We start from the raw sequence: 105296 nt of genomic DNA on the forward strand, positions 1-105296 counted from the left end.
AAACAGCGTTGGTTGTACCACAGAAGGCAGTATATCAAACGCATGACTCAACGTTCAATATTCCCATCCACACCAACTGCTTAGCTCTACAATCATTTCCTCCTAGATGTCTACCTTAGTACAAGTGGCTGTAAGCAAGTTGAAAATAACTTAGAGGGGACTGCCACTTGTGTGACTGGTCTCTTGGCAGACTTAGCAGGGTGGTTTCTCCAAATATCTTTAGCCTCCAGCTAAGGCTGGGTACTCTTTACCAACCAAAAGTGAACAGATGGCCGAGGTGGCCAGAGGCTGGTTACTTGACAGAAATCCCAGGGTATGTGCACAGCAGGCAAGCGAACTGACTGCACCAGGAGGCCTCCATTAAAAAAAAATAAAAATAAAATTTCCATAAAATAAAGGATTTTAACAAATTAAGCAGCATAATGCTGCAATGAGCATCCTGGCTACAGCTACTATCCATATACAGCAGTTCTGGATCCCAAAGACAGTTGAACTGGACAGAGGAATCCCATGCTGTCTGACCCACTGTATTCAAGATGGTGGAAAGGAAGTCCTGATACTAGAGGCAGGTCAATAAAACTGCAGTCACAGAGCAAAAAAAATAAAAGCCAAAAGCCACAAATTGATTTTGCACCTCTTTTATTGAGATCCCGTAATTTTTAAAATTAAAGAAATTTCACCATTCAAGGCAAATTATTTTTCCCTGCTCAAAATAAAAAGCAGAAGCCTGTTTCAATCTTCCTTCATGGAAGCAGAGCTAAGCAGCAAAAGGTTATTTTTATATCGCTTGTGCACTCAGCATCCTGGATGCAAGCATTGGTGTGTGTGTGCCCTCTGTAAGTTCAAGGTTAGAAACAGTGTCACACAGATCATGGAGCTCGGGTTATTCATTTCACTTGAACATGCAGTTGAAGTGCCTAGCAGGAAGCTACACCTCAAAGCAAGCATGCAGTAAAACACTTCAAGAGGAAAATTGCCTCCTTTGTATTTCAAGATTGGAGTGAGCAACACAAGACATTTTAAATGCACCGCATTTCTGTATGTTAGTTAAAGCTATGGCCTGTTTAACTGTTCAGGAAAGCAAATGAGGGCTGAAGATTCTATCCCAACAATTCCCAACTAGGATCCCTTTCCCACAAGCCCCCTTAATCCTCCATCCCCTGACCTACACAGATACTACTACATCCTTAACCCACCTAGAGTCATGGCTTCTGAATTCCATTTAGGCCCAAACTATCATTAAAGTTCTCTTCACTATATTGTATTCCTAAAATCAGATATGTTTATACAGACAACAACCCCAGACTTCAGCATGTGCGTTCTCAGCTCAGAGGTCCCTGCTTCCACTTCAAATGAAGCCTGGCATCTCTTTTTTTTCTATTTTGGTACCCGTATTTTAATTCAGACTGAGTAACAGCTGCATCGTTGTCTTCCCCTGCAGAAGCATCATGAATACAGTACAGTGTAGCAGCTGAAACCAATCCACTCTGTTACGAATTCTGTATACCTCCATCAAAAATGATGAAAAATGTAAATAGGGTTAAAGGTTCCTCGGCCTTGACCAGTGTTTCGACAATCTTGTCTCATTCTGTTTTACACAGCATGGCTGTATTGGACCTCTGTTGGAAGTACACTTCTCAGACTGCAGGTGGTGAGTTGAGTGACCCCCAACAAGCTGAAGAGGAGATGAAATTTAAGCAGAACTGGAGAGGCAGCCTGGTAATCATGGTCTCCAGCACTGTCTCAGCATCTACGCTCTTTAGAATGGCTGCTTCTTCAGGAAACGGGTGAACATGGTCAAGGCAGCTCTGGGATTATCAGTTGGTACCATGTGACCAGCTCCCTGTGAAAGGAGAGTTAGTTTAGTTTAATAAAAACTTGGTATCACCACTCTTCAAACAAAAATCAGAACAATGTACAATAAACCAATAAGAACTACAAAATAAATATTTGTTAAAGAAGGTTAAAAACAAAAGGGTTATTATACAGACATGCTTTGCTGTTGGCTGGGCTACAGTCATTTAGGAATTTCACATGCTGTACTGAATTGCTTCAAATTTTTTTTCAGATCCTTCTTTTCATATACATTTGGATCACACTCATCTTCAAAGAGATCTGATGTGTGGAGTAGCGCAAGGTAGGGGGGGGGGGGGGCTTGGCAGTTATATTTCAATCAAAAGGTAAAAAAAAAAACCCGAACATGCCCTTTTTTAAGCATACACAGAAATATTAGTTGTTAGGGTTAATGGGTCACGATTTTTTTTTTTATGTGGCTTTATTGTCCCCCAGTTTTGGGGTTTGCTACCTTGTGAACGCTTAGAGCATCAAGGGTATTTTTTTGATCCAGTCTCCTTGCATGTTTTACTGCGTTCATTTGTACTATCTAGATTGGACTAGGATTGCCTCAATATTTGTTAAAGCAATTGAGGACACTGCAAAACTGTGCTATAAGATTGTTAAGGGGTGGGGGTGGGGGGTTTACAGAACATGCGACTCCATTATATAAACAATTCCATTGGGAGGTCACGTGGTGCCATGCAGGAGAGGCTAGGATGTGGAGCTCCTGCACTTCCCCCTTATCTTGCTAATTTATCAGGCTGAATATTAGATTTATAAACCTCAAAGTGTCAGAGGAATATACTTTAGAGGCTGGAAGTTGTGTGATCTCCGCTAGCGATTCGGCAAGAGAGGGATGGCGGCAAAATCGCTGCAGAAGGAAAAAGACAAAAGTAAGCCCGCCGAATCCAAAATGGCTGCCGCACAGCTCTAATCGAGCACTAGTGTGTGTTCAGCGTGGACAGCAGAGATTACCGCGGAAGTCATTGCGGCAGTGGAGGCAGCCTTAGATAAGAAGTTGCAGGCTCTCTATGATCGGGCAGAGGCAGCACACGAGCGGCTGGATGGGTTCCACTTAGACCTTGAGCACATGCAGCAACGGATCAGCGATCTGGAGGATCAAGTGGTGGAGACGGTGGTACCGACGGGGGCCTTAAAGAAACAGCTGGCGGAGTTGGAGTCGAAATTGGATGACTTAGAAAATCGTTCCCGTTGCAACAACTTGCGTTTAATTGGCTTATCGGAGCAGATAAAGGAGGCGGAGTTGGGGAGCTTTTTGGAAAGCTGGTTTCCACGGGAGCTGAACTTAAATAATCTGCTTGGCCCGTTAAGGGTAGAGAGAGCTCATAGACTGGGCCCGAGATGACAGGGAACTGCTAAACCTCGTGCAATGATCCTAAAAATCTTGCACTATGGACACAAGCAGGCCATCGTGCAGACTCTGAGATCGGGTGGAGTGCTTAGCTATGAAGGACAGAGAGTCCTCTGCTTTCAGGACTACTCTGTGCGAGTGGCAGCAGCGAGGAAGGAATTTGCACCGGTTTGTGCGGCTCTGTATGGCCGGAAAATCAGAATTGCATTGATTTACCCGGCAAAATGGAGAGTGACCTATGAGGGGTCTGACAAAACCTTTGTATAATTATGGTACAGCCAGAGACCCCCCCACTGGAATGGTGGCGGGCCCAGTCATAGAGCTCAGGCCATTACAGACCTTGGCTGAGTCAGAAATCTGATGGCTGACATAACTAGGAGCTTACTGGAAAAGTATGGCCTAGTTTGTAGCCCGGATTGAGGCCTAAATAAGCTAAATTAGGAAAAGTTAGGTCAATAGATATGGAAACAAAATGGAGGATTTCAGCACAAAATGGAAGCCGTATCTGTTACAAAGTGGAATTTTCTCTAATGTAAGTTAGAAAAACAAGTTGAGAAATGAGTGAGTCATGCCAGGTGCAAAGAAAATAGGGAACTAGCTGTCCAAGAGGGGAGGGAGACTTTCCTGTGAGCAGGATTGTGGTCAGCCATGGTGTGAGAAAGGAAAGGTGTAGCTGGATGCATGGTCTTGCTTAAGATTTGTGGTCAAGCGAGCTAGAGACAAAACCATGTTAGCAAGATAAAATCTACTCATTAGCATGAGCCAATCAGTGGTAACCATGACATTAGCATAGATCCAATCAGGTATATCTATTGTCATATTATCCATATCCTGAGGGCACCTATAAAAATCAGGGTATTTCCTGGTTTAAGTTAGAGAGAAGGGTTGGCACTCTCTCTCTTCAAGGGAAACCAATGTGTCCAGCAGAATTGACAAATTACCTAATTGCTTTCCCTTGTAAAACCTCTAATTGGTAAAAGAAATTATAAAAGATTAGGAACTAATTAACACCTGTTTGCAGCTGGATTATTATATTCCTATAACTAATTGATTGTACGTGCCTGTTGTCAATCACTGATTTGACTTGTACCTTGGCAAATAAGCTCCTCATTCCAAATGATGATCTCTGGGCTTCACTTAATGATGAAAGGCTGTAAGTATAAATGCTTTTGCTGTATCAGGCTATCTTTCGCTGCATTGTATAACTTGTAATCAAGATAGACGCAGTGCCCCAGAGGTGCACGGAGCCGTAGCTAACATGGCGCCGTGCACCGAGGGGCATGCGCGTTCATGCCAGCGGGGTGCCAGGAAGCGGAGTGGGCGCGTTCCCGCCGCAAATGGAGGCACCCCGCTGGCATGGGAGGAGAGAGAGCGGGGGTTTTAAAAACCCCGAGTTGGAGCTCGGACGGCCTCTTTTTGCTTCCGGGCTCCAGGTGCACTTTTGCTCCAGGTGCGGTGCAGGGGCACCTTCAACAGCGGCGGCGGCGTTAGCGGCGGCGGCGTTTAACTGATTGAGCCTGCCTACCTCGGCGCAATTTGGTCGCGTGGCTTCTCTTCCAGGATCGGCATTTTTGTCCCCAGGCAGCTCGCCCCAAGAAGACGCGAAGACGAGTATAACTTGTAATCTAAATCCAGTTTGTCATAAGGCTGGTATCTTTTCCTTAGACCTATAAGTACATAAGTAATGCCATACTGGGAAAAGACCAAGGGTCCATCGAGCCCAGCATCCTGTCCACGACAGCGGCCAATCCAGGCCAAGGGCACCTGGCAAGCTTCCCAAACGTACAAACATTCTATACCAGGGGCGTATCTGCGTGGGGCCACAGGGGCCTGGGCCCCCGCAGATTTCGCCCTGGCCCCCCTCCCCGCCGTCAACCCTCCCCCGCTGCTTACTTTTGCTGGCGGGGTCCGACCCGCAATCTCCATATTTCGGCTTCCTCCGTGGCCATGTGCTTCCAGGAAGTAACGCTGCAGTGCTGATTCGTTGAATCCAGTTCGGCGTCTGACGTCCCAGCACGTCAGACGCCGAACTAGATTCAACGAATCAGCGCTGCAGCGTTACTTCCTGGAAGCACATGGCCACGGAGGAAGCCGAAATATGGAGATTGCGGGTCGGACCCCGCCAGCAAAAGTAAGCAGCGGGGGAGGGTTGACGGCGGGGAGGGGGTGGAGAGAGGCGGGGGGGGGGGGGAGGCAAAAATGTGCCCCCCCTCTCTGGCTCTGGCCCCCCCTACCGCCGGATTCCAGATACGCCCCTGTTCTATACATGTTATTCCTGGAATTTTGGAGTTTTCCAAGTCCGTTGAGTAGCGGTTTATGGACTTGTCCTTTAGGAAACCGTCCAACCCCTTTTTAAAACTCTGCTAAGCTAACTGCCTTCACCACTTTCTCCGGCAACGAATTCCAGAGTTTAATTACACGTTGGGTGAAGAAAAAGTTTCTCCGATTTGTTTTAAATTTACTACACTGTAGTTTCATCGCATGCCCCCTAGTCCTAGTATTTTTGGAAAGCGTGAACAGACGCTTCACATCCACCTGTTCCACTCCACTCATTATTTTATATACCTCTATCATGTCTCCCCTCAGCCGTCTCTTCTCCAAGCTGTATAGCCCTAGCCTCCTTAGTCTTTCTTCATAGGGAAGTCGTCCCATCCCCGCTATCATTTTAGTCGCCCTTCGCTGCACCTTTTCCAATTCTACTATATCTTTCTTGAGATGCAGGCGACCAGAATTGAACACAATACTCAAGGTGCGGTCGCACCATGGAGCGATACAACGGCATTATAACATCCTCACACCTGTTTTCCATACCTTTCCTGATAATACCCAACATTCTATTCGCTTTCTTAGCCGCAGCAGCACACTGAGCAGAAGGTTTCAGTGTGTTATCGACGACGACACCCAGATCCCTTTCTTGGTCCGTAACTCCTAACGTGGAACCTTGCATGACGTAGCTATAATTCGGGTTCTTTTTTCCCACATGCATCACCTTGCACTTGCTCACATTAAACATCATCTGCCATTTAGCCGCCCAGTCTCCCAGTCTCGTAAGGTCCTCTTGTAATTTTTCACAATCCTGTCGCGATTTAACGACTTTGAATAACTTTGTGTCATCAGCAAATTTAATTACCTCGCTAGTTACTAACGTCTCTCTTAGTGGCAATTCCTTTTAGAACTTCACAACTCCTTGATTACCCCAGTATTAGTGCTATTTAGAGATGGAGTCAGATTTAGGGTCACTCCAGCCTTCTTGGGGGTCTCTGAACCCTAAATTTAAAACACCTTTGATAGTGTGGCAGCAGCACAAGCATTTATCAAGACTCTGTCCCCAGAGGAGGCAGACTGACTATACCAACTCTGTAGGAGTGGTACTTCTATAGAATTTACCCTCTTTGGAGGAATTGATTGCTGAAAAGTGGTGGGTCATTATTGCAGAATCATTGGTAAAAGAGGGATGGGGAAGTTCCTGGAAAGCATGGGGGTTTGCTGAGTGGAAGAGCCTGTTGGTTGGGGGAAGGGGGGTGAATGTTGTGGGTTGTGCTGAATTGCAGTAATATAATGTTTGAGGGATGTTTGAGTTTCTCTACTAGTTGTTATGATTTATTGGGTCAGTTGATAAAGGGGATGTGGGGTGCCTATACGTGATGAGTTCTATCTTGAAACTCGTTGGTGGGGGGAGGGAGGGTTCTGCTCCAAGTGGTTGAAAGAAGAGAAAGGGAGAAGGATAAGGCCTTCTGTTCTGAGAAAGCAAGGGGGGGGGGGCGTAAGCTGGGGCGCTCTTTCCTCACTAAAACAGGCTAATCTGCTGTTGGAGTTTCAGCAGTTAAAGGGGGACACCTAAGAGGTAGTATGGTTAAATTAAGGTCTTGGGGGGGGGGGGGATTTCATCTCCAATCAAGCGTAGTAAAATTTTGCAGGTCCTGAATAGAACACAGGCTCACATAGTAATGCTTCAGGAGACTCACCTATCAGAATTAGAGCATTAAAAACTATGTAGATGGTGGGTGGGTGATTATGTAGAGAGCCCAGCAAATAACAGGAAAGCGGGAGTAATCTTATTATTTCGTAAAGGGCTTCAAGTGGAAAAAAAATGAGTGATAGTGGATCCCATGGAACGATATGTCATAGTAGAGTTACTTCTGAGCAATAAGCCTCTTTTGTTAGTCAATATTTATGCGCCTAACCAGTACGATAGGAAATTTTATCAAACTATAGTGAAACATGTACATTCTTTTGAACAGATTCCAATAATGATGGGTGGGGATTTAAATTTTGTATATGATCCTTTGTTGGACAGCACGGGTTCGTCGAGGGTAGGGCCAGTGGACTTCTCTAGGGGAGTTCCTCAGATGTGCTCTTTGTTGGATTTGGTGGACTCCTGGCGCTTGTTCCATCCAGGGGTGAAGGATTATACTCATTTGTCACGAGCACATGGCACCTTATCACGTATAGATTATATTTTACTCTCGACGAATTGCGTATCATCTTTGTTTCAGGCCAACATTGGGCCCACTCAGGTGTCGGATCATGCTTTGATATGGGTTTCCTTTTCCTGGGGGGCTGACAATAGACCTAGGTCTCGTTGGTGCTTTCTGAGAGAGTTGTATTATGACGGTCGATTCGGCCCTTATATACAGTCTCAATGGCGAGAATACGCAGAGTTTAATAAGGAGACTTACCAAACTGACCCAGTTTTATTTTGGGAAGCAGTGAAGGCGGTGTTATGTGGCTCAATTATATCATACTCGGTGCATAAGAAGCGGGCGAGAGATGCAGAATTGCTTAGGGTGGAACACCAGGTGTGGAGAGCTAGACAGACTGTTTGGATCCTTCCCAACTGCGCATCATAAACGAAACTTGATGGAAGTACAGGCTACCTTGAATCAATTAATACAAGAAAACGCACAAAAGTCGTACAATTATTATCGTTTTCAGTTATATAAATATGCTAATAAACGGTAAATTGTTGGCATGGTTGGATAAACGGGTAGGGGGCTCACGGTTTGTTCCTCAGCTTAGGGACACCCAGGGTAGATACCATCGTACAGCGGCAGGTATCAATGAGGTTTTTCGACAATTCTATGAATCCCTATACTCTCCTCCAGTGGATCAGGGGTTAGATGCGGCTATGTATCTATCGGAGTTAAAACTCCCTAAGATAACAGGTAAACAGCGGAAGAGGCTTAATGCAGACATCACCGAAGATGAAATGAGTTGGGGTATAAGTGACAGTCTGTTATATAAGACACCAGGGGTGGATGGTCTTCCCTCTGAATTTTATAAGGTCCTGGTTTCAGAAATAGTAGCATGTTTGACAACGGTGTTTAACCGTTTTGTTTAAATGGGTAAGTTACCGGAGACTTTGCGGAAGGCGCAAATTGTAGTTTTGTTAAAACCGGGTAGGGATCCTCATCAGGCGGGTTCATACCGGCATATCTCTTTGCTACCTTTTGAAACAAAATTGTTTGCCAAAGTCCTGGCTAATAGACTGGCTTGAGTGTTACCAGATTTGGTAGCTGAACCTCAGGTGGGGTTTGTGAGGAAAAGGTCAGTGGCCCGTAATATGCGAAAAATCCTAGTAGCTTTGGAGAGCTTGCATCATCACTCCACACCAGCCTTACTTATTAGTTTCGACGTGGAAAAGGAGTGTGACAATGTAAACTGGGATTTTTTGTTTGCCAGTTTGGAAGCATATGGTTTTGAGGGTTTCTTTCAGAAAGCCATAAAAACGCTTTATCATGGGCCGAGTGCAGAAATATGGGTTAATGGGATGTCATCTGAACCATTTAGGATAGCTAGAGGCACTAGATAGGGGTGTCCCCTTTCCCCGCTTCTTTTTGTATTGGTGATAGAACCTTTAATCAGGGACATTATGGGGTCAGAGGCGGTGCAGGTGGGCACTGAGCAATTTAAGATATCTACTTTTGCAGATGACTTATTGGTTCTTTTGAAAGAGCCCTCATCCTTGCCTTCTTTGTTGGAGATTTTCAAAGAGTTTGGTGACTATTCTGGATTTCGTTTAAATTTAGACAAATCAGAGGTCTTAACTATTCAGATGAAAGAGATGCAGTGGGAAAGAATGGGTTGTTCGCTTAAATGAGCGTGATTCTCCTTTACTTATCTGGGTATACAGCTTACTAGCAATCCTAATCGACTCTATGAAGTTAATATAGCGTCCTTGTTAACAAATAATAGGGAGATTTTAGGGAGATGGGATGGTTTGCCGATTACATTGATGGGACGTATTTCTCTGTTTACTATGATCATATTCCCAAAATGGCTATATTTTATGCAAACTACACTAATGTATCTTGGGAACCGGGATAGACGGGCCCTACAGAGCATGCTCTTGCGCTTTTTTGGGGCAAAAAAGAGATCTCAGATAAAATATACTAATTTAATGGGTAACTGGAATAGAGGAGGTTTGGGAGTTCCTGACATTAAACTTTATAATCAGGCCTGTTTGCTGAGGCATTTGGGAGATTCGTTTAATCAGACAGAATACTATACTCCGGTGCAGATGCAAATAGAGTTTTGTAAACCTCTGCATCTACATTGTGTGTTACATGCAGCATTAAAGGATTTGCCGATAATTCTTAGATCCAGTGTTTTGGTGAGGTCTATGAAGAAGCTGTGGAAGGATTTGGCAAAGTTTTGGGCTTTTGATTATGGTTGTACTAGATTGTTGCCCATCAGGGGGAATGATGCATTTCCTTCAGGTGTCTTTTTCGTGTATGATGTACAGCGCTGCGTATGCCTTGTAGCGCTATAGAAGTGATTAGTAGTAGTAGTAGGTATGGATAATCCATGTTCGGTGTCTTGGGTGGAAGGGGGTTTTCGACTTTTACATCATTTTTTAGAGCCTGGAGGAAGTATTAAGGCGCTTAACAGAGTTGCAGTTGGAATCTGCTGGCTGGGGGGCGAATTTTGCCTATGCACAAGTTCAACACTATATTAATACGCTGCCTCGGGCCTCTCTTGGTGTTGATCTGACCACCAGGTTGGAGGAATTCTTTGATACAGTTAACGGGGGATCCTATTTCGATGTCCCAGTTGCATAAGAGAATGTTACTGCTGCGTCCTCAGAAGGACCTAGGGTCAACTTGCCGCTCGGTGGTCAGCGGATGTGCAGAGGTTGATAACTCCGTCTGATCTGTTGAGGGGATTGCGGTGGGTTCCGAGATGGGCACAAGGAGCGATACTGCGGGAATGTCAGGTTCGGGTGATATATCGGGCGTACACATCTCAGTCGCGATTGTGTAGTATGGGGGCCATTGGATCTTCTCAATGTGGTTGCTGTCACGCAGCTCAAAATAATTACCATCATGCTTTTTGGGCAGGTCCGGCTATTGCGGCTTTTTGGCTTAGAGTGCTCCGGTTCTTGGAAAGTTTATTGTGTCAAAGGTTACAGATGGTTCCGGAGTATGTGTTGTTGGGTGCCTGGAATCCGTTGGAAATTGGCACGGTTCATCAGAATATCATGGTTCAAAAGGCGTTTCTTATAGATAAGAAATGTATATTAGGAAATTGGACTAATTTGGAGTCCCCTTCGTACTGGCAGTGGCGCAATAGATTTAATGCCTTGCTCAGGTTCCAACTTCAGGATTCAATGGTCAATTTTATGTTTCAACAATTTTTATTGATGAGTTCACATGGTATACAAGTCCGTATCAGTCAATATAAATCTTATAACAAATAATTCTATCGCATGTTAATGAACCTGAAACTTCTATCATCAATGCTTTCCAAGCTTTTCTCCCCTATCCCTTCCCTCTTGTCTTCTTATATATTTATAATGTGTACATGTATAATTACAATACAGTGGCATAACTATTAACATTAAACTTTTATATGAAACTCCAATAATTATAACTCGTGCTTTACTCTGTGTATTATTCCAACAGTATTTGCTGGCGGGTCCTCTTAATGTGCTCTTTCAAAGGATTGCTCTCCTATCTAATAATACCCATGTCCCTCCAATATGCATTGAATATTACCCTTCCCGCTTTTATGCCCCCTCCCCCTCTACTCTTATGGAATTTTCTCTTCACTTCATGGTTTAGCTACCTCTACCTCTCTGCGTGCTATAACTACCAGAGTGTGGGTTATTGTTCTTGCTTCATTTGGCTCTTTACACCTCTTATAGTATGGGCAGGTTATTGAGCACTACGCTTCTCGCTTTATGGGAAATACTTTGCAAATATCTGTTCCAAATTGAAATAAATGCTTTTCGTTTCTTTGGGGTGCCTAGTGCTGCTCTAGCCTCCCATAACATCAACTCATGAAATTTATTCCTCCAAAACCAGATGGTGGGTGGTTCCTCTTGCATCCAATGCCTCAGTATACATTTTTTTCCCCCACTGCATATGCCTTACCCAGTAATAGATCCATGTTCTCATTGGAGCCGACTCTGTGGGTGCTGTGGGTGCTTGAGCACCCCCAATATTGAGAAAATTCCTTGTATGTGTCCAGGGAGGGTTTATTTTCATTGGGCGTAGCACCCCCAATAATTTTAAAAAGCTGGCTCCTATGCATGTTCTTATCTGATATCTCATAGGCCCCCCCTTTTGTTTAATAACACCCCTCTCCACAAGGGAATTAGTCTGTGGCCTATGAGAGTCTCAAGGTAATTATGGATCCTTTTCCAGAATATTTTCACTTTGATACAACTCCAAAACGCATGCAAAAATGTATTTCTCCCTCGCCTACACTTTACACACTGAGCATCCGGTGCCCAGCCAGCTCTTGCTGCTTGTGTTTGTGCCATGTATCCCCTATGTAATATCCTATACTGGCTCTCCTGTAGCTCTGCCCCGCCTACTTGCCTGGGGATATCTTTTATCAATTTTGCAAAGTTTACTCCCTTCAATTCATATCCCAGGTCTTTGCTCCAAGCCTCTATGAGTGCTCCATAGTTTCGGGGCGGACAGAGCAACAGCAGAGCCCGGTGCAAACTAGATATGGAAACCTGACCGTGTGCATCCCCTTTTAGGAATTCTCAGAGTTTTTGTCCCAATTTTGTGCCCAATGCCTCTTAGTCTAAGCTGTACCAGTAGTGATGTAATTGTCTGTATGTATAGTGATCTTTGTTGGTTAGAGAAAGCCTCTGCCGCAGGTCTTGAAAAGTGTCCAAACCTGCCTCCTCATTTACTATGTGTTCCATTAGGGTGATTCCCATGTCTGACCAAGCTCTTGATTAACCTAGCCTCTAGTCCACGTGGAAAGTCTCCATTCCCCCTGAGTGGAAGCTGATCGCTAATATTTGGGTTTTGATTCCAAGCTGTCATAAGAAAGCGCCAGACCTGTCTTAAGGGTTGTAATAAAATACTTTTCTTACATGTTGGCGGTAAACTGTTTGGTTGGACCTGTAATAGAAAGTTTACATGCCAAGGTTTATATAGTGCCTGTTCCCAACTGACCGGAGTAAATCAATGGTCAATTTTAAAACTCAGCGTAGATTTTATCTTATATTATTATGATTAGCAGCAGCATTTGTATAGCGCTACCAGATGCACGCAGCGCTGAACACCTGACACAGAGAGACCGTCGTCCCTGCTAAGAGCCAAAAGCATTGGTGAAAAGGTGGGTTTTCAGCATAGATTTGAAAACAGATAGAGATGGAGCTAGACATATAGGTCCAGGAAGACGATTCCAGGCATAAGGTGCTAAGGTGCCGTGAGAGAAAAGGAACGAAGCCTGGAGTTAGCAGTGGAGGAGAAGGGGGACGACAAGAGCGATTTGTCCAGTGAGCGGAGTTCACGGGGAGGAATGTAGGGAGAGATGACAGTGGAGAGGTAATGGGGGGCTGCAGAATGGATGCATTTAAAGGTCAGTACGAGAAGTTTGAACTGTATGCGGAAGCGGACAGGGAGCCAGTGAAGTGACTTGAGGAGTGGGCTAGTGTGGGTATAACAATTTTGGCGGAAAATAAGTCGTGCTGCAGAATTTTGGACAGCCTGGAGAGGAGAGAGATGGCTGAGTGGAAGACCAGTGAGAAGCAAATTGCAATAATCCAAGCGAGAGGTGACAAGGGTTTGGATAAGGGTTCTGGTAGCGTATTCAGAAAGGAAGGGGCCAATTTTGCTAATATTGTAGATAAAGAAACGACAGGTTTTGGCGATCTGTTGAATATGCGCAGAGAAGAAGAGACAGGGAGGATGTGAGAGCCATTAACAGAGATAGAGAATGGGGGAAGAGGGGAGGTGGATTTAGGGGGAAAAATGAGAAGTTCAGTTTTAGTCATGTTTAGTTTCAGATGGCGTTAGACATCCAAGCAGCAATGTCAGACAAGCAGGATGAAATTTTGACCTGGATTACGGTTGAGATTTCAGGGGTGGAGATGTAGATCTGAGAGTCATCTGCATAAAGATGGTAATGAAAGCCATGGGATGAAATTAGGGTACCAAGAGAAGAGGTATAGATAGAGAAAAGGAGGGGTCCAAGGACAGAACCCTGGGGGACACCAACTGAAAGCGGGATGGAAGTTGAAGAAGAACCGCCAGAGTGAACACTGAAAGTGCGAAGTGAGAGGTAGGAGGAGAACCAGGAAAAAACAGGGCCCTGGAATCCAATTGAGGATAGCGTATCTAGGAGTATGGTGTGGTCAACAGTGTCAAAAGCAGCAGATAGGCATATCAATAAATTGGCCCACCGAGCCCGTAGCAGTATTCTTAATAAATTAGGTGCCTTATCGGGGGCTTTACAATAATTTGAGGTCTCAATGGATGGGTCTCAGTCACTCTTCACTAATCAGAGGGTATAGGATGGGATTTGGGGGAGTAGAGGGGAGGAGTAAGGAGGGGTGGGTTTTGGGAGGGAGGGAAGGGGGTTTTTTTTTTGTGGAAGATAGAGTTGGGGGTGTCGGGAACATAGTTGGTAATTACCTGTCAATAGTAATCTTATTGGTCTAAAAAAGGGGCCGGAGTGACTAGAGGAGGTAAAGAGCCTGGAGCCTCCTCGTGGTTTCAATGCCCTTAAGAAGGAATGGTAGGGGTGGTGAGGGAGGGTCTTCAGAGTTTCGGCTCTCCTCTATCTTTGAAGTAATAATGGAATGTAATTTATTTCTTCTTGGTTATCTCAATGTTACATTTCAATTTGTTGAGGTAGGGGAGGGATTTATAAAGGGGGGATAGTGTTTAGTACTCTTTATAAAAGATATAGTTTTTTGAGGGGTGAATGTTATGTTGTTTGCAGAATATTAAAGTGTCCTTGACAGATAAGGGTGGGGGTTGGGACAAAAATGTTAAAATGTGTTGATTGAATGTATCTTTTGCATGTGGGAAAAAAGAATCCGAATTATAGCTACGTCATGCAAGGTTCCACGTTAGGAGTTACGGACCAAGAAAGGAATCTGGGTGTCGTCGTCGATAACACACTGAAACCTTCGGCTCAGTGTGCTGCTGCGGCTAAGAAAGCGAATAGAATGTTGGGTATTATTAGGAAAGGTATGGAAAACAGGTGTGAGGATGTTATAATGCCGTTGTATCGCTCCATGGTGCGACCGCACCTTGAGTATTGTGTTCAATTCTGGTCGCCGCATCTCAAGAAAGATATAGTAGAATTGGAAAAGGTGCAGCGAAGGGCGACTAAAATGATAGCGGGGATGGGACAACTTCCCTATGAAGAAAGACTAAGGAGGCTAGGGCTATACAGCTTGGAGAAGAGACGGCTGAGGGGAGACATGATAGAGGTATATAAAATAATGAGTGGAGTGGAACAGGTGGATGTGAAGCTTCTGTTCACGCTTTCCAAAAATACTAGGACTAGGGGGCATGCGATGAAACTACAGTGTAGTAAATTTAAAACAAATCGGAGAAAATTTTTCTTCACCCAACGTGTAATTAAACTCTGGAATTCGTTGCCGGAGAAAGTGGTGAAGGCGGTTAGCTTAGCAGAGTTTAAAAAGGGGTTGGACGGTTTCCTAAAGGACAAGTCCATAAACCGCTACTAAACGGACTTGGAAAACTCCAAAATTCCAGGAATAACATGTATAGAATGTTTGTACGTTTGGGAAGCTTGCCAGGTGCCCTTGGCCTGGATTGGCCGCTGTCGTGGACAGGATGCTGGGCTCGATGGACCCTTGGTCTTTTCCCAGTATGGCATTACTTATGTACTTATGTACTTATGTACTTTTGGACTGCACTGAGCTTGAAGATACAGTTGTCTTTTTGGATTTGTATATGATATTGGCACTATTTTTCTATTATCTTTAATAAAAACTGTTGAAACAAACAGTTCCATTGGTTGCCAGTTGAATATGGGGCAACTTATACGATTTTAACATTTGTGCATCAGGTCTTATACGAGGGGATTTCCCCCCTTCTTGAAGTCATTGTTACAGTTGGGTGTTGAGGTCGGGGGTGGCTAATCAGCTCACAATTCTAAATAACGTATGTGCACGCCAGACGGTTACTAGGAGTAGGGCTTTTTTTGGCAGATGCCTGTTCAATGGAATCTTTTGCCTGAAGAATTGCGTTTAGAGACTTCTTTGAAAGGATTCAAGGGGAAATTGAAAAATTTTTTCAGAAAGCTTTTATGAGGACTTGGACTGGTTTAAGGGAAAGAATGCAATATGGGCATTACCGATAGACTTCTGTCTTTTCCAAGAGGCTGATTGTTTGGTCTAGTAGCGGATGCTCTATCATTTTATGGCACTTTTTCTCTATTCTTTTAAATTTTATTGTAAACCACTTTGATTTTGTGAGAAAGTTGGTGGTAGGATCAAATCTTATAAACTATTAAACTTTATGCATAGAGAACAGGCCTAGGGTATCTGTATTTAAAATATTGTTTATTAACACTAACCAGCAATAGATCAAACATGGCTTCCCTGTAGCGTATGAAGCCAGAAAACAGGAAGAGAACCTGCACATTTCTTAACGGCAATGCGATGACATCACCGGGGGGGGGGGGGGGGGGGGTCTGTCAGATATGCAAGATGGTTGAATTAGCGAAGGTCAGATAGTCGAGACTGGTATCTTCTCAAAAAAGATGTTAGAGGAGAGTAGTTTAGTTTGTAGAAGGAATCGCTCCAGACCACACTGACAAAAAAAAAAAAAAAGCATATAAACACTTACCCTGACGGTCAGGAAAGCAATATTGGAGAATTCCTTCACAAACCCTCCAATCTGTTCACTGTTCCCATCATTGTAGAGCCAAGCTCTGCGATTCACCTGCAGCTGGATCAGAAGACAACACAGAAGCCTTGATTTAAAAAGGGCCGTCTGAAAAGGTTCAACCTTCTTACCCTCCATGCTCTTCCCATCCTCTCCTTAATCGCTCCGCCGCCTTACCTATCCCTATCCTTTCTCTCATATCTCTTCTATCCCATTTACTGCTTGTTCATTTGTCCTATCACATACCCCTTTGTTGATTCTGTTACTATTGATTGTATTCTCTTGTTACTATGTAAGCCGCATTGAGCCTGCGATGAGTGGGAAAGCGCGGGGTACAAATGTAATAAATAAATAAATAAATTAGCCACTTTAATAGGTCATAAAGGTATTGTTTGTGAGGCCCTAGCCAGTACCCTTGAGGAATTATTCACTCCTACCCTAGCTGAGTCTATTTGCGTACCGTTGACTTGCACACAAAAACTCTCCTCTTTAAAATTAGTCCTATTTATCTTTTAACTCGTTACGCTTATCTGTCTAGGTCAGTAGTTCTCAACCTTTCTTCTGATGTGACACACCTGACAGACAACACTCCTGCATGTGACACACCGAACACTAAAATTCACAGCTGAACAAAGCAAGTCTAAATATTTAAATTTTTCAATTGTAAGTTTAGTATGAATTTACCTATCCCATATCAAAAAGTTGTATGCAACACATCAGTCCCAGGTATCTCACTTGCCAAACAAAACAAATATATATTCAAATTCTAGTGTCACCTCAGCAACACAAAATCCCTCCACTGCCAGACACTGTAGCTGATTTGCAGGTTTTTGTGTTGCTTCACTCTGCAATCTATGGACAGCGGACCTGCAACATTTTCAGTTGGGGCTGGAGGCAGCAGTTATTATTGGGGGTAGTGGGGAAGCAGAAATAGGAACCAGTTACAGAGATTTCAAGAACCTGAGTCATTGTACAGGGATTTTTCCTCACTTAGGTTCAAAATGGTGGAATTCCATGCCAAATGAGATAAAGGTGCTTTACCAATTACTTAACATTTTGAAAATTTCTAAAGGGCTTCCTTTTTCAAAAATTCTTGCACTAATTGTACAACTCACTGAATAGAAAGATATTATGATCTACTTTTTTTTTTTGTTACATTTGTATCCCGCGCTTTCCCACTCATGGCAGGCTCAATGCGGCTTACATAGGGCAATGGAGGGTTAAGTGACTTGCCCAGAGTCACAAGGAGCTGCCTGTGCCTGAAGTGGGAATTGAACTCAGTTCCTCAGGACCAAAGTCCACCACCCTAACCACTAGGCCACTCCTCCACTGTTGCTACTATTTGAGATTCTACATGGAATGTTGCTATTCCACTAGCAACATTCCATGTAGAAGTTGGCCCTTACAGATCACCAATGTGGCCGCGCAGGCTTCTGCTTCTGTGAGTCTGACGTCCTGCACGTATGTGCAGGACGTCAGACTCACAGAAACAGAAGCCTGCGCAGCCTTCTACATGGAATGTTGCTAGTGGAATAGCAACATTCCATGTAGAATCTCCGATAGTAGCAACATTCCATGTAGAATCTCCAATAGTATCTATTTTATTTTTGTTACATTTGTACCCCGCGCTTTCCGACTCATGGCAGGCTCAATGCGGCTTACATGGGGCAATGGAGGGTTAAGTGACTTGCCCAGAGTCACAAGGAGCTGCCTGTGCCTGAAGTGGGAATCAAACTCAGTTCCTCAGTTCCCCAGGACCAAAGTCCACCACCCTAACCACTAGGCCACTCCTCCACACTTAAACTCATTAATCTGTAAAGTTCCTATATTGATACTGTTCTTCATTTTGCTGGAAATAATATATTGTATGATATTATTATCTTGTTATCGTAAGCCATATAGAACTGAATAACTGGAATTTGGATTATGTGGGATATAAGTATCAATCAATAAAGGTGCCCTACTGGAGGTACAACCAGGTAAAGGTGTGACATGAACTGGCTGTGGGACTGTGTTATTGGATGGTTGTTCTTTGAAGGCATTTCCTTATACCTGTTTATTATATGAAAACAAGTAAAAAAAAAGAACACACCCCACAGTTCCTGCGATTCATTTAAAACCCCAAATAACTGGACAGATCAAAAAACAGCACATTTCAAAGTCTGCCTGTCCAATACAGCCTGTACCTCAGCACCTCCCCCCCCCCCCCCATCGCATGCTGAATCCTTCTTACCTTCTGCTGTAATGCATCTACAAACCACTGATTTCCAAGGAAGTTACAGGCCATGTCCACATCTCCATTATATACCAAGATTCGGTATGTCTGAGGAGAAAGACAACCCCCCCCCCCCCAAGGGGCAGATTGTTTAACATCTCATTTATTTATTCAGGATTTGCTACGCCACCTGACATGTAGGACCAAGCGGTTTACAGACTAATATGGCAAGGAAAGGAACTATAATACTATGATAGGGAAGAAAATTCACTCATACATACAAGAGCACAGTAAAAACACCCGATTACCTGAATGCCGATCATCCAGATCAGAATCACCCACCAGTCTCCATTTCCCACAGATAGTTGAAAAATTGCTCACCAGAAGGATGCAGAACCGTCTGGAGGTGGATAGAAAGAAGCCCACGTGAAGCTCCACTGCCTGCTTGCCATGTGTGGCATCAATAAGAGGATCGAGCTGCTCAGTGGAGCTTCGCCGGGCCGTCTTTCTATCCAGCTCCAGACAGTGCCATATCCTTCTGGTGAGCTACTTTAATATTCCAAAGTTTTTTCCAACGATCCGGATTTATGATTATCCAGACCACCCCCTGCAGAGGGTAGTCCGGATAATTGGCGTTGTACTGTATTTAATACAGGATGCCATCCCACCCGACCCAAAACAAGTCCCAGAAGCCTGCTGAAAAAGCCCCCCCCCCAAAAAAAAAAAAAAACCAAGAGAAATTACTTGGTGTGATTAATAAACTGAAATAGTGTAGTAGCCATTCTGATATTATGAATACTGAACACCACAGACCAAAAACAAAACCTCACCACTTATTCAAGCCTACAACTCAAGAAATACTTTGAGTGACCAAGAGGTACTACTACTACTACTACTTAACATTTCTAAAGCGCTACTAGGGTTACGCAGCGCTGTACAATTACCCAAGGCCTTAAGCAGCTCTCCATTTTTCCAGCCCAGGACTGTCTTATGCTCTCTTTACATTTACCTTCCTGGTCACTTAATCTAGTGACGACTGATTGAAGTCATACTACGGTGTCCTCTACTGCTCCTTATTCCCTCCAATCTCATTTTATGCAAGGGCGAGATTGGGACTAAACAGGTAGCTTAGTCTATTTCTACAGGTCAGAGCATTAAGCACAGCAGGCTCAGTGCAGACTTCAGATAAATCTACCTGAACAAACCCCATTGCTGTTGCAGACAAAAAAGATGGCCTGCTCTTGTCAATCAGTTAATTCAGCTCCTATTCAAATTAAGGGCTGGATTTGTTAAGAGTATACTACCATACACACTGTGAGGTGTATTTTCAAAGTACTCACTCTGCTGCTCCCCAGTATCTCTCCACACTCGTCCTTCCCTACACCCCTTCCCGTGCACTCCGCTCCATGGATAAATCCTTCTTATCTGTTCCCTTCTCCACTACTGCCAACTCCAGACTTCGCGCCTTCTGTCTCGCTGCACCCTACGCCTGGAATAAACTTCCTGAGCCCCTACGTCTTGCCCCATCCTTGGCCACCTTTAAATCTAGACTGAAAGCCCACCTCTTTAACATTGCTTTTGACTCGTAACCACTCACCTCCACCTACCCTCCTCTCTTCCTTCCCGTCCACATTAATTGATTTGATTTGCTTACTTTATTTATTTTTTGTCTATTAGATTGTAAGCTCTTTGAGCAGGGACTGTCTTTCTTCTATGTTTGTGCAGCGCTGCGTATGCCTTGTAGCGCTATAGAAATGCTAAATAGTAGTAGTAGTAGTAGTAGTACTTAGATTTACAAAGTACTTTGAAAATGAGCCCCACAGAAACCTATGGAACTTTATAAGCCTAAGTGCTTTGAAAATGAGCCCATATGTATGTTATATTGACAGCTTTATGATCTGAACCATTTCAAAATTAGACAGTTTAGCTCACAGATCACATTCATTTTTCTCTAATTGAAATACCATGATTTTGCACGTGTTGTCATGCAAAATGTTTTATCCTTTGTTACAGAGAAACCACAAAAGAGGAAAGAACAACGAAGTCCCACGTGATAATCACAACCAGACAAGTGGGAACTGAATCAGGCTGTTCAAAACAGACCAAGAACTCACAATAAGCAGCTGAAACTTTTATTTGAAGGTGACTCGACACGGTACTATGTTTCGGCACATGCCTGCCTGTCTCAGAAGTCTTTGTTAAAATATTCATCGTATGCAAATGTTTTCAATAATTTGTCTTTAAAATAGGAGCATAGAAAGTCTTGATAAAAAATATTCAATAGACAAGTATTTTCAATGGTGTGTCTTTAAAACAGGAGCTTTGCTGGTCTTGATAAAAGATCGTTGATGGATAAAAAGAATTGTGTCGCTTATGGACGCCACTAAGATCTGAGAAAAAGTTTGTGTACGACAAATATTTTAACAAACACTCCCATGCCAAAACATGGTACCGTGTCAAGTCACCGTCAAATAAAAAAAAGTTTTAACCACATATTGAGAGTCCTTGGTCTGTTTTGAACAGCCTAATTTAAGGGGTCTTTTACTTGGGTATGCTGGCATTTTTAGCGTGCGTTAAAAATAGGCACGCTCTAAATGCTAAAGATGCCCGTAGGAATGCATTGGCGTCTTTAGTGTTTGCCTATTTTTAACACGCGCTAAAAACACCCCCCTCAGTTCCCACTTCTCATCTGGTTATCCTTTGTTCTCACAGGTCCCATTTTCTACAAGGGATCCTCTTTAATGGGATGTGTTAATAGCATTAGCACACTTAACCTAGCCCCAAGTCTCCACCAGTAAACAGAAGCTGACAGTTTCCCAATGACCTGCACATGTCAGTGTAAGCCAGGTTTGCTTGTCCCAATTTAAACTGCTGTTCTTGCTGTAACTCAGTGGATGGAGTTAGTGTACCTGAATGTAAATCACCTTGAGCTACTACTGAAAAAGGTGTGAGCAAAATCCAAACAAACGAGAGATTTGTCAGCAGGAAAATAAAATGTTGATCACTCTTCTCCCAAAGATGGTTAGTACATTCAAAGTTTCTGGCTCCAGAGAATAAAAAAGTGACAACATATCTAAACAGATCTAGTAATGGAAGATAATCTGGAGCTTCAGAAGTGTGAAATGTTTAGAGGAAACACAGCACGTTTGTGTGTGTGTGTGTGTGTGTATACACACATACATGTTTCCTCTAATATATATATATACTAGCTGTTAAGCCTGTAAAAACGGGAGAGATTTCCAGCTACCCTCCTCGCCGCCGCTCTCTCCCCCCTCCGTGCCGGGCCCCCTGCACTGACCTGACAGCGCCTCTCACCTCCGTGTGAAAGCGCTGCAGGCAGCAGCAGATCGCTCTGCTGCTGCCTGCAGCACTTCCACACGGAGGTGAGAGGCGCTGCCAGGTCAGTGCAGGGGGCCCGATACGGAGGGGGGCGGTAGAGGCGGCGGGGATGGGGAGGGAGGGAGGGTGGAGGTTGGTGCGCGCGATGTTCGCAGGCTCCAGTGGCAGCATCTGTCAGTCCGACTCTGTTTCCCTCTACTACTTAATATTTCTAGAGCGCTACTAGGGTTACGCAGCGCTGTACAGATTAACAAAAAGGACAGTCCTTGCTCTAAGGAGCTTACAATCTAATGGGCGAAATGTCAAGTTGAGGCAGTCTAGATTTCCTGAATAAAGGTATGGTGGTTAGGTGTCGAAGGCGACACTGAAAAGGTGGGCTTTGAGCAAGGATTTGAAGATGGGCAGGGAGGGGGCCTGGCGGATGGGCTCAGGGACTGCATTCCAGGTATGGGGTGAGGCGAGGCAGAAAGGGCGGAGCCTGGAGTTGGCGGTGGTGGAGAAAGGTACTGAGAGGAGGGATTTGTCTTGAGAGCGGAGGTTACGGGTAGGAACGTAAGGGGAGATGAGAGGTAAGGAGGGGCTGCAGATCGAGTGCATTTGTAGGTGAAGAGGAGAAGCTTGAACTGTATGCGGTACCTGATTGGAAGCCAGTGAAGTGACTTAAGGAGGGGGGGTGGTGGTAATATGAGTGTATTGGTCGAGGCAGAAGATAAGATGTGCAGCAGAGTTCTGAACGGACTGAAGGGGGGATAGATGGCAAAGTGGGAGACCAGTGAGAAGTAGGTTGCAGTAGTCAAGGTGAGAGGTAATGAGGGAGTGGATGAGAGTTCGGGTGGTGTGCTCGGAGAGGAAAGGGCGAATTTTGCTAATGTTATAGAGGAAGGAGTGACAGGTCTTGGCTATCTGCTGGATATGCGCAGAGAAGGAGAGGGAGAAGTCGAAGATGACTCCGAGGTTGCGGGCAGATGAGACGGGGACGATGAGGGTGTTATCAACTGTGATAGAGAGTTGACGCGAGGGCAGGACAGAAAGGGAAGTCTCTACTGCGCATTTGCAGGTGAGTCGATCACTTGCCATTTATATGTTTGATATCCTATATAATAATTCTCACCTCCAACGTTCTGACTTGCCTGGGACCGTGGCTCATTCCGAGTTGGTCTGCTAGGCTCAAAAGATCAGGCTGACATCACCATAGCCATTGTGATGTCAACTTCAGAACACGGGGAGGAAAAAAAAACATGCCTCACAGCTGATCCATGTCCAGAGGAGGGTCGCTGGACATGGGTGGCTGGAGGGGGGGCAGGGGAGAGACGAGGTTCGCTGGACATGGGTGGCTGCAGTGGGCGCAGGGGGAGAGGAGAGTCGCTGGACATGGGTGGCTGCAGGGGAGCTGAGGAAAACCTTGCTAGCGCCCGTTTCATTTGTGTCAGAAACAGGCCTTTTTTTTTTTTTTTACTAGTGTGTGTGTATATATATATATATATATATATATATATATATATATATACAGTGGTGGAAATAAGTATTTGATCCCTTGCTGATTTTGTAAGTTTGCCCACTGACAAAGACATGAGCAGCCCATAATTGAAGGGTAGGTTATTGGTAACAGTGAGAGATAGCACATCACAAATTAAATCCGGAAAATCACATTGTGGAAAGTATATGAATTTATTTGCATTCTGCAGAGGGAAATAAGTATTTAATCCCTCTGGCAAACAAGACCTAATACTTGGTGGCAAAACCCTTGTTGGCAAGCACAGCGGTCAGACGTCTTCTGTAGTTGATGATGAGGTTTGCACACATGTCAGGAGGAATTTTGGTCCACTCCTCTTTGCAGATCATCTCTAAATCATTAAGAGTTCTGGGCTGTCGCTTGGCAACTCGCAGCTTCAGCTCCCTCCATAAGTTTTCAATGGGATTAAGGTCTGGTGACTGGCTAGGCCACTCCATGACCCTAATGTGCTTCTTCCTGAGCCACTCCTTTGTTGCCTTGGCTGTATGTTTTGGGTCATTGTCGTGCTGGAAGACCCAGCCACGACCCATTTTTAAGGCCCTGGCGGAGGGAAGGAGGTTGTCACTCAGAATTGTACGGTACATGGCCCCATCCATTCTCCCATTGATGCGGTGAAGTAGTCCTGTGCCCTTAGCAGAGAAACACCCCCAAAACATAACATTTCCACCTCCATGCTTGACAGTGGGGACGGTGTTCTTTGGGTCATAGGCAGCATTTCTCTTCCTCCAAACACGGCGAGTTGAGTTCATGCCAAAGAGCTCAATTTTTGTCTCATCTGACCACAGCACCTTCTCCCAATCACTCTCGGCATCATCCAGGTGTTCACTGGCAAACTTCAGACGGGCCGTCACATGTGCCTTCCGGAGCAGGGGGACCTTGCGGGCACTACAGGATTGCAATCCGTTATGTCGTAATGTGTTACCAATGGTTTTCGTGGTGACAGTGGTCCCAGCTGCCTTGAGATCATTGACAAGTTCCCCCCTTGTAGTTGTAGGCTGATTTCTAACCTTCCTCATGATCAAGGATACCCCACGAGGTGAGATTTTGCGTGGAGCCCCAGATCTTTGTCGATTGACAGTCATTTTGTACTTCTTCCATTTTCTTACTATGGCACCAACAGTTGTCTCCTTCTCGCCCAGCGTCTTACTGATGGTTTTGTAGCCCATTCCAGCCTTGTGCAGGTGTATGATCTTGTCCCTGACATCCTTAGACAGCTCCTTGCTCTTGGCCATTTTGTAGAGGTTAGAGTCTGACTGATTCACTGAGTCTGTGGACAGGTGTCTTTCATACAGGTGACCATTGCCGACAGCTGTCTGTCATGCAGGTAACGAGTTGATTTGGAGCATCTACCTGGTCTGTAGGGGCCAGATCTCTTACTGGTTGGTGGGGGATCAAATACTTATTTCCCTCTGCAGAATGCAAATAAATTCATATACTTTCCACAATGTGATTTTCCGGATTTAATTTGTGATGTGCTATCTCTCACTGTTACCAATAACCTACCCTTCAATTATGGGCTGCTCATGTCTTTGTCAGTGGGCAAACTTACAAAATCAGCAAGGGATCAAATACTTATTTCCACCACTGTATATATATATATATATATATATACATATACATACATACATACATACATATACATATATATATACACATACACTCACACACATGATGGGAGGCTGTGTTTCCTCTAAAGATTTCACACTTCTGAAGCTCCAGATTATCTTCCATTACTAGATCTGTTTAGATATCTCATCACTTTTTTAGTCTCTAAAACCCCTCAACCAGTTATAATCCTACTGGGAACTCACCAAGGCGCTCAGCAGCTTCAGATACTGTTTGGTCATGTCTGTCACTATACGTCCGTAATGTTCGAACACTTCAGAACTGTGAAAAACGTTTTATATCTAGTTTTATAGGATGGCATGCGAATGTGACTGTTGGACAGACCATGCAGGTCTTTACCTGCCGTCATTTACTGTGTCAGCAGGCCCCACTGGAGATCTACACTCAATAGGTTTCTGTTCCAAAATGAAGAACTGCCTTACCTAGCCCCTAAAAGACATAGGGGCTCATTTTCAAAATACTTAGACTTACAAAGTTCCTTAGGTTACTATGGAACTTTGTAAGTCTAAGTGCTTTGAAAATACACCTCATAGTGACATAGTAGATGATGGCTTATAAAGACATGTACGGTCCATCCAGTCTGCCTAACAAGATAATACACATGGTAAGTGATAACTTTATATGTATACTTGACCTTGATTTGTCCTTGCCATTTTCAGGGCACAGACCATAGAAGTCTGCCCAGCATTGGCTTTGCTTCCCAATTACTGGTGTTGCCACCCAATCTCCGCTAAGTATAAATACACAGAGTAGGGATGGACAACATACTGCTTCCTTACATTTGCAACCTCAACACACAGACAAGGAACCATCTGAAAGACCAAGTTTATATTTTAAAAATCTCATCCATCGGAGGAAGTGACGTCACGGAGCTGAATGGCCGCTTAAGTCTCTTAGCTCCCGAGCTTCCCTACCTTTTTACAGCTACAAGCGTTATATTATCCTTTGAAATCAACTCTAAACGACGCCCAGAGATCCACCCACGGACCAGGGTGCAAAATGAGTAGAAAATCTGTGCGGGGCTCGTCGCGCCATGCATCCCCCGGGGCGCGGGAATCTTCGGGGTCTGACTCTGGCTCGTGTGGAACGAGGCGATCGTGCGGCTAATCCCAAGAGCCCCACAGGACTTGACAAAGTTTAGAGGCAATACGGGCAGAAATCCGTGCTTCCAAAAATGAGATTCTGGAGCACGTGGATGCCCTCAGCGTGGACATGCAGGAACTTGGAGGTAGAGCGGAAGCGCTAGAAGAAGGGGTGGATGAGCAGGCGGACAAGTACGAGGCTATAGAATTGAGCATGGCTAAGCTAGGTGCACAAGCCGAAGATCTGCAATATAAACTGGATGATATTGAGAACCACGGATGTCGGCAGAACCTTCGATTTCGGGGCGTACCTGAAAATGGCGACAAGGAGAATGTTCCAGCAGTAGTGCGTGCCCTGTGTGTGCAACTCATGGGTGAGACTTTTGACGCTGAAACGCTGGGAATAGAGCGAGCCCATAGAGCTTTGGGTAAACCCAAAGATAATAAGCCGAGAGACATTGTTGTGCGCTTTTCCACCTACGCGTGCAAAGATCAGCTTTGGCAGAAGGCTCGTCAGAATCCTGTGTTAAAGTACAATGATGCCCGCGTCTACATATTTCAAGATCTTTCTTTGTTTACCTTAAACCAGAGGCGGGCCATGAAGCCAATTCTTGAGATTTTGTTAAAAGAAAAAATAGAATACCGCTGGGCTTTCCCTTTTGCGATATGTTTCGAACTCAAGGGGGATTAGCACCGTTGTCGATCGGTAGGAGCTGTGTGGAAAAATCTACACGAGGCTGGATTGGCCCCCAAGGAGTTTGTACCAGTGGGGCTGGCTTCCTCTACCAAGGAACGGCTTCAAAAGTGGCAGAGAGTGGAAAAGGCAACAAAACGCCATGGTACTCAAACTTAAGACTGGTAGTCTGAACTGGTTTGACAAGCGTTAGGCTGCTGTTATTATGCAAAGGGTGCTTGTATATGAAACTTTGCATTTTTTCTTGAGTAGATTTGGCTGCTTATACTGCACGAGAAAGGAGAAGGATAATATAAATGTGAAAAATAAAGGTGGGGGGGGGGTGGGGGGATTGAGGGGTATGAATTTGGCTCCTGGGTCATTGTTCCTCTGTTGTCCCATTCAGTGGCTTAGTGCGCTGTTTGGTGGGGGGTTGAGAGGGGGGAGGGGAGGATTGAGAGGGCGGGTTCGGGGAAGAAGCCGGGGGATAGCTGGGTGGGTTTTGGGGGGAGTTAAGGGGAGCAAGGGGGGAGGTAGGAAGCGACTCTTTCATCCAGCAAGTGTTCTATATATAGTGAGGTAGATGGTTGATTTTAAAGTTCTCACATATAATATAAAAGGTTTAAATACTCCATTTAAAAGGCATTCATTACTTAGGGAACTACAGCTGATGCGCCCCCCCAAGTGGTATTCCTGCAAGAAACTCATTTCCACAAAAAACATGAGGGCCTGTTGACCTCTCTGCAATACCCAAAAATCTTTTATGCTTGGAAAAGGTACAGCGAAGGGCGACGAAAATGATAGTGGGGATGGGACGACTTTCCTATGAAGAGAGGCTGAGAAGGCTAGGGCTTTTCAGCTTGGAGAAGAGACGGCTGAGGGGAGATATGATAGAAGTGTATAAAATAATGAGTGGAATGGATCGGGTGGATGTGAAGCGACTGTTCACGCTATCCAAAAATACTAGGACTAGAGGGCATGAGTTGAAGCTACAGTGTGGTAAATTTAAAACGAATCGGAGAAAATTTTTCTTCACCCAACGTGTAATTAGACTCTGGAATTCGTTGCCGGAGAACGTGGTACGGGCGGTTAGCTTGACGGAGTTTAAAAAGGGGTTAGATAGATTCCTAAAGGACAAGTCCATAGACCGCTATTAAATGGACTTGGAAAAATTCCGCATTTTTAGGTATAACTTGTCTGGAATGTTTTTACGTTTGGGGAGCGTGCCAGGTGCCCTTGACCTGGATTGGCCACTGTCGGTGACAGGATGCTGGGCTAGATGGACCTTTGGTCTTTCCCAGTATGGCACTACTTATGTACTTATGTACTTCTGATGTTAAAAGTGTCAAGAAAAGGGGAGTGGCTATTATGTTCCATAAGAATGTCCAGATGCAACATCTGCACTCCAAGAGGGACTCTGAGGGTCGTTTTCTCTTCCTACATGTTATGTTGGAAAGGGAGGAGTATACATTGGCAAGCGTTTACGCCCCTAATGAGAGGCAGGAGTTGCAGAACTTTGCCCGAGGTAAGGTGATAGTGGCGGGAGATTTTAACGCCACTATGCAACCTAGGTTGGATAGGACTGCTGTTCCCTCCTCCAATGATTATAGAATTTCTAAAGCTTTGGGGAATTTTGTAGAGGCTTTGGTACTCTATGATGTATGGAGATTAGGACACTCGGGGAGAAGGGACTATACATTTCATTTACAAGTACACTTCTCCCACTCCCGACTGGATTATGTTTTTTTGGACAAGGGCTTGTCAGATTGGGGGGGGGGGGGGGGGGGGGGGGGGTGATTCATTTATTGGGCATACTACAATTTCAGATCATGCACCAGTCTGGGCAGTAATTCCTTCCTTGAAGGAAGAGATGCGAGACCATAGGTGGACTTTTAACAATTGATTATTACAGGACCCAGAGGTTGTAGCTAACTTTCGCTCTGTACTGAAGGAGTACTTTGACCTTAACATGGAATCTGGACCAGACTTAGGTACAGTATGGGATGCATTTAAAGCAGTGTCTAGAGGCTACTTTATTAAATGTGCTAGTCAGTGCTCTAGAACTCACAAAGTGAGACTGGCCCAATGTATGGAGCGGTTGGGTGCTCTGGAGGACAGGTATAGGGCCTTTGGCTCTGTATCTGATTTCCGGAAACTACAGACAGTACGACTGGAGCTGGCAGCTTTGCATGATGAGAACTTGCAATTTGTTAATGCACGCCTGCGACAAGTCCACTATGAATTTACAAACAAACCGGGCAGGTTGCTGGCCACTAAGTTAAGAAAGATGAGGGCAGACAGGCACATTTTGAGAGTAAAGGATGATAGGGGTACTATGTTATACACCTCAGATAAGATTAGGGAGCGTTTTGCCCTTTTTTATGAGAATCTCTATAAAGAGGATGCTGCTGTACAGACTGAAGCTGTTGACCAATACTTGGCAGACCTGGGTATGTCGGTGTTATCTGAATCACAGAAGAGAGATTTGGAAGCACCAGTGACGGTGAAGGAAGTAACTCTTTAAAGCGCTGCCGACGGGGAAGGTGCCGGGATTAGATGGATTTACCACTACTACTACTACTATTTAGCATTTATATAGCGCTACAAGGCATACGCAGCGCTGCACAAACATAGAAGAAAGACAGTCCCTGCTCAAAGAGCTTACAATCTAATAGACAAAAAATAAATAAAGTAAGCAAATCAAATCAATTAATGTGAATGGGAAGGAAGAGAGGAGGGTAGGTGGAGGCGAGTGGTTACAAGTGGTTACGAGTCAAAAGCAATGTTAAAGAGGTGGGCTTTCAGTCTAGATTTAAAGGTGGCCAAGGATGGGGCAAGACGTAGGGGCTCAGGAAGTTTATTCCAGGCGTAGGGTGCAGCGACAGAAGGCACGAAGTCTGGAGTTGGCAGTAGTGGAGAAGGGAACAGATAAGAAGGATTTATCCATGGAGCGGAGTGCACGGGAAGGGGTGTAGGGAAGGACGAGTGTGGAGAGATACTGGGGAGCAGCAGAGTGAATACATTTATAGGTTAGTAGAAGAAGTTTGAACAGGATGCGAAAACGGATAGGGAGCCAGTGAAGGGTCTTGAGGAGAGGGGTAGTATGAGTAAAGCGACCCTGGCGGAAGATGAGACGGGCAGCAGAGTTTTGAACCGACTGGAGAGGGGAGAGGTGACTAAGTGGGAGGCCAGCAAGAAGCAGATTGCAGTAGTCTAAACGAGAGGTGACAAGGGTGTGGATGAGGGTTTTGGTAGAGTGCTCGGAAAGAAAGGGGCGGATTTTACGGATGTTGTAAAGAAAGAAACGACAGGTCTTGGCAATCTGCTGGATATGAGCAGAGAAGGAGAGAGAAGAGTCAAATGATTTTTTAAAGACTTTTGTGGGGGACTTGGCGCCCTATTTGATGTTGGTTATTAACTCGGTACCGGAGGGTGTGCGCCTTTTCCGAAATCAATGATGGAGGCTTGGGTGGCTGTGATACCAAAGCCAGATAAAGATATTACTGAGTGTGCATCTTATCGCCCCATTTCTATACTCAGCACGGACGTAAAAATTTTGGCTAAGGTGTTGGCAAATCGCTTGGGTGAGACGTTGCCTAGTCTGGTGCATCCAGATCAAGTTGGTTTTATAGCAAATAGATAGGCTCTGGACAACATCCGTAGAACGCTGGACTTACTTGATGCAGCTTGGTCGAGGGCCCGGCCAGTGGTATTATTGGGGTTGGATGCTGAAAAGGCCTTCGACCGAGTCCACTGGGGATATCTGGATAAAGTTTTGAATAGAGTGGGAATTGGCCCCTATTATAGAACTTGGATCCAAGCACTGTACACCTTGCCACAGGCTTGTGTGAGAGTAAATGGTGGGAACTCGGGGATGTTTTACCTGGGTCGTGGCACCCGGCAGGGATGCCCGCTGTCGCCCCTGCTGTTCGCTCTGGCGATGGAGCCCTTGGCGGTTGCTATTCGGGAGAATGTTGACATTACTGGAGTGCGAGTGAGGGCCCAGGATTACAAAATTGCTTTATTTGCGGCCAATGTGCTTTTATCATTAACCAACCCGGTGGTTTCCCTTCCAAACTTAATGAAAGAGATAGAGGCCTATTCAAGGATATCTGGCTACAAACTAAACGCGAGTAAATCCATTGGTCTGGCTGTGGGGATGTCGCCGGAGCGGTTGGAGGCGCTGAGGGCATCCTTTGACTTTAAGTGGACAGATCGGGATATTAGATATTTAGGAGTACAGATCCCAGGAAACTTATCAGATTTGCCAGGAAACTTATCAGATTTGTTTGCTGTTAACTACCCGGTTCTTCAGAAAGAGGTCCTGAGGGATTTAGATAGATGGAGTGTGATAGATCTCTCCTAGCTGCACTTAAAATGAACATTTTACCCTGTTTGCTGTATTTATTCCAGGTGCTCCCTTTGCGTGTATCCAGGGCATTTATATCCAGCCTACAGGATAGCCTGATTCGCTTTGTTTGGCATCAGAAACGACCGCGCTTGCCGGGAGCCTTCCTGTACAAAAGTAAGCGGGCTGGAGGTTTGAGGGTACCTAATCTGTATTGGTACTATTGTGCCACGCAGGCTAGATCGGCTGTTGAGTGGTTCCGAAGGGAAGATCATAAATTGTGGGTACACCTTGAACAAGATCTAGTGGGTTCTCGTAGGCTGGGGCATTTAATGTGGCTTCCAGGTAAATATAGGGGACAAGTTGATCGATTTCCGCCTATGGTGCAGGCTACTTTTTATTACTGGGACCAAATGTTCCGGGAACGCCAACCTCCAGTGTCTGGATTGGCTCTGATTGTTGATAATCCTCTGTTTGGTGCGGGAATGGGGAACACAACTTTCTGTAAGTGGGCGGCTTCGGGATTGGATATGTTGGGTCAACTGCATGTGGGAGAGGACTTAGTACCCTTTGAGACATTGATGACTGATTATAGGCTTCAAGCCTGTGACAAATATGCCTATGGGCAATTGACACACATTTTGACAGGGCCTGCTTATGTGGCGTGTCGGAGGCGAGAGGTTCATCCCCTAGAGGAAGTGTGTGTGGACTCTCGGAGTACACGAGGAATGATAACCTTTCTATATGGCTATTTGGGGACGCGTCTCAAGCCTTCCCATCTACATCGTAGACAATGGGAACAGGAGTTGAATTTTACTTTATCCGATGCTGACTGGTTGCAATTGGAGAAGTGCATTTTGAAGTCTTCTATAGTGGTGGCTGTGAAGGAAAACGCTATCAAGGTATTTTATAGGTGGTATCTTACTCCGGTACGTTTGCACCATATGTTTCCTAGAGTATCTGCGAGTTGTTGGAGAAACTGTGGAGGAGTTGGGACTATGGGCCACATTTGGTGGTCCTATCCTAAGGCTATAGCCTACTGGAAAGGAATTTGATTTCGCCTTCAGGTCTGGTTAGGCAAGACTGTGCAGTGGCATCCTTTAAATTTCCTATTGGGGCAGAGACCCGAAGGCCTAACGGGCAATCAGTGGCTTCTGGTTCGAGGGACCCTTCATGCAGCACGTATAAACCTGGCAAAGAGTTGGAAATCGCCGCTGGTACCCTCATTAGTGAGTTGGATTACAAAGGTGCATTATATATATGAGATGGAGCGATTGACGGCAGCTAAAAAGAAAACCCTGCCTAAATGGGATAATGTGTGGAGACCCTTCTTGAATGCTTGTTCTGGATAATTAGTTGATTGGCTTGAAAGGGCGGGGTGGAAGGGGTAGGGGGTGTGGAGGGAGGGGGGTGGGGGGATTTAGGAGAGGGTGGGGTAGTAGGATATGGGAGTTATAATTCTAAAAACTGATAAATCCTGAAGTATAATTGGTTGTTGGAATAGTGTTGTTATGCCCTGTGCTTGTTATTGTAATGTACTTTGATATATTTTCTGCAAACTTGTTATGGTTTGAAATGTGATGCATTGTGCTTGGCTTGTTTTGTCTTAACAATGCTTAATAAAGACTTCTATAAATAAAATAAAAAAATCTCATCCATCAGTTTCTCAAAAACTTGAGCCTGACCAAAACTGAACAGTTAATAACCTTACTCTGGTGACTGGGCTGGGATAACTTGGGTAGCTATCAAAATTCATCTGGACACAGCACCAAAGAGTTCTCTTGCCCTCTTTCAACAGCCCTTACCTGAACATCCCCCACTCTGGGGCCTCAGGAGGTATATTCAAGGCGTTCCTCACATAAGGGTTATTCAAGAAGATTCTTGAGGCTGTGCTGTTAATACAAGGTAGTTCCAGCCACATTTTCTTCTGGGTTTTTACCGGATGCAACGGCTTCTGTGGGTGAAAAGTAATGCCAAGAACATGTGCATCTCACACTATCATCTCCCATGCGAATGAACTTTGAATATGCATTAGAAAAGCGTGTAATCACACATAGTGTGAGGGGGCAGGTGAAAAGGGGTCGAGGTCACGGGAAAAGGGGGCACAGAGAACAGGGGAACCCCGGCAGTACAGGTTTCATAGCCAAAACCCCAGCCTTCCGAAAGCCAGGTTCCCTGGGGCAGAAGGGCCAACGGGAGTAAGGAAGAAGGGTAGGCACTACCATTCCCAGAATCCCTCTCTTCCCCACCAAACTATGCAGAAACTAGGGGAGGGAATAGAAGATTGGGAAATGGTTTCTGAGGAAGTTAATGAGGGCCAGCTGGAGGGATTGAGGGTGGAGGAAGTCGAGGAGGAAGATAAAATGGAGGTAACTGAGGGACTGGAGGAGGAGAGGATGGAAATTGCTGCTCTGGCTCAAACAGGAAAAGATACTGTAGGTGGGTGGCTGGCAGCTCCTTTGAGACGGTGGTGGAAGGCTGGAGAAGAAAGGCTGAGGCATTGGGGAAGGTCTCTGTTAAAGAGGGGACAGGTGCTGGCCTCACAAGAGAGACAGGAATGCGGCACGGTTTAAACCCCAGGACAGGGAAGGTGAAAAGAAACGGTTTCTTTGTGCTGTAAGATTAAGGAAGGAAAGCTGTATGAACTGTTTGAACCTGGAAAGTGCTTTGACTGCAAACCCCAAACCAATATGTTATGTTCTGATTAAAAGAGGACTAAGCAAGAAGCATTATTTTGTGTTAACCAAGGAAAGCTGTATGAACTGTTTGGGCCTGGAAAGGGCTTTGCCTGCAAGACCCAGGACTAATGTGTTTTCCCTTTTTGGTTATGCTGAGTTAAAGCAGGAAAATAAAACCTTTTTACTTATAAGCAGTTTGCCTTTGTTGAGCCTCTGTGAAAAGAACTGAAGGAGGAGGGAGTCCTAAGAGCTGTCAGGGGTCTGAGACCAAATCCTAGAGCAGCCCGAGGAGGTGTGGAGCGGAACAATAGCTGTGCCGAGAAGGAAGCTAAGCAGGGTCGGGCTGGGACGGGCCCTGGAAGGATGACCCAGCTACAATAGATAATAGTACACAAAAGGGGATGGGATTAGATATAGCCCCTTTCTGTGGTTACAATCAAAGTGGTTTACCTAGTAAATACAGGTACTTATTTTGCACCTGAGGCAATGGAGGGTTAAGTGATTTGAGCAGAGTCTCAAGGAGATGCAGTGGGACATCAAACCTGGTTCCTCAGGACACTGCTCTAACCTTTAGGCTACACCACTTTCCAAGTCTTTATTGCCCGACGTGGCCACGTTTCACCCAACCCTGGGCTGCAACAGGAGTGAAGCTAACAAATGAAAAGCAATGTGTGTATCAACAAGAGATATGTATTAAGAGAAACATAACTTTTAAAAAAATTAAACACAAAACATACACAACATTATGTATTATTCCACTTATGTGTTTAATAATTTTTTTAAATAAAATTATGTTTGTTTCTTCTTTTAATAGAAAAACAATTTGTTGATACACTTGCTGATTTTAATGTGTTAGTTTTACCCCAGTTGCAGACCAGGGTTGGTTGAAATGTGGTTACGTCAGGCAATAAAGAAACTTGATTACTATTATCTGTGTGCGATCTACACAGTTTTGCATACCTTTTATTTGTGGATCTTAGTCAGCCTCTCCCGTGCTTATGATTTGAATACACACACATACCACAAACATTTACACTACTGTCGAGGTTATACCGGCAGCTTCAGATCGGAACCATTTCAAAATGGAGGCAGGATAGCTCACGGATCACATTAATTATTCTCTAATGGAAGTGCCATGATCTTGCACATGTCACACAAAATACTTCATCCTCCATTAAATCAGTAACTTCCTTGTCATCAAGCAGATGAAGCCATTACGTATGGGTTGTGTCCATCAACCAGCAGGGGGAGATAGAGAGCACTCAACTTTTCACAGTGCCTCTTCAGTATTCTCTATCTCCCCTAGCAGGGTGGCTGCAGCTTCTTCGAGCTCCATCAAAAATCTGCCTGGGGGTGGCTCCTGGCTTGCCAGTTGTTAGCCGGGGTGTTAGAGGCTATAGCAGCTTCACTTTGAAGGCACATAGGTCAGCCCTTTCCCTGCCTTACCCATGCCCCCGTGGATGTGGACATATTAGCTTGCTTTTCCCTGTCCTTTCCCACTCAGTGGATGCAGGCATATTGGTTCGCCTTTCCCAGTTTTTCCCACTTACCTGAGCCTCCGGAGTGATTTTATTTACCTCTTTTGCCTCTGCTTTCCTCACAGCGTTAAAAAAAAATAATAATTGAAGTCGCGTCGCGCTTTAGCGCAGCAATCTTGGAAAAGAGGTTTTTTTCTTGAGATCCTTCTGCAGGACCGGAGCTGTGATACCCGGTCTAGTGAGGTAAGAGTGTTTTCTGTCTCCTCCGGGGTGGGCCCGCGATCGGGACGTTTTTGGCGCGAACCGCCATTTTTTAATTTTACCGCCGTTTTCGGCGATGGCTGCGGAGACTGTAAAGCGCTGTTCTAAATGTGGCAAGCGCAAATTAGCAGCGGGGCTCTGCAATTCGTGCTGTACAGACGGTAGAGCCCGCCCGAGCACGGCGAGCAGCGATCTTTCGCGCTCTGAGCTGGCAGCGGACGCCATTTTGTATTTTCCACATGGCGCGGCCTCCGTTGCGATGGAGAGCCCTGAATCCGGGGGGGGGGGGGTCCTCTGAGTGAGGCTAATAATAGAGCTGATAGCCCTGGGCAGGATCCGGGCGGTCAGGGAGCGGTTTTCTCCCCTGATTTTGTTTTAATGCTGCATAGGGCATACATGCTTAAAAGAGCTCTTCCACAGGGATCCTCGTGTGGACGCCCGACGAGTCGGAGTGGTCTATCAACCGCCTGGAGTTGAAAGCGGTGTTTCTGGCTCTCCTGGCCTTTCAAGTGACCCTGGAAGGATTGGCTATCCGAGTGATGTCGGACAACACGACAGCAGTGGCCTACATAAATCGACAAGGCAGCACTCAGTGCAGAGCTCTAGCTGCGCAGGCCGAACAAATTTGCCACTGGGCCGAGCTGCATCTACAGTCCCTGTCAGCAGCTCACATTGCAGGTCATCCAGGAGAAGTGGTGCTCATCGCCCCGGATTGGCCCAGGAGGCCTTGGTATGCGGACCTCCGACAGATGCTGTTGGAGGCTCCCTTTCCGTTACCTCTGGTTCCGCACCTGTTGTCACAGGGTCCGGTGGCCATGGAGGACGCCTGCCGCTTTGGTCTTATGGCATGGTGATTGAGAGGGCGCAATTGAGAGATAAAGGCTACTCAAATAAGATCATTTCCACTCTCCTGCAGGCCCGTAAGCGCTCCACTTCCTTGGCTTATGCCAGGATTTGGCACCAGTTTGAAGTCTGGTGTGTTTTAAGAGCGCTTTCTCTGTTGTGGGCTCCTGTCTCGCCGATTCTGGACATTTTGCAGGATGGTGTACACAAAGGCTTGGCCTATAATTCCCTGCGGGTGCAAGTGGCAGCATTGGCCTTCCTGTGTGGCAAGGTTGAAGGTGTGTCCTTAGCTGCTCATCCAGATGTGGCACGGTTTCTTAGAGGGGTGCTTCGACTCCGTCCTCCCGTGCAGGCACCTTGTCCAGCTTGGAACCTGGGGTTAGTATTGAAGGCCCTTCAGGGGGCTCCCTTTGAACCGCTTCGGCGTGCTTCAGAGAAAGATTTGACACTAAAGGCCGTCTTTTTAGTGGCCATTACCTTGGCGAGACGGGTGTCAGAGCTCCAGGCGCTGTCCTGTAGAGACCCTTTTCTGCAATTCGTCAGGGGTCATGGTTCGGACCGTGCCTTCCTTCATGCCTAAGGTGGTTTCAGCGTTTCACCTAAACCAGCCTGTTTTTCTTCCCTCCTTTGTTGAGGAGGAGTTTCCAGATTCATTTGGGCAGTTGCACCTTTTGGAAATGCGCAGGACTCTGTTGCAGTATCTGCGAATTACAAATTCTTTCAGGACCTCTGATCATCTTTTTATGCTGTTTGCAGGTCCTCACAGAGGGTCTTCAGCGTCTAAAGCCACTATTGCCCGTTGGCTCAAAGAAGCTATCTTTTCAGCATATCTGCTGTCTGGCCGGGCTCCGCCTGAAGCTTTAAGGCACATTCCACAAGAGCGATTTCCTCTTCCTGGGCGGAAACTGGAGCACTATCTCTTCATGAGATTTGCAGTGCTGCAACATGGGCTTCTAAGCTCTCTTTCGCCCGACATTACAGGTTGGATGTGGCTGCCAGGAGGGATGCGTGTTTTGGAGCACAGGTGCTAGCGCGTGGTGTGGCTTGTTCCCACCCTATTTAGGGATTGCTTTGTTACATCCCATACGTAATGGCTTCACCTGCTTGATGACAAGGAAGGGAAAATTAGGTTCTTACCATGATAATTTTCTTTCCTTTAGTCATAGCAGATGAAGCCATGTGCCCTCCCTGTATGATTGTCTGTATTGCAGTGATTCTGATTTTAGGTGCTGTTCTTGTTTCCTGAAGTTATATTCCTTCCTTGGGGAGTCGGAAAACAGTCTTCAGGATTCTTGTTACAGTTATAGGAGGATGAGTTCATTCCCTCCAGTTCATGTTTTGGAAGGATGAGTTTATTCCCTCCAGGAGGATGCAAGTATTCCCTCCTTTTATACAAAGAGGAGGATGAGTTCATTCCCTCCTTTTTTTGAGTTCATGCCCTTGTTAAGGGGCCATCGTTCGCTGTGAGGAAAGTTCATGTTATTCCCATTGCGGTTTGCCATACTGCTTTGGAAGCTTCAAATACTGAAGAGGCAGTGGAGCTAGATGGCCATGAGGCACTGTGAAAAGTTGAGTGCTCTCTATCTCCCCCTGCTGGTTGATGGACACAACCCATACGTAATGGCTTCATCTGCTATGACTAAAGGAAAGAAAATTATCATGGTAAGAACCTAATTTTCCCATTTAGAAAGATGTCTTGGACAGGTAATGGTATTGCAGCAGTGTTATGAAAAATCGACTGTGCAGTTTGGTTCAGCTTCTTGCCCAATGCGGTGTTAAAATGGAAAGCAAGTCCCAGGTTTTAGAGTAATCAAGTGCAGTAACCTAGTTCGACTAGTGGGCTGAGAACCAGAGAAATGAGGGTTCAAAGTCCCACTACCCCTCCTTGTGAGCTTCAGGCAATAGAGGGTTAAGTGATTTGCCCAAGACTGAGACTTTGGGGAGGGGGGGGGGGGGGGCGGCGATGACAGAGAAAAGCCTATATATCTGAATGTAATTTAAAACTACTGACCTAAATCCAAATCCCCTAGACTTGTGGAATGGGAAAGTTAGTGCTTGTTTTGCAGATTAGGGCATGCAATAACCAGCACAGAAGTTTGCTACACAGGGCCCACATGAAAAAGACAACTCGAGTGCATACCTCTCCCCCCTGGATATGGGCCGGGAGCTTGGGAAAAGGGATTCCAGAGTGATGGATGACAGTCTGATCTTCTTCATACCTAAAATGTAAAAAAAAAAAAAAAAAAGAGACTTACAATTACAGACTAATTGCGGGCTCAAATTTGAAATTGAATTTCCTTGCATAGCCACAAGAGGAGTCAGACACTAAGGCTCAAATTGTTTCCATTTCTCAGTTTAGGAACTTGTTCCTGTTTCACTACGGTTTTGTGAAAAAAATTTTTCTCAGAAAGCACCCATACGTGTGCACACTCCACACTACCACAGGCTGAAATACAAAACTATCACTGCCCTACTGGTGTATCTCAGGAATTAATCACTGAACCCAGAGTTTAGTGCAAGAGAGAAGGTCTGGTCATGGCTTCTTATTTTGGCTCAAATCTATGTGATGGCTAAAGATTAATTGTTTTAACAGCTTAGGTGTCAATTTCAGTGCAAGACTGAGAAGGGAAAATTAGGTTCTTACCTTGGTAATTTTCTTGCCTTGAGTCACAGCAGATGAATCCATTAACTGATGGGTTGTATCCGCCTACCAGCAGGTGGAGATAGACAACACTGAAAAACCATAGTGCCTCTTGGACGGCTAGCCCCAACTGCCTTCAGTATTTGAGATTTCCAAAGCAGAGTGAACCATAAAGGTATGATAACAAACTTTCCTCACAGCGAACAATCGCCCCATTAACAGGAGCATCAAAGGAGGGGCGATCTCAACCTCCTGTAGTAGAGCATCATGCATAAATTCTGATAACTGTTTTCCAACTTCTCCCAATGAGATTTATATCTGCATGAAAGATCTGAACAAAAAACAAAGTCAGACAGGGAGGGATCATGGATTCATCTGCTGTAACTAAAGGAAAGAAAATTATCAAGGTAAGAACCTAATTTTCCCTTCCTTGTCATCAGCAGCAGATGAATCCATTAACTGATGGGATGTACAAAAGCAATCCCTACTTAGGGTGGGAACAGGCCACACCTCGAGCCAATACTTGAGCTCCAAAAACAGCGTCCTGCTTCGCTTCAACATCCAGCCTATAATGCCAGGCAAAAGAGCCAAGTAGCCGCACTACAGATCTCTTGTAGAGAGAGTGCACCCGTTTCAGCCCACGAGGAGGAAATGGCTCTCATGGAATGCGCCTTAAACGCTTCAGGCGGAGACCAACCTGAAAGCAGGTACGCAGCAAAAATGACTTCCTTGAGCCAACGGGCTATAGTGGCCTTAGACCCCAGGCCTCCACGCTGAGGACCTGACAACAAGACAAAAATTTGATCAGAAGTCCTGAAGTCATTTTGACATCTGTAGATACTGCAACAGCGCCCTGTGAACATCCAGAAGATGTAACTGCCCAAAGGAGTCCGGGAACTCTTCCCTAGAAAAGGAAGGAAGGAAGAAAAATGGGCAGGTTCAGGTGAAACGCTGAAACCACCTTAGGCAGGAAGAAAGGCACTGTACGTACCCCTTTACTCCGGACTCCGAGAATTGCAGAAAAGGGTCCCGAAAGGACAGCGCCTGCAGCTCAGACACGCGTCTAGCCGATGTAATGGCCACCAAAAAGACTGTCTTGAGTCACACTCTTCTCCTAAGCTCGCTTAAGCGGCTTGAAGGGCGAACACTGAAGAGCCTTCAACACCAGCCCCAGATTCCAGGCCGGACAGGGCAACTGGACAGGAGGACGGAGCCTAAGCACCCCTCTGAGAAATCGGACAATGTCCGGATGAGCGGCAAGGGACAAGCCAGCGACTTTCCCTCGATAGCATGATAACGCTGCCACTTACACCCGCAGGGAATTGTAAGCCAGGCCTTTTTGTAAGCCCTCCTGCAAAAAGTCCAGCACTGTCGAGACTGTAGCCCCCGTGGGTGTGATCGCCTTTGAAACACCCCATGCCTCAAATTTGCGCCAGACCTGAGCATAAGCTGCGGAAGTGGACCGCTTACAGGCCTGCAAGAGAGTGGAGATGACCTTGTTAGAGTAGCCCTTGTCTCTCAATTGCGCCCTCTCAATAGCCAGACCATTGTTGAAGCAGGGCAATCTGCAGAGGCCTCATATGCGCTCTCACCCAAGACACCACCTCCAAGGTGGCCATCATCGACCCCAGCAGCTGGACAAAGTCCCAAGCTCGCGGGCGAGGCATCCGTAGGAGCAGATGGACCTGATTCTGAAGCTTGCACCGCCTTTGGTCGGGGAGAAAGACAAACCCCGATGCCGTGTCGAACCGGACCCCCAAATACTCGAGAGACTGAGAGGGGGTCAGGTGACTTTTGGGTATATTGACCACCCAGCCTAGCGCCTGCAGGACCACCACCACTCTGGCTGTGGTAAGACGACTCTCAGTTGCCGAATCCGCTCTGATGAGCCAGTTGTCGAGATAAGGGTGAACTCTGATAACCTCTCGCCTGAGACAGGCAGCTACAACCACCATTACCTTGGAAAAGGTACGGGGAGCTGTGGCTAGGCCGAAAGGCAAGGCCCGAAACTGGAAATGCTTTCCCAACACCGCAAAGCGGAGGAACCGCTGGTGTGGAGGCCAGATAGGAATGTGCAAATAAGCTTCTTTTAGGTCCAAAGACTTGAGAAACTCTCCTGGCTGTACCACCGCAATGACGGAGCGCAGGGTTTCCATGCGAAAATGTCATACTCCGAGAGCCTCGTTGACTCTTCGTAAGTCAAGGATCGGTTTGAAAGATCCGCCTTTCGAGGTATGACAAAATAAATGGAATAGCGGCCGCAGTCACGTTCGGTGGGAGGCACCGGGATCACCGCTCCGAGGTGCAGCAAGACTTGTAAGGTCTCCTCTACCGCCGCCCGTTTTACGGCAGTGCTGCATCGGGACTCCACAAACACGTCTCTCACTGGGGCACCGAATTCCAGTCGGTAACCTTCTCTGATCAGGTCCAGGACGCACTGATCTGAGGTAATCTTGGTCCACTCCTCTAGAAAGAGGGAAATACGTCCTCCTATTGCAGGCAAGGAGTGGACCGGCGTCCCATCATTGTGGAGGACGCCCCTGAACTCCTGGCCTTTCACCGGCCCCTGCGGAATGTTTGTCCGAGCGAAAGAAGCTCCTCTGCTGAAAACGGGCACGTTGAGAAAACCCAGCAGAGCGCCCCGAGCGATACCTGCGAGCTTCATGGAAGCGAGGTCTGGAAGAGGAGGGAAACACAGAACCCTTGGAAGAGGGCCTCGGCCTATCCTCAGGTAACCGCTGGGGTTTACATTCTCCCAGGTCTTTCACAATCTTCTCCAATTCCTCTCCAAAAAACAGGAGGCCCCGAAAAGGTAGTCTCGCCAGCCTTTGCTGAGAAGCCATGTCAGCCACCCAATGCCGCAGCCAAAGAAGGCGGCGGGCGGACACCGCCACAGACATCTGTTTAGCCAAAGCTCTGACCAGATCATAAAGGGCGTCAACCAAAAATGACAGGGCCGACTCCATCCGCGGCGCAACCTCAGAAAGGGGGCCCTCACCATCGGCAGGCTGTTCCACCGCCTGCTGTTGCCAGGAAAGACATGCCCGGGTTGCATAGGAACTGCAAATAGACGCCCTCAAGGCAAGGCCCGCAATTTCAAAGAACTGCTTCAGCGCGGACTCCAGCCTCCGGTCCTGCATGTCTTTCAAAGCGACCCCTCCCTCTACTGGGAGAGTGGTCTTTTTTGTCACCGCCACTTTAGGCATCCCCAAAGGGGCCAAGTGCTCCTCACTCAGAGGGTAAAGCTGACCTATATCCGTGGCCACTTTCAAAGGCCCATCGGGGTCAGACCATTGAGCAGAAATAAGCTCTTAGATGGAGTCATGCACCGGAAAGGCCCAAGTAGGCTTCTTAGTACTCGCCATCCTAAGATTAACAGAGGAGGCCTCGCCTTCAGCAGGATCATCAATCATCAGTCGAGAGGGCCTGCAAGGCAGTAAATTTAAAACAAATCGGAGAAAATTTTTCTTCACCCAACGTGTAATTAAACTCTGGAATTCATTGCCGGAAAATGTGGTGAAGGCGGTTAGCTTAGCAGAGTTTAAAAAGGGGTTGGACGGTTTCCTAAAGGACAAGTCCATAAACCGCTACTAAACGGACTTGGAAAAATCCAAAATCCCAGGAATAACATGTATAGAATGTTTGTACGTTTGGGAAGCTTGCCAGGTGCCCTTGGCCTGGATTGGCCGCTGTCGTGGACAAGATGCTGGGCTCGATGGACCCTTGGTCTTTTCCCAGTGTGGCATTACTTATGTACTTATGTAATGAGAGCTGGCAGCTCGTCGCGGTGGAAAATCCGGACCGCATTGGGATCCAGTGGCAAACAGGCACCCTCCTCTGGATCATCCATCCCTGAGGGCCTGCCAGATCCCTCAGACTCTCCACCGCTCGACCACGGGGGGAAAAAGGATATGCGCCACTTTCAGACGGGGAATTTACCCGTCTATGTTTAGCGTGTTTCCAACGCTCGGGGGAGGAAATAACCTCTGAAGCCATCCCTGGGGCATCCACACCCGGAGGGAAGCCAGGATGCAACGCAGTGTAAGCCACCTGCGGCAGAGCTCTTTTCAGCATGAAAGCTTTATGCATGAAAAGCACAAACTCAGGGGAGAAAAAAAAAAAAAACTCACCCTGACCCTCCGCCTCCGAATTAGGAGAAACGGATGTAGGAGCTCCTCTGGCAGCCTCTAAACAAGGCGTCCCCCTGCACTCAGACTCCTCCGCAACCGTGAGGGTCGAGGCATGTGGCGCTTCCAAAATGGCGCCCCCTGCCAGCTCCATCGAGTGGGAAGAAACATCGCTCGCCATGCTCATACTAGCATGAGCGTCTAAGGAGCATGTTTTACACAGCCCCGCTGCTGATCTGCGTTTACCACAACGGGAGCAGCACTTAAATGCCTCAGCAGCCATCGCCCAACAGGACGGGAATATAGCAATAAAATGGCGGCTTCGTGCCAAAACGTACCCCGATCAGAAGGAGCTGGGCACCACTCTCACCTCAGAAGACCGAGTCAACGAGCTCCTGTCAAGCTGCACAGAACCAGAATCACTGGAAAAAGCCTCAGAACAGCCACGCAGTAAAAGCGCGCTCTTTTTTTTTTTTTTTTTTTAACGCTGTGAGGAAAGTTGGAGGCAGGCAGCAACAGAGAGACTCTGGGAGGCGAGGGGAATGGGTAAGGCAGGGAAAGGGCGAACCTATATGCCTTTAAAGTGGGCACCACCAGCCACAACACCCCTGCTCTACTGGCAAAGCACAGGAGCCACCCCAGTCAGTCTGAAATCCGGGAGCTGATCAAGCTACGTCCACACCTGCTGGGAGATAGAGAAATACTGAAGGCAGTCGGTTCAAAACTCTGCTGCCCGTCTCATCTTCCGCCAGGGTCGCTTTACTCATACTACTCCTCTCCTCAAGACCCTTCACTGGCTCCCTATCCGTTTTCGCATCCTGTTCAAACTTCTTCTACTAACCTATAAATGTACTCACTCTGCTGCTCCCCAGTATCTCTCCACACTCGTCCTTCCCTACACCCCTTCCCGTGCACTCCGCTCCATGGATAAATCCTTCTTATCTGTTCCCTTCTCCACTACTGCCAACTCCAGACTTCGCGCCTTCTGTCTCGCTGCACCCTACGCCTGGAATAAACTTCCTGAGCCCCTACGTCTTGCCCCATCCTTGGCCACCTTTAAATCTAGACTGAAAGCCCACCTCTTTAACATTGCTTTTGACTTGTAACCACTTGTAACCACTCGCCTCCACCTACCCTCCTCTCTTCCTTCCCGTTCACATTAATTGATTTGATTTGCTTACTTTATTTATTTTTTGTCTATTAGATTGTAAGCTCTTTGAGCAGGGACTGTCTTTCTTCTATGTTTGTGCAGCGCTGCGTATGCCTTGTAGCGCTATAGAAATGCTAAATAGTAGTAGTAGTAGTAGTGGCTAGCCGTCCAAGAGGCACTATGGTTTTTCAGTGTTCTCTGTCTCCATCTGCTGGTGGGCAGATACAACCCATCAGTTAATAGATTCATCTGCTGCTGATGACAAGGAAGCAAGTTTTTAGAAATAAAATATGCTATAAACTCTTAAGAGCTGCTACTTGCCTTATGTTCAACTGGTTGTGTGGGCCAAATAGAAAATTGGCACTGCTGGCCTTGATCATGCCAGCGAGGGCACAGATCATACATGGGTTAGTCTGTCCAAATGCGTTTCTTTTGTGCACGCCATGACTAAAAACCAACCACCTCAGATTTACTGCTAGTAAAATGTCTCAGCACTCTCACTGCACCATTTAGTTACCTACCGGCCAAGTGTGCCTCCTGAGCATGGAGCATACAAATTGTAGATATTCAGTCCCAAGTTATATACAATATTCGTTGCTTCAGTGACCTGATTTGGAGAAGGCGAGGGGTGGGGGAAGGAAGAGTAAGAACCAAGAAAAAAAATTAATAAATAAAAGTTAGATATGAAAACTTCTTCCAGGGCCGTGCCTAGGGTCTCTGGCGCCCCCCTGCAGACTATCAGTTGGCGCCCCCCCCCCCCGTGGAAATGATCGCTCACCACTTGCCACACTTGACAGGAACTGTCAGCAATATTCTTAGAAACAAATTGCTATACATTGCAAAATAAGATAGCAGATGTAAATTCTCAAAGTGGACATATTCCAAACGCTAAAATGAAAATAAAATGATTTTTTTTTACCTTTGTTGTCTGGTGACTTTCTTTTTCCGATCATGCTGGCCCAGTATCTGAGTTCCAGGGCTTCCTTTCCATTTATTTCTTTACTTTCCTCCTTTCTTCTTCATTTCTTGCTCTATATCCATTTCCAGCTATTTCTTCTCTCTCCCTGGGTCCTGCCCTCCCATCCATGTCCATTCTTGTCCCTCTCTGCCCTTCCCTCCTCCATCCATAGCCAGCAATCCTCCTCTCTCCCCTCCCCTCCATTTTCAGCAAATTGTCCTCTTCCTGGGCCCCCATGTCCATCCTTGTCCCTCTCTGCGCTTCCCTCCTCCTCCATCCATAGCCAGCAATCCTCCTCCCCTCCATTTCCAGCAATTTGTCCTCTCCCTGGGCCCCCATGTCCATCCTTGTCCCTCTCTGCCCTTCCCTCCTCCTCCATCCATAGCCAGCAATCCTCCTCCCCTCCATTTCCAGCAATTTGTCCTCTCCCTGGGCCCCCATGTCCATCCTTGTCCCTCTCTGCCCTTCCCTCCTCCATCCATAGCCAGCAATCCTCCTCTCTCCCCTCCCCTCCATTTCCAGCAATTTGTCCTCTCCCTGGGCCCCCATGTCCATCCTTGTTCCTCTCTGCCCTTCCCTGCTGCATCCATAGCTAACAATCCTCCTCTCTCCCCTCCCCTTCCAGCAATTTGTCCTCTCCCTGGGCCCTGCTGCTGCCCTCCCATCCATGCCTCTCTGCCCTCCCATCCATGCCTGTCAGCAATTCTCTCCCCTGCTCTGCCCTCTCCCCTCCTGTCCAGTGATTTCTTCTCTCTCCCTGCCCTGCATCCATACATGGCCAACAATTCTCCTCTCCCCTGCCCTCCCCCCTACATGTGGCAGGCTGCAGCGTTTTTGCGAGGCAGCTCTGGCTCTCCCTCCTTCCTTCCTTGGTTCCCGCTCTGGCTCCCCGATCAGCAGCCCCCCCCCCCCCGCGTGTTTTAAGCTTTACGCGATGTCAATCAATGAAGAACGCACACCAGACTCGTTTCCAGCTTCTCTCTTCACACAGTGTCCCGCCCTCGCGGGAACCGGAAATGCATCATCGCTGACGCTGAAGGCGGGACACTGTGTGAAGAGAGAAGCTGGAAACGAGTCTGGTGTGCGTTCTTCATTGATTGACATCGCGTAAAGGTTAAAACACGCGGGGGGGGGGGGGGGGGGGGGGGGCTGCTGATCGGGGAGCCAGAGCGTGAACTAAGGAAGGAAGGAGGGAGAGCTAGAGCTGCCTCGCAAAAGCGCTACGCTTGTGAGGGCAGCAGGGACGTCCGAAGTCGACGATTGGGCTGGGGGGTGAGGGTAAGCACCGCGGTGGCGCCCTCCAGAGGTGGGCGCCCCCCTGCGGCGCTTACCTCGCTTACCGCATCGGCACGGCCCTGACTTCTTCCTTAGAGTGCTAAAAAGTGTCCACCTCTGTGTGGTCTTCCAAGAAAAAACACACATCACAAACAAAAAGGATTCACAGACACATGCAGCATACAGTCAACTCTATTAAAAAAGCAAAACAACACCTCTTTCCCCCCCCCCCCAGAAAAAACAAAAACCCAACTTTAAGCACTAATCTGACCCTTTATAGCCATGTCTGGTGCTTTTCATACCTCTCTCCTGGAGTCACCTATCTGGTCAAATTCTCAGGATTACCACTATATACATGAGATTTACAAATATTGGTGATCACTGTATAGAAATATGTATAATTGTGATAATCCTGAAAATTTGACCCGATAGCTATGTTTCCAGGAGAGGCAGGAAAAGCACTGGCCTAGTCACTACATCGACAGCCCTTTGGCTAATAGCAATACATTCCAGTTTCCTTCAGATCCTAATACGTGCTTGGCTAGTAAGTGTTGCTTTTGCCCAATGGCTGGGCTCCCTATAGGAGCTGTACTACCTACCCCTGCACTTTTCCCAGCCTGAGAAGTGGGAGTAGACTCTACAGAGTTAACGCCTTCAATGACTGGGCATGGCAGAACTGTTGGGTGGGTGTCACCAGCACACTAAATGCGCTAAGCTAGAAATGAAGAATGCTGAGCCTTAGGAAATTTCTGCATTTAACATATCGTTGCGATAACGGTTAGAAGGCCAAGTGTAGTGCAATTGCCTACAAACAATATCGGGAATAATTGACGCCAACTTGTATGGCGAGAGTCACGGCCCTGTTCAATCCAGCTATCCTCCATCATTCCATGTACTGAAGGCTCCATTTATCTGCCTTGCAAATTCCTCCACACTGTGTTAAGCCAGTACCCTACACTGCTGCTTGCCTGTGCCGATCGACAAAATAGGATCCATAGCACCTGGATCAGCTGAGCACCATTCTACCTGGTGGCACCAGTACTCCTCAAACACAACCGGGTCAATGAAACCCAAAACCACTTTTCCAAAGAGGGCCATATTCACCTTGGATGCTCAGTGGAGTTAAAGACTCCTGTTGAGCCTTTTAGCAGCTACTCCTTGGACAGCACCTTACTCAGCGCCAGTGTCCACCCGTGATCAGCCCCCCCCCCCCATAAGCTCAGAATATAACTACACAACATTCTGCATTGTTATTGAATACACTGCCGCCATCCCTTTATGCAAAGTCAGCTTGACAAATTCAAAGCTGCCCTCCAAACTCATTTAGCCTTGTATTCTCAGATCAGCTCCGTCCACAGTGTGAGCTGGTGAACACAGCAACTAGTTACTATTTACTGTGTTTTCTTTTTCTCTCCTCTTCCCTTTTTAATATCTACAGTGGTGGAAATAAGTATTTGATCCCTTGCTGATTTTGTAAGTTTGCCCACTGACAAAGACATGAGCAGCCCATAATTGAAGGGTAGGTTATTGGTAACAGTGAGAGATAGCACATCACAAATTAAATCCGGAAAATCACATTGTGGAAAGTATATGAATTTATTTGCATTCTGCAGAGGGAAATAAGTATTTGATCCCCCACCAACCAGTAAGAGATCTGGCCCCTACAGACCAGGTAGATGCTCCAAATCAACTCGTTACCTGCATGACAGACAGCTGTCGGCAATGGTCACCTGTATGAAAGACACCTGTCCACAGACTCAGTGAATCAGTCAGACTCTAACCTCTACAAAATGGCCAAGAGCAAGGAGCTGTCTAAGGATGTCAGGGACAAGATCATACACCTGCACAAGGCTGGAATGGGCTACAAAACCATCAGTAAGACGCTGGGCGAGAAGGAGACAACTGTTGGTGCCATAGTAAGAAAATGGAAGAAGTACAAAATGACTGTCAATCGACAAAGATCTGGGGCTCCACGCAAAATCTCACCTCGTGGGGTATCCTTGATCATGAGGAAGGTTAGAAATCAGCCTACAACTACAAGGGGGGAACTTGTCAATGATCTCAAGGCAGCTGGGACCACTGTCACCACGAAAACCATTGGTAACACATTACGACATAACGGATTGCAATCCTGCAGTGCCCGCAAGGTCCCCCTGCTCCGGAAGGCACATGTGACGGCCCGTCTGAAGTTTGCCAGTGAACACCTGGATGATGCCGAGAGTGATTGGGAGAAGGTGCTGTGGTCAGATGAGACAAAAATTGAGCTCTTTGGCATGAACTCAACTCGCCGTGTTTGGAGGAAGAGAAATGCTGCCTATGACCCAAAGAACACCGTCCCCACTGTCAAGCATGGAGGTGGAAATGTTATGTTTTGGGGGTGTTTCTCTGCTAAGGGCACAGGACTACTTCACCGCATCAATGGGAGAATGGATGGGGCCATGTACCGTACAATTCTGAGTGACAACCTCCTTCCCTCCGCCAGGGCCTTAAAAATGGGTCGTGGCTGGGTCTTCCAGCACGACAATGACCCAAAACATACAGCCAAGGCAACAAAGGAGTGGCTCAGGAAGAAGCACATTAGGGTCATGGAGTGGCCTAGCCAGTCACCAGACCTTAATCCCATTGAAAACTTATGGAGGGAGCTGAAGCTGCGAGTTGCCAAGCGACAGCCCAGAACTCTTAATGATTTAGAGATGATCTGCAAAGAGGAGTGGACCAAAATTCCTCCTGACATGTGTGCAAACCTCATCATCAACTACAGAAGACGTCTGACCGCTGTGCTTGCCAACAAGGGTTTTGCCACCAAGTATTAGGTCTTGTTTGCCAGAGGGATTAAATACTTATTTCCCTCTGCAGAATGCAAATAAATTCATATACTTTCCACAATGTGATTTTCCGGATTTAATTTGTGATGTGCTATCTCTCACTGTTACCAATAACCTACCCTTCAATTATGGGCTGCTCATGTCTTTGTCAGTGGGCAAACTTACAAAATCAGCAAGGGATCAAATACTTATTTCCACCACTGTATGTCCTTCTCTTCACTCCTGGGATACATGACAGACTTGATCGACCTACCAACTAGAAAAACACATCCGAATCAACACGAACGTACCTAAATCTGCACTACCCAAGCTGCAAAGGACTGAAATACAAATCAACCTACGCATCCAGTTTTTCCTACATTAGCACACAACTGTGGAACGCATTACTAAGAGCCTTGAAAACCATGTATGACCACCTAAACTTCCAGAAAACATTAAAAACTAACCTGTTTAAAAAGGCATACCCTGTCGATCCAACATAAATGCCTGATATCTGCAACACAACCAAACTAAAGTATGTAATGGACATAACACAACTCTTCCGTTATACGATGCCCTAATGTGGCTGTGCCACATGAATTTTATCTTACCACAACATCACTTTGTTATTTGTTCACACCAGAGTCTGCAAACGCCTCTCCGGTACTATGTAAGCCACATTGAGCCTACAAATAAGTGGGAAAATGTGGGATACAAATGTAACAAATAAATAAATAAATATTAACAGAATTCCTGAAACAAGCCCAACACATCAGGCTTCTCCATGCACAAAGGCTACATGCCCAGGCCTGACTACAGCCATTGACCATCACTACTACCCTTATTGACTGTACAGTACAATCCCTTTCTGCCTGCCAGACCAACAGCCCCTCTGGACCACATGGTCCTTCATCCTGCGACCTCACAATCTGCTCCTTCCATGTTGCAATTACTCAGCACACTTTGATCTCAGTAGCCTGATTAACGTGAATCCTTTCTGAATGTTACTGTGGTGGATTGTGCTGTGTTGCTTTCCTTGTCCCAAGCAAAGCCTTAATATGCTATCTATCCACCTTAAGGTCCCCATTACAGGCCTCATGTATCCCTGAAATTTACCTCTGCTATGCAGCTTCATCCTACCACAATACTACATGGGTTGTAAAGGGCAAACACACAACTCCTCCAGTGCCTTCTGCTGGGGAGTCACCAGTACATGGTTAACTCATCTTGCTTGTCCATGGAGGAAATGAGGTTACTTACCTGAACTCAGGGTCTTCTGTGGAGAGTAAGGTAATTCAGCCACATAAACCTCTCCACCTCTTCTCAGATGGAGCCATCTGTAGACTGCACCGAAGCGGAATGGGATGGGCACTGTGGTGGTGGGGTAGCTAGCACATGCTCAGAAAGATCTGGAAAGCCTGGGCTCTAGGAGAGCTAATCTAGAGTGTCTTAACCTAGTATCCACGGAAAACCAATGTTACATACTGTCCTTCTGGCAGAACTATACACTGTCATCTAATGGGTTGACCCTTAACCCTGTTCCTAACCTAGCAACACATTAGGAAGATTCTCAAGTCTGCCGTGGAGGGAGGGAAAAGGGGGAAGAGATGAACCAAAAGCAAATCAGATAGATTCCTGGGTTGCTAAGAATCTTTATGGGATAGTATCCTTGAGTGTGTGTGTGTGGGGGGGGGGGGGGAGGGGGGGGGGTAATAGTGCATGGAAGACACGAGAAGAGCAGGATAGAGATTTTCTACTACTTTTCTAGACTGCAGAGGTCTGCACAGGGATGTAGGAGAAGCCAGCAGACATTCTGGGTAATCATACTCACACGCTCTGTGCAGTTCACATTGGGATTGCCATAGAAGCTGCACTGTCCTTTGAGACAACAGAAAGTTTGCAGATTTGACCAAAGCCTTGAAGGGGGGGAAAAAAAAAAAAGGCAGAAAATCTAAATGGCAAGAAAAGTACACAGACAAAAAGAACACATGGGCCCCATAGAAGTAAACTAAGAACTCAGCCAAGTTCAAATTATGCTTGTGGATTGAAGAGCATGACACCCTTCTGGGGCACCTGAAATCAATGCAATGTAGATTTTCACTTCATGCCAAGGCATTTAGTATGCTTTGCCTCAGGCAGAAGATAAGGGAGACAAGGCCAAAAACACAGACAAAGGGAGACAGATTAGTGCAGTGAAATCCTCATCCTTCTGATGGGTTTCAACAAAGTTAAACACAGGTATACCACCTGCTGTTTAGAATTTGTCTTCACAAATTCATACCATATTGCCAATTCGTTTCCTAGCAGGAACTGTATAAAGCACACTACCAGTCTAATATTCCTATTAATGTGCACTTACCTGACCCCCAGGAGTCCATGGTAGTAAGCAAAGTATATCAAGGAATTCTGATTGCTTTCATAGCTTGTCAAGCCATTTCCAACAGCGATTCCCTGAAATTCAACATCCAATTTCCCAGTGACACCACAGAAAACATCTTTGGACACCATCAGCTAAGTTAAGAAGGTCCATGGGAGAATGGTGGGGTGGGGGGGGGGGGGGGGAGAGGAGCTTTTTACTCTACTACAGATTTCCTATAGGATCTTTACTGCACCGTCCTGGATCCTGTGGTGAACTCTTACCTTTAAGTTGATGCTCGAATCCTCAATCACTATTTCAGCAAGGGTCAGGACGTAGACCCCTCCATAGCTCTCGCCAGTGATGAAAAAGTCATTCTTGCTGTATTCTGGGAAGAGGCGAAAGAATTCCTTCAAGGCCAGGTAATTATTCAAGGCAACCTGGGAGAATAAAACAAAACCATGAAATGTACTAGGCCTCCTGATGGACAGACTGACAGGTGAGCATCACGAAGCCATGGTTCAGTTTGGGATGCCTCGCATTCAAAATTGTTATTAAGAGGGTGGAAGTAATTAGAGGCTGACCAAAACTGTCTGAAAGCTTTTGTCCAAAGCTAAAACCTCCAGTGAGAGCCACTGGGAATTGTCAGAGCTTGCAATCTGCATCCCTCTGCTAAACCCACAGTACCCAAGCCAAAATATAATTTAAAATGATGAAAGACCGTATCTTACCACCAAGCAAAAAATAGCCTCCACGCACAGACCACAGCTAATGAAAGCAAACTGAAAGCGAAGGTGCTTTTACATGGCTGACTCTGCACCACACTGGGGATTGACAGCTGATGTCATAGAGAAGCTGATTCCTAATGAATTTATCATCCCAAATTTAGACAGAACTCCTGCTAAAATTTTTGCATCAACAGTTCTTATTTGGAGCAATCAATTTACCATATAAAATGTTATGATCTTGCACACAACTGCAACCCAATGCCTAATACTCACCTCTCAACATAACACGAACAAATTCACCACCATTAACACACCAAAACTGAATCTTCCAATCTCGGACACCCTAAAGATTCTTGGAGTCACCATTGATAGACACCTCACACTTGAGAATCATGTGAAAAACACAAGCAAGAAGATGTTCCACTCAATGTGGAAATTAAAAAGAGTAAGACCTTTCTTCCCAAGGACAGTCTTCCGAAACCTGGTACAATCAATGGTACTTAGCCACTTAGACTATTGCAACGCACTCTATGCTGGCTGCAAAGAACAAATAATCAAGAAACTTCAGACAGCTCAGAACATGGAAGCTAGACTCATATTCGGCAAGACAAAATATGAAAGTGCTACATCCTTACGAGAAAAGCTACACTGGCTCCCTCTTAAAGAACGCATCACGTTCAAAATATGTACTCTAGTTCACAAAATCATCCATGGAGATGCCCCAGCCTACATGTCAGACCTGATAGACCTACCACCCAGGAATGCTAAAAAATCATCCCGCACATTCCTTAATCTTCATTTCCCCAATTGCAAAGGTCTAAAATACAAACTAACGCATGCGTCCACCTTTTCCTACTTGAGCACACAATTCTGGAACGCGCTGCCACGCAACTTAAAAACGATCTATGAATTAACTAACTTCCGCAAACTATTGAAGACCCATCTCTTTAACAAGATATACCACAAAGACCAAAAATGTGAAACCCTCATACTTATATCCAGAATTGTCCTACAATATCTGCTTGTTATACTAATACCTTGTTTTAGCATTATCATGTTACCCAAGATCCTTCTGTAATACTAAATGTCTATTTTCCTATATACTTCCACCATTCATGATGTATTGTAAGCCAAATTGAGCCTGCAAAGAGGTGGGAAAATGTGGGATACAAATTCAATAAATAAAATAAATAATTTGCCCCCCTCCCCCCCACTATCCCTGGAGCTCTAGTGGTGTATTCAGGGCCATTCTCAAAATGGCTGCTATAACTAGGGGCATCGCTCCTACCCCCAACTACACCCCTAGACCATCATGAATTGTAAGATATGGGCAAGAATAAACATTTTGAATTGGTTCTACATCTTGGTTATCCCTCCCTCCTCTTGTCTCATGTACTCTGTGGATTGCAAGATTGATTCTTTCCTATTTTTAAAGGAGCTCCTTTCTTAAATTTATTTAAAAGCTTGATATACTGCTTAGCTAAAAGAAGGTCAAAGCGGTTTACAATAAAATAGATTAAAACACAAAATTTAAGAAAAGAACTCCATTAAAAATAGGAAAGAATCAATCAGCTGTATGGATAGACACATGGAAGAGAGCTTGGCTGATGGATAAGTTGTCTTGGAAATCACAGGCAAGACATGGAACTGCCTAGTAGTTCAGGTTTTTCTTTATGCCAACATTAAATTTGGACAGGCTTGGAACAGATCTGAAAGCACCGACAGGATCTAGGTTGTGCCCTCAAAAAAGGGAGGCAGACTTTAGTGTTTTTAAAGCATGGGAAACTTATAGCTACATGTACTCAAGTGACAGAAAAACAGAGGGGTCCTTTTACTAAGGTGAGCTGAAAAATGGCTTGCGGTACTGTAGGCGCAGGTTTTGGTCGTGCGCCAAACCATTTTCCAGCGCCCCTTTTATTTTTGCTAAAAATGGACGTGCGGCAAAATCAAAATTGACACATGTCCATTTTGGGTCTGTGACCTTATCGCAAGCCTAATGGTAAAGTCTCACGCGGTATCCAGGAGGTAATGACCTACGTGCGTCAAATGCCACTTGACGTGCATCCAAAAATAAAAATTATTTTTCAGCCGTGCGCCAAAAATGAAATTACCGCCACACAGTAACCAGGCGGTAACTCCATTTTGGCACGTGTTGGGCGCTCACGGTAAAAGAGCCCCAGAGAGTCTAGACTGGAGAACCACTCTGCTCCCATTAATTTACCATTTTACTAATTAATGTATTTAGAATGTCTACTGCAGATGTCCCACCATATCAGGACCCTATCTGCATGAAAGATTCCTTGTAAATCAGAATATAGCCCAAACTTTAGTTTAGTCTTCCCATAACTGTCTCAAAAAGATGACTTTTCAGTGTTAGTACTGATCATCTGACCTCTGTATCATTAGTCACATAGTTCTTGTCATCCGAGTAGGAAAATCCAACCCCTGCAGGAGACTCCAGATAAAGAACATTTGCAACCTGTGGACATAAAAGTAAAACATTTCCAGATGCCACAAAGATACTAAGCAACACAGGAAAGTAACCTACAACAGCCTCCCCATATATTTTCTTTATTTTATGACTTGTTACTTTGTCCGATGTTTGTGCCCTGTTTACTAAGCCATGCTGTAGGCAAGCTGTTTTTAGTGTGCGCTAATGCTAGGGACACCCATATGGGTTTCTCTCGCATTGGCACGCGCTAAAAACACTAGTGCATCTTAGTAAAGAGGCCCTTAAGTTTCAAGTTTATTCAAGACTTTCTATCCTGCCCAACAGAACATACCATCTGGGTGACGTACAAACTGGGGGAAGACAAATGGCACTAACCGGAAACAAATGGGTTAAGCGGAACTACAAAATGAATAGGAAAGAGGGGGCAGGGGAAAAACAAACTGGACGGGTTTCAATCATGTTTGCTTCATTGTTCACCACACAGGATATGGGGATATATGATTTTGTAAATAAAATATGGCACAGTGAAGAAAGGTTATACTATCTTTATATCATTCCCACATGTTTGGTAAGGGAGGGAAGGAAGGCGAGATCTTGACGTACCATGTTCCAGGAATAGGGATTGTACTCCAGAGAGCTACCATCTGGCTGAATCTGGAAGTGAAGAGAGTCACAGTTATAGTCGCGCTAAAAAACTGAAAAAGATTCAGGGTAGAAAATCCTTAAATGGCACAACACTGTTCATACAGAACGTATCCTATACGGGATTTCAAAATCCCTTCAACCTATAGGGCCAAAACAGTATTCAAACACACATGCTATCACGGGATCGATGAAAGGTGAGAGCTTGGCCATTTCCTTTCCATCTCTTGGAGGAGACAGCAATGACGGCCTGTCTCCGTAAGAACCTTAACAGAAACAGCATTTCAGAACACTGCAGAGCAGCTTAGACTGGAAGTCGGGCATGAAGAATTCCTCACCAGGAAAGGGCCATGCTCTGTCAGAAGACCATATAAGGAGCTGCAGCCAGGTCCCCCGTTCAGCCACAGAACCACAGGGGAAGTGCTAGGATCAACTTGAGACTCCACAAACCTGAAGAAAGAAGAAGGGGGTGAAACATTCTGTACTAGTCATCATTTCTAACTACTAGAACCAGACCTGCCACTTACCACTCCTGCACAGGAACAGAACAGGAGCCAGAGACTGCAATGGTTACAATGGAAAGCACGTGGAAGGGAGCCACGCTAGAGAGATTAAAGTTTCAAGTAAAATAGCTAAGTGGTTTACAGTAGTAACAGGGTTAAAAGTACCATGTGCTTGAATGGTCAGTGGTCACATGATCCAAGATGGCGGTAAGCTGCTAGGTCGCGTTGACTCAAGCTCCTAACATGCCGAAACGAAGAGGAAGAATAGCGGGTAGGGCTTCCCCGTTACCACCCTCCTTACCTGGTCCGATGGATCGCTACTTGAGACCGCAAGGAGCCCATAATGGAAGCGGGTTGCAACCAGGTGTAAGCGCCGGCGAAACGGAGACTTCGGCGCTCTCTGGACTTGAAGTTACTCTTAGCCCCGCTGAACGCACACCTCCTCCCCAGCCGATTGGCGCCAGTTCCTTCTTCCTGGATTCGACAGGGTCTACTCCCATTGAGGTTAGGGGCCCAGAAGAAAAACGCCGAATCGAAGCCTCTTTTGCGACCGAGGAGGGACTGGAGATCAGTTTGCCCGTGGAATCGTTGCAAACTGAGGGGAGAGAAGCTGAGGGGCGAAGTGAGGACGCTGATCTGCCTGTGAGGTTTGAATTACCAGTAGAGTTTATGACTAAACCTAAAGATGTTACACTAGAGGCTTTGTGGGACTTGGTTTCCAATCTTGGTCAAGTTTTTCTTAAGCAGATCAATGACCTTCAACCTAAAGTGAAATCTTTGGAAAGTAACTTAGGTGTACAAGATCAACAGATTAAAGACTTAAATGGTAAAATAGTTAACCTGGATCAGAGACTTCTGAAGATTGAAACCTTACAACCTATTATGGTGAAAGACTTGACTAGTCTTAGAGACAAAATGGAAATTTTTGAAAATTACACTAAAAATCATAATCTTAGATTTACTAATTTTCCTCGACTTCAGAATGTAACTCCAATAGATATGTTGAAACGCTATATGCGTGAAAATTTATTAATTCCGGAACAGAATCTGCCTCCAATGTCTATGGTTTACTACATTCCTGGGAAAGGAACCCCGGTACCTGAAGCCCCGATTGATATTTCCTTGTTACTTGAAACTTCTGATACTGAATTGGCGACTGCGGCCACGTTAGTCGCCACAGTGGTATTATTACCAGATAAGAATTTGCTCTTTCGTTTGTTTTTCCGTAATAAAGATAAACCCTTTTTGGGTTTAAAAGTTTTACTTTTTCCTGATGTCTCTAAGGAGACTCGCCGACGAAGGAAACAATTCTTACTTCTTAGGCCTGAGGTGTTGCACTTGGGGGGTACTTTTTTTTTAAGGTACCCCTGCAAGTGCATAATAAGGTTTAAAGAAAGAAAATATGTATTTACACAGCCGTCGCATGTGTCTTCGCTTATAACCTCAGTGAAAATGGAAAAACGTTAACAATATTTGTGCTCTTCTTAGCAGCTTTTGTATAATCTTTATCAATTCCTTATACTTTGTCTCCATAATTTTCCTGAAATCTTGGATCACATTTATGGACTTGAGTATAAATTTTCCTTAGTGAAGGTTTACTTTCACGTTTTTTCTTTTTTCCTTTTTTTTTTTATTATTATTATTTTACAATATTGTAAATTACTGTATACTATACCTGAACAAGAAATGTCTTGTAATATAATGGAAAAAGTTAATAAATATAAATTAAAAAAAAAAAAAGTACCATGTGCTTGTGATTACTTTCAACAGCCAGTCAGAATACATTTCATCAGGCATCTGGGTCCTTATTTAAGGCATTTAAAGCTCTTGGGGGGTCCTTTCACTAAGCTGCATTAGGCACTAAATGCACGTGTAACCACGGGACGCACTCAGGCATCCTGTGGTAAGTGCTCAACACGCAGGCACTAACCACACACTTAACTATTTTTAATTCTGAGGGAGTGTGTCGGGGGAGGGGGTGCAGACTGGGCATTCCAGTGTAAATCAGCTAGCACAGCTATATTACCAGGTGCTAAACGGTTAGTGCAGGAATAGTGTGAAAGCCCTACAAAACGGGTGGTGGTAAGTGCAGAAAAAGCTAATTTGGTTGCGTGCTAATGGCAACATTTAGCACATGGCCATTAACACAGAAAAAGGCCATTTTTACGGCTGCAATAAAAATGGCCTTAGCACCACAGGAAAAGCTGCCACTTTTTACTACAGCTTAGTAGAAGGACCCCTTAGTTCCTGGTTAGCCTCATCTCCTAAAAGCCACAAAACAACCTCCTGGACCCTCACGACACATTGTTCTGTATCATGAAGGGTTGGTGTGATCCTCCCACATTATAAGGACATAAGAGTTGACGTACTGGGACAGACCAAAGTCCATCAAGCCCAGCATCCTGTTTCCAATAGTGACCAATCCAGGTTACAAGTACATGGCAAGATCCCAAAACAGTACAATACATTTTATGTTGCTTATCCCAGAAATAAGCAGTTGATTTTCCCCAGTGCCATCCTAACAATGGCTTATTGACTTTTCTTTTAGGAAGTTATCCAAACCTTTTTTAAACCCCGCTAACTGGTTTTACCACATTCTCTGGCAACAAATTCCAGGAGTTTAATTACACACTGTTGCCCTCATGATCAAAACCAAACGCTGGCGCTAGAGGCTGTTAGCGCCATACTAGCGCCGGCGTTTGCTACCGCCCTATGATTAGAGCCCTCGAGCGTGTGAAACAACGCGCTTGAGGGCTCTTTGCGCAAGTAGCATGCAAATGCATGCTAAACAGGGCTCAGTGCATTCATCCCCAATGATCAGCGACCAGCACGCCAAAGATTGGGTTGCTGGCTGTGGCAAACCCTACGCCAGCTCCGAGCTGGCGTTAGGGTTTGCCGATCATTGGGGAGGAATGGTGAGCCCTGTCCAGCATGCAGGTGCATGCTGGCAGGCCCCCGTTCCCCCCCCCCCCCCAAAGCAAACCTGCCAACAGGGGGCTGGAAGTCCGGTGGACCTCCAGTCCCCCCGACGATCCCACCCCCCCCAGGTTCAGGGAGGGATGGAGATCCGGTGGGTCTCCAGCCCCCCCCCCCCCCAAACCCCAGAAAATGGTCCCTGGTGGTCTAGTGGCCACCGGCAAAACCCCCTCCCACCCGGCGTTGTCTCACCAATCCCTGGTGGTCTAGCGTAAAAGCCAACCCCCTCCCGGCCCCCTTACCTTAGTTGGAGGGGGGACGCAGCCTGCCTCCCTCCTCTTCCTTGGGTTGACGACACAGCAAAATGGCAGCACCCAGCCCCGCCCAGTGCATCCTGGGATGCGCTGGGCAGGGCTACAGACCATGTAAGGGAGCAATTCCACTGGACCTCCAGCCCCCATTGCTCGGGCCTCGGGGCAGGGTGTTTGACAGGGGTAGTCTGACGGGCCAGGTGTTTGACAGGTTTGGGCTTTTGACAGCCCAGACCTGTCAAACAAGTGCGGAAGGATTGTGCTGAGCGCATGCTCAGGCACAATTTGCCCGCACTTCTACGCGATGATCAGAGATAATTGTGCTGCTTAAATTTGCATACATTATCTCTGATCATCGGTGCGGTAAAGCCCCGCGCTATTTTACAGCGCTGTTTGGAACAGCGCGGGGCTTTTGATCATGTTTGAATAAATATTTTCGCCAACTTGTAAAAATATTGATCTGGCTGAATACATAAACTGTGCAAACCACAGAAACATTTAAAAATGATATTCCACCCTCAAATATACACCACCTCTTTCATCACAATAGAATAACCCAGTTATCCTGCTATTAAAGCAAACCAGGCATTCTATTCTATTATTCACATGATCTAGCAGAGTAATTGCACCCCACTGGCCTTCTCCCTTAGCAATGAAGAGTCAGGAAAGACTCCCACGTGTCACAGTCTCATTTGGCGTCTTGGTTAAGCACCACAAAGAGGTCTGTCTTACGCACACTCTGGAAAGTGAAAAGGCAGTACACCACTATGTGTGTTTCAGCACAACGGAAGTGCAACGAAAGGAGAATACCATCAGAGCTTGCAAAGAATTACTGCCAACTTTACCAATATCAAGACTTTGCCCAATGGAGGCAGCTAAGAGTATGACCCCCAGTCCCACACATGTATTTATTTATGTTGATTTATATACCGTGTCTTATTGCAACTGCAAAACAGAACGGTTTACATATATATAAAAAAAAATTAGTATATACAAATAAACAAACATAGGAATTCCATTCATGACAGGAAAGCACAGCAACCAGAATAAACTACATAATAAAATCAGTACAAATTAAAAATCTAATATACAGTTAAGCTAACCCTTTTTCCTTTTCTTTTTGACCTTATCTCATTATGCTAAGTTCTGTTCTACGTAGCTTATAAAGAGAAAGGTTTTCAAACGTTTTCGGTAATGGAGATAAGATTTCTCTAATCTGATCTCCTTTGGAAGGCTATTCCAAAGGGAGGGTGACAAATAGAAAAAAGCCGATCTCCCTGTAGATTCCCATCTAGCCTTAGCAAGAGGGGGAATAACTAACCTGTTATCTGTTAGGGATCTAAGAGTTCGCATAGCGGTGTAGGGAATTGTTAAATTCGACAAGTAGCTAGGATTTAATGTGTAAAAGGCTTTGTGTGTCAGGACAAGAGCCTTAAACTTTATTCTTGCTTCGACCGGGAGCCAGTGCAGATGATGCAATAAAGGTGTTACTCTATCATCCCTCCGGGCCCTGCAGATCATACGTGCTGCTGTATTTTGAATTCTTTGTAATCGCTTTAAGTTTGCTTGAGTAATCCCAGCATATACAATGTTACAGTAGTCTAAACGTGAAGTAATATATGCAGATGTCAGTGTTTTGAGAGAGTCCTTACTTATTGAATTTCTGACTGACCGAAGCCGCCTCAGATGAAAAAAAGATTTTTTCACTACATCGGATACTTGTTCCTCAAAGGTCAATGCGGAATCAATAATGACCCCGAGATATCTAAAAGACTTAACTGTTGGGATATTCTGACCAAATAGCATAGGTACCACAGAGGGATATGTGCCTTGCCCTACTATCCAAGATGTTATAGTCTTATCCGGGTTCAGTACCAGCTGATGTGTTGTCAACCAGTCTGCTACTTTATCCAAGCATATTTGAATGGGTGTAAGATCTATGTTCGATGGTCTAACATAATGGATAAGCAGAAAATCATCTGCATGTGAGTAAAAACTGATACCCATTGTTTGAATGAGGAGCGCCAGGGGACTGATGTATAGGTTGAACAGTAGTGGAGATAAAACCGAGCCCTGAGGAACTCCACATGATAGGTTGTATGATGTAGAACAGGATTGCTACTGAACTACTTTAAATGAACGATTCGTGAGGAAGGATATAAACCATTTCATAGTTGTCCCTGAAATTCCAATCTCGCTCAATCTATCAATGAGTAAGTTGTGATTGATTAGGTCAAAGGCCGCAGACAAATCTAATGAAACAACCAGGGCAATATAACCGAGTTCTAATTTTGCATGGATTTCACTTAACAGTGAAGTCAGAATAGTCTCTGTACTGTGACCCTTCCTAAAACCAGATTGTCTGGGATGTAACAAATTTTTTGAATCTACATAAGTTTGCAACTGTCTAAACACTACTGTCTCTATAACTTTGGATAGAAAAGGAAGATTAGAGACTGGTCTATAGTTAGCAGGTAATAAGGGGTCCAAAGAAGCTTTCTTTAGACTATGTTTTACTAGCGCTTCTTTCAAAATAGTGGGGACTATCCCATCAGAAAGGCTCAACATGACAATTGAGTACATAAACTGTTGGACTTCTAGCGAATGTTTTTTCAACCATGCAGAAGGTATAGGATCCAACGAACTATAACAAATCTCTTCCAGCCAACATCTAGGAGGTTGCAAAAGTTAACCCTGAAAGTACCACTTGCATGCAATGAAACCAGGATATACAGTGACACTCTAGATAGGCAGAATTACCTAACTAACTGCCCAGTGAACTACTGAGAACTTTACACGGAAACAAGTACAGACTACATGCAGTCAGTTCTAAAGTTATTCTTCAACGCACCATTGCCTGTAACAGTATGTCAGATGCTGATGATCAGTCTGGCCTTGCATTTTGCCAGAGCAATCTAATCATGCTCTCTTTATACATTTCATATTTAGTTTCAAAATCTCAAGTTCTACAAGGTCAGAAGGAAACATTTCTTACATAAAAAAAGGAAGCCACTAAAAGCATCCCGGCAAGGGAAATGCCATCATCTTAAATAATGCAACTTAAATGCATACCTGTGAAAATGCACCCCAATTATCCCGATTAAATCCCCACTTCATTAAAAAGCATGTTCATGAAAAGAAGAAAATCACTGACCAGTAATGCAAGTATTTGCTCTCTGATACATTCAAATACCCAGAGTACTGGTGGAACATGGGCTGCTTGGTCAGTCCGGGCAGGAACAGAATCTCATCTGCACTAGGGGCAGACTCCACCTGGAGCCCGCCCAACAGAAGGGCACAGAAGAGCAAGGAGACCATCTGAAAGGGAAAGTAGGGATTAGTCATGAGCTGTGTTATCTATATCTGCTTAGCTGTATGAGCAGGTTGGGCGGAGGGCCTCCCATGGTGTTTAAACATAATGTGAGTCTAAAATGCAGAAAGAGTTCACACGTCTTCAACCATGGCAGCCATCTTGGACTCTTTGTCATGGTTATGTAATTTGCTCTGACATTCCTTCTAATAGCTATAAAATCTAGAACACTACATGCAGAACCAAAGATTAAGTGGGGAAGCATGCAGAGCATGGCACGTGAACAGAACTGTAAACTAAAATACAAATTTGACAAGTAACATCCAAAAGTTAGATATAAAAAGTATGATATAAAAAATTAAAGCCACAGGGTGCCACCCAAGACAACATGTATTACTTTGCTCCACCATAAGGTGGCAGTACACATACCCTGTTTCCCCGAAAATAGGACCTACCCCGAAAATAAGACCTACCGGGGTTTTCCTGCAAATTTAAAATATAAGACATCCCCCCAAAAGTAAGACCTACCAAACTTTTTTTTTAAGCAGGGCCGCCGAGAGCCACCCGCGGTTGCCCCCCCCCCCCCCCACCCGAGGTCGCTGGTGCCCCCCTCCATTGCTCCCGGAACTAACTTGAAGCTCCTTTCACCTTCGCAAGTTCGGATTCGGAGCAGCAGCATGGCAGACCTCTCCTTCCTTCCGTGTCCCGCCCTCGCCTGATGTAACATAATGTCAGGCGAGAGCGGGGCACGGAAGGAGGGAGAGGTCTGCCCTGCTGCTGCTTGCTGCTCCGAATCCGAACTTGCGAAGGTGAAAGGAGCTTCAGGTTAGTTCCGGGAGCAACGGAAGGGGGGCCAGGCGACCTCGGGTGGGGAGGGTGACCAATGTTTCCCAGAAAATAAGACATCCCCCCCGAAAATAAGACCTAGCGCGTTTTGGGGAGGAAAAATAAATATAAGACAGTGTCTTATTTTCGGGGAAACACGGTAGCAACCAGTAGCAAACTACACAGTTCAGATACTAGGCATTGTATTGCTGTACATAGTCATTAAGAAACTCACATGACTTGATTTCACATTGCCATCAACAAGAGTGAGCCCAACAGGGCCAAGGGGAGGAGGAATGCATGTACAGCACATCCGTGGAATGATTTCCTACTAATAGTTATGAAATCTAGGACACTACAATGCCTCTCCCACAGGGCATTGGGCCACGTCTACAGGATCTTAACACCACCAATCCAAATTTAGCCCATATTCAAACTGTATTTTCACTGGTTTTCCTCCAAGCTAAATTTGATACCACTCTAATCAGTATCTGAAAAGTGATTCTATTTGTAAAGAGACATTATTTAATCTCTATGTTGAATTTATTTCCAAAATTTTGTTGTGCTAGAATGATTGCAAAAAAAGAAAAAGCTGTGTATGGCTTAAAAAGGTGTACAGTAATAGCATCAGCTCAGTAGACCTGTTTAAATACAACCACCATATGACATTTACCACAATCTACTTGAAAACGTGAACTGTTCTAAAATACTAGCCAGGTTTTAGTCACTAAAGATGCTGCTCTCACTCGTCATAAATTTACAATTGACTACTAGAAAAGTATTAGTCTCTTCTGTGTCGCAACTAGATAAAATCCAAGGAGAAGGGATCATCTCCTCTGTACAGTGCTGTGATTTCCTATCAGCAAACTGCAAACGTTTAGTGACCTTTATTCCCCCAGTGTTTGGAACGTATTCCAAAAATGCTATATTTTGTTGTTGCACTATCGAGGAAAAACATGGGTGAAGGCACATGCTCTTTAGTTAGATCCCTCAGTCCCAAGGATCCAAGTAATAGTGTGAAAACATTTCAAAAGGATCAGAAAATAAGACAGGTAGCCAACTCTGGAACGCCTTACCAAGATCTATTCGAATAGTCAATGACCACTTACCCTTCTGGAAGCTGCTAAAAACTTACCTCTTCAAGCAAGCCTATACAAAAGACCTAACTTAAATTAGGAGGCCATGAGGCATATTTTCAAAGCACTTAGCCTTCCAAAGTTCCATAAAAACCTATGGAACTTTGGAAGGCTAAGTGCTTTGAAAATATGCCTACATCTGTGCTACCCAGATCAGACTATATGACAGAACCTGAAATATACTTCCCTACTTAATCCTTTCTAAATTTCATCCCTCTTCCAACCTCACTATACATTCTTCCTTAATTAACACCACACGACCCCATTACACACCCTCTTCCCACTCCCTACCTCTACCACCCTCCTCCCTTACCCACATCTAATTGTCCACCTCTTTATACACTACATACAGCTGTTAGCCATTCTATGTTACTTTGTAAACCTATTACACTATGTAAGCCGCATTGAACCTGCTAATAAGTGGGAAAGCGTGGGGTATAAGTGTTACAAATAAATAAATAAATAAATAAAATGATCCCACAAACAATGCACAGACTGGATGAGGAAGTGTAGCCCCCCCCCCCCCCCCCTCCCTTCAAAAGAAATTACGTCAACCATACAAAATAAGGGGCTTTTTAAGATTCGGTAAAATCTGAGCTTAGCGAATTTTAATGCAGGACTTTTCTATACATGAAGCCCACTTCTCCCCCTCCCCAAGTCATGCGCTAATGTTCCTATTAGCTCACGGTGCAAAAAATTAACATGGGTGCACTTAATGCCTCCTATTTAGAAGGTGTTAAATACTCCCACATTAACCTTGCATTATCCAGTTAGAGTACACTAATCGTAACATGCTAGCTGGATTACGCAGGACCCCCACTAAAAAATATTTTTTACAATGAACTAACAAGTAGGTTACCATGCTGTCTTGCTTTGGTATTGCAGCCTGCTCACTTATATCACCACAGACTGCACACAGAATAAAATGCTACAGATTCTTTTAGATTTGTATTGGGTAAATGAAAGTCTTTAGTCAAATGGAGAGTGTATAGATCATTATTGCTTCAATCAATCTACACAATGATTAAGATATAAACACACTGGCTAGCTATATTGGGAGATATGCACACTAATCAAACTATCTAACTAAAAGAAAGCTATGAAACATATATATAGATATATACATACAACACTGGTTAGGAAGCTCAGGCCCTTAAATCATCAGCCGGGGGATCCGTCGCGGCGAAAGCCAAGTCTCAACCAGGTACACACCTTCTGCACGACACGTCTGCCCACAGATGAATCTCCACCTTACTGTGACAAACTCTTCCTTTTATAGGCTCTGAGCTCATGTTCAGAGCTAGGGAAGGTACAGACAGCTTCAATGGAAAATTACAGCTATGCTTAGGTCTGTGGGAACGTGATCACATGCTTTCCCAAGTCCAGGTGGCCAAGTTGGGCCTGGGAAAACAGTGCCATCCTTCCCTTTGCATACCAAATTAGTTAGAGCTGTGTCTTATCTTCTGCATTCCAACTTGTTTTCTTATATTTACAAGGAAAGTTACTTTTGGTCAAAGACAAGATTTCAGAGTGTATTATCGGGCAAAAGACAGGGTTGAAAAGAAATCCTAGACCCCGAGTGCACTGGTCGTTCAAGACAGGGTTGAAAAACAATCTTTAAAATTCACTTCCATTACACATGCACAGAGAAAATGCCACAAAACACTTTAAATATGCTTTGCAGTTAGTATAGGTTAATGGTTTTATAGTCTTTAGTTAAAAGGCCCTTAAGTAACCATAAATAAAAAAAACCCCAAGAACCCAATATGTACAGATGAGAATTCTATTTACTCTACCTAAATTAGCTAAAACTACTCCCCCCCCACCCCAAGATATTCCACCAGTGACAGGCTGCATGGTTAGCTGCCACCACTGACACTAACCAGAATTGACTGTTTTTTTTTGGGCCAACTAACTTAACTAGATATGTGAATATTTAGCACTGGCTGGTTAAGTTAACAGCGGGCAAAGACAGGACTTCTTTATGCGGTCCGATTTGCCTGCTAAACGTAGCCGGCCAACACTTGAATATTCGCAATATATCCGGTTAGCCACTAAGCACTAATATTCAGCAGAGATACCCAGCTATCTCACACTGAACATAAGCACTTAGCTGGCTAAGTGCTATTTAACCAGCCAGGCGGCTGTTCTTAGCCAGTTAAATAGCTCTGAATATCAGGTCCACTATATCAGGAATGCTTTATTCTGACTACTTAGCCACCAGTTCTTGGCCCACAGATCAAACGTCAAGAATGAAACCTAGAGCAACTGAACGTAAATTCAGCTACTAATGAAAAAAAGATGGGCGCTAAATCCAAATAAATAAAATAAAGCACATGATGTCAGTCCATAGACCTGGGTTCAGCTCTTCGCCATTGTTTCCTAATAACTGGCTGAAGGTAAACCTAGCTATCTGGGTTTGCAGGATATCCCTAATAAATAAGCACTAGAGATGCCCATACACTATCTTCTACATACTCATAACTGGCTAGGTATGCCTCCAGTAGATGACCAGGGGCACTGTCCTAATCCCTTGCCGGCCAGGGTTGAGAATGATGCAGAAGCAGGACTCCCAGTCCTAGAAGGATGCAGAAGCAGGACTCCCAGTTACTGAACAATAATAACACATATGACCAAATACACAGCCCATGATTGTAGGGTGCTAGAAGAAGCCCTAATGCATAAAACTTGGTGAAGAACTGCCATTACAAAGTCTGGACTAAAGTAGTAGGAAGGGGCATATACAACTGGAAAACCCTGCGGTAATTACTAATAAAAGCTCACCCTATGAGACACCAGATTTCAACTCTGTAGTCCATAGGAGCAGGAAGAAACTGCTCTGGATAAGAGAAGACCTTTAGTAAATCTGTGTTTTCCCCTCTTAATCTGCTGGAGAAGAATTCCATGGATAAATGCAAAACTAATATGAGCTCTTATCCCTCTACTAAGTACTGTTTTTTTATTTAATCGACTGGGAAATTCTTGCAGCACAGTTTTACTTACTCCCAACACAATCCATACACCAATAGCCCTATTATCTTTACTACTAAGAAGCTGATATTGAAGATCTAAGATCCAAAGCCTCTCTATCCTTCATTCATTCAAATGCCATTCGTTTCAAAGTATCTTAGACCTAAGCAGATTTACAGCTTTATTTTACAGGTAATAGATTTGCCCCTAGTGAGCTCACAATCTAAGTAGTAGATTGTACTACTGTTGTACCTGGAGCAACGCAGGGGTTAAGTGACTTGTCCAGGGTCACACGAAGCTGCAGAGAGAATTGAACCCGGTTCCCCAGGATCTACTTATCACTTCTATAGCTCTACAAGGCATACGCAGCGCTGTACACCATACACAAAAAAGACAGTCCCTGCTCAAAGAGCTCACAAAACAAAAGAAGCAAGTTCCCACAATGTTTCTGCACCAATATATATCCTCTCTCATTTCTCCTTACATTCCTCCCCGTGAACTCCGCTCTCTGAGCAAGTCTCTCTTGTCGTCCCCCTTCTCCTCCACCGCTAACTCCAGACTTCGTTCCTTTTATCCTGCTGCACCTTATGCCTGGAACCGTCTTCCCGAGCCCATAGGTCGAGCTCCATCTCTACCTGTTTTTAAATCTATGCTGAAGGCTCACCTTTTCACTGCTGCCTTTGGCTCCTAGCCGCTACTCATTTGCCCTCCTCCCCCTCCCCTGTTCCTCTTAACCCTGTAATTGCCTTGCTTGCACATAATGTCTTGTCTGTCTGTTTTACCTAGATTGTAAGCTCTTTGAGCAGGGACTGTCTCTCTATGTCAAATGTTCAGCGCTGCGTGCGTCTGGTAGCGCTATATAAATGCTATCAGTAGTAGTAATATAACACGTACTAGGGTGACCTTATAACCAGCCCCTCCAAATAACACACTGATTAGGATTAATAACAAATTACTACTGTACGTACGTCCAAAAGGTTATTCCGTTATTATACTTCCTCTGCGTACATCCATATGCTGCACAAACCGGCATGTTTGAAAATCTAAGTGAGATTAAATAAAAATGCTACCAACAGGAACGACAACGTGGCTGCACCAGCTGAGCTCATAGGTTTGTTTGCTTTGTTTTGAGTGTACTAGGCAGGCAGAACGGCGGCTGCGCGGGGAAGGGGAACCAGACGAACCTAAGTGGCTTCAACGTTTTGACGTCATGTCGCAATCAAACCTCTTTGGTTAGTACCAGAGCGCGCGCGCTCGATCGTGGCCCGGAAGAGGTCTGGTGTGGTTTACTCTTGGCGGTGAAGACGGAAGAGAACAGAGGAACCTAAGTGGCTTCAACGCTTTGACGTCATGCCGCCTCCCGGTCGCAATCCAACCTCTTTGCTTAGTGCTGTCTATAGCGCGCGTGCTCGATGGCCCGGAAGAGGTCTGGTCACTGGTGTGGTTGAACTTGAATTGCTTCTCTTTTGTTTCCTTGCAGTGTATCCTTAGCCTCGCCCAATAGTGGTACCCGGGTCGGGAACAGAGGATTCCCCTGGATCCATTTACTTCTCCCCCTATGGCAGGTTGTTGTGTTTAGGAGGCTGCCCCATCTTTCCCCAAGTCTTATCCTTTGATTTCAGGTATTTATTGCATTTGTAGCCCACATTTTCCCACCTATTTGCAGGCTCAGTGTGGCTTACAGAGTTTTGTTATGACATATTCATTCCGGGATATCAGATACAATTAGTAGTGTACAAAGATAAAGTAAGGGAAGAGAGAAGGAAGGTGTTAAGCAGGATGGTATAAAAGGTGAGTACTGAGTAGCTCTCAAAGCCCTTGAAGTTCATATAGCTTAGCAGCACTGGCCTAGGAGCCAAGGTACAAAACCCAATGGAAATGACTCCTCCGTGGCATAGTCAAGGAGGTTGTTCAGTATCGGGGTACTCAAGCACCCAGAGCACCCACAGAGCTGGCTCCCGTGGCTACTGGCATGTATTATCTTGATCTTGCTATGCCGGAGGACTCTAAAACTGAGCTATACGTGGGGTGGCCTTTGTAACGTATATTCATGTTTTGCAAATCTGAAAGGAAGGCCCACGAAGCAGCACATGAAAAGCTTGTAGGAGCTTGAGGACTACATTTGCAGCTATGATCAAGATAGCAATTGTGATGTCTTTTTATAAAGCAATTGTAAGAGATGCTCAGTGCTGAGTTTTGTTTGTTTTTGTACACGGTGTAAAACTGAATGATGAAATTTGCTCCTGTTGCTCATAGTGTAATCCCATTCCCCCATATAACATAGTAACATAGTAGATGACGGCAGAAAAAGACCTGCACGGTCCATCCAGTCTGCCCAACAAGATAACTCATATTTGCTGCTTTTTGTGTATACCCTACTTTGATTTGTACCTGTGCTCTTCGGGGCACAGACCGTATAAGTCTGCCCACCACCCGCCCCTCCTCCCAACCACCAGCTCCGGCACAGACCGCACAAGTCTGCCCAGCACCATCCCCACCTCCCAACCACCAGCCCCGCCTCCCAACCCCGGCTCCGGCACAGACCGTACAAGTCTGTCCAGCACTATCCCCGCCTCCCAACCACCAGTCCTGCTGCCCACCACCGGCCCTGGCACAGACCGTACAAGTCTGTCCAGCACTATCCCCGCCTCCCAACCACCAGCCCCGCCTCCCGATCCCGACTAAGCTCCTGAGGATCCATTCCGTCGGTACAGGATTCCTTTATGCTTATCCCATGCATGTTTGAATTCCGTTACCATTTTCATTTCCACCACCTCCCGCGGGAGGGCATTCCAAGCATCCAGTACTCTCTCCGTGAAAAAATACTTCCTGACATTTTTCTTGAGTCTGCCCCCCTTCAATCTCATTTCATGTCCTCTCGTTCTACCGCCTTCGCACCTCCGGAAAAGGTTCGTTTGCGGATTAATACTTTTCAAATATTTGAACGTCTGTATCATATCACCCCTGTTTCTCCTTTCTTCCAGAGTATACATGTTCGGGTCATCAAGTCTCTCCTCATACGTCTTGTAACGCAAATCCCTTACCATTCTCGTAGCTTTTCTTTGCACCGCTTCAATTCTCTTTACATCCTTCGCAAGGTACGGCCTCCAAAACTAAACACAATACTCTAGGTGGGGCCTCACCAACGACTTATACAGGGGCATCAACACCTCCTTTCTTCTGCTGGTCACACCTCTCTCTATACAGCCTAACAACCTTCTAGCTATGGCCACCGCCTTGTCACACTGTTTCGTCGCCTTCAAATCCTCAGATACTATCACCCCAAGATCCCTTTCTCCGCCCGTACCTATCAGACTCTCCCCGCCTAACACATACGTCTCCCGTGGATTTCTATTCCCTAAGTGCATCACTTTGCATTTCTTCGCATTGAATTTTAATTGCCAAACCTTAGACCATTCTTCTAGCTTCCTCACACCAGTTGATAAATGGCACCCAATATTTTAGTAGCTAGGCTTCCCCATCTTACCTCCCATCCTTCATATTTCTCATTCCATTTTAACTCTACATACCTTATTCTTGTTGGTCTCTGCTCCTTCATTCCTTCCTCTTCTCACTCTCTTGTTAAGGGTTGCCAACTACCCAGTTCTCTATTACACAGTCCATTTTTAGATAATTTATAGTGTGTCCAGACATTACTCTGCCCCATGGTTCATCCAAAAATAGTAATTTTTGGTTGAACCATGGGAAATGGTAATTTCTGGGCAGGGCAGCCTGTATTGATAGGGGGCTGCTCTACCATTTAGAGCCCCAACAGCAGCTGTGTAAGCTCATGTGACTGGAAGACGAGTAGCCTGTAAGTTAGAGGGCTGAGAACTAGGAGAACTTGGGCAAGCCACTTTACTCTCTCTTGCCGTAGGTCCAAATTTAGATTGTAAGCCCTTGAAGGACAGGGAACTACCTACCTACTGTACCTAAATAGTTCTCATATTGAACTGTTGCTGAAAAGGCTGAGCTTAAAAATAAATCAATAGATTAAAAAAAAGTGGCTTTGAAGCTGGACCACTGTCAGCATCCCCAGATGGTTCCCCACCAATCCAAGTTTTTTGGGTAGAAACGTTAATCATGACCCTGTTCTCTTGTCCCTTCTTTTCAGTATCCATTTTACCACTCTTGTCTCTTTCCCAAACCTCAGTTGTCCATTTGCATTTTTTTTCTTTAGCAAGCAGGCCAAGCTTGAGTCTCCTGGAACAACAGTACCCCTAGAGGTGTGATGCTGCTAACCAAGTAGGCAGCATGCTCTGAAGGGATGCTGACAGCACTGTACATGCTTGGTGTTCTTGTACTCCCTCCCTTGGGCCTGCACGTAAAGCAGGTACTGCAGGGAGAATAGAAATGACTGCCAGTAAGATTTTATTGTGAAGCAGCCTTATCCTGCACATGGGCCACCTTGTTTGCAAGCACAGTGCTGTCATGGGAATTGCAGCTCCAGGAGACTTAATAGGTAAGATGGGGTATTTGTTCTGTCTGCTGAACTCCATACATGCATACGGTTTAAAAAAATATGTAGGCACTTTCTGTACCCTCCCATGCCCAATGACAACACTCAGTATATTCATCAAAGAGCCTGGTTGACTTTGTTTATTTTGATCACCCGGAACAGTTGGGAACTTCTAGGCCTGAGTTATAGTCAGCTGAGTAAGTTGTGCTGCTAATGCCTTCTATTTTTAAAAATGTCCTTTCCCTTTTCTCCCAGTGTACCACCACAGCCCTGCTCTAGAGGGACTTTCTGTATTGCGCAAAGTAAATTTTGTTTCCATTCCTATTCTGTCTAGGCCTGTTTGAGACTGACAAAGATTGCGGTAGTGGTATAGATAATTTCTCCACTGGTCATTTTATTTTGGTCTAGAAGACCAGCATTGAAAACCAGTGCATTAGACCAGCTCATTTGAAATGGGCAATGAGTGCGTGTCACAAGCTCATGCTATTGACCTGAGTTATATGGGAATTGTTGAAATGCTTTATAAATATGTGCTAGTCCATTAAGCCATCCATTATTAACATCAAGGTTATTTTATATGATGGTGAATCTGTACTTAAAACAGGAAGAACCTGGCATTTAGATTTTAAAGTGCTCCGCTGAATACAAATATTTCTCTTTTTGTTCAACAGGTAGAACACCTTACCTGGGCTTTGTCAAATTCATGGAAAGATGTGACTGAGCATTTTCCCTAATGGGAGGATTTGAACCCAACGTTCCTCAAAGGATAGTAATCCCAACAGAAATTCTCCCTGGTGAGGTTCTCACTTCGGAAATTTGCATTGTGCTAAAACACCACTAGTGAGTTCTAATTGAATACTTTTAAAATCTGAAGTCCGATATTACATTTCATTTAGCCATGGCTGGGGTATCCATGCATAATTTGTTGGGCTTTGACAGTGGGTCACTGGTGGCTTTCCAGTTAGACAACACTTCTAAATTGGATTCCCTGAGTTTTGAAACCAGCTTCATGAAAACAGTTTTTCTTAATTTTCCACACGTTATACTAGTTCATAGAACTCGTATCACGAAAGGGAGATCCTTGTATGCTTTTCTAGCAGACAGCCCTGGTTTTCGAACAATTGGTGAAATAGAAAAGGTGGTTCATTTTGCTGTTCCCAAAGATGAATCAAAAGAGAGCTTGGCTCAGATGTACAAGACGTTCAAAGAGTTCAACCCAGACTGGGCCAAGATCAAGACTTTTTTGGTTGAGCCATACTTCCCTGGTAGTCCAACCCTTTCTGAAGCATTTCCATCTGCTGAGATTGTTCTGTCTGTCTTTCATGTATGCAAGTTTTTCCAGCAAAAAATCTATCAGTTTTCTCTGAACAACCAAACGGAAAGATTGTTACTTAATGCCTTAAAAAACACTATGTGTTCAGCAACGGAAGGCAATCTAAATAAGATGCATGTGATCCTGAAAGAGTTTATAAAACCAGATTTGCTTCCACAGCTGAATTCTCATTGGCTATTAGCTGATCACATCTGGGCTTTGCACAGATGGAGGACTTGGGCAGAATGTATCCAGTATTTTCAAGGCCTAGAAATAATTTCTCGGGACTTTGCCCAGCTGTTCAGTACAGGGGTGTCTTTAGAAACTAGCATCAGTTCTCTAGCAAAGCACGTTCAGCAGCGCACAGATGGTAAAAAGCCCCCAGAGCCTGGGGGGTTGAAAGACTTCATCAGAAAATTGGAAAATACTCATAATGATGACAGCGATAGGTTGGCACATAAACGTGTGAATCCTGTGAGCGATTCCTGTCCTTCATCTTCCATAGGCCTTGCTCGTTCCCAAGGAAATGAACCACCCCACCCAGAAGAAAGCACTGTTGAAAGTGAAGACCAAGTTCAACTCTCCATAGTTCGTATCTGCACACCAGCAGCAGCTAAACTCTGTCTGCAGGAATTTGCAGTCGCTCAGAAGTCTGTACAGCTAGTAGGTACCAACAATGAGAAGATCAACATTCAGATTCTAGAAGACTTTCAGGAAGTAGATAGAAAAAGCCTAAAAAAGTGCACTTGCAACTTCAATCAGACATTTCAGCTCCCCTGCCGGCACATTCTTGCTATTCTTAACTCCGACAGGAAGGTGGTGCAGAGCGAAATGATTCACGAGCAATGGAATAAGAGGAATAAAAGTTCAGATAACAACAAGCCTCTCACTGATGGTCTACTAGAAATCTTGAAAAGCTCATATTCTGCCTCCCAAGACAAATCCCTAACCATCATGTCGCTAAAGCGAGAGATCACACGGTTACTTGTAGACTGTAACAATGAAGAGTTTGAACGAAGGTACAACACGCTCAGGGAACTAGCCGACAACTGGATTGGACCTTATGTTCAAGTAAAGCTGTAATATGTTCTGTAAACCTGAGCAAGATAATATAGGATGCTACATGTAAAAGAAAAAAAAAATTTTAAGGCGCCATTTAATAACAGTAATTTCTACCCTCAGTTTACGTAGACAAATAATAGCTAAGGGCCCCTTTTACTAAGGGACACTAGCATTTTTAGCGCACGCTAAACACTAGCAACATCCCTAGGAATACATGGACATTGCTAACATTTAGCGTGCCCTAAATATTAGTTTGTGCTAAAAATGCTAGTGTGACTTAGTAAAAGACCCCCTTGGTACTTTATTTTTCCTCGTTTAATGCAGAAATGATTTTTCTGATACATCTTTCCATGATGTTGTACAGAAAATTTAGAGGGTCCTTTTACTAAAGTGCAGTAAAAAAGAAAAGGGCCTTAGCATGCCCTTGCTTGGGTTTTTCCTGCATGCTAAGGCCGTTTTTACCACAGCCTTAAAAATGCCTTTTTAAATTTTTTGTATTAATGGCCACACACTAATGTTAGCACAACAAAACCCCAAAAGTTAAAGGAACCCCCCCCCCCTACGTAAAATGCAAACAAATCCAGAAGCAGGGGTGAACCAAAACGATGCTCACAGCCTGGTAGGTAGTATATAAGCCTTTATTAGGCACCAGTCCTATAGTAGACCTGACATGGGGCCGTGTTTCAACAGGAAACACCCATCTGCCTCAGGGGTCACCCACACAAGAAAAGGAAAACTAGGTATGAGGTGGTGCAGGATCAAAACAGTGAAATACCAAACCTGTATCGCTGATTTACAATGGTTTCTGCAAAGACGCTGTCGAGCTCTGTGAGTCGTTTTGGTTCACCCCTACTTCTGGATTTATTTGTTTGCACACACCAATGTTGCCATTAGGGTGCGGCCGTTAAAAAAAAAAAAAAATCGTCGCATGTGCTCGTACTGCCACCCATTTTGTAGGCAGTAAAGGCTCGCATGCTATCTCTGCGCAAAACAGTTAGTGCATGGTAATGTAGCTGTGCTGATCAGTGCAGGAATTCCCCCTGAAAATATACTATGTAGTTAGTGCATTTAGATTTGGCACTTACTGCAGGATGCTTCACTTTAAGCTGCATCAGGCAGTGCCTAGTGAACTTAGTAAAATGGCCCTATAGATGGTTAGATGTATCATCCCTTGTAGTGACAGGTTCAGTGCTGTTCATCTTAGTCTCACTAAGAGCTTCAGAGGTTTATTTTCAAAGCACTTAGACTCACAAAGCTACATAGAGGGGAATAATTGAACGGCGCCGGCAAAATACATGGCCGGCGATGTATTTTGGTGGCGCCGCAAACAGCTGGCCAGACCCGTATTTTCGAAAAAGATGACCGGCCATCTTTTGTTTCGATAATATGGTTCCGGCCAGCCAAATGCCTTGGATTTGGCCAGGGTTAGAGATGGCCGGTGTCGTTTTTTAGCGATAATGGAAAGTTATGTCGGCCATCTCAAACCCCGGCCAAATTCAAGACATTTGGCTGTGGGAGGAGCCAGCATTTTTAGTGCACTGGCCCCCCTGACATGCCAGGACACCAACCGGGCTCCCTAGGGGTCAGTGCGGTGGACTTCAGAAAAGCTCCCACGTGCATAGCTCCCTTACTTTGGGAGCTGAGGCCCCCCCCCCCAAAAAAAAAAACCCACTACCCACAAATGTACTGCACCCACTAAAACTGCTCCAGGGACCTGCATACAGCCTCTAGGACTTATTGCTGCTGTATAACTTTGGCACACCAGTTCACACCTGAAGACTAATCTCTTTGAAAAAGTCCTTTATTTGAATAAGCACGTTTACTCACAGTTAACTGCAGATCAGAGGTTGTGCCCCACTGGCAAAGAGTCCCCTGGTACTAAGATGAGCAGTAGGTCAGAGCTGGCACAATGGTGTACAATGCCCTCTTTCAGCACCATTCAAGGTAAGAACTACATTCTCTAACGTGGGTAACACAGGAAAGGGAACTAAAACTGGCTTACAAAAATGGCCACTACCGCATGGACTACAACAGGAAACAAAACAGGGCACACTCTGACCCAGTAAGCAGGGGGAAAGCACCAGGGGAGTAGAGCCTACCAGCTACCAATACCTACACCTACCACAATGCATTGCTGATGTGACTCTGCAGTGCAAATAACAGAAAAGGTGTCACACTCACCCCAGAGCCACATCACAAGCAGGAAAAGGCTGTCTGAGGACAGACACATTCTGCTGTCATGGAGGTGGGTACGGCATTTGAGGCTGGCATACAGGCTGGAAAAGAAAGTGTTTAAAGTGGGGGTTTTTTGGTGGGAGGGGGTTCGTGACCACTGGGGGAGTACGGGGAGGTCATCTCCGCTTCCTTCCGGTGGTCATCTGGTGAGTTGGGGCACCTTTTTGAGGCTTGCTCGTGAAAATAAAAGGGCCAAGTAAACCTGGTGAAATACTGCTTAACGCCGTTTTTTTTTCCCATTATTGGCGAAAGCCGGCTATCTGGTAGCCACGCCCATACCCGCCCACATCCCGCCTTCACTTTGCCGCCGACACGCCCCTTTGAACTTTCGCTGGCGAGCCGACGGGAAAGCGGTGATGCTGTCAAAAAAAAGCAGCTTTCGATTATACCGATTTGGCCGCTTTTCCACGATCGCCGGCCATCTCCCAATTTGTGTCAGGAAATGGCTGGCGATCACTTTCGATTATGAGCTGGCTAGTACCCTATGGAACTTTGTAAGTCTAAGTGCTTTGAAAATGAGCGCCTTAATACGTTTAAGTCAAAGAGATCTGATAACAGTAGATGAGGTTTTGATGTTCAAGTGGAGGAGTGTGGTAGCCGTGTTAGTCCACTCTTAAGGTTATCAATAGAAATCAAACAAAATAAAACATGGAAAAGAAAATAAGATGATACCTTTTTTATTGGACATAACTTAATACATTTCTTGATTAGCTTTCGAAGGTTGCCCTTCTTCGTCAGATCGGAAATAAGCAAATGTGCTAGCTGACAGTGTATATAAGTGAAAACATTCAAGCATTTTTCAGGACCAGGACACTGTACCAGTGACTTCACAGTGAGAATCCTGAAAGGTAACTTTAAAACCATACAAGAACGTGTAAGACCTTTGAAGTCAGAATGATTGAATATTTTAACACCCAACAGAAAGGACTTAACAAGGATCTGGGGTTCCTAACCCATTATAAACCATAAAGCTGTATGTCTCTGTTGATCACCCCACCCCACACCTATCCACACCCATCCTGTTAGAATATCAATGATATGCTTTGATGTCCCCATGCATACCTCCGACCCACCCCCATCCTCCCACCCTGTCAGACTGTCATAGTAATGCTTGAATGTTTTCACTTATATACACTGTCAGCTAGCACATTTGCTTATTTCCGATCTGACGAAGAAGGGCAACCTTCGAAAGCTAATCAAGAAATGTATTAAGTTATGTCCAATAAAAAAGGTATCATCTTATTTTCTTTTCCATGTTTTATTTTGTTTGATTTCTATTGATGTTCAAGTGGAAAGTGTCTCTCTTATGTCTGTACTCTTCACACGTGTTAAGGACTATTCAGTCATCTACATGTTTTTGCAGAATAGTTATGTCCAGGTATTCAAAATTCTTCTTACTGAGAAGACTTTCGTTATTGTAGATTAGCATCACTTAACCCCAAACTGGTTTATTTTCTAATGAATTCAATTTCTATGGTACATATTCATTGAATGATTGTCATGTCTTTTCACTGCCTATCCACCATTCTCTCCTGAATTTTAACCAGTACTTGTGTGTTATTAAATGTTCATTGACCATTAGAAGTTTACAAAGTGGTGCCTTTATTTTTTTTTGTCCTGTGTATCTGGGTAGGGAATAGAATTCTGGATAATGTGCTTACATTAGAAGTGTACTAATCTGACCTAGCTCCAATCCATGAAACTACCAGAATATATTTCTGGTAGTGGGTTCAGAAACTGCTCTTTTTGGGGGGGGGGGGTTTTGTCCCTCCTCCTTTTTGAAGCAGCTGATGTCCTGTCTTTTGGCCCACCTCACTGTTTTGCCAGTGGCATCATACGTTTTTGTAAGACCATACATTACATATAGTATAGTAACATATAGTAGATGACGGCAGAAAAAGACCTGCACGGTCCATCCAGTCTGCCCAACAAGACAAACATATGTGTATACCTTACCTTGATTTGTACCTGCCTTTTTCAGGGCACAGACCGTACAAGTCTGCCCAGCAGTATTTCCCACCTCCCAACCACCAGTCCCGCCTCCCATCACCGGCTCTGGCACAGACCGTACAAGTCTGCCCTCCACTATCCTCGCCTCCCAACCACCAACCCCTCTTCCCCCCACCTGCTCCGCCACCCAATTTCAGCTAAGCTTCTGAGAATCCATTCCTGCTGCACAGGATTCCTTTATGCATATCCCATGCATGTTTGAATTCCGTTACCGTTTTCATCTCCACCACCTACCGAGGGAGGGCATTCCAAGCATCCACCACCCTCTCTGTGAAAAAATACTTCCTGACATCTTTCCTGAGGCTGCCCCCCTTCAACCTCATTTCATGTCCTCTCGTTCTATGGTAAGCCATTGTGTGTGTGCGTAGATTGGAGAGCCAATTAACACCATGGATTCTAAAAAATCAATTAAATTGGTGTTAATTGGCAACAGTTTGGATTTGCGCCTGCATCTTGCTAAGCGCTATTCTATAAAAAAAAATCATGTGCAACACAAAAGGGGTGTGGCCATGGGAGGGGCCTTCACGAAAGATGCACACAGTATAAAAGAATGTGGGTGATCATGCTTAACTTATGCACCAAGATTTCAGGTGGTGTAAATCCTTATGTCCAAAGTTGGGTGTGGATCCTGGCGCCATTCTACAAACAGCACTCAACTCACAGTGCTGTTTTTATAAAATAGCACTCGGCACACACCTTTTTTTTTTTTTTTTTGGGTGCATTTACTGAATCTAGTCCATAGTGTGCCCTGGCAGTCAGTGGTGAAACAGCCTGGACAGACCAAAGGCTACAGAGCAACAAACAGTGTATATTTATAGATTGTGTCAAAAAGTAATACATTTAGAGAATTTTTATTCTAGCAGCAGTGGTTGCTTCAGGGTATGGACAGGGCATTCTGTGTCCTGACCAGCATAAGGTATTCCTACGTGAAAACAATTATTCTGCCCCTTTCTAGAAGCGCACACTGGTTAAACCACTACTGCTGTTACCAGCTAGGGGAGGTGCAGTGGCTCAATTTAATAAGGCAAATGGCCCTCTACCCAATGAAAGGCAGTTATCCCCGCCATGATTATCTAAATCTGTCAAATAGTTTAATAAGAATAACTAAAACTACTACTGAATTCACAAAACAATCAAGTGCAAGTGATTTTATGGATGGAAGAGTTAATCCTGTAGCTACTAAAAGTACACTTAAAATAAGAAGTGACATTTAAAACAGAATCTGTTTGAAAACTTGTAGATGACTTTTTTTTTATTATTATTATTAGCAGAAAAAAGATGAATGTTTTTGAAATGTAAAACTTCCCTATACACTTGAGAATAGGGACCTCTTCTTGTATCCCGACTTTTTGTCTGTCTCCAGTGCTATGCTATGTAGAGGGCAGGTGTCCCTCTCTGAGCAAACTCTCTGATCTTCTCTTATTATTGACTTCAGAACCTGTTGCTAGCTCTGGATTTTCCATCATGAACATCTGGGCAGCCATGATCATGTCCTCCTCTTTCACACCTGGAACTGGCACAGTTGGGATGCCGGCAATCAACATGGCCAGAGCAAGAGTGCAGATATTTGGAGCTGTGTGCCTGATGGGTGCTTCTATTCCTCCCTTATTAATCTCTGTTGGCATAAGAAAACTGGCTGTTTGAGGTAGCCCCCAGACAAACACTGGAAAATCACCCCCAGGGCTGTCCAGGTCTCCAGTGTAGGGGCTTGTTATCTGGTGGGTTAGAACACTTTTGGAAGAAGCACTATGATAAAGGCCGGTGGTCAGACTGGCTGCCTTGACATTGTTGTGGTCAGAGTGATGATCCCATACAGGGACGTCACATTGGTTACTATGTGGGAATTCCTGGGAATACCTTGCAGTATGGTCATCTCTTCTGGACTCCCAACTTGACCCAACGCACCCCCAGCTTCTTTGAAAATGGTCACTGACTGGATGCTGGTGATCATTGACTGCTGACAGCCTTGTGTTTTTTTCATATTGCAAGGTCAAAGCTCCTATTGGCAGGGGTGTTACAGACAGTTGAGGTTTGCGTGTCCTTGTTAAAAAGCTCTGCAGGTAAATCCCAGGTGTGGATATCTCTCCAGACTGATAGCCACTTACTGTTTTGTTTGATGCATCCTTAGTTTGATTGTTTGGATTTCCTGGGAAGACAGAAAGTGAAATTCTAACTATAGTGTTGATTTTGCTGGGCCTAAGACAAACCCCTCTTTCTAGCCTGAGTCGGCAAGCATGAGGAGGAAAGCAGTGGCACCTCCAATCATGTTGCCCCCATCATTCCTGTTTACCTCTTTGTGGTTGTTCAGATCAGCAGCTGTTAGAAAGGTATGGGCTAAGGAAGAGGTTTGGCTTTGCAAGATCAGCTGAAGAGAGAGGAGTGTGAAGGAATGATAAAAAAAAATGTGACTGAGAATTGTAAAGACAGTTTCTGGGGGGGGGGGGGGGGGGTGGAAAGTTGCAAGGAGTATTGACTGGCGTAATGGTTCAATTTTTTTTTCCCTCTCTGCAACAATTTAGGCTGAAAACCTTTAGTTGAAACTGTCCTCTCCTACTAGTCTGGCGATTTTCTTTTCGTTTTTTACTTCCTGAATATGGATTTCCAAGTGATGCACCATGCTGCTTTCTTTGTGAAAAGGCTGCAGTGCTTCTTACCTTGGCTTGAACTCAGAAAACATGAAGGCTGCTCTTTAATTAGAGGATGAGACATCGGCCCTGTGATCGCAAATCAGAAAATAGCTAATGGGATGCGACATCACAGTGTGGAACTAAGCAAAATCACTGCTTCATTCTAGAACCTGCATGCATCACACTTTTGTAACAGGACCATGGGCTCCAGAGACAAGAAGGACAATCTGCATGCTTGAGAAAATGTATTGATTAAAGACTCAACATAACGCTGTGTTTTGGTCTCAACAGGCCTGCTTCAGGAGTCTTTTAAATAAAAGGATCTCAAAATCTTCAGACATGGTAAAATAGTAGATGACGGCAGTGAAAGACCTGTACGGTCCATTCAGTCTGCCCAACAAGATAAGCTCATATGTGCTACTTTATATGTATACCTGATCTTAATTTGTCCCTATATTTAAAATAAATAGGAATCTCACTAAATTCACCCCAAATTAATCAGCTACAAATTAGGAAAATGTAAATATTTTTATAATTAACATATCTTTATTAGTATTAAATATAAACACAATTATTAATTACTTAACTTACTGTTCTATAACTACACATATCAAAATCTCATATTAAAATAACCATTCATCCTTCATTCATACATTCATTACCCATAAAAAACCAAAAAGGCATCAGTCAGTCAAATCATCCCGTGGGAAAACATCATTGTGTCCAAAACCCTTGATATCTCAGCAGCATTCAACATCCGATGCTGCCCAGCTGTAGGGAATTAGATCCTCCACGGGACAAGTCTGAAATCTAGTAGCCAGTCCAACAGGACTCTTCACATCCAATAACTTCCTCTTTATTCAGCTCAAAGTCCTTGTTGTTTATCAAGTAGCTTCAGCTCATTTTCAGCTCGACACAAACAGTATGTTTCGCTCAATTGGCGTACCAATCTTGTGTTTCGCTCAATAGGCGTCCTCAGGAGCTGTTACTCCCAACTAAAAATATTATCTATAGCACACCATCGCTGGGAATCAAACCTGTATCAACTCAACCGGATCCATTACCCATAAAAAGCAAAAAAAAAAAAAAAAACCCCAAAAGGCATCAAACAGTTATTGGATGTGAAGAGTCCTGTTGGACTGGCTACTAGATTTCAGACTGTTGGAGTTCAGTCTTGTCCCGTGGAGGATCTAATTCCCTACAGCTGGGCAGCATCGGATGTTGAATGCCGCTGAGATATCAAGGGTTTGGACACGATGATGTTTTCCCACGGGATGATTTGACTGTTTGATGCCTTTTTGGTTTTTTATGGGTTATGAATGAAGGATGAATGGTTATTTTAATATGAGATTTTGATATGTGTAGTTATAGAACAATAAATTAAGTAATTAATGTGTTTATATTTGTTTAATACTAATAAAGATGATATGTTAATTATAAAAAATATTTACATTTTCCTAATTTGTAGCTGCTTAATTTGTCCCTGCCATTTTCAGGGCACAAACCATAGAAGTCTGCCCAGCACTAGCCCCGCCTCCCAACCACCGGTGTTGCCACCCAATCTCCGCTAAGCTTCTGAGGATCCATTCCTTCTGAACAGGATTCCTTTATGTTTATCCCACACATTTTTGAATTCCGTTACCGTTTTCATCTCCATCGCCTCCCGCAGGAGGGCATTCCAAGTATCCGCCACTCCGTGAAAAAAATACTTCCTGACGTGAATCATTTCAAAATGAATCAATAAGGTCTATTGTCTATTATAACCTCTGCATGAAATTATGTGCCCTGCCTATGGGAACACCCACCCCCCCCAAAGTATGTACATCGCATCTAGGTGCATACTTCCAGAACACTGCTGTGCCTGAAACTGCTCATTTACACACTTGTTCACATATGTGTGTAATGACTAGTCTACTGCCATTTGAACATGTTCTTATAAGAATTAACCCCCTAATGCACACATGCAGCTCTCCTGGTGCCAATACAATCTTTGCATAAATTACTGATTCTGCTGCTAATGCACAGCTGTGCGTGTTCCATGATGCTGTCATGTCTAAGCCTTTTTTTTTTTTTTTTTTGCATAAACCTTATTTGCATGCAATTTGTTTACAGTACTGGGCATATTTTTATTAGGACTGGAATAGGAAATTGCTTTGAGCTTCAGCAGACAGCTTATTACATTGGTCTGGCCTTGTTGGTTTTTCCCCATTAAACTAGACAAAAGGTTTGTTTTTTTAAGACACCTATTTACTATGGGATTTTTTTTTCCTATCTGATGTCTAGGGTCTGAAGTATTATATTTATCAAGGTGCATTTGATAGGAACGCATTGAGAAGATGCTATGAAATGTGATGTCATTACACATTGGTAGATAACATGACTTTCAGTTGATAATTATTATAAGAAAGTTTTCTTTCATGTGCAATGATTTGTAACTATTCAAATGGAAAAACATGTTTGTTTTAATACTACAGTTTTGGTGGAGTATTACATCATTTATTGACTGCAACACTCCTTACTTTAGATTTGATTACTTAATATACTGCTTAGTACAGCAAAGTTTTAAAGTGGTTTACAAAACTAACCAGTGATCATAACAAAAAAATAAAATAATTACAACTTAAAACACAAATTAATAAAATCAAGCACTAATTTGCTAAACCTATAGTCCAATAAAAGCAATGCTCAAAGATCCGACCCCTAGTCCAACAGAAGCATGTTAAAAAAAAGCCATGTCTTCAAAGTCTTGCAAGATCCAAGGTAGCTGAGTAAATCACAAACATCAGAAGGTAGAGAGTTCCATAAAATAGTCCAACATGTGTTAATTGCCACTATCAGTGTGAGCAAATACATTTGTTTTTATATGTCTAAGAAGACAAGTAGCCATAAGGGGAGCTTCTGGGCTGTTGCTTTTCTAATTTCAGTGCATCATGGGCTGTGCTTGTGACTCTGTCCTTTTTAACCATGTTCATTCGTACTTGCAGAAGGTTTTCAGCATCTGTGGCAGGTCCAGCCAGTCAATAGCCAGTCGATGGATAACATGCTTTTGAATAGCCATTCGACATAAAGTTTGTAAGGAAGAGACTGAAATAGAGAGAGAGAGAGAGAGCTGGAGGAGCTAAGATGTAGTCAGTCTCAAACAGATATTACCTAACAATCTCCCTTTCTCACAAGCAAGCAAACAAAAATAAAAATCACTATCTCATTAGAAAAAGCTGTATTTTTGTGTATAGTGGCCAAGGTCAAATCTGGGTGAGAGAGTGGTATTTATTCTGTATAATCACGGATAGCTTTTAATGCAGGGTTGGGTAACCTACTACTACTACTTATCATTTCTAGAGCGCTACTAGGGTTACGCAGCGCTGTACAAAATAAACAAAGAAGGACGGTCCCTGCTCAAAGGAGCTTACAATCTAAAGAACGAAATGTCAAGTTGGGGCAGTCTACATTTCCTGGGTAGAGGTTAGGTGCCGAAGGCGACATTGAAGAGGTGGGCTTTAAGCAAAGATTTGAAGATGGGCAGGGAGGGGGCCTGGCGTATGGGCTCGGGGAGTTTGTTCCACGCGTGGGGTGAGGCGAGGCAGAAAGGGTGGAGCCTGGAGTTGGCGGTGGTGGAGAAGGGTACTGAAAGCAGGGATTTGTCTCGAGAGCGGAGGTTACGGGTAGGAACGTAAGGGGAGATGAGGGTTGAGAGGTAAGGAGCGGCTGCAGATCGAGTACATTTGTAGGTTAGTAGCAGAAGCTTGAATTGAATGCGGTACCTGATCGGAAGCCAGTGAAGTGACTTGAGGAGAGGGGTGATATGAGTCCAATTTTTTTTTTCTTCTTTAAAATCAAAAGGAAATACAATAAAGAATAGAAAAATGACAAAGAATGAGACTGAAGGGCTCACCACCTTCCACCTGCTGTAGACTGAGATTACTGGATCTTTCTCTGGCTGACAAGAGCTCTTATTGGCTCTCTAGAGTCAACGGTTTTTTTTTCTCAGTCTCCACCTGCTGGAAGGCGTGCATAACCCATCAGTCACATTCTGGGCGTCCGAGGGACGCTAAGGAAGAAATCTATTTGTGTGAAATAACACACACACTGCCACATATTGTAGCAGGACTTGTTTATTCACGCCTACCCTAGTGTAGCTGAAATAATTTTCATGCACCTTTCTGACTTCACTTGCAACTTTCTTTCAGTTAACTCCACTTCTGCTTACACCCTATGCCAGGGGTTTTCAACCCCGTCCTCGGGGCACAGCCTTCCAGTCCCGACTGGCTGGGTATGCCCCAAGGTCGGGGTTCAATACCTGTGCTGGCCTATTATGATGGTTTATTGTGTTTTGTGTTGACATTGTTAGTAGTCTACTATAATCTATAATCTCTCACTTTCCCAAGGATTATCCGATGTGTTGACCAGGACCTCCAATACTTAATCCATATTGTTGATTTACCAATCTGACCTCAACACCTCCACCCCTGGTCTATCACCAACTGGTGAAACAGAACCTTAGTAGAAGGATTCCAGGGACTTTGTGGGGTTGTTCTTCTTATGGGCCTTTAGTATCCAATTATCATAATTTTAACCATGCTGGGAAAACCTCATCTCGAGAAAAAACCCAAGCCTGACAAAATAATGATCCTTCCATAAATTGGCTGTCCTATGTTAATGGATAACAGAGGGGGAGAGGACCTCAGACCAGTGACACTTTTTTTTAATCAATTAAGATTATAATCGTGTAGTCACAGATTGTAATCACTGGTCCTCTGCCAACCTCCTCCCTCAATGTTCGTTTGTGCGTTTCTAATATTTGTTAATCAAAATATTCAAATAAACCACAGCTACTTAGCTCATTACTGCTCCAACCAGGGGCTCCCCAACGGTGCCGTTTCACCACATGGGGCTTCGTCAGGGGAAGAGCACCCCACAAAGCTGGATACTGGTGGTACTGTGGTTTATTTGAATATTTTGATTAACAAATATTAGAAATGCACAAACGAACATTGAGGGAGGAGGTTGGCAGAGGACCAGTGATTACAATCTGTGACTACACGATTATAATCTTAATTGATTAAAAAAAAGTGTCACTGGTCTGAGGTCCTCTCCCCCTCTGTTATCCATTAACATAGGACAGCCAATTTATGGAAGGATCATTATTTTGTCAGGCTTGGGTTTTTTCTCGAGATGAGTTTTTCCCAGCATGGTTAAAATTATGATAATTGGATACTAAAGGCCTATGATAAGAACAACCCCACAAAGTCCCTGGAATCCTTCTACTAAGGTTCTGTTTCACCAGTTGGTGATAGACCAGGGGTGGAGGTGTTGAGGTCAGATTGGTAAATCAACAATATGGATTAAGTATTGGAGGTCCTGGTCAACACATTGGATAATCCTTGGGAAAGTGAGAGATATAGATTATAGTAGACCAAGGAACCCAATTAAAGGAAAAATAGAGAAGTAGTATACTATGCCATAACTTGTATTTGAATATTTTTACTGCTATAATTGTCTATAACATAGTAGATGATGGTAGAAAAAGACCTGCACGGTCCATCCAGTCTGCCCAACAAGATAAACTCATATGTGCTACTTTATATGTATACCTGACCTCGATTTGTCCCTGCCATTTTCAGGGCACAGACCGTAGAAGTCTGCCCAGCACTAGCCCCGCCTCCCCCCACCGGCTCTGCCACCCAATCTCGGCTAAGCTTCTGAGGATCCATTCCTTCTGAACAGGATTCCTTTATGTTTATCCCCACGCATGTTTGAATTCCGTTACCGTTTTCATTTCCACCACCTCCCGTGGGAGGGCATTCCAAGTATCCACCACTCTCTCCATGAAAAAATACTTCCTGACATTTTTCTTGAGTCTGCCCCCCTTCAATCTCGTTTCATGTCCTCAAGTTCTACTGCCTTCCCATCTCCGGAAAAGGTTCATTTGCGGATTAATACCTTTCAAATATTTGAACGTCTGTATCATATCACCCCTGTTCCTCCTTTCCTCCAGGGTATACATGTTCAGGTCAGCAAGTCTCTCCTCATACGTCTTGTAACGCAAATTTATTATTTTATTATTAGCATTTGTATAGCGCTACCAGACGCACGCAGCACTGAACACCTGACACAAAGTGACAGTCCCTGCTCAAAAGAGCTTACAATCTAAGTAATACAGACAAACAAGACAGTTACGGGTGAGGGAAGTAATGGGTGAGAAGGGAGGAAGGGACAAGGGGAGGGCAATTGTGGCTAGGAGCTAAAAGCAGCAGTGAAAAAGGTGGGTTTTCAGCATAGATTTGAAAACAGGTAGAGATGGAGCTAGACGTATAGGTCCAGGAAGTCTATTCCAGGCATAAGGTGCCGCGAGAGAAAAGGAGCAAAGCCTGGAGTTTGCAGTGGAGGAGAAGGAGGACGACGAGAGATTTGTCAAGCGAGCGGAGTTCACGGGGAGGAATGTAGGGAGAGATGAGAGCGGAGAGGTAATGGGGGGGCTGCAGAGTGGATGTTTGAATTATTCTTGCTGTACACTGCCTTCAGTGAATTTCTTCAAAAAGGCAGTAAATAAATCCAAATAACTAAATATCACAACAGAAGCTCACAGTGCCCGAACAGCAAAATTTAAATGTCCCTCTTACTCGGGGAGTAGAAGTTCAGATTGTTGTGATCTCAGCCAAGTGCTATGCCAGTTTAAGGAAAAACAAACATTGATTCTTTGGCTATACTGCTTATTTTTTTAAATTTAATTTTGGCATTTCAAGTGGGAACTTCAGTAGTAATGGCTCTTGCAACTGTCAAGGTGGTGCTGTGTCCAAGTTTGCTTGACTGATGTTTCGGCCACCTTGATGTGGCTTTCTGTAGGGGTGAGATGGCTGGAATGTCAGTCAAGCAAACTTGGACACAGCAGCACCCAACCTGCTGCAAGAATCATGACATCAGTTGTGGAAGCCTAAGAGAACAATTTAATAGTAACGAATAGTATGATGCAACGAATATGACTGAACTTAAATTCGTTACATCATACTAACATCATACTCCCTCTTCGCCATCTCTCTCCTCTTCAATCAATCCAAAACTCTGTTGCACGACTCATCTTCCGCCAAAGTCGCTATGCCCACATTAGCCCTCTCCTTAAGTCACTTCACTGGCTCCCTATCCATTTCCGTATTCATTTCAAACTTCTCCTATTGAGCTACAAGTGCATTCACTCTGCCACTCCCCAGTACCTCTCCACTCTTGTCTCTCCCTATGTCCCCCCTCGAGTACTCCGTTCTGTAGATAAATCTCTCCTATCTGTCCCTTTCTCCTCTACTGCTAACTCAAGACTCCGTTCCTTTTATCTCGCTGCACCTCACGCCTGGAATAGACTTCTTGAGCCTGTACGTCTAGCCCCGTGTTTAGCCGTTTTCAAGTCCAAACTCAAAACCCACCTCTTTACCACTGTTTTTGACTCCTAACTCACTTGCCCTATCCTTTATCCTCACCTCTTTATTCCCTTACCCTTAATTGTTCTGTTTACCTGTCTTATCTAGATTGTAAGCTCTTTGAGCAGGGATTGTCTTTTGTGTATGGTGTACAGCGCTGTGTATGCCTTGTAGCGTTATAGAAGTAATAAGTAGTAGTAGTAGTAATGTAGAAGCCTGCCCTTGCAGATCAGCAACGCAGCCGCGCAGGCTTCTGTTTCTGTGAGTCTGACGTCCTGCACATACGTGCAGGACGTCAGACTCACAGAAACAGAAGCCTGCGCGGCTGCGTTGCTGATCTGCAAGGGCAGGCTTCTACATGGAATGTTGCTAGTGGAGGAGTAGCCTAGTGGTTAGTGCAGTGGAACATGGGATGTTGTTACTATTTGAGATTCTACATGGAATGTTGCTACTATTGGAGATTCTGTTGCTACTATTTGAGATTCTACATGGAATGTTGCTACTATTTGAGATTCTACATGGAATGTTGCTATTCCACTAGCAACATTCCATTTTTAGATTGTGAGCTCTTTGAGCAGGGACTGTCTTTTTGTATATGGTGTACAGCGCTGTGTATGCCTTGTAGCGCTATAGAAATAAGTAGTAGTAGTGTTAAAAAAATGATAATCTGAAAGAACTATTAACTGAGCAAGGGCCAAGATAAAGTATGGAATCGATATTTTAAAGCGAGTTCACTGGTCAGAAATGGCTCCTGGCTGGTTAAATTGCTTATTTATGGCTGACTGGTCATTTTTAGTGGCAATTAACTAGTTAGTGCCTGCTGAAAATGACCGGTTGGCGCTTAAAGTAAAACTGACTATGTTGGAGGTGGAGCTGGCACTTAACTGGCCAAGGTCACTGCATAATCAGGACTGTATAAAAGTCAGGCCTATCTTTATGTAGTGCACCATAGCCAGTTAAGTGCTGAATAGTGTAGTTAACCATCGCTGGAAACCCAGAAAGTTTCAATGCCGGAACCTGAACATGGCCCAGTACTGAATTTCTGGGCATTATGTCTGCAGCGATCAGCAAAATGTTGAGTAGTACTGGCTGAACATCGACCCCTATAGGTTTGCAGGTCCGGGCCAAGGGTAGCTGATGCCATAGGTGAACTTGTACCCAGCTATGGAACGCACTACCTAAGGCCATAAAAACAACGCAAGACCTAACTATCTTCCAAAGACTACTGAAAACAGATCTGTTCAAGAAGGCATACCACAAACATCCATCTTAAATACTAAAAATAAGAATGCACATGACCTAGACACAACAGAAATCTCTTATCACTTGACTGATTAACCTCTTTGCTATTAGTGAACAAGCACTATCACTTTTATCCCTTTGTCGAATATGGTCTTTCCATAGTTGATGACCTAATGTATGTTATAATCCAATTATCACGCAGGAACCTGCATGCAATACCCATAATGTATTCTTTACCATGTATGTACGCACAAGGTATATATATAGACCATGAACTGTTCCATGTATGTTATGTTCCATATATGTTACTATGTATGCACACACCTTAATGAAACACCATTTGTAATTCTGTTACCCGGAAATGGCAACCGCCATTACGGCAAGTGTAAGCCACATTGAGCCTGCAAATTGGTGGGAAAATGTGGGATACAAATGCTACAAATAAATAAACCTTCGGTCATGACTCTCCCCTCCCCCCAACAGTTTAATATTTTCAGTCTCCTAATATCTCCCCCTCCCCTTATTTATCTAGCATCTCTCTTTTCAACCTCTCCCCCACCCCCCCAGGTTAAGGTTTGTTATATTTGATTAACTGACTTATGTACGTCAACAACAAGGCAGAAGACAATGTCCAAACTTAGCTAAGAACAAGATACAAAGATAATTAATCCACAGGGCCAGCTCATCCTATGGACCAGGTGAGGCACTGGTTCAGGACACTGGTGATAAAGGGAGTCAAAATTTTGGTCTGGCGTATCTCCCTTTCTTTTCTAAAATGTTTTAAAATGTCCTTTTTGTATTCTCACCATAAAGTCATTGGTGTAGTGATCTGGTCTACAGCCCGACCTTACCCAGGATCTTCGGTTTCTATCGAAACTGAATCTGCGATCAAAATTGGCCACTCAGTTTCGGTAGAAACTGAAACTCTTCCCCCACAACTGACCAAAAAAGTCCCCCCGCCGAGCTGATCCAACTCACTCATGGCAGTGGCCTCCCCCCACCCCCTCCGGGCCTACCTTAGGAAGGCCTGACGGAATCTTCGGGGGCAGGAATAAGCCCCACTTGTTCCTGCCACATACCACTGCTCCATTTGCAATGGCTGCCCGCAGAAGCCTCTCAAGACTGCCGCAGGAGGACCTGGCAGACATTTTGTGATTGGACCCAGCATAGGCAGTAGAGGAGGGCATACAGGTGGGGTGGGGAGGGGAAGTGAGTCAAGTTTCAGCACAGGCATTTTTGGCCGATATCTGAACTCGGGTTTCCGTTTGGTTTCAGTGCTGAATCCAAACCCAAATTTTGGTCGTCTCTACCCTGGTCTTGCAAAGTGCTCGCCAAAAGAGGTGTCACCCTGGTTAGATTTGTAATGTTTAATATGGTGTCTGTGTAAGTTGATTTTGTCTTTAACATCTGGCTTGTGTCTCCAACATAGCATCCCTCTTCACATTTTTTTGCATAATAAGATAACCGTATGTAGGATCCCCTTTTTCTGAATGTTTTTCCTATGTGACTAACTGTGGAATCAAATGTATAAATGAGAAGTGACCGACTCACCTGCAAATGCGCAGTAGAGACTTCCCTCTCGGTCCCGCCCTCACGTCAAGACGTGATGACGTCAGAGGGCGGAACAGAGAGGGAAACGGAGTTGGACACTGTCGGAGTCGGACGCTGCCGCTGCCGCCTGGAAATGAACATCACGCGCACCAACCTCCACCCTCCCCCCCCCATCCCCGCTGCCGCTCCCACCCCCCTCGGTATCGGGCCCCTTGCACTGACCTGACAGCGCCTCTCACCTCCGTGTGGAAGCGTTGCAGGCAGCAGCAGAGTGATCTGCTGCTGCCTGCAGTGCTTTCACATGGAGGTGAGAAGCGCTGTCAGGTCAGTGCAGGGGGTCCGGCATGGAGGGGGGAGGGAACGGCAGTGAGGAGGGTAGCTGGAAATCTGTTTTTACGGGCTTAACGGCTAGTCTCTTTATAAACAATGGGAGACTTTTCCTTGCAGTTCCCCTCCCCAACCACACCCTGTATCTCACAGAACATTCATTAGCCACAAAAGTGTGCATCTTGCAAAACAAGAAAAGAAATGCATTCTACTTGTGGACTCTCATTACCTCTCGCCTTGACTACTGCAACCTACTCCTCACTGGCCTCCCACTTAACCATCTATCCCCCCTTCAATCCGTTCAGAACTCTGCTGCACGTCTTATATTCCGCCTGGACCGATATGCTCATATCACCCCTCTCCTCAAGTCACTTCACTGGCTTCCGATCAGGTACCGCATACAGTTCAAGCTTCTCCTACTGACCTACAAATGCACTCAGTCTGCAGCCCCTCATTACCTCTCTACCCTGTTTATTTACACCTTGTAAATAAACAACCCTCATCTCCCCTTACGTCCCCGCCCAAAACCTCACTACCCTTCTCCACCACCGCGAACGCCAGGCTCCGCCCTTTCTGCCTCACCTCACCCTATGCCTGGAATAAACTTCCTGAGTCCTTATGCCAAGCCCCCTCCCTGGCCATCTTCAAATCCTTGCTCAAAGCCCACCTCTTCAATGTCGCCTTTGGCACCTAAACTTTATACCTCTATTCAGGAAATCTATCTAGACTGCCCCTATTTGACTGACTGTACATTTGTCCTTTAGATTGTAAGCTCCTTTGAGCAGGGACTGTCTTTCTATGTTAAACTGTACAGCACTGTGTAACCCTAGTAGCACTTTAGAAATGTCAAGTAGTAGTAGACTCCAAGTATACCACAGCAATGGTAACACTGTAGTATCTGAGCTAGGGGAGAAGGGAAAAAGAACTACAGGACATGCATGACACCAACGTCACATGTGAGGATGTGGATAAAGCTATTACTCAAGCAGAAGTGTAATGTATCAAAAGACATCCTTTCTATAAACTATGATTTTCTTTTTCAAATCAACTGAGTTCTTGTACATGGTGTAATTATGACTTTGGGATAGTCGGTGTGAGAAGTAGGGAAGGAAAAGAGTGAAGTGGAACATTAAGGGAAAAAGCAAAAATACATACAGCCATAATCCACTTGGATAACATGAACACTCTTGGTTGAGGCAAAGACATCTATTACTGCATAGAGTGGCCTGTGGATTGGAATCCCCCGGGCACTTGGTCCCATGTCCTCTCCATTGATAATGATGTGCATGTCCCCAGTTCCATCTGACTGTGGTGTGTACAGTACTCCAATTCTGCTCCTCCGTGCTGTTGGAGGCAATAAATTGGTCTTATAGAGGTCATCAAGAATGTGGCTGTATACGCAGGGTCTGCTCCGGCCCACTAGTTTGTCTCTAGGAATTTTGATTTGTTCAATCTGCAGATAAGGGTCAGATAGACAGCCTTGGCTTTGGACCAGGCCAGCATCAGGGGCTTCACCTTCTGGGATGACCCGATTGTGATTCCTGGTTATGGCAAAAACCCAGCTGTCCCCCATATTAACTAGATCTGGGAGAGAGTATTCAGGTACTACCTCAAAGCTGCTCGGGTTGTGAGCTGTCAGTCCGACTCTTAGGTGTCCACACCAACCTAGTTCTTTCTCCTCAATTTCCACCAGAAAGATCTGTCCAGGCTGCAGGGGCTCATGGCTGAAACACAGGCCATTGGCAAAACTCTCCACTCTGGTAGCCTGAGTCCTGGAAGAGTCGATTCTGATATTAGTGCCATGGCTCCGATGGAACTGTGTGTGTGGACAGTAGAGTGCAGACATCTTCAGTAAACACAGGCAGCCCACCGTTACTATTTTTAAAAAAAGGCTTCATTATCTCAACACTTGAGCCTCAGACAGCTGGTGAGGGAGAGAGTGGTTACGTTTGTGAACACCATTTAGGGAAGAAAGGTCCCATTAACACCACACAGGGTCCTAGTGCTAGTGGGGCACAAGGAACATTTTTTAAAATTATTAACCATCTTGAAAGAAAGGTTGGTCAGTCATGATATCAGGAGGACAGCTTATGCTCCCGTTAGATTTATGCTCCATTTAATCCTTTTCTATGTTGTGTGACAAAATTCGGAATATGCAGGGTATTTCTACACTACTTGATTCAATGCTTGAATGTGACTGTACATTGTAAAACACTGCAGTTGTAAAATGATTGAGATGGATGAAGGCATTTTCCCTTCTATAAAATATGTTCAGCTATGAATTCCAGGATTAATTAACTTGCATATCATTATGAACTATGTCCTTACTTATCTGAATAGTGCACTCTGTATCTTCTCGTCTATACGTCAAATATTGATCTTACTGTAAGGTGATTGCTGTGCTTATTACATAGTAGATGACGGCAGAAAAAGACCTGCACGGTCCATCCAGTCTGCCCAACAAGATAAACTCATATGTGCTACTTTTTGTGTATACCTTACCTTGATTTGTACCTGTCCTTTTCAGGGCACAGACCGTGTAAGTCTGCCCAGCACTATCCCCGCCTCCCACCACCGGCTCTGGCACAGACCGTGTAAGTCTGCCCTGCACTATCCCCGCCTCCTGCCACCAGCTCTGCCACCCAATCTCGGCTAAGCTCCTTAGGATCCATTCCTTCTGAACAGGATTCCTTTATGTTTATCCCACGTGTGCTTATTATTGCCTACTTAATTTTAGCCACATTGAACTCAAGTATAACTTGGTATAATGTTGTAAATAAAGGAGAAATTAGACCTTACCTGCTAATTTGCTTTCCTTTAGTCCCTCCAGACCGGCCCAGGATTGGACTGATGGGTGTGCACGCCTTCCAGCCGGTGGAGACTGAGAAAAATTCTGACTCTAGAGAGCCAATAGGAGCCCTGGCCATGTGACCTTAGCCTCAGTATTTTCTCAGTCTCCCAGCAGGTAGGAAGTGAGCCCATTAGTCTCTCTTTTTCTTTTAGAAGCTAATAATAAGAACAATAATACTGCTACTTCTTCTGTGCCTGGGGAATCTCTGTTAGAGGCTTGGCAGATAGGGATTTCTTTTCTTTCTTTTACAGCCTCTGGGGTGTTACACTCGGGTGCCCCGAGTCCCTCCCCCCATTCCTCCCCATCTCCCATACGTAGCTGGGAAGGGCTACCCTTTCGCTGGAAAGGTGTATTGCCTTTGGGAGAGGCAGCCACTTTTACTTTAAAGGAAATTAAAAGAGGGAGTTCTTTCTTTCCCCACACTGTTAACGAGCAAGTTCAGCTGTTAAAACCCAGGCAAATAAATATTTCCCAGTAGCGTGGTACTTAAAGATTCCTGAAAAGTAACACTGAACAACCAACATGTGATCCTTACAACTATGATTTTCTCTTTATCAAATACAGATGTAAATAGCTTTAGCTCATTTGACATATAGAAGTATTAAAAGAGCCCTAAATACTTTCCCCCTTTTAGCATAGGCTCTGCTTGCTAACTGCCATTCATTCTGACTAGGGCTATACATTCTTTTGAAATGCTATTTTAAACCCAAAACAGGAAGAAACTCGGCTTGATACCCAACAGTATCCCAAGGAATATTCAGCACCAATCCATACTGTATGGAAGGCATAGAACCTAACAAGCGGTGATTAGAAGCCAACACTAGTAATTGAAAAGCAAAGCCGGTGATGGGCAGATGTCTACGGTCTGTGCCCTGATCACAGCTAAACAGATTTCAGCTTCAGTAGTTGGAGAACAAGGCCAGTGTCAATCAGACTTTTACAGTCTGTGCCCTAATCATGGGTGGACAGATAGGCCAGTGCTGGCCAGATTTCTACGGTCTGTGCCTCCATCTTTGCTGGAAAGATTTGGATGGGTTGGAGTGGGCTTCGATGACAGCTTCAGTAGTTGGAGAAAAAGGCTAGTGCCAGGCAGACGTCTACGTTTGTGCCCTGAAAATGGCAAGGATATATCAAAGTCAAGTATACATATGTAATATCACATCATACCTTATGCTTTGAGTTTATCTTGTTGGGCAGACTGGATGTGCTGTATCGGTAGCAGTCTTTATCTGCTGTTATGTCATCGAGGGCATGTTTGTCTGTCCTAATTAGATTGTAAGCTCTGTCGAGCAGGGACTGTCTCTTCATGTTCAAGTGTACAGCGCTGCGTACGTCTAGTAGCGCTTTAGAAATGATAAGTAGTAGTCTTTGGGATTCCGGAATCTTGCTACTCTTTGGGACTCTGCACAGAAGCTTGTTACTCTTTGGGATTCCAGAATATTGCTACTCTTTGGGATTCCGGAATCTTGCTACTCTTTGTCCTTATCCCTCATTTGTCCTGTTTCTCTGTCCTAATTAGATTGTAAGCTCTGTCGAGCAGGGACTGTCTCTTCATGTTCAAGTGTACAGCGCTGCGTACGTCTAGTAGCGCTATAGAAATAAGTAGTAGTAGTAGTTATCTATTATGTTACTGTGTTAGTTTCCTTACAGCCTTTTCCAAATCTTAATGTTTGAATGGCTTTATCCTGGATTTTCTTCAGCAGCTCTCTGTGCAGACCTTTGCTTAATATTTACTTCATACAACAGCTTCATTGTAGTTGGCAGAGGTAGGCTCGATTGTACTAAGCACTGACTTTTTTACATAACACAAGAGTTTTTGTGTTTTTATTTTTTTTGCATGGTTCAAGAATATTTTTTCACTGTAGTAGAGTATGTTGTGTAAATCAGTGAAACAGAACTATAAAGCATTCTGTATTATTTTTGGATAGCAGACTATAAGAAATGTAAAAAAGACTTCATAACCTTATACAAAGCACTGTATGCATCTATCTGTATGTTTTTAAAGTACAAAGCTTCTGAAAAACAGAAATACCACAGGCAACTTGCACCCAAACATACATAAGCCAAGACAGAAAACAAATTAAAAAATTAACAGGTAACCACTTATATCTGTACCATACTTCAATACAAAACATCATCCATTCTTGGATTCTACATATGGTGCCAGATTTCTGTGCACAAATTAACTGAATAACAAGCTCCGAACCATCAATAAATGGGTGCTAACAACCAATTACTGAAGTTAAGTGGTATCCATTAGAATTTGCATGAGCATCTGGTTGTGCGCTGTTCGATAAGGCAATACTCCGTAGCACGTATCTCAAAAGGGGGCACGGCCGTAGGCAGTTCAAAACGTTGCATACATAGTTATAGAATACTGGGTCAACTTGGGTGACAGCATTTACATCAGGTTTCAGCACGTGTAAGTCAGGTACCTGAAGTGAGAGCACAGGAATCTGCACTAAGCACAATCCTATAAAAGACATACACTACTACTCCTATTTAGCATTTCTATAGCGCTACAAGGCATACGCAGCGCTGCACAAACATAGAAGAAAGACAGTCCCTGCTCAAAGAGCTTACAATCTAATACACCCTTCATACAGTGGTGATCCTAGGTCGGCTGCCCCCCCCCCCCCCCCCCCCCCACCAGATGCAGCGGCGTCCATCCCTCCCGGGTGCATTCTTGGCTGCTGGAGGGTGCAGAGAGCAGCCACGCGTGCCTGTCGGCTCCACTGGCTCCCTCTGCCCCAGAACAGGAAGTAACCTGTTCCGGGGCAGAGGGAGCAGGGAACCAGCTGGGCCGACTCAGCTGCTCTCTGCACCCTCCAGCAGCGTGCACCCGGGGCGGACCGCCCCGCCCTTGGTACGCCACTGCCTTTATAGAATAGTATTTAGTGTCAATCTTCTCCAGTGCCCATTTCTGAGCACCATTTGCAGAATGTGGCCCCTCCCTGTGTCCTAAGTCTGGTGGCATATGGCTCTAGAACCATAGCTGCTTAGAACTGGTAGTGTGGAGAACTGCTGGAGTCTTTTAATGACACAGACATGTCACTTAACATCAAAGCTATGGCAAGCAGGTTCACTGTGCCTAGTCTCTGTATGTCTTTCACCTCTCTCCCTGTTTAAAATTTGGAAGCAGGGCTAAGGAAAATAAAGCAGCTTTCCTTCTGGCCACAGAAATCCTTTGGCTGCATAAGGCTGATGTGCCTTGAGATGAAAAAGGTTGGGAAACCCAGACAGGTTTTCAGGATATCCACAATAAATATGAACGAGATACAGTGGTGGAAATAAGTATTTGATCCCTTGCTGATTTTGTAAGTGTGCCCACTGACAAAGACATGAGCAGCCCATAATTGAAGGGTAGGTTATTGGTAACAGTGAGAGATAGCACATCACAAATTAAATCCGGAAAATCACATTGTGGAAAGTATATGAATTTATTTGCATTCTGCAGAGGGAAATAAGTATTTGATCCCCCACCAACCAGTAAGAGATCTGGCCCCTACAGACCAGGTAGTACATATCGTGAAACACCTGGTGTCTCTTCCACTCCGAGCACATATTTCCATAGCAACATCCTGAGCTCAAATGGTCCTCAGTCACAAGGTTACATCCAATTATATCTGCCATACATGGACTGCAGGGCTTCAAGCTCCTTCCTTGTGTCACCTTGACATGTAACATGTTTTATTTTGCTTTTATTATTTTTTATGTGCTTAGACTTTACTTCCCTACTCGGGGCTATCCTGCTGACGATTTCTGGGCGGGGTCACGTGACCCGCGAAACTCCACCTCCAATCAAAAAAGCAAGTTGTACTTTTCTATTTAAACTGAAGAGCTGCGGCGCTTGTGCTGCTGAGAACTGATTATTGAGGATATTGGACTGCATTGAGAGCTGTTTAAGCTGTTATCAATTCAGAAAAGTGTTTTATTTTGCTTTTATTATTTTTTATGTGCTTAGACTTTACTTCCCTACTCGGGGCTATCCTGCTGACGATTTCTGGGCGGGGTCACGTGACCCGCGAAACTCCACCTCCAATCAAAAAAGCAAGTTGTACTTTTCTATTTAAACTGAAGAGCTGCGGCGCTTGTGCCGCTGCGGCGCGCGCGTCGGGTGCGCGCCGGAGGAGCGCACCTGAGGAGCAGGTGCGCTCCTTAGATGTGCTCCTTGGGGTGTGCGACGCTGGGATATATAGCTGTTTTATGGAATAACTTTCATTCTTTTTGAGCTTTAGGAGTTAAATTAAGAAAGTTAAGGTATCTAGAGGCCAAGGCCCTGGTTCATAATGAACGAATGATGTTCCTTATTTTTATTCTGTTGATTCTCTGGAACTCCAACTCACCTTCTCTGATAACATCTAAAGGCATGCAGGATTTAGCATATATTCCAGTACATTGGAGTTGGCATACTAATCAGAGACCTACCTATTCTAGTAGATCTAACAGCCCACGCTATCTAACATCTGTCGCACTATCTAATAACAGAGTCCCCGATATCACCCCTCCTTTTTCCTCGCTGTCTACAGCTTTAATTAATTGTAGATCTCTCAAGAGCAAGTTCTCCTATATTTTAGATCTCTGTAAATTGCATCAGCTTGATTTATTTGCCATTACTGAGACATGGCTTTTATCGGGGGAAGAATCTTATCTTTTTCAATGTCTACCACCAGGGTATTCTGTTAGCTATTCGTCTCGTACAGGGAGAAAGGGTGGTGGACTGGCTATAATATTTAAGTCTGATTTTAAGGTTCAGGAAATCAATGACCATAGACTCTCACACCCTGAACTTCTACTGCTAAAATTTTGCACAGCTAGTTACACTTTTCATGTACTGCTATACTACTGTGCTCCTTCCACTACAGCAGTGGGGTGGGACCACATATATCAATCTCTTGCAGACGCCACGATTAGGTTTTCAAATCTTATAATTCTGGGCGATTTTAATGTGCATATAGATGATCAATCTAATCCACGTTCAGTAAAATTCTTAAATTTTTTACGAGATATCAATCTTATACAACATGTGGATGGATCAACCCATACTGCTGGACATACATTAGATTTGATAATAACACATAAACTGGATGACATTAGATGTTCAAAAATTGTATTAACTCCGGTATCATGGTCTGACCACTACCTTCTTCAGTTTTATTTATCTGTACCACAGCTGTTATACAATACCAATTCTACCTATATTAAAACAAGGAGTCTACAAAAAATTGACACGTCATCTTTATCTTCTCTAGCGGATAAGTTCCCTTCGAACTTTGACACACTTCCTATAGAGGATCAAATTGGAACATGGAATCAAGTTCTATCTGTAGCTCTTGAAGATATTGCACCAGAAAGAATAATTACTAAAGGTACAAAACGGTTTCAACCATGGTACCATTCAGGATTAAAACTATGTAAGCAACAGATACGTAGAGCTGAACGCCAATGGCGGAAGCATAAAACTATAGAATTTAAACAGAAATGTAAGCAGTGTCAAAAATATTATTTAACACAACTAAAAGCTGCTAAAACTACCTACTTCTCCAAAGAAGTAAAGGAAGCTGCTAGTTCACAGAAAAAGTTATTTCATATTATGAAACGCTTGACAACTATGACTAGTGAAAACAGAGAATCTCCTGCTCTTGATTCCGAAACTTTGGCAAAGTTTTTCAGCACTAAAATTGAGAATCTAAGAGCCCAATTCTCAAGGATACCAGGGAACAGTCATATTGACAACTCCTCAAATTCTCAACTAACTGTACCCTGGCAAAACTTTGAACTCCCATCTGTGGAATCACTGCACACTTTAGTTGCAGGTCTTTCACCCACTTACACTTCCTTGGATCCCATACCATCAGCATGGTTGAAAAACCACACGTTAGAAATTCAACAATTCATGTATTTAATCATCATACGGAGTCTTTCTGAAGGGATAGTCCCTGCTACTCTAAAAGAGGCGCTAGTAAAGCCTATTCTGAAGAAGCCCTCATTAGATCCTATAACACCCAACAATTACAGACCAGTTTCTAATCTTCCATTCCTATCCAAAGTGATAGAGACAATAGTGTTTAGACAATTACAAACTTATGTAGATTCTAAAAATTTGCTACATCCAAGACAATCGGGCTTTAGGAAAGGCCATAGCACAGAGACTATCCTGACTTCAATGTTAAGTGAGATTCATGCAAAACTAGAACAAGGCTATATTGCCTTGGTCGTTTCACTGGATCTATCTGCAGCCTTTGACTTAATTAACCATAAACTACTTCTTGATAGATTAGGTGAGATTGGTCTGTCAGGGACAATTATGAAATGGTTTATATCTTTTCTTACCGAACGTTCATTTAAAGTAGTTCAACAGCAATCGTCCTCTACAAAATACAATCTATCATGTGGGGTTCCACAGGGATCGGTCCTGTCCCCATTACTGTTTAACCTATATGTTAGTCCCTTGGCACTTCTCATTCAAACAATGGGTATTAACTTTTATTCTTATGCGGACGACTTTCTTCTCATTCATTATGTTAAACCATCTAATATGGATCTTACACTGCTACAAATTTGTCTGGATAAAGTGGCAGAATGGCTCACAACATATCAATTAGTATTAAATCCAGATAAGACTATAACATCTTGGATAGTAGGACAGGGTATATGTCCAGCAGTGGTACCTATGCTATTTGGCAAGAACATCCCTACAGTTAAATCTTTTAGATACCTTGGGGTTATAATTGATTCTGCTCTAACTTTCGAGGAACAAATATCTGACGTAGTGAAAAAATCTTTTTTCCATCTTAGGAGACTTCGGTCAGTTAGGAATTCAATTAGTAAGGATTCCCTTAAAACATTGACATCTGCTTATATTACCTCGCGTTTAGACTATTGTAATATCATATATTCAGGGATCACTCAAGCTAGCTTAAAGCGACTACAAAGAATACAGAATACTGCAGCACGTATGATTTGTAGGGCCCGGAGGGATGACAGAGTAACACCTTTGCTGCATCAACTGCATTGGCTTCCGGTTGAAGCAAGAGTTAAGTTCAAAGCCTTAGTTTTGACCCATAAGGCTTTTTACACACTAATTCCTGACTATCTGTCAAATCTGACTATTCCTTACACTGCCACACGAACTCTTAGATCTCTGACAGATAACAGGTTAGTGATTCCTCCTCTTGCTAGGGCTAGATGGGAATCTACACGGAATTCGGCTTTTTTCTACTTATCTCCCTCTCTTTGGAATGGTCTTCCAAAAGAGATTAGACTTGAGAAATCTTACTTTCATTTTCGGAAACTTTTGAAAACCTTCTACTTTATCGAATATGTCGATCAGAATTTAGAATAATGGAAGAAAGGCTAGATATGGGTATCTGTAATATATACGAAGTCAAAACTGTATTATCTGTCTGTGTAGATTATATTATGTATTTAACTTTTGTATCTACAGTGTTCTCCTGTGTATTAATCATGAGTTATATTGTTTTTTATTTTATGTAGTTAGCTCTTGGGTTTGCTGTGCTTTCCTGTAATGATTGGAGTTCAACTGTATGTCCAAATTGTACTTATTGTATTGCTTTTTTATAAATTGTAAACCGTTCTGTCTTGCAGTAGCAATAAGATACGGTATATAAATTGACGTAAATAAATAGATGCTCCAAATCAACTCGTTACCTGCATGACAGACAGCTGTCGGCAATGGTCACCTGTATGAAAGACACCTGTCCACAGACTCAGTGAATCAGTCAGACTCTAACCTCTACAAAATGGCCAAGAGCAAGGAGCTGTCTAAGGATGTCAGGGACAAGATCATACACCTGCACAAGGCTGGAATGGGCTACAAAACCATCAGTAAGACGCTGGGCGAGAAGGAGACAACTGTTGGTGCCATAGTAAGAAAATGGAAGAAGTACAAAATGACTGTCAATCGACAAAGATCTGGGGCTCCACGCAAAATCTCACCTCGTGGGGTATCCTTGATCATGAGGAAGGTTAGAAATCAGCCTACAACTACAAGGGGGGAACTTGTCAATGATCTCAAGGCAGCTGGGACCACTGTCACCACGAAAACCATTGGTAACACATTACGACATAACGGATTGCAATCCTGCAGTGCCCGCAAGGTCCCCCTGCTCCGGAAGGCACATGTGACGGCCCGTCTGAAGTTTGCCAGTGAACACCTGGATGATGCCGAGAGTGATTGGGAGAAGGTGCTGTGGTCAGATGAGACAAAAATTGAGCTCTTTGGCATGAACTCAACTCGCCGTGTTTGGAGGAAGAGAAATGCTGCCTATGACCCAAAGAACACCGTCCCCACTGTCAAGCATGGAGGTGGAAATGTTATGTTTTGGGGGTGTTTCTCTGCTAAGGGCACAGGACTACTTCACCGCATCAATGGGAGAATGGATGGGGCCATGTACCGTACAATTCTGAGTGACAACCTCCTTCCCTCCGCCAGGGCCTTAAAAATGGGTCGTGGCTGGGTCTTCCAGCACGACAATGACCCAAAACATACAGCCAAGGCAACAAAGGAGTGGCTCAGGAAGAAGCACATTAGGGTCATGGAGTGGCCTAGCCAGTCACCAGACCTTAATCCCATTGAAAACTTATGGAGGGAGCTGAAGCTGCGAGTTGCCAAGCGACAGCCCAGAACTCTTAATGATTTAGAGATGATCTGCAAAGAGGAGTGGACCAAAATTCCTCCTGACATGTGTGCAAACCTCATCATCAACTACAGAAGACGTCTGACCGCTGTGCTTGCCAACAAGGGTTTTGCCACCAAGTATTAGGTCTTGTTTGCCAGAGGGATTAAATACTTATTTCCCTCTGCAGAATGCAAATAAATTCATATACTTTCCACAATGTGATTTTCCGGATTTAATTTGTGATGTGCTATCTCTCACTGTTACCAATAACCTACCCTTCAATTATGGGCTGCTCATGTCTTTGTCAGTGGGCACACTTACAAAATCAGCAAGGGATCAAATACTTATTTCCACCACTGTAGATGGAGTTAATGAACGCAAATGTATATCATGCATATTTAGTGTAAATATCTTGAAAAACAGATTGGCTTGATGTAGAGCTCAACCCAGAAGTTTTGGTTTCGACGAAAATTATCCGCTCGGATTCAAGAGAAACCGAAACCGTGAACAAAAATGCTTCCCCCCACCCCCCGGGCCTACCTTCAGAAAGCCTGGTGGTTTCTTTGGGGGCAAGAACAAACTCCACTTATTCTTGCCCTATGTGCTGCTCCAATGGAAATGGCTGCCAAGACTTTTGGAGGAGGACCCTGCAGCTATGTGTGGTTGGAAGCAGCATGAGCAGGAGACATGCTCCTGCCCGTGCTAGTTCCAACCACAAAATGGTTACCGGGACCGCCTGTGTCAGTCTCAGCAATGATTTCCACTGCAGCAGCACATGGGGCAAGAACGAATGGGGTTCATTCCTAAGGAAGGGTCTACCAGTGTCAGGCATGGAGTAATCATGGTTTGGGGGGGGGGGGGGAGAAAATTCCATTTCAGCTGAAAATGCACAGGCATTTCCAGCCGAAACCCAAACTCCCAATTTCAGGTTGGTTTTGATGGCAAATCAGACAAGTTGAGAACCTTTGTACTAGAGGAACAGATGGAGAGCTGAAGGTTTTCCTGTCTGCACCTGTAACTCTTTAGAAATATACTTTTCCCAGCATTTACTTCCATTGATAAAGACAAAAAAATTAAAAAAAAAAAGCCCAGGATCAAGCAAAATGAGTTTACTTCAATTAAATTCAAGACACTGTAAATTTATTTTAAAATAAAAGTTCTAACTAAACCATGTTTGACCAACATCCATTGAAGCAAACAGAAGAGCAGCAGCTGTGACCTCCCTTGATCATCAGTTCATTCCTGTTTTTTTGTAAATTAAATAGTCACTTTGTACAAAAATACAAAAACTACACTTCAGTTCTGCAAACTAAGTATTAAGATGATGTTCAGGTCAAGGATACAATCAGTAGTGAAGACACTTGAATAAACAGATTGTTGAGGTGGAAGGATACGTATACTGATTTCACCTCCAATGAGCTGAGAAAGGTTACTAGAGAAAAGTTCCAAATCTACGTTTATCCATCTCCCAGTATCACTCCCAACTTTGATACCATCAGACTACATTGCACAGAAAATTCTTAAGCCTTGGAGAAAGAACAATACATAGATTGCACCATAGGAGTTTGCTCATTGTTTGCCACAGTTTACAATCTGAATAAAAATAAATAAATTAAAAAAAATGAAGGCAAGTAGTCCCTGCTAGACTGATTCTTTTAATACTTTGTTTCACTGGAACCCATCAGAACACACAGCTATGAAAGGAAAAAGGAAGAGAGAGGTCAGAGAATTCATACTTTAAGGACATCAAGCTTTATCTTATGCACAAAGGAAATTAGGAAGCAGGAGATTAACATACCTATGTGGGAAGAATAGACATCTTTTATCGTATCCCCATTATGATTCCAGGTTACACCTATTTTGTTCTTAGGTGATGTGAAATGTATAAGACCAATCCCCCAAAAAAGGTTCTCTGCCATAGCCACATTGTTTCTAATCCTATATAATAAAAGGCACCTCCAACATTCTGAAGCTGACTGCATGGCTGAGGCATTCCTGCTCTCTGTATCCATCTCCTGAATTGACATCACGTACTTCCGGGTTCGTCACAAGCAGAAGTGACCAACCACACGAGGTTTCTCGGCTTCAG

The 105296-nt window shown here is 44.5% G+C and overlaps 3 protein-coding genes across 4 annotated transcripts; 1 reads left to right on the forward strand and 2 right to left on the reverse strand.

The window, feature by feature from the left end:
- Positions 1-622: 622 nt before the first annotated feature.
- Positions 623-65752, reverse strand: LOC115475946 (lysosomal protective protein-like). 2 transcript variants are annotated; one of them, XM_030212027.1, is made up of 15 exons: positions 65642-65752; positions 62397-62560; positions 55851-55962; positions 55474-55524; positions 54811-54897; positions 51975-52130; positions 51694-51785; positions 51166-51250; positions 44819-44904; positions 38520-38598; positions 32925-33073; positions 25202-25277; positions 18557-18646; positions 16285-16386; positions 623-1843 (listed from the first exon to the last, which is right to left on the reverse strand). In XM_030212027.1, exons 2-15 carry the CDS (start codon positions 62558-62560, stop codon positions 1760-1762), a joined length of 1413 nt encoding a protein of 470 aa, XP_030067887.1. In that variant the 5' UTR covers positions 65642-65752; the 3' UTR covers positions 623-1759. The 2 variants fall into 2 exon arrangements, with proteins under 2 accessions (XP_030067887.1, XP_030067888.1); XM_030212028.1 differs by lacking the exon at positions 18557-18646.
- A 3153-nt stretch (positions 65753-68905) lies between these two features.
- ZSWIM1 (zinc finger SWIM-type containing 1) lies at positions 68906-74729 on the forward strand. The gene is made up of 2 exons (XM_030211825.1): positions 68906-69105; positions 72614-74729. The coding sequence occupies exon 2, from the start codon at positions 72841-72843 to the stop codon at positions 74335-74337; it is 1497 nt and encodes a 498-aa protein (XP_030067685.1). The 5' UTR covers positions 68906-69105; positions 72614-72840; the 3' UTR covers positions 74338-74729.
- Positions 74730-84140: 9411 nt separating this feature from the next.
- Positions 84141-94053, reverse strand: NEURL2 (neuralized E3 ubiquitin protein ligase 2). The gene is made up of 2 exons (XM_030212213.1): positions 92870-94053; positions 84141-84272 (listed from the first exon to the last, which is right to left on the reverse strand). Exons 1-2 carry the CDS (start codon positions 93558-93560, stop codon positions 84157-84159), a joined length of 807 nt encoding a protein of 268 aa, XP_030068073.1. The 5' UTR covers positions 93561-94053; the 3' UTR covers positions 84141-84156.
- Positions 94054-105296: the final 11243 nt, after the last annotated feature.

The sequence above is a fragment of the Microcaecilia unicolor genome, chromosome 8, assembly GCF_901765095.1.
Source record: "Microcaecilia unicolor chromosome 8, aMicUni1.1, whole genome shotgun sequence".
Classification (NCBI taxonomy): domain Eukaryota; kingdom Metazoa; phylum Chordata; class Amphibia; order Gymnophiona; family Siphonopidae; genus Microcaecilia; species Microcaecilia unicolor.

Coding starts and splice junctions, on each gene's coding strand:
- NEURL2 (XM_030212213.1), bottom strand. CDS start 93,560: ATGTCTGCACTCTACTGTCCACACACACAGTTCCATCGGAGCCATGGC. Junction 84,273..92,869: donor TATCCAAGTGGATTATGGCT/GTATGTATTTTT, acceptor TCTCTATTTCAG/TCTCTTCCTTACAAACTTTA.
- LOC115475946 (XM_030212027.1), bottom strand. CDS start 62,560: ATGGTCTCCTTGCTCTTCTGTGCCCTTCTGTTGGGCGGGCTCCAGGTG. Junction 51,786..51,974: donor ATTCGAGCATCAACTTAAAG/GTAAGAGTTCAC, acceptor GTTGAATTTCAG/GGAATCGCTGTTGGAAATGG. Junction 1,844..16,284: donor TTGCTTTCCTGACCGTCAGG/GTAAGTGTTTAT, acceptor CTCCTTTCACAG/GGAGCTGGTCACATGGTACC.
- ZSWIM1 (XM_030211825.1), top strand. CDS start 72,841: ATGGCTGGGGTATCCATGCATAATTTGTTGGGCTTTGACAGTGGGTCA.